The following is a 130,617-nucleotide window of genomic DNA, read 5'->3' on the forward strand; positions in this document are numbered from 1 at the left end:
ATCTGAGGACCCATGCCAAATCTGTTCACATCTCCTGAGGGGAAATAGGCTTTGTCGTGCCCTCTTCACGACTGTCTTGGTGTGTTTTGACCATAATAGTTTGTTGGTGATGTGGGCACCAAGGAACATGAATCTCTCATCTTGCTCTACTACAGCCCGATGAGAATGGGGACGTGCGCCTCACAAGTCCTCAACTGGCAGTTTCATTAAATAGTACCCGCAAAACACCAGTCTCAACTTCAACAGTGAAGTGGCGACTCCGGGATACTGGCCTTCTAGGCAGAGTTGCAAAGGAAAAGCCATATCTCAGACTGGCCAATGAAAAGAAAAGATTATGATGGGCAAAAGAACTCAGACACTGGGCAGAGGACATCTGTCAAGAAGGCCAGCATCCCGGAGTCACCTCTTCACTGTTGACAGTGAGAGTGGTGTTTTCCAGGTACTATTTAATGAAGCTGCCAGTTGAGGACTTGTGAGGCGTCTGTTTCTCAAACTAGACACTCTAATGTACTTGTCCTCTTGCTCAGTTGTGCACCGGGGCCTCCCACTCCTCTTTCTATTCTGGTTAGTGCCAGTTTGCACTGTTCTGTGAAGGGAGTAATACACAGCTTTGTACGAGATCTTCAGTTTCTTGTCAATTTCTTGTATGGAATAGCCTTCATTTCTCAGAAAAAGAATATACTGATGAGTTTCAGAAGAAAGTTATTTGTTTCTGGCAATTTTGATCCTGTAATCGAACCCGCAAATTCTGATGCTCCAGATACTCAACTAGTCTAAAGAAGGCCAGTTTTATTGCTTCTTTTTTCAAAACAGTTTCACTACTTGGTACACCACATAAAATAAGATTTAAAAAAAGAGAAGTATTGCCATTGTACTTTTCCTCTCTATGCCCAGTCATAGAATTCATAAACTTGATCTCCATTTAAATTGGATTATTTGTGGCAACATGATTTGTGTACTGTAGGTCTGCGTTACTCTGGAGTCGTTTAAACCCTTTACAGTGTTGTAAAGACCAGTGTGACTCCTACCTGATGTAGGGGAATCTCTCTGATAATCAAATCAAATCAAATCAAATTTTATTTGTCACATACACATGGTTAGCAGATGTTAATGCGAGTGTAGCGAAATGCTTGTGCTTCTAGTTCCGACAATGCAGTAATAACAAGTAATCTAACTAACAATTCCAAAACTACTGTCTTGTACACAGTGTAAGGGGATAAAGAATATGTACATAAGGATATATGAATGAGTGATGGTACAGAGCAGCATAGGCAAGATACAGTAGATGGTATCGGGTACAGTATGTACAAATGAGATGAGTATGTAAACAAAGTGGCATAGTATAGTACAAAGTGGCTAGTGATACATGTATTACATAAGGATACCGTCGATGATATAGAGTACAGTATATACGTATGCATATGAGATGAATAATGTAGGGTAAGTAACATTTATATAAGGTAGCATTGTTTAAAGTGGCTAGTGATATATTTACATCATTTCCCATCAATTCCCATTATTAAAGTGGCTGGAGTTGAGTCAGTGTCAGTGTGTTGGCAGCAGCCACTCAGTGTTAGTGGTGGCTGTTTAACAGTCTGATGGCCTTGAGATAGAAGCTGTTTTTCAGTCTCTCGGTCCCAGCTTTGATGCACCTGTACTGACCTCGCCTTCTGGATGATAGCGGGGTGAACAGGCAGTGGCTCGGGTGGTTGATGTCCTTGATGATCTTTATGGCCTTCCTGTGACATCGGGTGGTGTAGGTGTCCTGGAGGGCAGGTAGTTTGCCCCCGGTGATGCGTTGTGCAGACCTCACTACCCTCTGGAGAGCCTTACGGTTGAGGGCGGTGCAGTTGCCATACCAGGCGGTGATACAGCCCGCCAGGATGCTCTCGATTGTGCATCTGTAGAAGTTTGTGAGTGCTTTTGGTGACAAGCCGAATTTCTTCAGCCTCCTGAGGTTGAAGAGGCGCTGCTGCGCCTTCTTCACGATGCTGTCTGTGTGAGTGGACCAATTCAGTTTGTCTGTGATGTGTATGCCGAGGAACTTAAAACTTGCTACCCTCTCCACTACTGTTCCATCGATGTGGATAGGGGGGTGTTCCCTCTGCTGTTTCCTGAAGTCCACAATCATCTCCTTAGTTTTGTTGACGTTGAGTGTGAGGTTGTTTTCCTGACACCACACTCCGAGGGCCCTCACCTCCTTCCTGTAGGCCGTCTCATCGTTGTTGGTAATCAAGCCTACCACTGTTGTGTCGTCCGCAAACTTGATGATTGAGTTGGAGGCGTGCGTGGCCACGCAGTCGTGGGTGAACAGGGAGTACAGGAGAGGGCTCAGAACGCAACCTTGTGGGGCCCCAGTGTTGAGGATCAGCGGGGAGGAGATGTTGTTGCCTACCCTCACCACCTGGGGGCGGCCCGTCAGGAAGTCCAGTACCCAGTTGCACAGGGCGGGGTCGAGACCCAGGGTCTCGAGCTTGATGACGAGCTTGGAGGGTACTATGGTGTTGAATGCCGAGCTGTAGTCGATGAACAGCATTCTCACATAGGTATTCCTCTTGTCCAGATGGGTTAGGGCAGTGTGCAGTGTGGTTGAGATTGCATCGTCTGTGGACCTATTTGGGCGGTAAGCAAATTGGAGTGGGTCTAGGGTGTCAGGTAGGGTGGAGGTGATATGGTCCTTGACTAGTCTCTCAAAGCACTTCATGATGACGGATGTGAGTGCTACGGGGCGGTAGTCATTTAGCTCAGTTACCTTAGCTTTCTTGGGAACAGGAACAATGGTGGCCCTCTTGAAGCATGTGGGAACAGCAGACTGGTATAGGGATTGATTGAATATGTCCGTAAACACACCGGCCAGCTGGTCTGCGCATGCTCTGAGGGCGCGGCTGGGGATGCCATCTGGGCCTGCAGCCTTGCGAGGGTTAACACGTTTAAATGTCTTACTCACCTCGGCTGCAGTGAAGGAGAGACCGCATGTTTTCGTTGCAGGCCGTGTCAGTGGCACTGTATTGTCCTCAAAGCGGGCAAAAAAGTTATTTAGTCTGCCTGGGAGCAAGACATCCTGGTCCGTGACTGGGCTGGGTTTCTTCCTGTAGTCCGTGATTGACTGTAGACCCTGCCACATGCCTCTTGTGTCTGAGCCGTTGAATTGAGATTCTACTTTGTCTCTGTACTGGCGCTTAGCTTGTTTGATAGCCTTGCGGAGGGAATAGCTGCACTGTTTGTATTCGGTCATGTTACCAGACACCTTGCCCTGATTAAAAGCAGTGGTTCGCGCTTTCAGTTTCACACGAATGCTGCCATCAATCCACGGTTTCTGGTTAGGGAATGTTTTAATCGTTGCTATGGGAACGACATCTTCAACGCACGTTCTAATGAACTCGCACACCGAATCAGCGTATTCGTCAATGTTGTTATCTGACGCAATACGAAACATCTCCCAGTCCACGTGATGGAAGCAGTCTTGGAGTGTGGAGTCAGCTTGGTCGGACCAGCGTTGGACAGACCTCAGCGTGGGAGCCTCTTGTTTTAGTTTCTGTCTGTAGGCAGGGATCAACAAAATGGAGTCGTGGTCAGCTTTTCCGAAAGGGGGGCGGGGCAGGGCCTTATATGCGTCGCGGAAGTTAGAGTAACAATGGTCCAAGGTCTTTCCTCCCCTGGTTGCGCAATCGATATGCTGATAAAATTTGGGGAGTCTTGTTTTCAGATTAGCCTTGTTAAAATCCCCAGCTACAATGAATGCAGCCTCCGGATAAATTGTTTCCAGTTTGCAGAGAGTTAAATAAAGTTTGTTCAGAGCCATCGATGTGTCTGCTTGGGGGGGGATATATACGGCTGTGATTATAATCGAAGAGAATTCTCTTGGTAGATAATGCGGTCTACATTTGATTGTGAGGAATTCTAAATCAGGTGAACAGAAGGATTTGAGTTCCTGTATGTTTCTTTCATCGCACCATGTCACGTTAGTCATAAGGCATACGCCCCCGCCCCTCTTTTTACCAGAAAGATGTTTTTTCCTGTCTGCGCGATGCGTGGAGAAACCTGTTGGCTGCACCGCTTCGGATAGCGTCTCTCCAGTAAGCCACGTTTCCGTGAAGCAAAGAACGTTACAGTCTCTGATGTCCCTCTGGAATGCTACCCTTGCTCGGATTTCATCAACCTTGTTGTCAAGAGACTGGACATTGGCAAGAAGAATGCTAGGGAGTGGTGCGCGCTGTGCCCGTCTCCGGAGTCTGACCAGAAGACCGCCTCGTTTCCCTCTCTTTCGGAGTCGTTTTTTTGGGTCGCTGCATAGGATCCACTCCGTTGTCCTGTTTGTAAGGCAGAACACAGGATCCGTGTCGCGAAAAACATATTCTTGGTCGTACTGATGGTGAGTTGATGCTGATCTTATATTCAGTAGTTCTTCTCGACTGTATGTAATGAAACCTAAGATGACCTGGGGTACTAATGTAAGAAATAACACGTAAAAAAACAAAAAACTGCATAGTTTCCTAGGAACGCGAAGCGAGGCGGCCATCTCTGTCGGCGCCGGAAGTAGGGTAGGATATTAGAAGTCTCAGCGATACCCGGCAAGAACAAGAACTGTGTTTAGTATTTCAACACTTCGGTGAAAATAAAACTTTTTTCAGAACATACTGTGGAGTTTGACACCAACAGAATGTAGCTATTCAGTTCATGTATTTTGTTTCTCGCTCTCAGAATGTACGTTTCCTGTGTCTATTACTTTGCACCAACAGTACTTTTTTTAAATTATAGACACCATTTCATTGTACATTGGTGACCACAGCAAACCAGCCGGTCAGATACTCGCACCGTCCATACGCCCACAGTGCCAAACACCGCCAAGCCGATCGGAAGCAGCACACAGGACCACATTATGATCCAGTTAGGTCACCTGGGAGAAATTAAACTAGACACCCATTTTAAAGTCATTTAAATGATCCTCTTTGCCCTTCTAATGAGTATCTAATCCCATATAGACACAAGCTATGGGCTAAATATGGCATATGTTCTCTACTCTGTTTTGGAACACAAAGTTGCAGTATAATGTACTTTAAAAGTTCAAAATTGTAAGCTGAAAAATATTTGCCACTCAGTTCATATGATTACGTTCGTAAATGTGAAACACTCCATTTAGTATGGTATATTTAGGTTCCGTTATTAATTAGGTTAGGTCACATTATGAATGGAATAACGCTTATCATCTAAATTAGAGGATGCATAGTATCATATGTCTTACCCAGTCGCACAATAGCATATGAATTGGATGGGAAACTAACTACAAAGGTTAGGTTAGGATTATTTACATGAAGGTTAGGAGAACTAAAATGACAAAGGTTAGGTGATTTTAAGTAGCAGGTTAGTTTTCAAGCTATGTAACTTTCAAAATACATAAATCATCCCTGTAAGGATGCAAAATGCATCACACGGGGAAGATTTCCTGACAAGCAAAACATTGTGGGTCTATAATGTACTAATAAAACAAATACCAAAATATACTTTTTGGGGTGGAGTTTTCCTTCAAGTTTTGAATAAGGGTTAGGGGACGGGTTAACTCAAATGTATCAGTTGTCCCCTACTCAACTCGAACACGCAACCTTTGGATCGCTAGATGGTGGTGGATTACACCCCCCACCCAACTGACCTCCCTCTCTCCTTTTGTTTCTGATTTAGTAGGTATCATATGTCTTGGAGGTGCTAAGAAATACATTAAGTATGTTTCATATGGCTCTGAGGCCAGGCTGACTTACATGGCCTGATTGTGCTCCCATGTTGTAGAATGGACTAACTACAGTGTAGCGCCTCTCTCACCCTCACCCGACAGATTCCTGTCACAGTGAAAGCAATACCATGAGACAACCTACAGAGAGAGGAAACATAGCAGCCACCACTGCTGTAGTCAAAAGATGAACAAAGATCAGGAAAATCTCATCAATATTTCCCTTAAACTCAACAGAAACCAAACAGAGAGGTTTAGCTAAGGAGATGCCGCATCAAAGTTAGTAGTATTTTATTAAATAAAAAGAGTAGCAGTTTATTCAACAATAGGTTTAAAATATGTACACTTATGTAAAGCTCATCAGTCAGAGCTGAATGTTCAATTATTATATAATTATTACATTACTGTTCTGAGAGAGAGAGAGAGAGAGAGAGAGAGAGAGGTAGAGGTAGAGGTAGAGAGGTGTAGAGGAGGGATGATAGAAGGGAGGAGAAGGTTGAAATTACATACGAAAGACAAGAATGAATAATAAAGTGATATGAAGCAACATGTAAGTGCTGAATAAATTCACTTACTCAAGACCGAACAGATGTTGCAGACCTGGGAAAATATACAGCTCTGTGGATCATAGGTGCCACATTCACTGGAAGACAAATTCACATTTAAATTATTTACAAATCTGGAAACGACTTGGTAATGAAATATTGACTTTAAAACAATGAGCCACCCGTGTGTGTATGGTATTGTGGCATTGTGGGCTCATTAACATTTACCAGCATGTTTTGGTAGTGTTTATACCAGTTTAACTGTGGTAGTGCCTCTATTGATATAGTCCAAATACATAGTGGAATTCGGGGTAAAGGTCACCCTTTACAGTGACCAGCGTCACTCTTACCTGATGTAGGGGAATCTCGCTGTGATATTAACAGTCTCATTTGATACAGCGATACCAAACCTGGGAAGAACAAGTACTGTCGTTAGTATATCAATACTTCAGTGATTTTCTGTTTGTTATTTGCACTGATAGTACGTTTCTTATCAACACCATCTCATTGTGCATAAGACCACACTATTATTCTATCTAGACAAGTAGCTGGAGAGCAGACCAATCTGTTAGATACTCACACCACCCATATTCCCACAGTGCAAAACAGATTGGAAGCAGCGCCCAGATTTTTGTTTACGTACATCACCTGGGAAAGACGAAACGAGACAACTGAGACACCCAGATACACTTGAGACCAATTTCAATAAAAAGGGACAAAGGTCCTCAACTAAGGAACTCATAAAAACATCTTACCCCAGGCCACTTCAAATGGTGACTATCCCAGAAAAATGAAACACAGATGTCTGCAATGATCTTTGAGGTGTATTGACGGGACAAACAAACCGTTTTACAATCGGGCATGTCAGACACCTGCCTCAGAGCCTTAGACAGGAAACTGTCAGAGGCACCTGTAACCTGGCAACGGAGTGGAATAGTCAAACAAAACGAAGGTTAATGTTGGATGTTGAAGTGAGTATAGGCTTGGTGGTGCCACCATGTGGTAGAATTGATTAAGTGCAGTACAGCTCCTCTGCATCACCCTCACACTCAGATTCCTGTAACAGTGAAAGCAATACTATGTGACAACAGAGGAACGAAACATAACATCCACCACTGCAGCAGTCAAAACATTGAAGACAAATTCTCCCCTTTCAACAGAAAAAAAGATGTAGGCTCTAGGTGAATAGATGCTGCAGACTACTTACTCCCAAGCAAATCTTGACCTGTATTTTCTGCAGTAATGCTCAGGGTTGACTTGAGACACCATGTAGCATGCTGTCTTTCTAATGCAGCGTGAATCAGTCAGTCTTCACCTTCAGCTCGATAGCCTGGCTAAATGGACTGACAAAAACGGCAGTGTTCTCCTTGGCAGGCAGTCAATCAGTCTGTGCGGCTGCAACGGCGGAGGACTGGCTGTGTTCAGGAGGGTGCAATGTTAAAAAAACGTTCAGATAGAAATTGGTTATGTAGAACAGCTATACTTATGTCACATAGAATTGGGTGTCATGCCACGTCTATCTGCAACGTTTTTAATGGGTAGTTCTGAAGAAAATGAAGGGCAGCACAGCTGATCACAGCCACCCCCTGCAAACAGCCCTCGCCTAGAGTAAATCAGGAAGTGGTAAGTTTCCCAACGGTATTCTTTATGTTTTTTGGTAACCCACACCCAAGGCTGCTTGTCCTAAAGGCTTGGACACATAATGCTAATGTGCGTATTTATTCAGAAACACTAACAATAGCACTGAAAACAGATTTGGTACTATATATCAACAATATGGACCTTTGCACTGCACATTGATTGTTTAAATGTTTGTAAAAAATACATCTGATATAACTGCTGTTTTAAAATGTTTTAAATGTGTTTGCACTGAGAAAACAAATGTCATGTTTTATTTTTTTGACGTGACAGACACTGATGGAAGGCTCGATATTCTCAGTACAGTATGTTTAAAGTTACATTTTGTTTAACATCAGCAGAATAAATTAAAAACACTTTTACAGTTACGTAAACCCTCATCAGACACTTGTGTAAACCCTCATGACTTGAAAAAGTATCCATTCCTGTATCACATCTTCTTCTACATAAATAGTGTAGATATGTTTACAGTGTTCATGTCTTGATGTGCTCATTTAAATCATTTCTGTTGGTACAAAAATAAAGCCAAAAGGGAGAAAATCTTAGATCTGCTTGACTGAAAAACAGTACAAGACAATTAGATTTGGGATACAAAAATCATTATCTGAAAGCCACGCCCCTAATAGCCACGCCTCATGAAAATAACCTGGGTTACATTAAAAAAAGACCCAGCTGCTGGGTCAACCATACTGACGGTTAAAAAACTATGAATGGTTAAATTAACCCATGTTTGGGTATTCCAAACAACCCAACTTGTTGTTTGTTTGGAATACCCAACCATGGGTTAATTTAACCATTGGTAGTTTATTTAACAGTCAGTTGGGTTATTCACGCAACCCAACTAGCTGGGTCAAAATAACCCTGTGTGTGTGTGTGTGTGTCTTTAGATGTTAAGCTATGAACAGTGTATCAATGCATGGTCACGGTCTCATTTTTATTTATTTTTTAACCTTCATAGGCAAGTCAGTTAAGAACAAATTCTTATTTTCAATGACGGCCTAGGAACAGTGGGTTGTTCAGGGGCAGAACGACAGATTGTTTTTACCTTGTCAGCTCGGGGATTCAATTTTGAAACCTTTCGTTTATTAGCCCAACACTCTAACCACTAGGCTACCTGCCTCATCGGCTGTACTATGAAATATCATTCATTCTGACCACTCCGTTGGTGCTCTGAGTCTTCAGACGTTGTTTCTGCACGGTGAGCTGGTGGAAGTCGATGTGACGGAACTCGGACCCAAAGAGGCCAAAAAGGACAAAGAAGGACATGACCAAGGCCCACTCACAAATGGCCGCTCCAGATTTGTAGCCGGTATTATGAAGTATAGCCACTGGGGAGGGAAAGGCCAGTCAAGGAGCAACAACACAAGCAGATGACCTGTCAATGTCTAAACGATACAGTTTGTATACAGTCTCATTCCCAGCTAAGTGTTCTGCCAGTCTGGCCAGGGAATATACACTACAGCCTCCACTGTATTTGTGTCATATTTTCACTGGTATTCAAGTTGATATATTTTGCATTAAACACTGTTTAGCATGCATCAAAAGTGAGTAATAGATGCTTTATATATTCCTACATGAAGAGACATTCTCTGAGAATGGAGAGCGCCCCAGTGTTATATCTGTAAGGATACTGGTGATGACCAGGACGGTGCAGATGCTACAGAATGTAGCTCGAAGAGGTCCAACCCAGTGACGGTCTTTCAAGGGATGGGCTTTGTAGCAGAGCCACACCTGCAGCCAGAAGTAGGCCAGGCCCACGAAGAACGCCAAAAACGCTCCCAACAAGTGGATCCCCATCACTACAGATTGCTGAAAGAGAGGGATGAAGAGAGGGAGGGAGGGATGGGAGAGAAGATGGAATGAAGGAGATATTGTCAGCAATTATCAGGGTATAACAATATGTCAACTTTCTATGTGTACATGCAAGGGGTGGAGGATATTTAAGCAATAAGGCCCAAGGAGGTGTGGTATATGGCTGTTCTTATACACGACGCAACGCAGAGTGCCTGGACTGGCATGTATTGGCATTATAGCACAAACCCCCAAGTTGTCTTATTGCTATTACAGTGGCTTGCGAAAGTATTCACCCCCTTGGCATTTTTCCTATTTTGTTGCCTTACAACCTGGAATTAAAATGGATGTTTGGGGGGGTTTGTATCATTTTATTTATACATCATGCCTAGGCACTGTATAAACTGGTTACCAGTGGCTGTCAGCCAATCAGCATTCAGGGCTCGAACCACCCAGTTTATAATAAGACTTGTATCAGAATAATACAGAGATATTATGATAGTATTGCGATAACTTCAGTTTACACTGAAGTGAGATTCTAAACGATACCTGGAAGTTTCCGATGAGGGAGATGCCCACACAGGAGATGAAGCCCAGTACGATACTGGCGATGTTCACCTTGCTGTTCTGACCATAGTCCCTGACCTGCTGAAACCGGATCACCACAACCCACAGGGCTGACACAGAGAGAGAAGGGGGTATTAAAAGTGTGTGTGCGTGTGCGCGCCTGCGCGTGCGTGCATCTATTCACTTACCCAAGACAGCACAGACGTTGCAGATCTGAGCAAAGATGCAGCTCTGTGGATTATAGGTGCCACACTCACTGTGGAACACAAAATTCACATTTCAATTCTCTACGATTAGAAACACAACATCAGATGTAACAACCTCATAATGTATATTGGTTAATTTAACAATACAAACCTTATTGTTTCCCCTCTCATCCTTTATGTAAAAAATGTGTCTTATTTTGGGATGATTTGAAGCCAAAAAAATATTTTATGTAACTCAATGAAGTTGCTTCTACATGATTTGGACATGAAGCGCAAAAAAGCTAATATAAGTACCATTGTCACGCAGACAGGTAAACACAACTAAAGCATGGATTGCTGTCATACCTTGTCCATAGAAAACCAATGTCATTTTGTAATTTGGGTGAACTTTAATGCTCCATGCTTGCTACGGTATCGGGGCATGAGGTCTGATACCAACAGGCTCAGAGACAGTTTCTATCCACAAGCTATCAGACTGCTGAACACTTGAACTGGACAGACCGCCTGCTCTGATTCTCCACACCTTAGCACACACACACACACAACAGCTGCTGTTACCAGACTCGTATTATACTGCTCAATTTATACACGTGCACCCCTCACCAATACACGTGTAAATATTGGACTATAAATTGTGCTTTCCTGTACTATACACTGCTCAAAAAAATAAAGGGAACACTTAAACAACACAATGTAACTCCAAGTCAATCACACTTCTGTGAAATCAAACTGTCCACTTAGGAAGCAACACTGATTGACAAATGTCACATGCTGTTGTGCAAATGGAATAGACAACAGGTGGAAATTATAGGCAATTAGCAAGACACCCCCAATAAAGAGTGGTTCTGCAGGTGATAACCACAGACCACTTCTGGCTGATGTTTTGGTCACTTTTGAATGCTGGCGGTGCTTTCACTCTAGTGGTAGCATGAGACGGAGTCTACAACCCACACAAGTGGCTCAGGTAGTGCAGCTCATCCAGGATGGCACATCAATGCGAGCTGTGGCAAGAAGGTTTGCTGTGTCTGTCAGCGTAGTGTCCAGAGCATGGAGGCGCTACCAGGAGACAGGCCAGTACATCAGGAGACGTGGAGGAGGCTGTAGGAGGGCAACAACCCAGCAGCAGGACCGCTACCTCCGCCTTTGTGCAAGGAGGAGCACTGCCAGAGCCCTGCAAAATGACCTCCAGCAGGCCACAAATGTGCATGTGTCTGCTCAAACGGTCAGAAACAGACTCCATGAGGGTGGTATGAGGGCCGACGTCAGGTGGGGGTTGTGCTTGCAGCCCAACACCGTGCAGATGTTTGGCATTTGCCAGAGAACACCAAGATTGGCATATTCGCCACTTGCGCCCTGTGCTCTTCACAGATGAAAGCAGGTTCACACTGAGCACATGTGACAGACGTGACAGTCTGGAGACGCCGTGGAGAACGTTCTGCTGCCTGCAACATCCTCCAGCATGACCGGTTTGGCGGTGGGTCAGTCATGGTGTGGGGTGGCATTTCTTTGGGGGGCCGCACAGCCCTCCATGTGCTCGCCAGAGGTAGCCTGACTGCCATTAGGTACCGAGATGAGATCCTCAGACCCCTTGAGACCATATGCTGGTGCGGTTGGCCCTGGGTTCCTCTTAATGCAAGACAATGCTAGACCTCATGTGGCTGGAGTGTGTCAGCAGTTCCTGCAAGAGGAAGGCATTGATGCTATGAACTGGCCCGCCCGTTCCCCAGACCTGAATCCAATTGAGCACATCTGAGACATCATGTCTCGCTCCATCCACCAACACCACGTTGCACCACAGACTGTCCAGGAGTTGGCGGATGCTTTAGTCCAGGTCTGGGAGGAGATCCCTCAGGAGACCATCCGCCACCTCATCAGGAGCATGCCCAGGCGTTGTAGGGAGGTCATACAGGCACGTGGAGGCCACACACACTACTGAGCCTCATTTTGACTTGTTTTAAGGACATTACATCAAAGTTGGATCAGCCTGTAGTGTGGTTTTCCACTTTAATTTTGAGTGTGACTCCAAATCCAGACCTCCATGGGTTGATAAATTTGATTTCCATTGATAATTTTTGTTTGATTTTGTTGTCAGCACATTCAACTATGTAAATAAAAAAGTATTTAATAAGAATATTTCATTCATTCAGATCTAGGATGTGTTATTTTAGTGTTCCCTTTATTTTATTTTTGAGCAGTGTACAAAACATTAGGAACACCTGCTCGTTCCATGATATAGACTGACCAGGTGAACCTATGATCCCTTATTGATGTCACCTTTTAAATCCATTTCAATCAGTATAGATGAAGGTGAGGAGACAGGTTAAAGACAGATTTTTAAGCCTTGGAGACATGGATTGTGTATGTGTGCCAATGGGCAAGACAAAAGATTTAAGTGCCTTTACACGGGGTATGGTATTACGTGCCATGCTCACCAATTTGATTGTTTCAAAAACTGCAAGGCTGCTGGGTTTTTCACACCACCCAAAAGATATCCAGCCAACTTGACATTGTAGAGTCCATGTCCTGACAAATTGACGCTGTTCTGTGTATGCTAAAATGTTTATTTTATTAATTTACTTTATGTTGGTATTCTTATATTTTATTATTTGTTATTGTTGTTGCGTTGTCGAGAAGGAACCTGTAAGTATGTTTTTAATTGGATGATGTATACCATGCGTATCCGGTACATATGACTAATACAAATAGAATAATGTTATCATCTTAATATTAAAGTTATATAGTGTTGATTCATGCCTTTGATGCCTTCATGCATTTTGATCCATGCCTTTGGGAATAGTTAAGAAGTACTGCAAAACATTGACTTGATTGAAAGACCAGTGTGACTCCTACCTGATGTAAGGGAATCTACCTGTGATGTTAACAGTCTCATTCGATACAGCGATACCAAACCTGGCAAGAACAAGAACTGTAGTTAGTATTTTAATGCCTTCGGAAAGTATTCAGACCCTTGGACTTTTTCCACATTTTGGTAGGTTACAGCCTTATTCTAAAATGTATAAAATAGTTTTTTTTCCATCATCAATCTACACACAGTACCCTAAATTACAAAACAAAAACAGGATTATTTTTTTGTTGTTGCTAATTTCAACAACAAAAATACGGAAATATCACATTTACATAAGTATTCAGACCCTTTACTCAGTACTTAGGTAAAGCACCTTTGGCCTCAAGTCTTCTTTGGTATGACGCTATAAACGTGGCACACCTGTATTTAGGGAGTTTCTCCCATTCTTCTATGCAGATCATCTCAAGCTCTGTCAGGTTGGATAGGGAGCATCACTGCACAGCTATTTTCAGGTCACTCCAAAGATGTTTGATTGGGTTCATGTCCGGGCTCTGGCTGGGCCACTCAAGGACATTCAGAGACTTGTCCCTAAACCACACCTGTGTTGTCTTGGCTGTGTGCTTTGGGTCGTTGTCCTATTGGAAGGTGAACCTTTGCCCCAGTCTGAGGTCCTGAGCGCTATGGAGCAGGTTTTCATCAAGAATCTCTCTGTACTTTGCTCCGTTCATCTTTCCCTCAATCTTGACTAGTCTCCCAGTCCCTGTCAGAGTGACCATCACCTCGCTGACCAAGGCCCTTCTCCCCCGATTGCTCAGTTTGCCCAGGCGGCCAGCTCTATGCAGAGTCTTGGTGGTTCCAAACCTCTTCCATTTAAGAATGATGGAGGCAACTGTGTTCTTGGGGACCTTCAATGCTGCAGACATTTTTTGGTACCCTTCCCCAGATCTGTTCCTCAACACAATCCTGTTCAGGAACTCTATGGACAATTCCTTTGACCTCATGGCTTGGTCTTTGCTCTGACATGCACTGTCAACTGTGGGACCTCATATAGACAGGTGTGTGCCTTTCCAAATCATGTCCAATCAATTGAATTTACCACAGGTGGCCTCCAATCAAGTTGTAGAAACATCAAGGATGATCAATGGAAACAGGATGCACCTGAGCTCAACTTCGAGTCTCATAGCATGGGGTCTGAATATGTATGTAAATAAGGTATTTCCGTGGGGGGGGTTACTTTGTCATTATGGGGTATAATGTGTAGATTGCTACACATTATGCCCCATAATGTAGGATTTTAATATATAAAAAAAAAACTATTTTAGAATAAGGCTGTAACATAACAACATTTGGAAAAAGTCAAGGGGTCTGAATACTTTCCGAAGACACCGTGCATCTTTCAGCCCAAACCCTGTGGAGGGTGACAGAGGCAATCATTTGATGTTTGTTTTGTTTCTTGCACTCAGTGCACAAGTGTTCTATGTTTGTTACTTCTACTGAAAGCAAGTAAACATGAACATTTTCCTCATCGCCGTAGCATGAGACCACAGTATTCTTCTGCCTATCACTAATAAAGAAGTGGCTGAAGAGGAGAGCACACGTGGATGTCAGATAAATACTTACACCACCCATATGCCCACAGTGCCAAACACCGCCAAGAAGATCGGAAGCAGTGCCCAGAGCCACATAATGGTACACTAAGGTCACCTGGGAAAGACACAATTACTCCTTTGTAGTTTCTTTGAATGCCATGTAGTATCCTGACCTGAGTTTAAATACATGTGTATTTAATTATTTTTTATTTAAATACTTATTTTCTGTGTATTTTTGTATTTTCAAATAATGTGGTCAAATCAACTACTTGAATCTATTGTCAAATAATTTCATATAAAATGCAAATTCATTATTTTAAATACTCCTAGGACCTGGGATCAAATGCATTGGAGTATTTTGTTGTATTTGAGCATTTTCAAATACATGCCAATACTTTCCAAGTATACATCCAAATACATTCCAATATGCAACTTCTTGTCTTTTCAAATATCTTAATTCTTAATTTAAAGTCGATGTGAACGTAATTGAAATAGTATTTGAACCCAGGTCCGGTAACATTAGTATAGGTTGATTATCTGTTCATACACATCTTACATGATCAAAGCTGATGAGGTGAAAAGGACATTTTGAAGCTATAGCCTACCCACTTGAGAAATCACTGAGTGATTCAGAACGACAGATTTTTACCTTGTCAGCTCGGAGGATTCGATCCAGCAACCTTTCGGTTACTAGTCCAACGATCTAACGACTAGGCTACCTGCCGCAATAACGACAAAAGACACAATTTACACAAATAAAGATACATTGACAAGTTTCACGTTACAAGTTAATGTCACATGCACAAGTACAGTGAATTACCTTTCCCGCAAGCTCTATGACAAGATGTCATAGTAACATACAAGAGAAGTTTAGTAAAAGAGTGGTTTAAACTCACAGAGGTTTTCTTGTATGTACAAGGAAGGAGGGAAAACTGACAAACTCTAGATTTTTTCGCCTCTAACTCAATTCGAAATGCCTCTCCCCCTTGGCCCTGATTGTCAAATATACCGTAATAACACCAGTAGAAAGTTATTTCTCATTCGCTTTACCAGAGAGGTTGTATGGTAGAAGTATTACGTTGGGTCAGGGCTATGCCCCGGGGTTTAGATATTTTATATTATTATAACGGTGATAATGAAGATTGGTACGAAGATGACGGTATTGATTGAGGTGTGAAGATGTGACCCGATAGTGATTTTGACCATGGCAGTGTTTTGATTAATTCAAATAAAGTTGCCACGAATCACATTGAATAAAAAGGGTAAGGACATAGCCCATGTTTGAGCATCAGATCATGCCCAAGTCAGTGGAACTGGGGAATTTGGGTTTAGACAGATACGCCTAAACTGCCTAAACACCCCATCAGCAGTGGAACACCATCACTTGCTACTGCCAGAACCCTAAATGTATTATTTTTAAAGCGTATTTGAAATTATCTTTGTAATGAAAAGCGCTATATACAATAAACCTATTATTTTTAGAATGTGTAACTATTCTACTTAAAATAATACTTTTTTTAAGTACATTTTTGAAGGGGTTTGCTATGCAAGACATTACGGTAACAGCGTGGCCAACAATATTTTTTTTATTTACAACTACTTGCTTGCCAGTAACATACTGTACAAGCTGTGGGCTTCCTCTGCACACCTCGTTCTCACACTCTACACTACCCTTTCTTTCCATTTCAGGTACCTATTTTCTAAATATAAACTCTGTCATACATAATTCATATTGTACATCCACAAACATAGTGAAACCAAAGTATATCAAACACAGGACATAGTCTTCTTATAGTCTTCTTTCTCTCCAGACTGAAAGCTGTAACAGGGCGTCTGCTGTTGAGTATTAGATCATTCAAATAAAAAGCAATAAATGAGTGTAATAATGGTTCCACTGAACCAATATTATCAACTTCATACGATGACACTCTTGGTAATAAAGACTGGTGGGACAAAGGACCTTTGATCCCAACCATTTGAAGAGGAAGCTGGGTCCTTTAGTCTAAAAGGTTTACTGTGCCTCAAATAGGTAACAAGGAATTTCATTAACAACAATGTTTATTTTTTGCTTAGTGAATCATACATTAAGTTAGGAAAATACAGTTTTGGAACAGTATGAAATATATAGACGTGGGGCCTGAAATATTTCAGAGATTTCATATGTATATGTTCTAACTCTGCTAGTTTCACATTACATCATTACAAACTCACTGACTTCTGATTTCAGTCTTTTATTGTCGTACAGTAAAGCATGCAATGTCAGTCATGAGGTTTATTTTGGTGTGTAACAGTATGTGTTTGTTTTAGTGAGAAGGCCACTCCTAACTTGCTAAACAATATTTCAGAATTGGTTTAAATTAAGTCAGGGTTAAATTAAGGGTGGGTTTTAGTATTTTGGCTAGTCGTTTTACAGGTCAGGATTGTCCCCCATTTTAGAGCTCCAGCTCGATCTTGACGTCAATCTCGGCCTTGTAAGGTTCCAGCAGAGGGCGTACCTCCTCAGAGAGAAACCTCGCCACCTGAGTGAGTGAGAGAGAGAATGATGAGTTAGGTTGCATCAACTATAGATACATGAAGAAAAGCTTGTATAATGTAATAAATACAAAACAGCACGTGATTCTGATTCTCAACAGATTGAATGGATCTTTTTGCCACCATTAAATCTGTACCAAGATCCTCAGTGTGCTGGATATTATTTTCTGTTTAACTACAGGTATTTTAAAATGATATTACAAAACTCTGAGGCAAAGTTGAGAAAAACAAAGATAACAGGTGTTCTGTATAGTACCTGTTGGGGGGCGCGGCCGATGAAGGTCTTGGGGTCCAGGATGTTGTCTAGATGGCCCAGGATAGGGGCGAAGTAGGGGTCAGCCTGGACCCTGGCCAAAAGGTCATTGTCCCCCCCCTCCTGTTTGACCACAGTTGCAGCCTGCTGGGACAACACACGGATCTTCTCGTGGCAGTCCTGGTGAAAGAACACAAATACGAGAAACTGTTACTGTGTGATTACACAATAATAAACTGAACATAAATTACAAATGCAACATGCAACAATTTCAAAGACTTTGACTGAGAATACAGATACGCATCTGTTGGCCACAGATGTAGAGTGGATCAGAAAACCAGTCAGTTTCTGGTGTGACCACCATATGCCACATGCAGCGCAACACATCTTCGCATAGAGCTTCCCTAAGACTGTTTGTGCAGAAATTATTTGGTTGTGCAAACCCACAGTTTCATCAGCAGTTAGTGATACATTTTTATCTCTATTTGTGCTTTTTGTGACTCCTCTTTGGCTGGAAAAATGGCTGGGTTTTTCTGTGAGTTGGCGGTCACCTAACAATCATTTGTGGTGCTTTCGCTGTAAAGCCTATTTGAAAATCGGACACTGTGGTGGGATTAACAACACGATTACCTTTAAAACGGTATAAGATACATGTATGTTTGAGGAATTTTAATTATGAGATTTCTGTTGTTTTGAATTTGGCGCCCTGCACTTTCACTGGCTGTTGTCATATCGATCCCGTTAACGGGATTGCAGCCCTAAGAACATGACTGAACAACATCGTTTGTTATCAAACTAATAATTAGCAACCTAGGATTAGTTTAAAAAGGGACTCATGGTTTGTGAATTTCTCAAATGTGCATGAAATCGCACCGGAAGAAAAAAGGTCATATTTTATTAACCTCTTAAGCTAGAGACGAACCATTTTCTTTGCTGTAAAGCTGCAAGCATGCCTGTCGAGAAATGGTGCTTCATTGTTCCGCTATGTCACTCAGAGGCTACATGACAGCGAACTTGCAACTGAAAAGCCTACTCAGACTGGCCTGTGCTCTTGGTTATACCAGGTGATGAAATGACACAATGTATCAACTCTGCTCACCCTGCTCCAATTGCTCCAATGTATAAAATGCACATGTAACAGAAAACTCATTAGGGTCTGCATCCCCACTCGCCACCACAGCTAAATTATATTTTAAAAACTGATGGAGGAATAGGTGTGCTACACTAATTATGCAATGTGCGACTAATTATGCAACGTGGAGTCTGAGAAATACGTTCTGTTCTAATAAGTTGTGGTGTCATGCTGTACTAGAAGGGTGCGTACCTGTCTGTTGCCTCCAGCCTTCACCATAGCCATGATTATGTTCTCTGTAGCCATGAAGGGAAGCTCATGATGGATGTGTCTCTCAATCACCTGACAGAGAGAGCGAGAGGATGAGAGAAAGCGAGAGGGAAAGAGATAGATGAAAATTATAGAGACGAGAAAGGGATACATATCATTAGGGGTGTAACGGTTCACCAAATCCAGGTTTCGGTACGTATTGCGGTCACGGTTTAGTTTCGGTACAGTAGGAAAATTAATGGCCAAGTTACTGTAATTAATTTTAGTTTGGGCAAAATATGCAAAACTAACCCAGGAATAGATCATATACACTGGCAAGAAAAATTATGTGAACCGTTTGGAATTACCTGGATTTCTACATAAATTGGTCATCAAATTTGATCTGATCTTCATCTAAATCACAACAATAGACAAAATGTGCTTAAACTAACACACAAATTATTGTATTTTTATTGTCTATATGAATACATAATTTATACATTGTGTAGGTTGGAAAAAAGTATGTGAACCCCTAGGCTAATGACTTCTCCAAAAGCTAATTGGAGTCAGCTAACCTGGAGTCCAATCAATGAGACGAGATTGGAGATGTTGGTTAGAGCTGCCTTGCCCTATATAAAAAATATTACAAAATTTGAGTTGTCTATTCACAAGAAGCATTGCCTGATGTGAAAAATGCCTCGAACGAAATAGATCAAGAAGACCTAAGATTAAGAATTGTTGACTTGCATAAAGCTGGAAAGGGTCAAAAAAGTATCTCTAAAAGCCTTGATGTTTATCAGTCCACGGTAAGACAAAATGTCTATAAATGGAGAAAGTTCAGCACTGTTGCTCTCTCCCTAGGAGTGGCCGTCATGCATCGATGACTGCAAGAGCACTGCGAAGAATGCTCAATGAGGTTAAGAAGATTCCTAGAGTGTCAACTAAAGACATCCAGAAATCTCTGGAACATGCTAACATCTCTGTTGACGAGTCTACGATACGTAAAACACTAAACAAGAATGGTGTTCATGGGAGGACACCACAGAAGAAGCCACTGCTGTCCAAAAAAAGAAGGTTGGAAGGTTCTCCCATCTTCACAGAGGAACTCTAGAGCTCTGTCAGTGACAATCTGGTTCTTGGTCACCTCCCTGACCAAGGCCCTTCTCCCCGATTGCTCAGTTTGGCCGGTCAGCCAGCTCTAGAAAGAGTCTTGGTGGTTCCAAACTTCTTCCATTTAAGAATGATGGAGGCAACTGTGTTCTTGGGGACCTTCAATGCTGCAGAAATATTTTGGTACCCTTCCCCAGATTTGTGCCTCGACACAATCCTGTTTCAGAGCTCTATTGACAATTCCTTCGACCTCATGGCTGGATTTTTGCTCTGACATGCACTGTCAACTGTGGGACCTTATATTGATAGGTGTGTGCCTTTCCAAATCATGTCCAGTCAATTAAATTTACCACAGGTGGCCTCCAATCAAGTTGTAAAAACATCTCAAGGATGATCAATGGAAACAGGATGCACCTGAGCTCAATTTGGAGTCTCATAGCAAAGGGTCTGAATACTTATGTAAATAAGGCAGCGGTTTTTAATTTTAATACATATGCAAACATTTCTAAAAACCTGTTCTCTCTTTGTCATTATGGGGTATTGTTGTGGATTGCTGAGGATTTTATTTAATCCATTTTAGAATAAGGCTGCAACGTACCAAAATATGGAAAAAGTCAAGGGGTCTGAATACTTTCCAAAGGCACTGTCCATAGATTACTTTATGGTTAACATTTCATTGAGAAGGTTTATGGGAAAGACTTTCCATCTACCAGAAGACAGTTGTCATTAGCATCATTGTGTACAGCTATACACAGACAGGGGCATTCTCGCTCCATTACCTCTTCAGAAAGTTAAAGGAAAAATACAAATGACATTTTGTTCATGTCTTATCATCATCTTGGGCAAATTAATTAATGTTCTAATAAATTCAATACATTTAGTTGATTTCCTCCGAAGTTAAATACATTTTTGCGTCTACTGGGAAGCCAAAATGTTGCCAAACTGGAGATTTAAATGATGATGGAGGAGGAGGAGCGCTCTCTCTCCCACACACAACCGTTACACCCCTACATAACATACAAGACCGTTTGAGTTGAATGTTGTTCCTCTGTGATGTGCCAACAGACGTACTGTGGGATAAGTGCAGTTGTGTGTGCATTACTCATGAAATGACAAGGTTTAAAATGGTGGTGATAACACCTTATGAGGACAACAATAGAAATTAGCCTCCTGGTTTATTGTGTTTTTTATCCTCAATCATTTCTGTCTGGACAAGCCTACTACTTCTAATTATCTAATAAATTCAACGAATTTACCTTGGGGTAGACCACCAGGCCTTCGGTGATGTTCTGCAGGGTGCTGAGGATGATGTCAGCGGTAAGGAAAGACTCAGGGAGAGAGATTCTCCTATTGGCACTGTCATCCAGTGTTCTTTCCAGCCACTGGACAGAGGCGGTCTGGAGGGGGTCAGCGAGCAGCGCTATCAGGTGGCGGGCCAGACTACAACAACGCTCACAACGCATTGGGTTCCTCTTGTAGGGCATGGCACTGGAGCCTGGGGGAGAGGCAGTCAGAGGGACCCAGACAAGTAACAATGGGTTGGCATTTAGGAAATAACTTAAACTAGCTGTTAACTCTGAAACATCAGGATGGTTTACCAGTTGGTGCCTTAAATCAAAGTGAAATCTAGGGCTAAAACTCAATTGTATTTTATTGATTCTCTCCTTGCCTCTTTCTCAAAGTACATTGGAGCAGAAGATCAGAGGTGAAGGTTCTTCTGATATTTTGCTCCAATCTGCTTTGAGAGGTAAGGAGAGAGGGTGTGAGGAATCAAGGACATGCAAAGGAAATCAACCCTAGTTTTGGGATTAGATACCTTTATACCTGGGTAGGAAGTGGACCAATTTCCTTCTTATGACTCACCAATCTGCTCCTTTTCAAAAGGCTCCTCAATCTCTTTAAGGTTAGCCAGCAGGCGAATGTCAGTGCAGATCTGAGGAAGAGATACATTACCTGTGGGTCATTCCACTACTGTCAAAGACCACCAGGAGGCATTGTTTCTCCATAGACAGACTTGTGATTTACGGTAGTAAGAATAACAAACTGATGTCCAGTCAAATCTCATCCCAACCTTGTGGACGGTGGCTCCCATGCTGGCCAGGGGAGAGAGGGAGTCGATGTCTACCTTACGACTGTACGTCTGTCCAGTCACCATGTAAGCCCTGGGAGGAAAAAATGTACAGGATTGAAGACAAAAAAGAAAAAAAAGAAAAGAAAAGGTATTTCAGGGATTTGCTTGTGCTCAAAATGACAAAACGTGTGGCAAATAGGAAACTCAAGAGACTGTTGACATAAAAGTATACATTTAACTCACTTTTTGAAGCCTGCCATCTCCGTGACCATTCTGTCCAGATCCTCCACCTTATCATGGTCCCCCTGGAAGAGCTGCAGAAAGCTGGCCTGGGTGCCCGTAGTACCCTTCACACCCCGGAAACGCAGGTCTTCGCGGGCGCGCTGAAGGTTCCGCATGTCCATGGCCAGGTCCTGGAGCCACAGACATGCTCTCTTACCCACTGTGGTCAACTGGGCCGGCCTGGTAGAGGTAGGTAGGTTATATACAGTGCCTTGCGAAAGTATTCGGCCCCCTTGAACTTTGCGACCTTTTGCCACATTTCAGGCTTCAAACATAAAGATATAAAACTGTATTTTTTTGTGAAGAATCAACAACAAGTGGGACACAATCATGAAGTGGAACGACATTTATTGGATATTTCAAACTTTTTTAACAAATCAAAAACTGAAAAATTGGGCGTGCAAAATTATTCAGCCCCCTTAAGTTAATACTTTGTAGCGCCACCTTTTGCTGCGATTACAGCTGTAAGTCGCTTGGGGTATGTCTCTATCAGTTTTGCACATCGAGAGACTGACATTTTTTCCCATTCCTCCTTGCAAAACAGCTCGAGCTCAGTGAGGTTGGATGGAGAGCATTTGTGAACAGCAGTTTTCAGTTCTTTCCACAGATTCTCGATTGGATTCAGGTCTGGACTTTGACTTGGCCATTCTAACACCTGGATATGTTTATTTTTGAACCATTCCATTGTAGATTTTGCTTTATGTTTTGGATCATTGTCTTGTTGGAAGACAAATCTCCGTCCCAGTCTCAGGTCTTTTGCAGACTCCATCAGGTTTTCTTCCAGAATGGTCCTGTATTTGGCTCCATCCATCTTCCCATCAATTTTAACCATCTTCCCTGTCCCTGCTGAAGAAAAGCAGGCCCAAACCATGATGCTGCCGCCACCATGTTTGACAGTGGGGATGGTGTGTTCAGCTGTGTTGCTTTTGCGCCAAACATAACGTTTTGCATTGTTGCCAAAAAGTTCAATTTTGGTTTCATCTGACCAGAGCACCTTCTTCCACATGTTTGGTGTGTCTCCCAGGTGGCTTGTGGCAAACTTCAAACACCACTTTTTATGGATATCTTTAAGAAATTGCTTTCTTCTTGCCACTCTTCCATAAAGGCCAGATTTGTGCAATATACAACTGATTGTTGTCCTATGGACAGAGTCTCCCACCTCAGCTGTAGATCTCTGCAGTTCATCCAGAGTGATCATGGGCCTCTTGGCTGCATCTCTGATCACTCTTTTCCTTGTATGAGCTGAAAGTTTAGAGGGACGGCCAGGTCTTGGTAGATTTGCAGTGGTCTGATACTCCTTCCATTTCAATATTATCGCTTGCACAGTGCTCCTTGGGATGTTTAAAGCTTGGGAAATCTTTTTGTATCCAAATCCAGCTTTAAACTTCTTCACAACAGTATCTCGGACCTGCCTGGTGTGTTCCTTGTTCTTCATGATGCTCTCTGCGCTTTTAACGGACCTCTGAGACTATCACAGTGCAGGTGCATTTATACGGAGACTTGATTACACACAGGTGGATTGTATTTATCATCATTAGTCATTTAGGTCAACATTGGATCATTCAGAGATCCTCACTGAACTTATGGAGAGAGTTTGCTGCACTGAAAGTAAAGGGGCTGAATAATTTTGCACGCCCAATTTTTCAGTTTTTGATTTGTTAAAAAAGTTTGAAATATCCAATAAATGTCGTTCCATTTCATGATTGTGTCCCACTTGTTGTTGATTCTTCACAAAAAAATACAGTTTTATATCTTTATGTTTGAAGCCTGAAATGTGGCAAAAGGTTGCAAAGTTCAAGGGGGCCGAATACTTTCGCAAGGCACTGTATATGAATTTATGATAGCGATAAAGATGAAAAGAAAACGAGAGAGAGGTGGAAAAATATATAAATGGTGAGAGGAGAAGAAAAGTTCAAATCAAATGTGGAGGGGAAAAATAAAGATTCATATAAAAATAAAACAGAAAGAAATAAGGCAGAGAGATAAAAGTGGACTCAGAAGCACTGAATACATCACTCTTTAATCTGAGAGGAACATAAGTGTTCATAGACAAATGGGATATATCCACAATGGCACATAGTCCATGAGCCGGGGGGGTTGGTCAGGCTCACTTAGGCTGACAATGTCTCATAGTGATTTTATTCCACACACAGATGTATACAAAGCTCTCTCCCGCCCTCCATTTGGAAAAATCTGACCATAATTCTATCCTCCTGATTCCTGCTTACAAGCAAAAACTAAAGCAGGAAGTACCAGTGACTCGCTCAATACGGAAGTGGTCAGATGACACGGATGCTACACTACAGGACTGTTTTGCTAGCACAGACTGGAATATGTTCCGGGATTCATCCAATGGCACTGAGGAGTATACCACCTAAGTCATCGCCTTCATCAATAAGTGAGTCAACGACGTTGTCCCCACAGTGACCGTACGTACATATCCCAAACAGGCAACATCCGCATCGAGCTAAAGGCTAGAGCTGCCACTTTCAAGGAGCAGGGCACTAATCCGGACACTTACAAAAAATCCCGCTAAGAATCCTACTCGTCGGATGTAGCAGGGCATAAACTATTAAGGACTACAAAAGGGAAATCCAGATGTGAGCTGCCCAGTCACGCAAGCCTACCAGATGAGCTAAATGACTTTTATGCTTGCCTCGAGGCAAGTAAGACTGAAGCATGCATGAGAGCACCAGCTGTTCTGGATGACTGTGTGATAACGCTCTCGGTTACTGATGTGAGCAAGACCTTTAAACACGTCACCATTCACAAAGATGCAGGGCCAGACAGATTACCAGGACATTTACTCAAAGCATGCGCGGACCAACTGGCAAGTGTCTTCACTGACATTTTCAATCTCTCCCTGACCGAGTCTGCAATACCTACATGTTTCAAGCAGACCACCATAGTCTCTGTGCCCAAGGAAGCGAAGGTAACCTGCCTAAATGATTACCGCCCAGTAGCACTCACGTCAGTAGCCATGAAGTACTTTGAAAGGCTGAGCATGGCTCACATCAACAGCATCCTCCTGGATACCCTAGACCCACTAATTCGCATACCGCCCCAACAAATCCACAGATGACGCAGTCTCAATCGCACTCCACACTGCCCTTTCCCACCTGGACAAAAGGAACACCTATGTGAGAATGCTGTTCATTGACCATAGTGCCCACGAAGCTCATCACTAAGCTAAGGTCCCTGGGACTAAACACCTCCCTTTGCAACTGGATCCTGTTCTTCATGACAGGCCACCCCCAGGTGGTAAGGGTAGGCCACAAAAAGTCTACCACGCTGATCCTCAACACTGTCGCCCCTCAGGGGTGTGTACTAAGTCCCCTCCTGTACTCCCACAACTGCGTGGCCAAAACATGACTCCAACACCATCATTAAGTATGCTGACGACACAACAGTGATTGCCCTGATCACAGACAGCGATGAGACAGCCCATAGGAAGGAGGTCAGAGAACTGGCAGTGTAGTGCCAGGACAACAACCTCTCCCTCAATGTGAGCAAGACAAAGGAGCCGATCGTGGACTACAGGAAAAGGCAGGCCAAACAGGCCCCCATTAACATCGGCGGGGCTGTAGTGGAGCAGGTGGAGAGTTAAGTTCCTTGGTGTCCACATCACCAACGAACTATCATGGTCCAAACACACCAAGACAGTCGTGAAGCCCTCTTCATGACAAACCCTGCTGCTACTCGCTGTTTATTATCTATGCATAGTCACTTCACCCCTACCTACATGTACACATGACCTCAACTAACCTGTACCCCCGTACACGGGTGCCAGTACCCCGGTACATAGCCTCATTATTGTTATTTTATTGTGTTACTTTTTACTTTAGTTTATTTGGTAAATATTTTATTAACTCTTCTTGAACTGCACTGTTGGTTAAGGGCTTGTAAGTAAGCATTTCACAGTAAGGTCTAGACTGGTTTTATTCGGCGCATGTGACAAATAAAGTGATTTGATTTCCTTGAAAGTCCATGTAGGCCGTCGTTGTAAGTAAGAATATGTTCTTAACTGACTTGCCTAGTTTTTTATTTATATTTATATATATATATATATATATATATATATATATATATATATATATATATATATATATATATATATATATATATATATATATATATATATATATATATATACACACACACATACATACATACATACATACATACATAGGTATCTGAGCGTTTCAATGATATAATTGAAGGTGAGCATATAACATGTTGTGTACTGACATTGTTGTATACTGACACCTTTCCAACTCTAGGGACATATATATATATATATATATATATCTAGAGTTGGAAAGGTGTCAGTATACAACAATGTCAGTACACAACATGTTATATGCTCACCTTCAATTATATCATTGAAACGCTCAGATACCAATCTCCCCCAGGTGAACATAACCTTGACCTTTGACCTCTAGGGTACATATCACAAATACCTGTATAAATTGCTAATACATACATTTTCATCTTTGTTTGACAAGTGGTTCTGAAAGGACATTACCAATAGTTAATAGGATAAGATTGAATATCATTTTAAAATCAGCTCACATCCAGGACTATTCACTTGTACATATCCATTTTACATGCTTGAAGATAAAATATTGCAATTATTGATGATGACATCTTCAGAAATCAGCAATTCAGACAGAATTGTGGTAAGAATGTACCCGAAAAGCTGTGAATAATCTTTATATCTGCACACTTGGCTCATTTGGTTGTGTATTCCACATCAATTTTCATTTTTTTTTTTCAATTTTCACATCAATATCATTTTATGATATTAGAATTATATATTAGAATTATATTTCATACAGATATGATCATGCGAAATTGATCCAATAAGACCCTATTGAGTTATTCGGCGACCATATTAGAAAAAGGCTTCTGTGGAGTTAATACTTGAATCCTGTGATGTCCCTGCATCTACAAATCTTTTTAAAAGCCTGTTCCAGCAGTGTGTGTGAAATGTGGTGCCTCCATCACATGGGCTATTTTTAAAACAATAGTTGTAGCTGGTGCTTCAAAAGTTGGTTATATTATATATAATTTGAAATGTAAATTCATGGCATTTCAGAACCACTTGTCAAACAAAGATGGAAATGTATCAGGGTTTACTTTTTTTAAGCAATTTACACAGGTAATTATTATATGTACCCTAGGGGTCAAGGTTCTGTTGAACACTTAAATACTGACTTGATGGATAGCTGTGAAACTAGGCTTTTCAATGATATTTGATTAAAGGTCATACGTGAGCAATAACTTGTTCTATACTGACAACGTTTGTCATAGGGTAAAATCCCTATGGGGAAAATGTATGGGATGGAGGGATGAAATTAAGGAGTGATAACACAGAAAGCTACCATTGCTGTACTGCTACCACACATTTTCCAACTCTAGAGACATAGACCTTGAAGAAAATCACTGAGATCGTCAGCCCAAATTTGAGGGTTACGCTCATGGACTAATATAGAAGTTATTGTTAAGTTCATGTTTTAAGTATTCCTATATTTCTGTTTCTCGATTTTCCACTGGTTCAATTCTGAGATTATCTACAAGTGACAGGTCAGCTGACCCTGTTGTACCAGAAAGTGTAGCTGTTTCAGAGTACTGCAAGTTGGACCAGTTCTGGTGTTTTCCTTTTTCTGCTCGTCCAATGACGGTTGCTGTATGTGGAATACCACTTTCTCTGTCAGCAAGCTGTTCCTTCATCTGCTGGATTCTGTAGTCGACCACAGAAGCAGGAAGGAAAAGCTTGCTGACTGTGACTAAAAAAGGAGCAGGCTCTCAGTAATGGAAAGTGGCAGCTTGAGTAATACAAATAAAAACTGTCACACAACCCATTTGTAATGGGGAACTTGAATAATACTTGGACATTTAATTATGCTGTTGATGTTTTATTTGTCTTTAAAGAACAGAGGAAGATTGTTATTACGGGACTATCAATCTGTCAAGAGTGTGCCTGCGCGGGAAGTTTGGTTGTTGATGGACCTAGCCTTGAGTGGAATGGCTACCTTATAGTGTGTTCATACGGTATAGTAAACTTTGTTGAACTGGAACCTTGTCGTTGTGTCATTTCGAGTTAACAGTTAGAACCTCCTGAGGTGTTCATACTTACTGGTAATGTGTGAAACCCAGGGTGGGGAGACCAGCGTATTTTTCAGCAAATTTTGATAGTCTGTCGATCACTCTGGCCAACTATAAAGACAGAAACTTGTTTTTAGTTTACGGAAGAGATGAGGGATATACAGGATCATACTTGGCTGACTTTCTCAGACATTTTCAACACAAAGTTGCACATAACTTTACAGCATACTATCTGTATCTAGTGCAGGCCTGGGGGTAGTACAACTAATCCTCCCTGGTCTATAACCACTAGCTTACCTTCGGCAGGAGAATGTCAAAACCGTCACGAAGCATGATCAAATCCTAAAGGGAAAAAAAGAAGAAAAAAACAGCAGGCATTTCAGTCTTTATGCATAGAAATCTATATACACACACTAGAGGTCAACCGTTTATGATTTTTCGATACCGATTATTGGAGGACCAAAAAAAGCTGATACCGATTAATCGGCCGATTTTTTTTTATATATATATATATATATATATATATATATATATATATATATATATATATATATATATATATATATATATATATATATATATATATATATATATATATATATATATATATATATATATATATTTTTTTTTTGTAATAATGACAATTACAACAATACTGATTGAACACTTAACTTAATATAATACATCAATAAAATCAATTTAGTCTCAAATAATGAAACATGTTCAATTTGGTTTAAATAATGCAAAAACCATGTTGGAGAAGAAAGTAAAAGTGCAATATGTGCCATGTAAAAAAGCTAACGTTTAAGTTCCTTGCTCAGAACATGAGAACATATGAAAGCTGGTGGTTCCTGTTAACATGAGTCTTCAATATTCCCAGGTAAGAAGTTTTAGGTTGTAGTTATTTATAGGACTATTTCTCTCTATACCATTTGTATTTCATATACCTTTAACTATTGGATGTTCTAATAGGTATTTTAATATTGCCAGCCTAATCTCTGGAGTTGATATGCTTGAAGTTATAAACAGCGAAGAGCTGCTGGCAAACGCAGGAAAGTGCGGTTTGAATGATTGCTTACGAGCCTGCTGCTGCCTACCACCGCTCAGTCAGACTGTGCTATCAAATGATAGACTTAATTATAATAATACACAGAAATACGAGCCTTAGGTCATAAATATGGTCAAATCCGGAAACTATCATTTCGAAAACAAAAGGTTTATTCTTCCAGTGAAATACGGAATCGTTCCGTATTTTATCTAACGGGTGGCATCCATAAGTCTAAATATTGCTGTTACATTGCACAACCTTCAATGTTGTCATAATTTTGGAAAATTCTAGCAAATTAGTTTGCAACGAGCCAGGTGGCCCAAACTGTTGCATATACCCAGACTCTGCGTGCAATGAATGCAAGAGAAGTGACAATTTGCCTAGTTAATATTGCCTGCTTACATGAATTTCTTTTAACTAAATATGCAGGCTTAAAAAAATATACTTCTGTGTATTCATTTTAAGAAAGACATTGATGTTTAGGGTTAGGTACATTGGTGCAATGATTGTGCTTTTTTCGCAAATGGGCTTTTGTTAAAGTTGGCTGTCTTTGTTAGGAAGAAATGGTCTTCACACAGTTCGCAACGAGCCAGGCAGCCCAAACTGCTGTATGTACCCTGACTCTGTTGCACAGAACGCAAGAGAAGTGGCAGAATTTCCCTAGTTAAAATAAATTAATGTTAGCAGGCAATATTAACTAAATATGCAGGTTAAAAAATATATACTTGTGTATTGATTTTAAGAAAGACGTTGATGTTTATGGTTAAGTACACATTGGTGCAACGACAGTGCTTTTTTCACGAATGCACTTGTTAAAAATCACCCGTTTGGTGAAGTAGGCTGTGATTCAATGATAAATTAACAGGCACCGCATTTATTATATGCAACGCAGGACAAGCTAGATAAACTAGTAATATCAACCACCATGTGTAGTTAACTAGTGATTATGTTAAGATTGACTGTTTTTTATAAGATAAGTTTAATGCTAGCTAGCACCTTACCATGGCTCTTTTCTGCACTCGCATAACAGGTAGTCAGTCTGCAACGCAGTCTCCTCGTGGAGTGCAATGTTATCGGCCATAATCAGTGTCTAAAAATGCAGATTACCGATTGTTATGAAAACTTGAAATTGGCCATTCCGATTAATCGGTCGACCTCTAAGATATACCCATGAGAAACAAACGTAACCATTAAGCACACTCATCCCAAAATAACGTGGTCTTTTTGGTCTAAAAGTAACTGTCTGCAGTCTGTTGCATGTAGAATTCAAGGCCCAACCCCAAATTAACACCCAAGCCCTGTGCACTTGTGGAGATCTAAGAGGATTTGATTGGTATAAGCAATATGGTGAAACTTTCACCTAGTCCACCAGAGGCTAAGTAACAATGCCTACACCTGTCAAACCATCTCAGATCTAGAGGTCTATTTGGGATTGGGCTTCTCTTACCGTGTTGTCTCCCACGTAACAGGAAGTGGCACCCAGGTGGATGATGGGAGCAGCGGTGGGGCAGCAGTGGGCGAAAGTGTGGACGTGGGCCATGACATCGTGCCTCAGCTTGCTCTCCTCTTCTGCCGCCATGGCAAAGTCGATGTCCTCAGCGTGGCTCTCCATCTCTGCTACCTGGGCTTCGGTGACGGGCAGGCCAAGAGCCTGGAGAATAAGAGGACGAGATGGCGTTATAAGGAGCAGACCAATAGCCTGGAGGTCAACAGGAAGGACAAGAGGAGCAGAGAAAATTAGAGCTGGTGGTAAGAATTTTTCATTGTAGGTTTTTAACTGATACTCTAGGATATGCATTCAGTGTAAGCGCTAGCTACTTTATCAAGTGTTCTCTGGCTTTTATTAAGCTGAAACATTGTTGCTACATTGCAGTAATTGCACATTGTATGGTACTATTTAATAAAAATTGTGTCAATGGGATGTGTGGTGGAACTGTCCAGAAAGTGGGTCAACATTTTCAGATCACTTTCAAACAGATAGCTACAGGTGGTTGCTTTGCTTTGCTCCGCTCCATATCTCACACAGAAACTAGGAAAACTATTCCAGCACAATCTTCATTATGGTAGCAGGTCTATTTAAAACCATTGAAAAATAGAATATGTTGTTCGAGTAAGCAGAGCAGAGGAGTTTGGCCCTGTGTTAATGACAATAGCGAGCGACATTCCTTCCACTTAGCCGTTAGTAATACTTAAATGTTTTTTACTTGGATCTGGATAGGTATGCTAGAAGCAGTGCAGTGGTGGAGTTTCCACTAATAATCACATGCAACTTACATATCTGAAAACATAGAAGGGTTATTTAGGGCCAAGGACAAGGAAGGAGAGTGAAGAGCGTAAAGAGGCTAGGCTAACTCTCAGGGGGTTAGTGTCCTATTACCATTACATTTTGGCCTGGCTATTTTTGACACAAACCCACCCCAGCAGATTTCAGAGAGACATTGGAGACAAACTTACTATTTGAAATCTGACTAAACAACATTTTGTACGGGAACACTGTGTGTACATTCATTTTCATGAGGGCACAAGACTATAATAGCGACTAGCGAGTGTGAGAAGAGACAGATTCCACCACCATAGCCCTGCTGTGTGTGTGTAGCTTCTAAAAGGCCCCATAGGCAGTATTTCTGTTACATCTATTTGAAATACGTATTTTAATTACTTCTGAGTATTTCGTCATTTGAATTACACTCCAATGTATTTTATATTTTCAAAATACTGAAAATTGTATTTTCAAAATACTTTCTTTCCTATACCATTTTTGTATAGCGGTTCACATTGTGGCCCACCTTTCACCTTGGTATCAGAAGTCTGATAGCACTATGGGTGTTCTAAAAGCAGCTGCTAAATTAACTAAATATACAAATTGTAACAATTGCAAAGCATGCTGAGTATTATTCTAATAGCTCTGGCCCGAAACAATACACTGTGTGCTTTGTAGTTCATTTTCACATATACATGTAGGTGATTTAGCAGACACCCTTACCAGAGTAGACTTGCTCAACTAAGGTAAGTAAACAAAAACATAATACAATCAATGTAAAAACCATTACTGAGAATATTTTTGCTGTTTGGGCCAGCTACTTATATATTTGTCCAAGAATTTTGTAATTTATTTTGATACAAAATATCATAAAGTATCTGTATTTTGTACTTTTTGCCCATAGTCTAGGCCCTGCCTATATCCTTATCTTTGTGTAGTCCATTTCCCCTCCACTAACAGATCAGATGAGCTGTTGCATGTGACAGAGGGTCTGATAGTAAGGTTAATTACAAACACACAGCCTCCCTGTAAATTAGAAGAGTAGTGGAAGTCATTTTTGTCTTTAAAAATAGCCTAGTGTTTCGCTCTTAAAAAGGTATTTGCTGGACAAATCTTATCTAGGTTTCACTGTTTGCAGGTTTGTTTATCATGTGGAATAGCTGGAAATCTATATCCAGTTTCCAAATAGTGTAGGCCAACAGTGGGGTCAATGAACTAGCTGAAAGTGATTTGGAACCCTGATGTCAAGTTAAAAATAGGCTAGATTATTGAAGATAGGGGTATACATCTGAAGGACTTCTACAGGGTTGATTGACTAGCGTAACTTACTTTACCAACCATCCCAGTCACTTTCCTCACTTTGTCAAAAACTGGGTACTGTTGATGAATAACTACATGCATTGTTACATCCACAACCACGCATCAATATTCCACAGTTTATCACAAGACACTGCATCCTACTAGCTAGTTTGTTTGGTTTGCATCTTCTGTCTTGTAAGGCAAATACATAGTAACGTTATATTCTGAAGCTGTTCATTTACTATAAGGTCCTCCTATATTTAGAGCAGGGAACTTGAGAAGGATCTCTCAAGGTCGCAAACTTAAAATAGACTTCATTTTGTAGCAAAAGTGCAAAAAAAATATGGAAAACGATAGCTACTGAAACACACAATGACATGCATGCTCATTCACGATAACTAGCCAATATTACAGCTAGCTGGCTAAGTGGCTAATTAGAGGCAAAACCTTTTCCGCTTTGGCCAAATAGATCCACAGTTTTCTCCACGTTGTGAATTTCTTCTTGTCACTGAAGTTATAGGCCATTTCCTTGCTGGCATATCGTGACACCAGCGGCGAACGATACTTATTAAATTCGTCTCCAAATGTGTCCATGACTGAACCGTGTGTTGCAAGCCTCAGGCAGCACGCAGGTTTAACCTCATCTTCTTTGATGAGGTTTAACAGCGGTTGGCAATTCAATAAATGTTGCATTACCGCCATCTACTCGACTGGAGTACAACTCCCTTATACTTTGCTTGAAAAAATAAATAAATAAACAAATACCCTACCATCTAACAACACTCACAAAAAAGATTATATATATAATAAGAAGAAATAACACAACCCTACTCGACTATTTACATCTATTTAGTCCTAACTAAGGCTGACAACCTGTACGGATGGGACACCACCACTTAACACACCCTGTCACTCTTCTGATGTCAAGTCTCGCACACCCAAATTACCTCTCTGCAGCTGCCACCACAACCTCCATTCTCTGTGACTTGATAACCATTGCTATAAATGCAAAAAAATCCAATCTTACTGAAACATATATCACTTGTTGGCCTATCCCTCTGTACTGGTACTACTCACACCACTCCTCTCAGGAACCCTCCCCCATGACCCATCTTCCTCTACATTCTTCACTGCCTCAGCATATTACAACTTATGCACTACTCTAACCCTGGAAACCTCAACCTTCCTCTCGCACACGGGACATTTCTGATCCCCAGCCCCATGGGCACCCCTACAATTAACACATACCACTACCTTCCCCAATGCTACACATTCCTTTGTCTCATGCCCTTCTTCACCCTTCTCACACCTACAAACCTCCCTCCAACACACTGCTGCCACATGCCCATAAGCTTGACACCTGTAACAGCGTAATGTATTCGGCAGAAAATCTCATACACGATAACCTAATATCACTTTGTACGGCAAAGACTCAACATCAAAACTCAAAAGAACAAGCAATGGCTCTTCTGCTTCACCACTCACGCCACCCTGTTTGTGTCGCACAAAATGACAAGCATCACAAACACTGGCAATCTTCCCCTTCAGTTGGTCAACTTTTACATTTACTACTACCCCAGTAATTACTCCTTTCAACAGCACCCTTTTCTTGAGTGCAAAACTATTCCCGTTTCTTGCAATCATTCGTTCACCGTGGAGCGCCTTCTCCCTCTGACCAGCAGAAACACAAACAATTATCACAAGAGCACAAGACCCTAAGTGATTCCACAACACCAAACTCTGTTTTCACCCACCCTGAAACCACACACTTCAGGGTCTTCTTCTTTAAGTTTTTATTGTCGGTTTGCAACCAACTGACAGGTGCATACACTGCCACCTACTGTACTGGAGTGTGAAGCCGGTCACAACTTATCTATGGCGCTATATTCTCTTAGCTAACCCTTCATTTCTAATAAAATAAAATAATTTCCTACAAACCTCACTACTCCCATCACCCCCACCCAAAATACCACCCAATCCCCATTCCCATCCAACCTATCTGACCGTGTCAAACAACCTCTCCCTTTCTACATCATACATTTCACAAAATAATAATACACGCTCAACCGTTTCCTCTACCATACAGCCATTACAGACTTCACTGCCATGTTTCCCTATCAACTTCAAAGAGGAGTTAAATCCTGTATGCCCTTATCTCATCCTATACAACATAACTTCCTGCCTTCATATCCCATTACATGACACTATCTCCTGTACAGATTTCCTTGTACTGTAAAAATGTCTGCCCTCGCTACTTTCATCCCATTTTCCAATTCTTCCGAATTAATGTTTTAATTCCCCCTCTGCCCAACTGCACCTGTATATCCACCATGTCATTTTTTCACTGTTTTTTTGCTATTATATCTACTATATCATCCAACAGAACTGAATTTCACAGGAAGGCAGCAGAGAAGCAGCTGGGTCATCTAGGAGGAGGGGCCTGGAGGTTCACCATGGTGCTCTTCACTGGGGTTGACCGGCTACCTCCTGAGGGGACGTTCGTAGAGGGGTTCATTGCAGCTGGGGAGCCCCTTCAGTGGCTGGTGGAGAGGTGTGGTAACAGATACCATGGCCTGGATAGTAACACACAGCAGAGTGGGGATGACAACACGGTGAACACACAAGTTCAGGAGCTGCTGGAGAAGGTAGAGGAGCAGGTTAAGGAAAACCATGGCTGGTATTTTGCAGTAAACGAACTGATTCTGCTAGAGGAGGAGCAGGCAAGGAAGGCGGTGGAAGAGAGGCGGTTGAGAGAGGAGGAGAGGAAGAGGCAGAGGCTGCCTCTTGGAACCCCTAAAGGGTTCTACCTGGGACCTAAAAGGGTTCTTAAAAGAGTTTTTAACAACGGTTAATTTAATAACACCGGTTAACGTTGTTACAGAGTTTTGTATACTTGGCATAATATTCATAAAAGTTCATTAAGGTTTGAATAAATAACCTGTGTTTCTACGTTTTGTATACTTAGCATAAAAGTTCATAAAAGTTCATTAAGGTTTGAATAAATAACCTGTGTTTCTACGTTTTGTATACTTGGCATAATAGTTCATAAAAGTTAATTAAGGTTTGAATAAATAACCTACACGTTATAAAGCTTTCTATCTCTCTCTGTCTCTCACAGAGCTGAGGGTCCTTTTGCTGGGGTGGAAAGGAGTGGGAAAAAGTTCTGTAGGGAACACCATCCTGGGCCGGCGGGACTTTGAGTCGGGGACAGAGACGGAGCAGAGCCTTAGGAGGCAGGCCGAGGTGGCCGGACGCAGGGTCACCATTGTTGACACCCCCGGCTGGGACTGGTTCTCCATAAGACGCACCCCGAAACACGTCAGACAGGAGTCAAAGCGAGGGGCCACCCTCCTCCGGCCTGGCCCCCACACCCTTCTCCTGGTGCTGCCCATCATCTCCACCCTCACTTCACGTAAGAGGCGGACCCTGGAGGCCCACCTGGAGGGCCTGTTTGGTGATATGGCGTGTCTCCACACTATGGTGCTGTTCAGCTGCGGGGATTGGCTGGGCCGAACGCCCGTCGAGGAGCATATTCAGAGGGGAGGGCGGAAGCTCCACAGGTTGTTGGAATACTGTGGGAACTATTATCACGTGGTGGATAGCAAGATGCCGGGGAAGGACACAAGGAACATCTCAGATCTGCTGGACAAAATAGAGGAAATGATCAGAGAGAACGGTGATGAGGCCTTCTTGCCAATACAGAGTGAGTAGACAGTAGATGATACTGAACAGCACTCTTCTTTCCCTGCTGTCATTAATTCACTTCTGGATGAAATTCAAACACTTACCGTTCAAAAGTTTGGGGTCGCTTAGAAATGTCCTTATTCTTGAAAGAAAAGCACATTTTTTGTCCATTAAAATGACATCAAATTGATCAGAAATACAATGTAGACATTGTTAATGTTGTAAATGACTATTGTACCTGGAAACGTCTACATAGGCGTACAGATGCCCATTACCAGCAACCTTCACTCGTGTGTTCCAATGGCACCATTGTGTTAGCTAATCCAAGTTTATAATTTTAAAAGGCTAATTGATCATTAGAAAACCCTTTTGAAATTATGTTAGCACAGCGGAAAACTGTTGTCCTGATTAAAGAAGCAATAAAACTGGCCTTCTTTAGACTAGTTGACTATCTGGAGCGTGTGGTGGTTCATTTCTTTACTATCAAATGAGGAGAGACAAGCTTATCACACAAGTCAGAGTTATACTTAAACTAAATCCTTGCAATAGCAATGACTTGTCAACGATTCACCATTTCTAATGGTCCGTTGAGAGTGGTGAGACAAAAGTACAAAGGTCTTTTATAGACAAGATACACCCCATTTCAACCTACATGACGAACAACAGATACATAGAATGAGTCACAAGGGGAGACTTTTTAAATGAGAAAGGAGTATCCCGTAGCCAGATAGCATTCGCTATGAATTATCGTTCAGTTTGGTCCCTAAGACGAGGTTCCGATCTCGTTCCTGGTACTCATAGCACAAAAACACCAACTCGACCAATGACATAAATCAATTGTAAACTCCAGACACTACCACAAACATCCCCCAAGGCCAAAGGAGCCAGGGACTGGTGCACACACATTGTGGAAACCAGTAATTGGTTCCCCATTAATCACGCCATCCCTTCACATGGTTTAGTATAGGTAAAGACACATTCACATATGAAGACAATGTTCCCTCCTGTCCTCTTCCCTTTCTGATATTCTGCATAGCACCAGGGACATGTGAAAGACAAGCCTGACCTCTCCCCTCTCTGGGCCCCAGGTGACTGAGCCCCAGGTGACTGAGCCCCAGCTGAGGGAAGAAGTGCAACTGCCAACACCAGAGTCCGAAGGGATACATTCTAATAACAAGTATATCATATAAGCATATTACCATAAGACATCTTAATAATCTATGTTACACAACTAATTCTGATTCTTCCGCCACAAGCGTCAGCAATTGTGGGTTCGATTATATGCTCAAAATGGCCAGAAACAAAGAACTTTCTTCTGAAACTCATCAGTTTATTCTTGTTCTGAGAAATGAAGGCTATTCCATGCGAGGAATTGCCAAGAAACTGAAGATCTCGTACAACGCAGTGTACAGTCGTGGCCAAAAGTTTTGAGAATGACACAAATATTAATTTCCACAAAGTTTGCTGCTTCAGTGTCTTTAGATATTTTTGTCAGATGTTACTATGGAATGCTGAAGTATAATTACAAGCATTTCATAAGTTTCAAAGGTTTTAATTGACAATTACATTAAGTTGATGCAAATAATCAATATTTGCAGTGTTGACCCTTCTTTTTCAAGACCTCTGCAATATGCCCTGGCATGCTGTCAATTAACTTCTGGGCCACATCCTGACTGATGGCAGCCCATTCTTGCATAATCAATGTTTGGAGTTTGTCAGAATTTGTTGGTATTTGTTCGTCCACCCGCCTCTTGAGGATTGACCACAAGTTCTCAATAGGATTAAGTTCTGGGGAGTTTCCTGGCCATGGACCCAAAATATCAATGTTTTGTTCCCCGAGCCACTTAGTTATCACTTTTGCCTTATGGCAAGGTGCTGCATCATGCTGGAAAAGGCATGTTCGTCACCAAACTGTTCCTGGATGGTTGGGAGAAGTTGCTCTCGAAGGATGTGTTGGTACCATTATTTATTCATGGCTGTGTTCTTAGGCACAATTGTGAGTGAGCCCACTCCCTTGGCTGAGAAGCAACCCCACACATGAATGGTCTCAGGATGCTTTATTGTTGGCATGACATAGGACTGATGGTAGCGCTCACCTTGTCTTCTCCGGACAAGCTTTTTTCCGGATGCCCCAAACAATCGGAAAGGAGATTCATCAGAGAAAATGACTTTACCCCAGTCCTCAGCAGTCCAATCCCTGTACTTTTTGCAGAATATCAATCTGTCCCTGATGTTTTTCCTGGAGAGAAGTGGCTTCTTTGCTGCCCTTCTTGACACCAGGCCATCCTCCAAAAGTCTTCACCTCACTGTGCGTGCAGATGCACTCACACCTGCCTGCTGCCAATCCTGAGCATGCTCTGTACTGGTGGTGCCCCGATCCCGCAGCTGAATAAACTTTAGGAGACGGTCCTGGCGCTTGCTGGACTTTCTTTGGTGCCCTGAAGCCTTCTTCACAACAATTGAATAGCTCTCCTGGAAGTTATTGATGATCCGATAAATGGTTTATTTAGGTGCAATCTTACTGGTAGCAATATCCTTGCCTGTGAAGCCCCTTTTGTGCAAAGCAATGATGGTGGCACGTGTTTCCTTGCAGGTAACCATGGTTGACAGAGGAAGAACAATGATTCCAAGCACCACCCTCCTTTTGAAGCTTCCAGTTTGTTATTCGAACTCAATCAGCATGACAGAGTGATCTCCAGCCTTGTCCTCGTCAACACTCACACCTGTGTTAACGAGAGAATCACTGACATGATGTCAGCTGGTCCTTTTGTGCCAGGGCTGAAATGCAGTGGAAATGTTTTGGGGGGATTCAGTTAATTTGCATGGCAAAGAGGGACTTTGCAATTAATTGCAATTCATCTTATCACTCTTCATAACATTCTGGAGTATATGCAAATTGCCATCATACAAACTGAGGCAGCAGACTTTGTGAAAATTAATATTGTGTCATTCTCAAAACTTTTGGTCACGACTGTACTACTCCCTTCACAGAACAGAGCAAACGGGCTCTAACCAGAATAGAAAGAAGAGTGGGAGGCCCTGGTGCACAACTGAACAATAGGACAAGTACATTATAGTGCCTAGTTTGAGAAACAGACACCTCACAAGTCCTAAACTGGCAGCTTCATTAAATAGTACCCGCAAAACACCAGTCTCAACATCAACAGTGAAGATGCGACTCTGAGATGCTGGCCTTCTAGGCAGAATTGCAAAGACAAAGCTCAGACTGGCCAATAAAAATAAAATATTAAGATGGGCAAAAGAACAGAAGTCCAGCATCCCAGAGTCACCTCTTCACTGTTGACGTTGAGACTGGTGTTTTGCGGGAGACACTCTAATGTACTTGTCCTCTTGCTCAGTTGTGCACCGGGGCCTCCCACTCCTCTTTCTATCCTGGTTAGAGCAAATACAGGTTTTAGAAATGTTTGCAAATGTATAAAACCAAAAAACTGAAATATCACATTTACATAAGTATTCAGACCCTTTACTCAGTGCTTTGTTGAAACACCTTTGGCAGTGATTACAGCCTCAAGTATTCTTGGGTATGACACTACAAGCCTGGCACACCTGTATTTGGGTAGTTTCTCCCATTCTTCTCTGCAGATCCTCTCAAGCTCTGTCAGGTTGGATGGAGAGCGTCGCTGCACAGCTATTTTCAGGTCTCTCCAGAGATGTTTGATCGGGTTCAAGTCCGGGCTCTGGCTGAGCCACTCATGGAAAATCAGAGACTTGTCACGAAGCCATTCCTGCGTTGTCTTAGTTGTGTGCTTAGGGTCATGTTGTTAGGTGAACCTTCACCCCAGTCTGAGGTCCTGAGTGCTCTGGAGCAGGTTTTCATCAATAATCTGTATGTACTATGCTCCGTTCATCTTTGCCTCAATCCTGACTTGTCTCCCAGTCCCTGCTGCTGAAAAACATCCCCACAGCATGACGCTGCCACCACCATGCTTCACCGTAGGGATGGTGGTAGGTTTCCTCCAGATGTGATGCTTGGTATTCAGGCCAAAGAGTTCAATCTTGGTTTCATCAGACCAGAGACTGAGAGTCCTTCAGGTGCCTTTAGGCAAACTTGAAGCGGCCTTTTACTGAGGAGTGGCTTCCGTCTGGCCACTCTACCATAAAGGCCTGATTGGTGGAGTGCTGCAGAGATGGTTGTCCTTCTGGAAGGTTCTCCCATCTTCACAGAGGAACTCTGGAGCTCTGTCAGAGTGACTATCGGATTCTTGGTCCCTTCCCTGAGCAAGGCCCCCCCCCCCCCCACCCCGATTGGACCATTTTTAGATCGTCAGTGATGTGTACGCCAAGGAACTTGAAGCTTTCCCCCTTCTCCACTGCAGTCCTGTCAATGTGGATAAGGGGGTGCTCCCTCTGCTGTTTCCTGAAGTCCAAGATCATCTCCTTTGTTTTGTTGGCGTTGAGTGAGAGGTTATTTTTCTGCCACCACTCTCCCAGGGCCCTCACCTCCTCACTTTAGGCTGTGTCGTCATTGTTATTCAGGCCTACTACTGTTGTGTCATCTGCAAACTTGATGATTGAGTTGGAGGCGTGCGTAGCCACGCAGTCATGGGTAAACAGAGAGTACAGGAGGGGGATGAGCACGCACCCATGTGGGGTCCCTGTGTTGAGGATCAGCGAAGTGGAGGTGTTGTTTCCTACCTTCACCACCTGAGGGTCATCTGACAGGAAGTCCAGGACTCAGTTGCACAGGGCAGGGTTTCAGACCCAGGGCCCCAAGTTTAATGATGAGCTTGGAGGGTACTATGCTGTTCATTGACTATATGCTGAGCTATAGTCAATGAACAGCATTCTTAGGTATTCCTCTTGTCCAGATGGGGCAGTATGTAGTGCGATGGCGATTGCATCGTCTGTGGATCTATTGGGGCGGTAAGCAAATTGAAGTGGGTCTAGGGTGTCAGGTAAGGTAGAGGTGATTTGATCCTTGACTAGCCTCTCAAAGCACTTTATGATGACAGAATTGAGTGCTACGGGACGATAGTCATTTTGTTCAGTTCCCTTTGCTTTCTTGAGTACAGGAACAATGGTGGACATCTTGAAGCAAGTGGGGACAGCAGACTGGGACATGAATATGTCCGTAAATACTCCAGCCAGCTGGTATGTGCATGGTATGAGGACGCGGCTAGGGATGCCGTCTGGGCCGACAGCCTTGCAAGGGTTAACACGTCTAAATGTCTTAGTCTCCGTCAGCCACGGAGAAGGAGAGCCCACAGTCCTTGGTAGCGGGCCACGTCGGTGGCACTGTGTTGTCCTCAAAGCGGGTAAAGAAAGTATTTAGACTGTCTACGACGTGACTTGTTTTCCCTTTGTTGTCCGTGACTGTCTGTAGACCATGCACATACGTCTTGTGTCTGAGCCATTGAATTGGGACTCCACTTTGTCTCTGTACTGATGTTTTGCCTGTTTGATTGCCTTACAGAGGGAATAACTACACTATTTGTATTCGGCCATATTCCCAGTCAACTTGCCATGGTTAAATGTTGTGGTTCGCACTTTCAGTTTTGCGCGAATGCTGCCATCTGTTTTGGGTAGCTTTTATTAGTCACAGTGGGTACAACATCTCCTATACACTTCCTGATGAACTCAGTCACCTTATCTGTGTATTCGTCAATGTTATTCTCAGAGGCTACCCAGAACATGTCCCAGTCCGATTGATCAAAACAATCTTGAAGCAGGAATTCCGATTGGTCAGACCAGCATTGAATTGACCTTAGCACGGGTACTTCCTGTTTATGTTTCTGCCTATAGGAAGGTAGGAGAAAAATGGAGTCGTGATCAGATTTGCCTAAGGGAGGGCGGGGAAGCTGAAAAGTTGAGTAGCAATGGTCCAATATTTTGGTCCAATGTACTACAGTTAATGTATTGCTAGAACTTCATTAGCGTTTTCCTCACATTTGCTTTACAAAAATCTCAGCTACAATAAATGCGGCCTAAGGATATGTGGTTTCCAGTTTGCATAAAGTCCAGTGTAGTTCTTTGAGGGCTGTCATAGTATCGGCTTGAGGAGGAACATGCACGACTCCCAAGAGAATTCCCTTGGGAAGTAATACAGCCGGCATTTGATTGAGGTTTTCTAGGTCGGGTGAACCAAAGAACTTGAGTTTCTGTATGTTATCACAATCACACCATGAGTGGTTAATCATGAAACATACACCCCCTCCTTTCTTCTTTGTTCCTGCCTGCGCGATGCACTGAGAACCCAGATGGCTGAAAGGACGGGGACAGTATATCCCGAAGGAGACCCTCGCCCTTAACTCGTCTACTTAATTATCCAGAGACTGAACATTAGCAAGTAATATACTTGGTAGATGGTGTGCACGCCTCCTGAGTCGGACTAGAATTCCACTCCGAATACTTCTTCTCCATTGTCCTGGGGGGTATGAACAAAGGTTCCAATTTGGGAAGTCGTATTCCTGGTTGTAATGCTGGTGAGTTACCGTCGCTCTGATATCCAAAAGTTATTTCCGGCTTCATGTAATAACACAAAACCTTTTCTGGGCTAATAATGTATGCTATAACACAGATAAAAATACTTCAAAGTTGCTTAGGAGCTAGAAGCAGAGCTGCCATATATGTCGGTGCCATCTTGTGTTTAGATTGCCAAGAATGTTTATTTAATCGATTTTAGAATAAGGCTGTAATGTAACAAAAATGTGGAAAAAGTCAAGGGGTCTGAAAAACTTTACGAAAGCACTGCGTTGACACTGCTGGAGGTAATGAATATGAGGTTGAAAAGTGGCATAATTGCCCTTTAAAATCCTTAAGAGCCTATTGACATACCCATATAAAGAAATCCCATCAAAATCTGTCAGTTTAAGCTAGAAATATCTGTTTGCAATGGATGTGTCTCAATCGACCGCATCTGCCTATGTCAGCCTTCCGCATCTGCGGTGGAAGGTGGCCGAGCTACAGCGGTGTTTGTCAGACCATGAGACATCCCAAAAATCGGTCTTCTCACATAAACGTCTGTGGCATCCGAACAGTTTCGCCTAACTATTATGACCACTGTATGGAAGGGGGAGACTCTAGTAAACCTGATGGTGTTCTCCGTTTTGCTATACGACCCCCACAAGTGTCACGGGACTCATCTGAAGGTAACCCATACAAACAATTGGAAGTATGGAGGTAGTTTAGTTCCAACAAAAATAAAGGGGTAAATATATGTTGATAAAACGAACATATTTCCTGAGTTTAAAAAATATGACAGACAATTCAAAACCTTATTCCTTATGATTTATTTTTTGCCAGTCTTTTTTGCCATTCATGAATGTGTTATTCAATGTGTTTCTATGGGCTATGGTACTTGTCACGGCAGATTTCCTCCTCTTCCTCTGAAGAGGAGGTGTAGCAAGGATCGGACCAATATGCAGCATGGTAGGTGTCCATGTTATTTAATAAGAAAACTCACCATGAACACAAATACAACATAACACCGTGAACTGGCAACAAAACAGTCCCATGTGGCACAGACACAGGAAACAATCACCCACAAAAACCCAACACAAAACAGGCTACCTAAATATGGTTCCCACTCAGAGACAATGACTAACACCTGCCTCTGTTTGAGAACCATATCAGGCCAAACATAGAAATAGAAAAACTAGACATACAACATAGAATGCCCACTCAGATCACGTCCTGACCAACAGTAAAACAAAGAAAACACAAAAGAACTATGGTCAGAACGTGACAGTACTAAAGGACAAAATTAATATTTTTTCTAATATTTTTTACATTTTAAAGGACAAATAATCATTTTTTGGTTTGTATTGAACTGTTTATCAATGGTAAAACTTAATGCAAGTCCTTTATACTGCAATACTGTATGCAATACTTAGGGCAAGCACATTGACCCAGTATAGAGTTGTAGTGACATATTTTGGGCATTATATTTTGGGCATTTTGTCTACTTTTTGAATGCTAGAAAGTAGACAAAATAGATTGAAAACAAACAAAGGCTATTAAAGAAAGAACATAATGCATATAATAAAAATATGGGGATTGGAAATGATGCAGATAATTACATTGATAGAAGCCACACGATCTGCAATATTATAGCTGATCTCATTACTCATTACAACGCTATACAAGGTAACAGTAAACATGTTGTCCCCCCATGAATGATGCAGCCTTGGGCCAATTAGTAACAACAATTCAAACAAGGGTAACACTTTATTTGAAGGTACACATATTAGCCACTAATTTCTAGTTTATAAGTATGTATATAAGTAGCTTATGCCTTTATTGTGTTATTAGCAATATATAAGGCTTAATTAAGTGATTTGGCATAAGGCATGTAATACTGGCCAATCCTCAATAACCTCATTATAAGTTATAATAAAGTAATAGTTATTGTTAATAAAGAGCAAGTTACACAAGAAACTGTCTCAATGTGATACTAATAAGGGCATAGTATCTCAATATGTGTGTGACCGTATTTTTACTTGATGATTATTTCTTCCATTAATGACCTCATTGGACAGGAAGGGGCACACCTCCCTCATATATACCATACAGCCAACATTCAAGTTCCATTTTTATGTAAACAAGTAGCAACTCAAATTCCAAATATACTTGCATACATGTTGGCTGTAATTGCATATCATGTGGCATACTTACTATGACTGTGATATGGGGTTGCCTCACCTGATGTGGTCGCCTCAATGAAGGACAATTACATTGTGTGCAAAATGATTCATCATCACTTTAGTAAATCATTTTTAAAGTGCTAAAGACTTACCCTAATTTACCTCAAATGTGTCACTGGTGTTACCTTCATTGGTGTTACCTTCATTGGTGTTACTACTCCTACTGGTGGCACAATTCTATCATAACGGTATAAATGATTTTAAGTCATTAAGCTGCCATAATAGTTAATTTGAAATGGGAAGATGTACCCAAATACAGTGGGGCAAAAAAAGTATTTAGTCAGCCACCAATTGTGCAAGTTCTCCCACTTAAAAAGATGAGAGAGGCCTGTAATTTTCATCATCGGTACACTTCAACTATGACTGACAAAATGAGAAAAAAATCCAGAAAATCACATTGCAGGATTTTTTATGAATTTATTTGCAAATTATGCAATAGTCCCAGTCAAAAGATTAGACACACCTACTCATTCAAGAGTTTTTCTCAATTTTTTTAAAACTATTTTCTACATTGTAGAATTACAGTGAAGACATCAAAACTATGAAATAACACATATGGAATCATGTAGTAACCAAAAGTGTTAAACAAATCAAAATACATTTTATAATTGAGATTCATCAAAGTAGCCACCATTTGCCTTGATGACAGCTTTGCACACTCTAGGAATTCTCTCAACCAGCTTCACCTGGAATACTTTTCCAAGAGTCTCAAAGGAGTTCCCACATATGCTGAATACTTGTTGGCAGCTTTTAGGCCTACAGTATAAAATGATTCAATACAGGTATACATGTTGTTTCCACAAATTTAATTGATTGCAATTGAACATTCAAATATGAATGTGCAAGTTTTTTGAGTATGTGTACTGCAATATACTATTAGATGAAACAGTCAGTAAAGCATTGGGAGTGTCCAGAGTTGCGATATAAAAAAAGGAATGTTTCATTCCAGTAATACATAGCAATGCTGTCACACAACATCCCTCATTACATTGCAGTTAAGCAACATAAAGACAGGAGCGCCTTAAGGGACAGTTTTAAGACCATTCCTATTCAATCTAATTTCAAAAAATCATAACAGGGATCCAAGAAGCTAATCAATGAATTACTTTACTTTTATATCCTTTCTCAATGTTAAATATGGAAAACTTAGAAGAAAAAACAAATGAAGAGCTTATTGTACTGAACTGTATTTAACAAACATTCATTGTTTTTTGCAATACCATTCAAATACCATCCAAAGATATTTTGTAGGTCTCTATGTCCAATGTAGGCCTATTGCATGTCTTCCCATATTTAAAAGATGTCTGTGAACTGAACATAAACTTCAAGTGTTGCTGACACCAACCACAACTGAGGAATCAACAGAACCCACAGCTTGATAAAGCCTACTGTCTCAGTCAAGGGTCAAGATTGGCCAGTAACATGTCCACTATGGATTTCGCATGAGATTCCCAAGGAAGACTGAGTCGCATGACACTCCTGGAGCCAGGACACTTCCTGCTTTGCGGTGAGGGTTATTATCCATTATTAAATGATGCAACATAAGGGTTTAATTAAAAATTAGCTACCAGACAGACCAGTTGTAACATCAAGAGTTAACAGAAGTTGTGGTAAATTAGGTTTAATTTTCCTACGGAACTGGTTGTGCTTCTCACTGAACAGACAGCATCTTTAGGGAGCTTGTGAATGGTTTCAGAGAGCCATACATTGTGCCTCATTCACCACTTAAAACCTGTTTGGGGTAGGGGGCAGCATTTTCACTTTTGGATGAATAGCGTTCCCAAACTGAACAACCTCCTACTCTGTCCCAGATCCTAATATATGTGAGTATAATAGAACGTATTTAGCAGGCGAAACCCAGAGGACAAACCATTCAGATGTTTGTTTATTTTTAAGTCACTGTCTTTTCAATATGTTTTCATGGGGAATCCAGAATTCTAATCGACTTTCCTGCAGTTCCTACCACTTCCACTGGATGTCACCAGTTTGTAGAAATTGGATGAGGTTTTTTCCTTTGTGTAATGAAGAAGTACCATAGCTCAGAACGAATGTCACTTCATGTGAACGAATGTCACTTCACCTTTTGATAGAGGCGCGTAACCAGAAAAGTAGGGTCAGTTTGTTTTGCTCCTGTATTGAACACAGATCATCCAGTCTTCAATTTAATCGATTATATACGTTAAGAAATACCTAAAGTTGTATTACAAAAGTAGTTTGAAATGTTTTGGCAACGTTTACAGGTAACTTTTGAGATATTTTTTAAGTTGGAAGCAGTGTTTTTCTGGATCAAATGTGCCAAATAAATGGACATTTTGGATATATATCGACGGAATTAATCAAACAAAAGGACCATTTGTGATGTTTATGGGACATATAGGAGTGCCAACAAAAGGTAAGGCATGATTTATATTTTATTTCTGTGTTTTGTGTCACACCTGCAGAGTTGAAATATGCTACTCTCTCATTGTTTACTGTTGTGCTATCATCAGATAATAGCATCTTATGCTTTCCCCGAAAAGCCTTTTTGAAATCTGACATGTTGGCTGGATTCACAACGAATGTAGCTTTAATTTGATATCTTGCATGTGGAATTTAATGAAAGTTAGATTTTTATAGAAATGTATTTGCATTTGGCACTCTGCATTTTCCCTGGCTATTGGCCATGTGGACACGCGTCCCACCTACCCCAGAGAGGTTTGGCACAATCCCAAATAGAGAATTTCCCCCAAGCTATCTGGACAAAAGCCCCAGAGCAACAAAAAAAGTGTGAGAACCCTAGTCCCAGTTTTAGGTTGAATACAGTGTCGTGTCACTGTGGAGGTCAGTGAGGTAGCTGGAAACTGTGTCCAACACAAGATGATCAGAAAATACAACATTTGTTGGAACTTGGATGTATCCCAGAATGAACTAAAACAAAGTAAATTAACTATATAGGGGATATGGTGCAATTGTTAAACCTGACCCTTATCTGGGTAAATGGTTATGTTGAGCCAGAACATACTGATAATGTTCCTCCATTGAACCAGTATTTGTATGGGTCAGGAGGTCACTGGAGCAGGTCATATCTGGGCTATATTCAAACAACTGGCCTCCGCACTTCTGAACACATTCACACCGGTATTAGCTAAATGAGGCCGAGGACTCTATTTTGAAATTACAATACTTATTTGAGACGCAGTAAAATGGCAAGATTGGTCCTAATAAATATACTGTCTTCACTGTATTATGATCACTGTATATTCCCAGAGTTTGCTAAATGAATTGCACAAGACCAAATGGATTTGACTTTTTAATAGATACGGAAAGGAATACAATTAGATACGATTCAGACTACAGTAAAAATACACATGTATAATAAGATTCAAAACCTATTTAAGACTACATGCTTCTACAGAAATATAGACGCGTCTTGATAAGAATAAACAATGACAGAGACAGAAGATCAGACCAATTACACAAATCAATATACTGTTAGGAAAATACTTAAGGTTTTAATACAAGAGATCAGGGACTACATCAAACTCAAGCTACAAGAACAGTCTCTTTAAACTCAAAGGAAGAGACAGGCAGGAAGGTCAATAGAACTTGGGCTTTGGGAGTCTCAATACATGCATTTAAAAAGCATTATAGATAGTAGGATACTTGGTGGGTTACACTACAGTTAGAGGTCACCGAGTCCCTTCTTGCTCTTCGCTTGGCGCACCTCCTCCATGAGGTCTTTGAGATACTGGATCCCATTGGCGATGGAGTCTGCTTTCTCCGCCAGCTTGTGGTTCCTTTGCTCCAGCTTGTCGCACTCCGCGCTCAGGGCCTCCTGCTTAGTCTTCTTCTTCTGGCGGTAGCGCGTGGCCGCCGTCTTGTTCTGCACCATCTTCTTGAGCTTTTTCTCCTTCGGGGGTCCTCCAGTGGATGTGGTGGTGCGAGATGGCTGGTCTGGATGTTGTGGCCTAGAATTGGGGGTTGTTGGGTACGGTTTTCTCCTATTTTGGAACCTTGACCGAGTTGTGGCGATGGAGGGCCAGTTGAGCTGACCGGAGGCGCTAAAGCTGCTGTCACTGTCAGAGGAGAGGATCTCTGGGATGGTGACGGTTGTCACGCCAACCTCATGTTTAGGGGCCAGGAGGACAACGATGCGGGTTGGGGAGAGAGACAGCACGATGCTGGGGACCGACTGGGGTAACTCCAGGTGAAGCAGTTTCTCGCTGACACTCGCCGAGGCATCCACCTCACTGCCCAACTCTAAGGTGAAGGTGGGAGATGGAAGAAGAGAGGGGGCTGGGGACTGGGGCTCCGATTTGATCTCCAGCTCCTCCTGGGCATCAGGGACCCAGGGGGGAGGTGAATGGACCTCCTGAGGGTCTTCCTGGGGCTGTGAGACGGTCGGGGGGAAGAGTGGATCAGTGGTGGTGGGAAGGTCCGTGGGAGTAGGGAGAGTTGGGAGGGGGAGTGAGTCCAGCTCCATGGGACACTCAAAGGAAGTAATGAGGTCTTCAGGGGAGCTGGGGGAACATATAAGGGAGTCCAGGTCAAACTCACTCAGGTCGACCCTCTTAGCCATCCAGTCCATGCCAGAAAAGGCATCTTCTGTGGAGGACAAAGAAAGCAGGTTATTCAACTGCTCAATAGCCAAAGTAATATGAAAATACAAATATTTGCATTACAAGTGGTGATCATAAATGTCAAAGTGGAAGTCTTAAGTTTTCTTATTTGTGATAAAAGCATTTCACTGTAAGGTCTACTACACCTGTTGTATTCGGCGCATGTGACAAATGAAATTTGATTTGAAAACCTATTACCTTTTCTATACTGCAAAAAAAACAGATCATGGGAATAAAATATAAATTGCTATGGATTTCTACACACTGTCGACCAGTATGAACATACGTGTGGAGGACTTAGGACGTGGTGGTCCTCACCTTTCCCATTATCTGCAGCAATGTGATGGGTGTGGCCTAGCTCATCAGCAGATAGCCAAGGGAAGTGCAGCAAGTCTACCTCAGCCTTCTCTTCCTGGAGGAGCAGCGAAGGCGGAGAGGGAGGAGGGGATAGAAGGAGAATTGGAGAAGATGACGAGAGGGGTGAAGCCCCCTCTATCAAGGTAATTTCATCATGGTGGAGCAGCGACCCCATGGGGTCGGCCATGAGAGAGGAAGGCCCCCAGAGTAGGGCCTCCATATCGTCCAGGCCAAACTGTGAGCTCATCATGGTCATAGCTCTGTTGTTGCAGTACAGTCACTAGGATCTGAGACTGTAGGTACTGCAGTAGGAGGTCAAGCGGTTCTTTTATGCTGTCAACTACAGCAGTGCTAAGGGTTTCCACAAGGGACCTGGGAAAGAGATAGGAGATGACATGGTGAGTTCATGTAATAATGTAAACCGAAGCTCATAATGTGGGCTAAAGAAATTGCCTTTTCTCCTTTATGTTGATTCTATATTATGTCATGGTCATGTTATGTTGTGTTGTGATTGAGTAATGTAACATTTGTCTGCGCACATTTTTAATTGGGTGGCAAAAAAAATATGTAAGTCTGAACTTGTGTTTATATCTGTAATGCGTTTTGTGCACAACACTGCCCCTACCATTTTACAGCGCACCTCCTTGCACTGGCACTGAATACCCTCACTGCCTTTGTCTTGTGACTCGCACACGCGCCAAATGAGGTCAGTCAGTTTCCACAGCAACCATCGTCAGAACAGAGGCAAAGATTTGTATAACTAAACATGGTTCTATCTGTGATGGAAGTGTGTCTAGCGAATGAGATGGCTGCTTCCGCCTCCCTAACAGCCACGATTGTGTTCACCATCCCGCCTTAAACATTGATTATATCGCCATTTTGTTAGAAAAAGAACACGAACCATTTTGTTCCACGTTGGCATTCCTGGAATAAAATCGTATCACACATTCTATTTTTAAAAAATCTATATTTTTACCAATTTGGTGACAATGTCGCGGGTTGTTATGTTAACAGCTCACTGGCCATTTTACCAGAAAGAGATACAATGTAACATTCTCTGATCTGACTCGTGACGTCTGTATCCAATGTCATTCCAAGGATTTGTCTGGAGAATGGCAACCTTACGGCAAGATATACTATATGCATTTATAAAAATACTTCGCTACACAACATAAGCAGGCTAATAGTTTCACAAATTGAGGTTAGAGCGCATTGTCGTCATTGACCTGTCACAGATTCACGTTAGCCAGCCACTTGCCTACAAATATATACTTACGTCATTTTGACAAATATGAAGTTGAAGCAGTGCACTGGATTGATGCACTGTTGAATTTGCTGCTGCTAGGACCGCCGCGAACCGTTAAACTGCCATTTCGCCCAAGAAAGCGGTGTCACTTGAATGTTGTTAGGTGCTGGTTGAAAATGGCGCATGCTGAGGGCGCAGCGTAATATACAACTCTCAAAAATACCAATGATGTATATATATATACACACTAGATTACTTATAGGAAGGTTTGTGTTGAAGCCACCGTGCATCCATCTTGCCCCCCCATTGTAGAACATATTTTGGAAGTTAAAGAAAAGCATTTATTAATGTCTACATTCATTTTTGTCACGTTTATACTATTACAGACACCTTAATGCATACTTTGAAATTATATTATGTGAGATAAACATATAAAGTGAAAAAATAAAAAACACTTTCCTTAGTCAGATTCTTTGAGGTTACTGATGTTACTGTCCCCACTACAGTAACAAATACTTAAATACATGTAATTTTGTCCTTGAAACATTAAAGTGAAATAGAATTCCATTCATTCCTATGGAGGACTGCGCCTACTGGGGAGTGCCAATATGTCCGACCAGTGGCTTCAAAGACTCTAAATGGCCAAAACTCAGCAATCAAGGGTTTATATACATCGCTGATGCAGACCTAGGATATCCTTCCACAGGTCCTCACTAGCTTCTATAGCCACAAAGTCATAAACCTCACCCATTTCTACAAATTCTTCTTAAATTCTCTTCCTAACCGTATGCCTAATCCCTAAATTTAAATGAATCTGACTTTGTGGCTATAGAAGCTAGTGGAAACCGTATCATTCCGCACATTGGGGGTTAATAGGGGATAGTTTTAGAAATCATCCTGTAATGTCTAATACTAATCACAGAATTTATGTGAGCCAACAACTTTTCAATAAAGTTTATTGCACGTCCTTTTTAGTATTCAGATAATTCACAAATCGGATATAGATAAAATGTCCTGTGGATATTCTCCGCAGTACACACTGCATAGTAAAACATTTCACATTCATACTTGTACATTTTAAATAGTTTATTTGAATCTACATATCACATTACAGTCGAGAGGATTCAAACATTTCAAAGTTCATGGATATATGGAGACTTATGGATACAGAAAGCACCATGGCTGCCCAAACAGCGGACACAGAGCAGTACCGCTTATTTGCCTTTGTCCTATTCAGGCCTGCAATCTGAAAGCCACGTACTGTCAGCCTATGTACATGGCTGAGACTCCCAAATATTAGCACTGCTAATATTATATAATATATATACAGTGCCTTGCGAAAGTATTCGGCCCCCTTGAACTTTGCGACCTTTTGCCACATTTCAGGCTTCAAACATAAAGATATAAAACTGTATTTTTTTTGTGAAGAATCAACAACAAGTGGGACACAATCATGAAGTGGAACGACATTTATTAGATATTTAAAACTTTTTTAACAAATCAAAAACTGAAAAATTGGGCGTGCAAAATTATTCAGCCCCTTTACTTTCAGTGCAGCAAACTCTCTCCAGAAGTTCAGTGAGGATCTCTGAATGATCCAATGTTGACCTAAATGACTAATGATGATAAATACAATCCACCTGTGTGTAATCAAGTCTCCGTATAAATGCACCTGCACTGTGATAGTCTCAGAGGTCCGTTAAAAGCGCAGAGAGCATCATGAAGAACAAGGAACACACCAGGCAGGTCCGAGATACTGTTGTGAAGAAGTTTAAAGCCGGATTTGGATACAAAAAGATTTCCCAAGCTTTAAACATCCCAAGGAGCACTGTGCAAGTGATAATATTGAAATGGAAGGAGTATCAGACCACTGCAAAGCTACCAAGACCTGGCCGTCCCTCTAAACTTTCAGCTCATACAAGGAGAAGACTGGTCAGAGATGCAGCCAAGAGGCCCATGATCACTCTGGATGAACTGCAGAGATCTACAGCTGAGGTGGGAGACTCTGTCCATAGGACAACAATCAGTCGTATATTGCACAAATCTGGCCTTTATGGAAGAGTGGCAAGAAGAAAGCCATTTCTTAAAGATATCCATAAAAAGTGTCGTTTAAAGTTTGCCACAAGCCACCTGGGAGACACACCAAACATGTGGAAGAAGGTGCTCTGGTCAGATGAAACCAAAATTTGACTTTTTGGCAACAATGCAAAACGTTATGTTTGGCGTAAAAGCAACACAGCTGAACACACCATCCCCACTGTCAAACATGGTGGTGGCAGCATCATGGTTTGGGCCTGCTTTTCTTCAGCAGGGACAGGGAAGATGGTTAAAATTGATGGGAAGATGGATGGAGCCAAATACAGGACCATTCTGGAAGAAAACCTGATGGAGTCTGCAAAAGACCTGAGACTGGGACGGAGATTTGTCTTCCAACAAGACAATGATCCAAAACATAAAGCAAAATCTACAATGGAATGGTTCAAAAATAAACATATCCAGGTGTTAGAATGGCCAAGTCAAAGTCCAGACCTGAATCCAATCGAGAATCTGTGGAAAGAACTGAAAACTGCTGTTCACAAATGCTCTCCATCCAACCTCACTGAGCTCGAGCTGTTTTGCAAGGAGGAATGGGAAAAAATGTCAGTCTCTCGATGTGCAAAACTGATAGAGACATACCCCAAGCGACTTACAGCTGTAATCGCAGCAAAAGGTGGCGCTACAAAGTATTAACTTAAGGGGGCTGAATAATTTTGCACGCCCAATTTTTCAGTTTTTGATTTGTTAAAAAAGTTTGAAATATCCAATAAATGTCGTTCCACTTCAAGATTGTGTCCCACTTGTTGTTGATTCTTCACAAAAAAATACAGTTTTATATCTGTATGTTAGAAGCCTGAAATGTGGCAAAAGGTCGCAAAGTTCAAGGGGGCCGAATACTTTCGCAAGGCACTGTAATAATATGATAACCGAGGCTGTTCACAGGGGCTGACATTTCAGTAACTTGTCAGCAAAGGCTGGCTTCATGTAGGCTTCAATAGGGCAACCCACTTCAAAAATGAGCACCTCCCTCCGGCCTCCCCCTAAAAAAACAATATCTTGTATGTGTCCAAAACATTGCCAGACCTTTACTGCATTAACGACGGCACACACACACCTCAAAATCTACTGGCTGCTAGAGAGAAAGTCTGACACACTTGGTGCAGTTCACTGAGCTCCTCCTGTAGCTCTTGGGTCACACCACGAATCCTGGTTGCAAACTTAGTCTCAGAGCCCTTTTCAGCCTCTAGCTGTCCTTGTCAGTATAATACAGGTCCATGTCTCTGGCAAACCCTTTAGGATCATCTCATACTTCATGCCCAACTGTTGGGACTTATTACACCCAGGATGCGCTGCCTCCAGCACCCTGGCTATCTGCAGGGCCTCAGGATCAGCATGATGGAGCCTGTGGAAGTTGTACTGCCTCAGCTCAGCCATCCCACTGTGGATGAAACAAAGACACAACTCCAAGTCTGCTATCTCGGCTTTGTACTTCTGCACCACCTCCTCCAGCCTCTTCCGGTCCACAGAGTTGATTTTGTTGTTGCCCATGGCCGCTTTGATGCCTATCCCACTACCCGACGACGCCACCATGCCCGCCCAATTGCTGTGGCTATGAGGGAGGAACCCATGGTCATGTGGGTGAGGACAATGCCCACAATGGCCACCGTCCCTCCCATGGCGTCCGTGGTGCCCCCTGCAATAGCCATGGTTTTGGTTTTTTGCACTTTGTCCGGCTTCTCGGCGAAGTCGTTGAGCTCTGTGAAAAGGCCTCACAGAGTATCGTTACGCTTCATTAGCAGGCAGTTGAACAGACAGAGGCCATTTTTCACATAGAGGCACCTCTGGTTGAACTCCCTGGTGGGATGGAAAGACCGATTTAATGAAAGACAGAGGGCTGATTAAATGGTATGCCTGCCTGTATTGGATGTAAGATCAAAGCTCTATCCTTGAAATGGTGTATTAACCACATGTGTACAGTAAGAGGTTAGTCAGGTCTCACCTGGTTTCATCCTCTAGACTGAGGCCATAAAATGAAGGAAGCATGTTTTCCCAGCCTGAAAGAGACACATACACAATTACAAACCAAATGTATTATCCCTCAGTAATCTATGGTCACATATTGCATCCTAACAGCTGAGAACAGTAGATTTGTTTTTACAGAAGAACAGTTGCACGTTCTTTCATCCTTAAAAATGAATTAAATACAATGTAATGTTGTGTCAAATAATGCGATATACAGTACCAGTCATATGCTTGGACACACCTAGTCATTTTAAGGTTTCTTTATTTTTACTATTTTCTACATTGTAAAATAACAGTGAAGACATTGACATAACACATATGGTGAAGACTATGTAATAACACATAGTAACTAACAGATATTAAATCAAAATCAAAATATATTTTAGATTTTAGATTCTTCAAAGTAGCCACCCTTTGCCTTTGACAGCTTTGCACACTCTTGGCATTCTCTCAACCAGCTTCACCTGGAATGTTTTCCCATGAGTCTTTTCCTAGCCACCATGCTTCTACATCTGCGTTGCTTGCTGTTTCTGGTTTTAGGCTGGGTTTCTGTATAGCACTTTGTGACATCTGCTAATGTAAAAATGTCTTCATAAACACATTTGATTGATTGATTGATTGATTGGAGTTCCCACATATGCTGAGCACTTTTTTGTCTGCTTTTCCTTCACTCTGCGGTTCAACTCATCCCAAACCATCTCATTTGGGTTGAGGTCGGGTGATTGTGCAGGCCAGCTCATCTGATGCAGCACTCCATCACTCTCATTTTTTCTCAAATAGCCCTTACACAGCCTGGAGGTGTGTTGGGTCATTGTCCTGTTGAAAAACAAATGACAGTCCCACTAAGTGCAAACCAGATGGGATGGCGTCTCTTTTTCTTATCGGTGTCCTTTAGCAATGGTTTCTTTGCAGCAATTCGACCATGAAGGCCTGACTCACGCATTCTCCTCTGAACAGTTGATGTTGTCTGTTACTTGAACTCTGTAAAGCATTTATTTGGGCTGCAATTTCTGAGGGTGGTAACTGTAACGAAGTTATCCTCTGCAGCAGAGGTAACTCTGGGTCTTCCTTTCCTGTGGCGGTCCTCATGAGAGCCAGTTTCATCATAGCGCTTGATGGTTTTTGCGACTGCACTTGAACAAACTTTCAAATGACTGACCTTTATGTTTTAAAGTAATGATGGATTGTAATTTCTCTTCGCTTATTTGAGATGTTCTTGCCATAATATGGACTTTGTCTTTTACAAAATAGGGCTAACTTCTGTATACCATCCCTACCTTGTCACAACACAACTGATTGGCTCAAACGCATTAAGAAAGAAAGAAATTCCACAAATTAACTTTTTTCAAGGCGCACCTGTTAAGTGAAATGCATTCCAGGAGTGTGCAAAGCTGTCATCAAGGCTACTTTGAAGAATCTAAAATATAATATTTGTTTAACACTTTTTTTGGTTACTACATGATTCCATATGTGTCATTTCATAGTTATGTCTTCACTATTATTCTACAATGTAGAAAATAGTAAAAGTAAAGAAAAACCCTGAAATTAGTAGGTGTGTCCTAACTTTTGACTGGTACTGTACATCTGTGCTAATAATGTTTAACCCACATCCCACTGTCTTCATCCATCTCATTAGATTTTCATATTCCTGCTGAAAAACAAAAATAGGTACACATAGGTTTTTAGATCAAATTGAAATTATGGATAATTTAATAATGCAGGTGAACAGCAACAGAAAGAGGGGAAACCTCATGTGAAGCCTGGTTTTGGCTTAGGCACTGAGAATCGGACCTGTTCCTGTAAATATGCCTTTCCCCGTTCATGCCTTAGATAGTCACCATTAGGGTCAGGGTTTATCAGGGAGGCCACCGCTCCTTTTGAGTATGGTAAGGCAGGGGGCGTCGCAGGGAAAATATTAGTATTTTTCTTATTGATTCTCCTGCGTATTCTGTGGTGCTGGGCCTACCTTGGTTAGCTTGTCATAACCCTACTGTTTCGTGGCCACAGAGGGCTCTCACGGGGTTGTTGCGAGAGTGTTCAGGTAGGTGCTTAGGGGTTTCCGTTGGTGCTACTACAGTGGAAAGTCCAGACCAGGTCTCCACTGTGCGCATCCCCCCCCCTGAGGTTTGCGCCCGTGCATTGATTATCAAGGTCTCAATAACATGGTCTCATGTCAAATGTTCCAAAAACATGTTTGCAAATTATTTCACGTGAAATTTCACTTTCACATGTGAAGTGTCCCAAAAACACATGTTTTCACATGTGAACAAAGACAACAAATCAACAAGACACAAGTACATTTAATAACCATAAGGGGACATTTTGAGTTTCAGGAAGGAAGGAACATAAATAGAGGTAGTTATATTTCACTGTGAACACTTCCCTGTCTCTGTCATACACATACAGTATCTGCTTCACCTCAGATGAAATCATATCATAATAAATAAATGGTGTACTATATCCTTTGAATGGCACCATGTGTGTATGTATAGTCGTGAGCTGCGTTTGTGCTTCTGTCAGCACCAGTTGGAGACAGGGGCATGTACGACTTTCTCCTGCAGTAGGGATTGGAGTTGTGTGGCCAATCCCTGAGGGGGAATGAGACCGGGTGTGGGAGGGGGGCCCTCCCGACCATGGTGGGGGCCGTGAGGGGTGAGGCAACCTCTCATTGTCTGTGTTTGAGCGCTATTGAACATGTACAATCCCAGAAGCGATGTTAGTTGTGAATTGATGTGAGGGCCTAAAAAGTAACTTGAGTGATGCTTACCGTCGGACTCTGGGATCTATTGACGTCATAGCCCCCATACAAGGATAGGGGTTCAGATTTGGGTAGAGCTGGTGGTCGAACAGGGCGAGGGGACTGACTGTGCTTTTGTTCTATGGAATCCTATACCAATACAAAGAAAGCAAAGATATCTGATTGACAGAAAGTAAAGTTACACTGATAAAACAGTGAACATTGATGTCTTTTCTTCTTTGCAATGAATATGAAGTACTCTCTCTCACCTGAGGCTGTAGTAGGTGCATTTCTGGTAGCGTCCTCTCATACTCTGAAGAGGCTGAAGAGGAGCGGGACATCATGGGGGACCGAGGGGGTCTCACAGGCCATGGGAGAGGAGGAGGGGAAGGTTTATTTTTTGCTAAACCCGTCGAAGGCCTGTGTTAAACCACAGCGTAGAGTAGTGGGTTGATTTGTTTTATTCAAGCTATCTTACTGTATACACTATATACTGGCTTATTCAGTGGTTCTCTTGGTTTACCTTCTCAGTCATTCCAAGTTTAGATCTATCAACATTGTCATCGTCCCCACCTGCAGATGGAGAGGGCCTCAGAAGAGTGCCATACGTCTTGGGAAGAACTGGAGGGCGGTGAACAGGACGGGGGTTCAAACGGGGGCTCTGATAGTCTGTTAGGGAGCCAGTCTGATTGGAGGTCTGTCAAAACAGTTCATCAATCAAATTGGAACATTAACTGCAAAGTGAGCCAGACTAGAAAGGGAAGAATGAGAGGGGAAAAAGAGGAAGAGGCCCCGGCCTCTGCACAGCAGCATCTTCTACGCTGGTTCTGACAGGAAAACTGATTAGAAGAGCCGAGATGTAATGAAACACGGGAAGAGCGTGTTGTTGACTCACCTGGGTATCCATCACATTGCTGTAGCTTCAGGAGAGGCCTGGGAAGCCTGGGTTCTGTCTCTTGTCCAGGGGCTCTGAGTGGGACATTAACTGGGGTAATGCTGGCTGAGTCTAGATTTGGTACACAGATTGACTTCTTCCTGTTAGACTTAGCTGAGACACAAATCACAAAGTCACGATTATGTGCAGTTAAACGGTATATAGACTGTTGTGGTGTCATAGAGCTTTGGGCCAGTAACGGAAAGGTTGCTGGTTTGAATACCTGAAACGACAAGGTAAAAAAAAAAATCTGCCAAAGTGCCCTTGAGCAAGGCACTTAACCCTAATTGCTCCAGGCGCGCTGTACAATGGTGACTCTACTCCCTGCGGGTGTGTCTCAGGGGAAGTTGGGATATGCCAAAAATAATAAATACATTTCCATTACACACTTTTGTGTATCAAGACAAATATAAGCACCTTCCCAAATTAGTATTATTATTATAATATGAATAATATGAATATGAGTACTTACTGTTACAGCCCATTAGGATGAATTAAATGATAATGTAGCTATTGTGACCAACCAGAGTTTTGAAACCCAGGTCTCCTCCATACGACAGTATAAGGTGCATTTCTTCATGTCTTTAAATCATACATTTTTAGTGCTGTCATAGCAATTGAGTATGGGGAAGAGGTTAGTGCTGTCCTGCATTTGAACTCACTTGGCTTCTACTCACCTGGGGCTCTGACATCTGAGGCCGTTGGTCACCACTACATCAAATCGCTGCAAACTCTCGCTTGTCTTTTTACATGGCAAATCTCCAGTGAGAGCTTTGTTTTGAAATGTTGCACTTCCCCCCTGATATCAAGTCTACTGTGTGAGGAAGATCCAATACTCAGAAATACAAGATACATCTAACTATGAGCGATGACAAATACGTTTAGCCATAATGTGGGTTAACACTGAAAGTGGGCGTTGTTTTAATGATAACACAACAACCAACCAATGAAAAGGATATCCAACCATTTTCACAACATTCCCTTTTGGAAATGGTAGGGCGATATACACTACCGTTCAAAAGTTTGGGGTCACATAGAAATGTCCTTGTTTTTGAAAGAAAAACATTTTTTTGCCCATTAAAATAACATCAAATTGATCAGAAATACAGTGTAGACATGGTTAATGTTGTAAATGACTTTTAGCTGGAATGGCTGATTTTTTATGGAATATAGGTGTTCAGAGGCCCATTCCATAAAAAATCTGCCATTTCCAGCTACAATAGTCATTTACAACATTAACAATGTCTACACTGTATTTCTGATCAATTTGATGTTATTTTAATGGACAAAACATGTGTTTTTCTTTCAAAACAAGGACATTTCTAAGTGACCCCAAACTTTTGAACTGTAGTGTATGTCATTTCTACATTTTATCTGTGATCCCAAATCAACTTGAATATTTTATAAGTTACAAGCTAAGACAATATTTGATTTCATGATATTACTTTGTCTTTACACATCTATTCACTACTGGCCACATCCCTTCAAGTACTGAGCAAATGTCAAAATGTATGAAATTCACTGAATTTGCATTGGGAATGTCGCTTTAATGGATACTAGATATGACCTATTATGATCCATACACATGTGACATGCATAGTTCAAGTGTTATACTAAGTAGTTAATGTTGAGCCCAGTCTGTCACTCACTTCACTAAATATGTTAAACATATACAGTTGAAGGTGTGGTCTGAATATTCCCTTTTGACTGCACAAATGTTCCCATTTGTTCACTCTGCTATAAAATAAACATGTTTTTCAGAATTACTGCAACAGATATATGTTAAATTTTTAAGAGGCAAAGGCCTGAGGCTACAGCCTACTAACAAATGACCAGCCAGGCCACCACAAACATCTGCAGTACACTCCTCTCCCCACCCCCAGTTACTTACACACATACAATTCAAGGAAGATCAGTTTGTCTCTGTTTGTCCTCAGACAAATCAACTGTAAATGTCGGTGTTCCTCAAGGTTCCGTTTTAGGACCACTATTGTTTTCACTATATATTTTACCTCTTGGGGGATGTCATTTGAAAACATAATGTTAACTTTCACTGCTATGCAGATGACACACAGCTGTACATTTCAATGAAACTCGGTCTCAACCTTTAAGTCTTTACTGAAGACTCATCTCTTCAGTGGGTAATATGATTGAGTGTAGTCTGGCCCAGGAGTGTGAAGGTGAACAGAAAGGCTCTGGAGCAACAAACCGCCCTTGCTGTCTCTGCCTGGCCGGTTCCCCTCTTTCCACTGGGATTCTCTACCTCTAACCCTATTACAGGGGCTGAGTCACTGGCTTACTGGTGCTCTTTCATGCCGTCCCTAGGAAGGGTGCGTCACTTGAGTGGGTTGAGTCACTGATGTGATCTTTCTGTCTGGGTTGGCGCCCCCCCTTGGGTTGTGCCGTGGCGGAGATCTTTGTGGGCTATACTTGGCCTTGTCTCAGGATGGTAAGTTGGTGGTTGAAGATATCCCTGTGGGGGCTGTGCTTTTGCAAAGTGGGTGGGGTTATATCCTTCCTGTTTGGCCCTGTCCGGGGATATTATCGGATGGGGCCACAGTGTCTCCTGACCACTCCTGTCTCAGCCTCCAGTATTTATGCTGCAGTTGTTTATGTGTCGGGGGGCTAGGGTCAGTTTGTTATATCTGGAGTACTTCTCCTGTCTTATCCAGTGTCCTGTGTGAATTTAAGCATGCTCTCTCTAATTCTCTCTTTCTTTCTCCCTCTCGGAGGACCTGAGCCCTAGGACCATGCCTCAGGACTACCTGGCATGATGACTCCTTGCTGTCCCCAGTCCACCTAGCTGTGCTGCTGCTCCAGTTTCAACTGTTCTGCCTGCGGCTATGGAATCCTGACCTGTTCCCCGGATGTGCTACCTGTCCCAGGCCTATTATTTGATCATGCTGGTCATTTATGAACATTTGAAAATCTTGGCCATGTTCTGTTATAATCTCCATCCGGCACAGCCAGAAGAGGACTGGCCACCCCTCATAGCCTGGTTCCTCTCTAGGTTTCTTCCTAGGTTTTGGCCTTTCTAGGGAGTTTTTCCTAGCCAACGTGCTTCAACACCTGCATTGCTTGCTGTTTGGGGTTTTAGGCTGTGTTTCTGTACAGCACTTTGAGATATCAGCTGATGTATGAAGGGCTATATAAATACATTTGATTTGATTTTGATTTGAAGATCTAAGTCTATTCACAGTGTCTCAGGGTAGCATTGCTGATCGAGGATCACTGATCAGGTGAGTGTCTCTCCATGTACTGCCTGATTGGATATTGTTGTATTGAATGTGTAAAATATATATGCAAAGGGACAGTTAGGTAACCATTTACAGTATCTGCAGTGCATTATTAGCCTACTCAGTAAGTAAGCACCAGCCAGACAGAAGACCTAGATAAATTAGCTACAGAATGTAATGTAGAAATGTCAGCTTTCTGCAGCAGGTACCTCTGGCCGGGCAGCTTAATCATGTAGCAAGTTGAGGGACTAACTTAATTCCACTAGCTAGCTACTAATAGCTAGCATGAGGGACTAACTTACTTCCACTAGCTAGCATGACTAACTAGCCAACCTGCTAGACAGTCAGTTAGCCAGCTTGCTAGCTAGTCAGCAGTAACATTTGCCGGCTAACCAGCCAGTTGGTGCAAGCCAACTTTTTTCAGTTGTTGTTGAGTACCTTCTATTGGCATGCCAACTTCATGATAAGTTAAGCATCTTAGCTAACATTACTATTTTTATCTACCTGGCTGTCACACGACTTTCTCTGTGCTAATGACACTGCAGCTCAACCCAGACTGTAAACATACACCATCCATGAATATTATTAGGGGTGTGTATTTCCAGGTATGAACAAAACAAAACACATTTGATAAATGTTGTTTTTATTTGTTTTCTGTTAGTCTATTCCCAATTTGGACACCATAAACGAGAAAACGAGTTGACACCTGGTTTTCGTTTTGGTTTTCAACTAGAAAAATTCTAAAACTATTAGTTTCCTCTTTTTGGCCTTGCCGAGATAAAAGGAATTATCCAAAAGCACACGGACCAAGTCTCCTGATCATTCCCATGTTTGGTTAATGATATTTGTCACTCACGAGTCACTGTAGAAGTGGAAGCCTTTTTCACTTCCTCAAAATCACCCGAATTGATACAAACTCAAGAAATCTGTAATTAATTTAGACGTTTTTGCAGAGGATGTTTTAGTTGTGTAATTTTACATCTATCTAAGGTGTTTTGTGCAGTATTTCTTGTGTAGTCTTTTGTAAACAAAGTCGGAGCTGCTGGGCAGGTCTGTCTCACTATCGATGTTATTGCGCTGGCATCTGTGTGCGTCTTGACAGAAAGGCTGAAAGGCCTATTTATTGCCTACCTCCCTACTCTTCTTCATTTGCACACACTGTACATAGAATTTTCTTTTTTTATTTTCTTTTGTGTTATTGACTGTACATTTGTTTATGTGTAACTCTGTGATGTTGTGATATTCCAGCTTTCAAACCTCAATAGCTTTCAAACCACTTGAGCCACATACTCCAAATAAGTGTCATTATGTTGGATAAATTGCGCACAACATTGCACAGGTCTAATTTTCATGATTTGGACATTAATTCGCTTTCCAAAGCTAATAAACATGTGGAAATGTGAGCAGCATTTTGTATTCCTAGTTGAATTAGTAAACAAAATACAAACTTTTTTTTACATTCGAATTTCAATAGCTCAATAGCAATAGTGGCGAAATAATTACAATTTCGCAAATAAACACTGGAGTAATAGATGTGCAGAAGATGAATGTGCAAGTAGAGATACTGGGGTGCAAAGGAGCAAAAAATTAAATAACAAAATGGGGATGCGGTAGTTGGATGGGCTATTTACAGATGGGCTATTTACATATGCAATGATCTGTAAGCTGCTCTGATAGCTGATGCTTAAAGATAGTGAGGTAGATATGAGTCTCCAGCTTCAGTGATTTTTTAAAATTCGTTCCAGTCATTGGCAGCAGAGAACTGGAAGGAAAGGCAGACAAGTGAGGAATTGGCTTTGGGGGTGACCAGTGAAATATACCTGCTGGAGCGCAAGCTATGGGTGGGTGCTGCTATGGTGACCAGTGAGCTGAGATAAGATGGGGCTATACCTAGCAAGTACTTGCAGATGACCTGGAGCCAGTGGGTTTGGCGACGAATATGAAGCGAGGGCCAGCCAACGAGAGCATACAGGTCGCAGTGGTCGCAGTTGTGGGTAGTATATGGGGCTTTGGTGACGCATCCAATTTGTTGACTAGAGTGTTGGAGGCTATTTTGTCAAGGACAGGTAGGATAGTCCGTTTTACGAGGGTATGTTTGGCAGCATGAGTGAAGGATGCTTTGTTGTGAAATAGGAAGCCAATTCTAGATTCTAATTTTGGATTGGAGATGCTTAATATGAGTCTGGAAGGAGAGTTTACAGTCTAGCCAGACACCTAGGTATTTGTAGTTGTCCACATATTCTAAGTCAGAACCGTCCAGAGTAGTGATGCTAGGCAGGCGGGCAGTTGCTGGCAGCGATCGTTTGAAGAGCATGCATTTAGTTTTACTTGCATTTAAGAGCAGTTGGAGGCCACTGAAGGAGAGTTGTATGGTTAGTTAACACAGTGTCCAAAGAAGGGCCTGAAGTATACAAAATAATTTTGTCTGCGTAGAGGTGGATTAGAGAATCACCAGCCGCAAGAGCAACATTGATGTATACAGAGAAAAGAGTCGACCCGAGAATTGAACCCTGTGGCACCCCCATAGAGACTGCCAGAGGTCCGGACAACAGCCCCTCCAATTTGACACTCTGAACTCTATCTGAGAAGTAGTTGGTGAACCAGGCGAGGCAGTCATTTGAGAAACCAAGGCTGTTAAGACTGCCGATAAGTTCCTAATTTCCCTGAAAAGTTTCATATCGCGGGGGCTATTCGATGCTAATGCAGTACGTCACAGGATGTTTTTGTGCTGGTCAAAGGCAGTCAGGTCTGGGGTGAACCAAGGGCTATATCTGTTCTTAGTTCTACATTTTTTGAACGGGGCATGCTTATTTAAGATGGTGAGGAAAGCACTTTTAAAGAATAACCAGACATCCTCTACTGACGGAATGAGGTCAATGTCTTTCCAGGATACCCGGGCCAGGTCGATTAGAAAGCCCTACTCGCTGAAGAGTTTTAGGGAGCGTTTGACTGTGATGAGGGGTGGTCGTTTGACCGCGGACCCATTACGGACGCTGAGATCCTGGTCGAAGACAGCAGAGGTGTATTTAGAGGACAGGTTGGTCAGGATGATATCTGAGGGTGCCGAGTTTACGGATTTGGGGTTGTACCTGGTAGGTTCCATGATCATTTGGGTGAGATTAAGGGCATCTAGTTTAGAATGTAGGACGGCCGGAGTGTTAACCATATCCCAGTTTAGGTCACCTAACAGTACAAACTCTGAAGATAAATGGGGGCAATTAATTCACATATGGTGTCCAGGGTACAGCTGGGGGCTGAGGGGGGTCTGTAACAAGTGGCAAATTTTTTAAAGTAGAAGCTTGAACTGTTTGGGCACAAACCTGGATAGCATGACAGAACTCTGCAATAAATTGCAACTTTGGCAGTTCTGACTTGAGGGAAAATGTATACACATACATAGAGGCATTTTTCAGCTATGATTTTACCACTCAGAATCCAGAATGGATATGACAATGTGGTCAGCACAGGACGTAATACACCCTTACAACAATCTACTTTTTGATCTTCTTGACTTCTTATCTAGTAAACTGCTACTATGTGTCAAGAAAAGAGCCCCAATTAGGGTTTAGTGTACTCCAGTAAAAAAACTATTGCCATGTGTCCCCGTTCATAGGGGCATGAAAGACTCGTCACTGGCACTTTATTGGCCCAAACACCCACAGACCCACAAGGTTGAGGTTACTCATGGTCAGTAATGTCTTTTTTTTTTTTTTTTTTGTATTGATGCATTGTGTCTTCAAACTGTCCAAGAATAGGATCCAAAGTTCTAGGAAATATTTGCTCCCATAAATACAAAGGAGGATGTCTCTCCTCATACCTCTGGCACTTTAGTCAGACTGCTAGACTGTGCACTGGGGAAGCAATATAGAAATGTATTGATCCCTTAAATGATTTTACTATTAAATGACCCATATCACAACCCTCATACCTCTTCACAAAAATGTACCTAAATCAATTTTGGAAAAAGGATTTTACTCACAAAAGACGTAGGAATTTATTTTTCCAGTTAGAAATAGTAGGCCATGCATCAAATAACTATTTTCATCAGAAAAACAAACCCTCAAATGCACTATTGCATTTTGTAAGTTGTCTGCAGGTGGCTTGTTGTGAATGCACTCAAATATCAAGTCCTTATCAGGTTATGTAAACTGCGTTCTAATTCTCAACGTAGAAGGATTTGTCTTAATGTACAGTGTATGAAAGTGATGCTATGAAAATTATTGTTTCACCTTATCAAGCTCACTCTGACTGACAAATCACTGCCTATTACTGTGATTAAAAAGAGCATGTGAAACATTGTTTTCATAAAAGCATCTCTGCTTCGAACACCTCTCCTGTCCTTGATCCATACCACATACAGCCATTTGCAGATCTTTTCAGTGTCCATGTGAAAGATAGTTATTGCGAGGCTGGAACATTTGTTAACTTCAAAACATGTTTTTAACACCCATGTGAAATGAAGGCCTGCAACACTTACAGATTTAAGTCTAATAGCATGATATGAAAGTAGACAAACATCAGAGCGTGCAATATGAAGGTATAGTCAGTCAACATTCTGAACCTTGTTTGAGGTTGGTAGGTCACATGACCAAGGAGCTCTTGAAATGTTAAATTTAGACATATTCATGTAAGATCTTGTGAGATGAAAATGGACAAACTAAAGGGTGTGCAATATAGAAGGGTAGTCAGTGAACATTCTGAACCTTGTTTGAGTCCAGTTGGTCAAATGACCAATGAGCTATTGAAATTCAAAAATGTAAATAAATAATAAAAAATAGTGCGAGATGTAAATTGACAAAAAATAAATGTGTGCAATGTGTATCTATGCCATCGGGTTAGCTAGAACCAGTTTTGAACGTTTTAGGAGTAATGGTTAAATAGCTATTGAAATTAGATTTGTCACTATGTGGACAGTCCCTAACTGCTGTTGGTGGAGTAAGGAAGACTACAGACATATATCGTGGAATATCCAACCTGAAACTGTCTTTACCTCGGTCCAGGTTGCAGTTGTAAATGAGAACTGATTCTCAACTCGCCAACTGGTTAAATAAAGGTTAAATAAATAAAAAACCTGCAGCTGAGCAACTCATCCACGACTTTATTTCATCCAGTCTGGACTATTGTAATGCCCTTTTGGTTGGCACATCTGCCAAGTGCCTGAACTGGCTACAATATGTCCAAAACTTTGCTCCACGTGTCCTCACCCACAGCTCCACCACAAGCACATCATTACAGTGCTGCTCAACCTCCACTGGCTCCCCATATGCTCACGCATGGACTACAAAATCCTGGTTCACACCTACCAAGCTATCCACAACTCTGAACCCAAGTACCTGTCTGACCTCAATCTGCCATCCTGCCCCAGACGCACCCTTCGCTACTCCAGGTTCGTCTCCCTGCAGCAGACTAAAAACTATGGGAGATGGTTTTCAGTTGCGCTGCTCCACGGCTGTGACACGCACTTACAGACACTATTAGGGCTGAAGAATCTCTGTCCTCCTTTAAGGCACAGCTCAAGACCTTGCTTTTCAGAAAAGCTTTCAAGGGACGTACCCGGTGTGACAAACGGATGTTCGAAACTCCGTTTTAGACGAGACTGACTTTATTACCAAAATTATTATATTTACACTTTGTATTAAATTTTGACACTATAATAACTTTTTACGACTCATATCGATGCCCGATAGGCTGTTTTAAAAGTGATGCGTTGCTTTTTAAAGGCAGTCGGTCTTTAAGAGGGGTTCTTGCAGATGCAGCAACGCCCCGAATTGCGGGCCGCAATCAGACCCTTCTCCGTGTATCTTGTGATCCGGAGACAACGACTTGTCAAGTGGGTAGTATGGTGGCTGATTTATAATGGTCGGTGCTATCCAGGATCCCCCCCAAGCTTTTATAATTTGAATCAACTGTGCAGTATATAAAAAACGTCCACTCCGGACGTCCAAAGGATCCCCGATTGCACAGACCAATTTAAAAGGATGGACACTTTACTAGCCAATAAGACCGTCTAATGTATGTGCTCTCTCCAATCAGTGTTAGGCCGAGTGAAGAAAACCGAGTGTTTACGGAAATCACCGAAAGACATACGGATATAACTGGGTTTAGTGCGTAGATTTGATAGTGCTCGGGTCTTCTGTGGACAGACGGGTTGGACGTCCAAAATTCGTGCTTAAAGTGAAAGAACTTACCATCCAGTTGGTCTATCAAAGACAGAATATGAAGTGTCTTAAAATATTGTATATAACCATCGCGCTGTTGATAGCGCACAGCTCTGCTATTATAAGGTAAAATATTTTTCTACTGTTTGGGAAACTTTTGAATAACTAAATAAGAATTACTCTTACGCCATCCTGTGAGAATAGGTTATCTCTGGGGTAGTTTAATTTCCTGACATTATGCAATTGTTATTACATGCATGTTTGTTTAGGCACATGTAGTTCAGATTTTGGTGCACACGTAGAACGTTTCCATAACGCTGGCATGTCCATGACATCTAGTTTGCATTGAGGTTAACATAGATTGTACATTAAACCAAGCTGCTCGTAAATGAATGGAGCCATCAGTAGAACACTTGTATAAAACAGGAAGTAGAGCGCACGAGTTCTGCATGATTCGTTAAACAAATTACGACAAAAATGGTCTCTATTTTCCTTATCATACATATTTGCCCTTAGAATTCCCCTCCACAAGACGCGCAGTATGCGCCGCCTGATGAGTGACAATGGGATGAGTTTTGAACAACTCCAGGACATGGCCAAGACCGTTGGTGGTGCAGGAACTAACGTACCAATAAACACTCCGAGCCCGAAAGTGCCAGTTGAGAGACTCACCAACTTCATGGATGTAAGTGGATATTGTCACTAGGCCTGGGTTAACTCTAGCTTGTTCTAGGCTGACTAAAGCAATTATAAGTAAAGCCAGGGTTCTCCAGGAGTTGGGTGTGCAGGCTTTTGTTCCAACCCTTCATAACATGGCCAATCTTCTAATTATGGCCCAGATTGAAGATCATGTGGTTGAATAAAAGCTTGCACATTCAGAATCTCTCCCTATGAGCGAGGAGAAGAGAACTGTAGTATAGACTTAGGCATATGTATTTATCATATGAATGTTGTTTGTATCAAATCTCTCTACAGGCTCAGTACTATGGGGTGATCAGCATAGGCACACCACCCCAGGATTTTACTGTGCTGTTTGACACTGGCTCCTCCAACCTGTGGGTGCCCTCCATTCACTGCTCCTTCCTGGATGTCGCATGCTGTGAGTCAGTCTATTATTGCATTCACTGCACTTTACCATAGCCGCAGGAAGTAGGGGTGCTGGGGGGGGGGGAATTAATGTGTTACTGAGTTACAGTTAATATAAGGAAATCAGTCCATTTAAATTAACAAATTGGTCCCTAATCTATGGATTTCACATCACTGGGAATACAGATATGCGTCTTTTGGTCACAGATGCCTTAAAGGTAGGGGTGTGGATCAGAAAACGAGTCAGTATTTGGTGCTACCACAATTTGCCTCGTGCAGCATCTCCTTCAAATCGAGTTGACCAGGCTGTTGATTGTGGCCTGTGGCATGTTGTCCCACTCCTCTCCAATGGCTGTGTGAAGATGTTGGCGGGAATTGGAACACACTTCTATACATGTCGATCCAGAGCATCCCAAACATGCTCAATGTACTATGCAGGCCATGGAAGAACTGGGAAATGTTCAGCTTCCAGGAATTGTGTACAGATCCTTTCGACATGGGGCCATGCATTATGCTGAAACATGGTGGCGGAGGAATGGCACGACAATGGGCCTCAGGATCTCGTCACAATATCGCTGTGTATTCAAACTGCCATCGATAAAATGCAATTGTGTTCATTGTCCGTAGCTTATGCCTGCCCAGACCATAACCTCACCGCCACCATGGGGCACTCTGTTCACAATGTTGACATCAGCAAACCGCTCACCCACACAATGCCGTACACGCTATCTGCCATCTGCCCGCTACAGTTGGAACTGGGATTAATCTGTGAAGAGCACACTTCTCCAGCATGCAAATTAACATTTGACCAGTGAAGTCGGTTACGATGCCCTGGTGATTACGGCGAGCATTCAGATGAGCTTCCCTGAGATGGTTTCTGACAATTTGCAGGTATTCTTTGTGCAAACCCATAGTTTCATCAGAAAATCCTGGTGGCTGTTCTCAGATGGTGGTTGGTCTCAGACGGTCCTGCAGGTGAAGAAGCTGGATGTGGAGGTCCTTGGCTGGTGTGGTTGTGAAGCTGGTTGGACGGACTGTCAAATTCTTTAAAAGGATGTTGAAGGTGGCTTATGGTAGAGAAAATTAACATTCATTCCTGCAGCCAGCATGCCAATTGTACACTCCCTCAACTTGACATAACTGCACATTTGAGTTGCATTTTGTCCCCATATGCACATATGTAATAATGATGCTGTTTAATCAGCTTTATATGCCACACCTGTCAGGTGGATGGATTATCTTGGCAATGGAGAAATACTCACGAACAGGGATGTAAACAAATTGGTGCCCAAAATCTGAGTTAAATTTGTTTTTTGAGAGTATGGGATATTTTTATTTCAGCTCATGAAACATGGGACCAATACTACATGTTGCGTTTATTTTTGTTCATTATGTATGCATGTATGTGCACTCGAACCACCGCATTTAACCCTGGCAAGGTGACTGGGAATATGGCAGAATATAAACAGTGTAGTTATTCACTCCGCAAAGCAATCAAACAAGCTAAATGTCAGTATAGAGATAAAGTGGAGTTGCAATTCAACGGCTCAAACACGAGACGTATGTGGCAAGGACTACAAAAGGAAAACCAACCACATCGCGAGAAACCAACGTCTTATTTGATGAATGTTGAGGTAATGGCTTGGGATGGGATGTAAACAGCCGTGGCAATGACGGATTATAATTCTCTTAGGAGATATTATGGTCAGCATTTAATTGAGGTACTCTAGATCAGGTGAACAAAAGGACTTGAGTTCCTGTATGTTCCTAGAATTACACCATGAGTCGTTAATCATGAAACGCCCTTCTGCTTCCCGGAGAGATATTTATTCCTGTCTGCGGTGTAGTAAGAATCCTGCTGGCTTTACCAACTCTGACGGAGTATCCCGAGAGAGACATGTTTCAGTGAAACAAAGTATGATACAGGCCCTGATGTCTCTCTGGGAAAAAATCCTTGTTCTCAACTCAACTTTGTTATCCAAAGTTCCAAATATCAGGGAGTAATATACTTGGAAGCGGCGGGTGGTGTGCGCACCTCCTAAGTTGAACCAGCAGGCCGCCTCTCCTCCGCCAGTGACGTTTTGGGTCAGCCTGTGGAATGAGTTAAATTTCTCTGGGGAGAGTGAACAAAGGATCTAATCCAGGGAAGTCGTATTCCTGGTCGTAATGCAGGTAGTTCTGGTGAGTTACCGCCGCTCTAATATCCTATAGCTGAATGTAATGACACACTGAGCTAATAATGTAAAAAAAAAATGTACATAAAAAATACTTAAGTTTCCTAAGAGCTAGCTGCTATGCTGCCGTCTCTGTCAGCGCCATTTGATCAGATTAACTGTTTTGTACATGTTACAAATGCTTGTGAACACTGAAATAGAAATACATTTAGTTGAAAAAAAATTCACATTAGTGCACTGGGCCTTCACTAGTCCTGTATTAGCGGACAATATAGATGTCTACAGTGCAGATTTTTAAAAACAATTTTTGCATCCTGTCGCTGCAGCACCCCACTCCCAAACTACTTCCCGTGGCTATGCACTTCACTCATAACATTATGGTTTTACTACCTGCCGAGTCTCCTATCATATGAGATGGGTGCAAAAGCTAAAGTTGCAAATACCTTGTTTGCTCAGCCATGTTTTGGCATTGGAAGGACATGAAGGACGTGTTTGTTTTGTATGAAAATTAATGCCATTTATCCAGCCTGAGAAAGGTGTGAACTTCATATTGCACCTCTGCTTAGGGCTCCACCATCGTTATAACTCCAAGAAGTCGAGCAGCTACGTTCAGAATGGCACCAAGTTCTCCATCCAGTATGGCAGAGGCAGCTTGTCTGGGTTCATCAGTGGGGACACCGTCTCTGTAAGTGGACTGTTCTGTGTTGTCCATTGTTCCTTTGCATTCCTCTCATTTAAGTGGGCAAATCCACAGCATTTTTGTGTCATTTTACCGCTGTCCATTTTAAGTGATTGAATGTGGAGCATAGTCTGCATACCATTCCTTACTGTGTATTGTCTGTAAACCTCACTGTTTTAGTATTCAATAATAGTCTGCTTTGTACATCACACTTCCTGTTCTTCATTCCATCCTTTTCTCAGTTGGCCGGCATGCAGGTCACTGGTCAACAGTTTGGTGAGGCCATAAAGCAACCTGGCATCACGTTTGCAGTGGCACGCTTTGACGGGGTGCTGGGCATGGGCTACCCTACCATATCTGTCAGAAATATAACCCCTGTGTTTGACACCGCCATGGCTGCCAAGCTGTTGCCTCAGAACATATTTTCCTTCTATATTAGCAGGTTGGTTGGTTTTAGGGGTTTTACCTTTTTGAATACATTCTTACTGAGGGCCCTAGGTCAATGTGTGGTTTGTTGACTGTGATTTGTTTTAAAACTTTTGTCCTGGTCAACTGAAAGGAGTTTCTTGTATTTGAACTGGGATATTTTGAGCTCTTGTTATCCTGAAATTCTTTAACTAAATTTGCTGTCATATTTCCTCAAACAAGGAAGTGAAATAGTTAACCTAATTTCAGTTTGTGACAACAAGCACGTTATAGTGTAGAGAATCATTGTACCATCTAAACTGCTGTTGAACTATATTTTCCATTTGACCAAAAATATTGTATTTTCAGCTGTTTGATGGTGTACAAAACTGAAAGTAAGATGCAACAATAACTTAATGGAAGCATAGAAATAGTGCACATAACATATCTACTGCTTAGACTTGCTTGCAATGAGAATGACATATCTATAACTCACATTTCTATGTGAATTTGGTTGGGTCACCCAAAAAGTTACATATTGCAGCTTTAAAATGGCTTCCTTTTTATGGGTAAAATCTTTGAACATAAACCACAGGTTAATTCAATTCATTTTCATAACTTGTACAACTTTCTATTCTTGTCGCCACTAGCTTCAATGGGGTTGAGTTACATATTCTGATATTAGATTGATCAAGACCCTCTTCCAGTGCACTAGTAGATTTATCCAATGAACGAATAACTTGTAACCCCTTTGATATCCTGTTCCTTAGAGATCCATCGGCTGCTGTAGGAGGAGAGCTGATGCTGGGAGGCACAGACCCACTGTACTACACTGGAGACCTGCACTATGTCAACGTCACACGCAAGGCCTATTGGCAGATCGAGATGAACAAGTAAGCAACTTGGTTCTCATCTACACAGAGGCTCTATTATAATATCCATACAAGAGAACTGCCCCCTCGTCGAATCCATGAAGTTCAAGGCTGATGGGGTACTGCATGCTGTTTCCAGAAAGCAGGGTTCCCATTATAGTGAATGGAAAAATGGCAATCTTCATGTAAATTTAAATAATCAAAGACAATCATGGTAACAATAATTGCTTCTATTACACCAGATGCATGTCCTTCAACCGATTTTATAAAATCGCACACAAAAGTTATGTCTTGAGTGATCACAGCTAATTGGTGCTCTGCAGTGTGGAAGTGGGCAACCAGTTGACGCTGTGCAAGGCCGGTTGCCAGGCGATTGTTGACACGGGAACATCCCTCATCACCGGGCCTGTAGAGGAGGTCAGGGCGCTGCACAAGGCCATCGGCGCCTTGCCTCTACTGATGGGAGAGGTAGGTTAAATGTCTACCTGTTGTTCTGTCAGTTCCAACCTCTGTTTTAGTTCTCCTGAATGGTCAACAAAAGATCTCAATCATGTTTGGTAAGGCTCTATTTTCTTGTAACCTCCATTGTTTATTTGTATTGTACTGACAGAAGTTAAGTTTTGATTTGTGAAGTACATGCAATTATTTTTAACTTTCACTTCCTCTCAGTATTGGATTGACTGTAAGAAGGTTCCATCTCTCCCCGTCATCGCATTCAACCTAGGAGGGAAGATGTTCAACTTGACTGGAGATGACTATATCCTGAAGGTAAATTACGCCTTCTGATCAGTGTTCACTGTGGCCTGCCTGTAGTCTGTGAAATTTGACATCAATCAGCATGAATTAAACGGTTAATCACAGTTCGCATGCATAGAGATGCGTTTTATTACGTCTAGGAAATGTATCTATTTCATTCTGTGGACATACCTGTAGATGGGTCGAGTAGAGGTTGAAGTGTGACAAATCATTAAAAGCTTCTCCCCTATGTGCTGCAGGAGTCCCAGATGGGTCTAAAAATCTGTCTGTCAGGCTTCATGGCAATGGACATCCCTCCTCCGGCTGGACCGCTGTGGATCCTCGGAGATGTGTTCATTGGACGCTACTACAGCGTGTTTGACAGGGACGCAGACCGCATGGGGTTCGCCCCTGCAAAGTAGAAGGGAGAAAAAACAGCCCCTAGCCAGTTGTGGAGATTTGAAAGGATTTGAGTATAAGAAATATGGTGGGCTTATGAAACCAAGGTGTGCAAGGTGGAACTAGTACCTATTAAATCCCCACAGATCATGCTGAATTAGGAGGAAAAGCACAACTCCAAAGGGGCACCTTTGCTTTGTTCTTGTGGGCCCTTTTTTTGTTCTTTTAAGACCAATAAGTGTTTGTGAGTTCGGTGAATGATTAATAAATAGTTGCAGAACGAGACTGATATGAGCTGCTGTAGGCAGTTCAGCTTGGTGTTTTGTATGAAGACAGTGACGCAACTAGGCAGAAAAGATACACTATCTCCTCTGACAACGCAACCACTTTGTTTTTGGAAAGCAGATTACTGAATGCATGTCTTTACTCAAAATACATTTCCTTTGTAGATGAAGCAGAAGACTGCATGCATATCATTGGTGATTTAACAAAACTTATGTCCAGTGAATTTAACTATGTACCAAGGTCCAGTAATACTATCAAGGGTTGTGAAACAATGTCATGTGTACACACACTTACTCTTGTATGTCAACCACAATGCTTCTGTTATAGTCTAAAAATGTATGCATTACAGCATCAAGTGATTCTAACCGATTGAAATAAGTGCATTTTATTAAATAAAAATCAAGCCTTTTCCAGAATTAACCATCTTTCATTTTTTTTTTTTAGTTTATATGCTTCGGCAGACACCCTTGGAGTTTAAGTGCCCTTAAAGAAGCTATACATGTGTGTTAAGCACAGGGAAGGAAATTGACCCAACTGTCACAATTTAAGAGTAAATCATGACCCCCAACAGCACAAATTATAGTTGAAGTCAGGTCTGCAAACACACATCCTCTATTTATAGAAAGTCCCATGAATTCAGTACATCTGAAGTGAAGCACTTCTTCAGAACACTACTGTGGTTGTGGTGGTAGCATTTCCAAACGCTTTCTGGTTACAAATGTACAATAGTCAACTCTACACAGATTTAGTTGTATATTGCACTACTGTACACCCTTCACTCCTAGTAGAAGACTACCTGTGTGAGACAATATTGTGGTAATTGGGAAGATAGAAAAAAAAATCTGATGTGCAAAGTGATAATTTAGTAATAATTATGCATATTTGCATAAATCTTGAAGGCTTGTGTTTGAACGCTGGACATCTTGGCATGGGATGGTTATAGCTGCCACCTGACCTGGTTTAAATCCCGGTCTGCTGGACATCAACTCGGTCAACACCGGATTAACCCTGGCTGTCTTTCAATGTGGGTTTACCAGAGCCCTTAAATGCACACAGTGTAAAGTTAATGGAATTATCATAAATAATAAGGGAAATGTCTCAACTGAACACTCCTTTGTTCCAATATCCACACTAACATACCAAGAATGAAGCAATGTATAGGGTTGGGCATGCATTCCAAATAAGTGGTATGATGAAGTGGATATGGGAATATAGCCCACATGTCCAGTGCCTTCAGAAAGTTATGAAGTGCCTTCAGTGAAGTTATTAATTACATTGTTTTAAATACCATTGATAAACCGGAGTTTAAAGGCTGCGATAGAAAACTGAGGATGGCTCAACATCGTAGTTACTCCTCAATACTAACCTAAATGACAGAGTGAAAAGAAAAAAGCCTGTACAGAATAAAAATATATAAGGCACTGAATAAAAACTGCAAGAACTTTGGCAAAGAAATCAACTTTATGTCCTGAATACAAAGTGTTATATTTGGGGCAAATCAAACAGCACATCAGAGTACCACTCTTCATATATTCAAGCATGGCGGTGGCTGCATCATGTTATGGGTCTGCTTGTCATCGGCAACGCCTAGGGAGTTTTTTGGGATAAAAATAAATAAAAAAAAGCTAAGCAAAGGCAAAATCCTAGAGGAAAACCTGGTTCAGTATGCTTTCCAACAGACACTGGGAGACACATTCACCTTTCAGCAGAACAATAACCTAAAAAACAAGACCAAAGACAACATTGAATATTCCTGAGTGGCCTAGTTACAGTTGACTTAAAATTGGCTTGAAGATCTATGGCAAGACTTGAAAATGGCTGTCTAGCAACAACCAACTTGACAGAGCTTGAAGAATAAAAAAAAAGTACAGATAAATGTTAAATCCTGGTGTGCAAAGCACTTAGATTTACCTAGAAATACAGCTGTAATCGCTGCAAAGTGATTCTAACATGTATTGACTAAGGGAGTGTGAATACTTACGTAAATTATATATTTCTGTATTTCATTTAATACATTTGCAAAAACATTCTAAAACATGTTTTCACTTTGTCATTTATGAGGTATTGTCTGTAGATGGGTGAGAAATATATATTTAATACATTTTGAATTGAGGCTGTAACACAACAAAATGTGTAAGAAGTCAAGAGGTATGATTGCTTTCTGAAGACACTGTATGACTGAGCAAGAGTTACCTTATACCAGTAGGGGCCACTGAAGCAAGATCAGACCCGAAAGGCAAACACTATGTGCAACTGGAAACAAACTTTTTTTCTCACAGTGACCGACAGAGGTGCTCTGTTTTTGGTAATTTTGCTCTCAGCTTAACATCCCAACTATCACAAAGTTTAATTTGCAAATGCACACCAACCATTTTGTGTTATGAGTAGGAGAAAGTCATGGCATATTTTTCATACAAGGTATGCAACAACCAGTTCTACCTAACAAAGATCTATGAATGAACATATAGGTCAAGCATTTCATCTTAATGTCACAAGACATTTGAAATCATAGACAGTACAAAGATGGTGTATAACAACTCAATGTATGATTAACTTTCTACATTGGTATTCTTACTCATGCAAACGGCAAACCTACCTAGCATTAAAGTATATATTCTTATTTCTCAACCTTCTTTCATTCAACAACTTTGTGGGAGGAGAACTAGGAAACACACAAATCATCCGCAACTTAAATCCCATGAAGATAGAAACCTCTATGTGATTTATACAATAGGCCTTATAGTGGGTGCTTCCACCAATGGAGGCTGCTGAGGGCAGGACGATAATGGTTAGAATGGAGTGAATGGAATCAAAACACATGAATGTGTTTGATAACATTCACTCCATTCCGGCCATTATTGAGCCGTCCTCCCCTCAGCAGCATCCACTGGTTTCTTTTGCAAAGTTTGCTTCAATTTCAGAAATAACTGCAAGTTGAGCTAAATTGAACCAAAATCAAAAACACTCGCTTCAAGAACGACAAAAAAAAAAGAGAAAAAAAAAGTGGGGCAACATGTTCTTTTTTTAACTCAAGAATATCAAGATTACAGTCGTACCACAAGCATTTATTTGCTTTAGGGGCGGCTCACATGGTCAATATTACATTCTATCCATTTACACAGTGGTAGAATAGGCTAAGTGTGACCTGGTCCCATACTGTATGGAGTGTAAGCAACTCTTCTAGCCATGCCAATGCCATACATGACGAGAAGAGTTGGCTACAGCACAAACTGTACGATACCATTCTACAGTACCAGAAGTGCCCTGCAGTAGAAGAACAACCCCTGCCATGTCCCACTCACTGGTCTTGTTTCCTCGTGGACCACAACAGTGCTTAAGACAATTTACCTTGTTAGGGGTGGCAGTACTGACGGTGTCACCAAACTATCGGTCCATTTGAACTGGCATCTCATGTCAGAGTGTAATAAGCACCCTGCCTCAAAGTCTCAGCTAAATAGTAAGCTATATACACTAACGGTCAAACATTTTATAACGCCAACTCATTCAAGGGGTTTTCTTTATTTTTGCTATTTTCTACATTGTAGAATATTAGTGAAGACATCAAAACTATGAAATAACACATATGGAATCATGTAGCAACCAAAACAAGTGTTACACCAAATCAAAATATATTTGATATATTTCCAATTCTTCAAATAGCCACCATTTGCCTTGATGACAGCTTTGGTTAAAAGTTAATTTGTGGAATTGATTTATTTCTTAATGCGTTTGAGCCAATCAGTTGTGTTGTGACAAGGTAGAGGTGGTATACAGAAGATAGCCCTACTTGGTAAAAGACCAATCCATATAAATGGCAAGAACAGCTCAAATAAGCAAAGAGAAATTGCAGTCCGTCATTACTTTAAGACATGAAGGTCAGTCAATAAAGAACATTCCAAGAACTTTTAAAGTTTCTTCCAAGTGCAGTCGCAAAAACCATCAAGCGCTATGATGAAACTGTCTCTCATGAGGACCGCCAGAGGAATGGAAGACCCAGTGTTAACTCTGCTGAAGAGGACAAGTTCATTAGAGTTTACCAGCCTCAGAAATTGCAGCCCAAATAAATGCTTCAGAGTTCAATTAACAGGCACATCTCAACATCAACTGTTCAGATGAGACTGTGTGAATCAGGCCTTCATGGTCAAATTGCTGCAAAGAAACCACTGCTAAAGGACACCAATAAATAAGAAGAGACCGGCTTGGGCCAAGAAACACGAGCAATGGACATTAGACCGGTGGAAATTTGTCCTTTGGTCTGGAGTCCAAATTGGAGATTTTTGGTTCCAACCACAGTGTCTTTGTGAGACGGGGTGTGGGTGAACGGATGATCTCCACATGTGTATTTCCCACCGTAAAGCATGGAGGTGTTATGGTGTGGGGGTGCTTTGCTGGTGACAATGTCTGTGATTTATTTCGAAATCAAGGCACACTTAACCAGTGTGGCTACCACAGCGATACGCCACCCCATCTGATTTGGGCTTAGTGGGACGATCATTAATTTTTCAACAGAACAATGACCTAACACACATCCAGGGTGTGCACGGGCTATTTTATCAAGAATGAGAGTGATGGAGTGCTGCATCAGATGACCTGGCCTCCACAATCACCTCACCTCAACCCAACTGAGATGGTTTGGGATGAGTCGGACCACAGAGTGAAGGAAAAGCAGCCAACAAGTGCTCAGCATATGTGGGAACTCCAAGACTGTTGGAAAAGCATTCCAGGTGAAGCTGGTTGAGAGAATGCCGAGAGTATGCAAAGCTGTCATCAAGGCAAAGCGTAGCTATTTGAAGAATCTCAAATACAAAATGCATTTTGATTTGTTTAACAATTTTTTGTTACTACATGATTCCATGTGTGTTATTTCATAGTTTTGAGAACTTAACTAATATTCTAAAATGTAGAAAATAGTAAAAATAAAGAAAAACCCTTGAATGAGTAGGTGTTCTAAAACTTTTGACCGGTAATGTATGTAGAGACCAATAATGCTAGAGCCGATTATTGAGGCTTGTTCACTCGACTGAAAGATCTCTTTCATGCCCCTGTTAAGACATGATATTAACTCGCATTAGACTAATGTTACCCATCATAATCTCAGTTTGAAAGACCAGCAATCTGAGAATGGAGCTAACAAAATATCTTTCAAATAGACCCCAATTTCCATTCCCACATAAATTATAATTAATAAATATAATATTTTTCAGACATCATTCATTCCAAATTGGTTACATAATATTACGGTAACATAATATTAGCCAATGAAGCAATTCCCAATTCAACAAACACTGAGCCCTAAACCAAGGGATATACTATGAAGCAGGTTCAACTTTGATAAACAACCAGAAATAACTGTAGGTTATTTTGGTTCATTAAGAAAGCTTAACTTAGACCAAGTCCATTTGAAGATCATCTTTCTACATAAAAAAAAGCAATTTTTAGGATATCTAGGCAAGTTAGCTGGCTAACTCCTTGATCATGCTTTGTACCCCTCTGAACAGTACTATTTATAAAACGGCTTACGTGCACCATTATGAAGAGACTGGTTTCATCATCTGAGGTTTAACTGGTATTTGGATGATCCTGTATTTGAATTTAGCAGATATGGCTTGCATGTCAAAAATATGTTGTTAAACATACCCTACCAAAGTGGTTGATTTGGCATTTCTACTTAATCACAAACATAATTACACAAATAAAAAAAGTACAAGAGAAACATATTGATTGATGAAACAGCGACTCCAGACACGTGATGATGACCTAATCACACTGCAACGTGGTCACAGGGGACATGGTCCATGTCTGAAGCACATATGAATTACCTATCATATCCTCTTCTACAGTATGGAATCTATGGAACCTTAGTTAGAATTATATACCATCTGTCCTAAACCCTAGAACCCATGACCAGACTCAGTCAGAATAAGGAGTCCCTCTGGGTCAGAGAGAGAACAGTAGAGGGTATATCCTAGTTCATCCACCTCCACTGGCGTCAGCTCACAGAACAGGTTGACCTTTGGGATCAGGGCACAGGGGAGCCTCCCGGCCTCTAGGTGTCCCACGAGCGAGCGGAGCATCTGCAGAAAGCGGTCAGCCAGCGCCTCCTGGGTCCAGTCGCCCTCCTTCTCACTCAGCAGCAGTATGGCGCTGGTGAGCTGACTGGCCGACAGGCGCGCCAGGGTGGGGTTCAGCTTGCATCACCTTGAGGCAGGCGCAGCGGCAGCCCCCGTCCTCCTGGTCCAGCGCCGCAGGCGCGCAGTCTCCGCCATGCGGAAGCTTTGCCGCCAAAGGTTTTCGTGGCGCTCAGCAGCCAGCCTGTGTGGTTTGGCGATCAGCGAGGCGCCGTCGTCCATCACCAGCAGAGGCAGGAAGTCCACATAAAGATGGCGGTCCGTCTTGTACTGGACCTCCAGGGTGAGCGTCTCCGAGGGAACCACCGGCCGGATCACGTAGTCCAGAACACTGCCGATGGCCGGCCAGTTGATGGAGCCCGCCACCAGCTTCTCGAACACCTCCAAGACAGACTTGGGGGAGAGGTAGCCTCCTACCATGCAGCGGTCCCAGTAGCTGCTGTCTCGGGGGAAGTATTCTAGGTTCTCCCTGCGAATCAGCCAGAAGCCTGGAACATTCATAATGGTGTCCTCACCGGGCACTGACGACCACAGGTTCCTATCCAGGGTCAGAGGGACCATGAGCTGAGCGTGATCTGCTGTCACCACCTGAGAAAGAGTGGGAGAGAGAGAGAGTTGGAGAGAGCAAATAGTGTTATTCTTGTAAACCACAACATTTCAAACCCAGAGACGAGCACAGAGATAAAAAAAAAGCATTGTTTGTGGTCACAACACTCCTAAGCCTGTGAAGTGATATCTATCCTTTATCCCCTTCCCCGGGAGGGATAATACAATTGTCCTACTACTACCCTCTTATTACCTGCAGGTCATCGTAGAGGCTGCCGCTGAGGTACATCTCTCGGAGGGGCATGTCGGGCAGCTTGCCGTGCAGGATGTCCGGGGCGGCCCGGCGGGCTGTGGCCTGCTCCTCAGCGGGAATGGTCACTCGCTCCTGGTAGAACTCCCACAGTTTTTCCTGTAAGGAGAGGCGCATCCTGGCCCGGAGGAGGTCGGACTCTCCTGCAGCGCTACGTCCCCGCCCCGTCGTCCTCCGCATGCAGTCTGAGGGGGATACAGCCACGACAGGCAGAGGTTAGTAATGTGCAGGTATGGGTAAAATAACAATTTAAAAAAAAATCGGCATATACAATGTATATAAGCCCATGTGGGCTGGACATTCTGATAATGCCAGACACTTTAATAATGAAATAAATAAATCAAATATGTTGAAAGGGCATGGGAGGTAAATAAGAACGAAAGAAAGGATATTGGGTGACGACAGGAAATCAAACCCAACTAATGGGAATAAGTACCACGAGAGAGGCTGCTAAACCATTGGGTTTACAAACGACCCTCTCCTACAGAGAGTAACCTACTACTAAAGCCAGGCATACGATACACCATTTCTTAAGTTGAGATCAGACCGTATTGAGAATCCTCACGACCAAGTGGAGAATCTTGTAGTGTGTGACCCCCCCCTGGTTTGTGCCACATTGTTTAGCATGAGCACCAATATGTTGGGAAGACAAAGAAACGACACGAATGACAGTCATTAAATGTGAGAGGCTCAGCAATGTTAGGATTTTGAAAGTTGTGTAGTGTACACCCGGCATAAGAGAACCATCCAAAATACCACAGACTTTGAGGTATTTTTTTTACTTTATAAAATAAATATCTAATGGAGCTCAATAGAAACTAGCCACCTGAGTCTATTTAGTGGGGCTTCTACTAACAAAACTATAGGGTCGTTCCATTCGATTTCAATAGCTTTGGCAGCACCCCTTTAAATTTCAACAAAACTTTCCATACATGTTTGCCCATGGTAGAAGTGGTCAGAAAGGGAATTTTTGGACCTGAATGCCAGAACATTCAGGAGAGAGGTGCCCAAAATGTGATTCATGTTGCATACCCCACCATACCATGGGACATCCACTGCATGTCTCTTTATCTCTTGAAAAGATAAAATGGCTCAGTTTGATATCATTTAAAAGCTTAAACAGGATTGTCAAACTATTTGGTCATTTCTTTAAAACAAAAAAGAAAAGGCCTTTAAAAAAAAAAAAAAAGTTTAACCTTTAACGCCAATTATCAAAAAATGTGTGAACACAGATTTTCACAAATGTTGTAGCTTGGATCCTATTTTACATCTGAGGTTTATGTTGAGACCACCATTGGTTGAGACACAGCATGCACTTGAATACAGAGTGGGTGTAATGTTTTGGCTGATGAATGCACTAAAATGGGAATGACGTCGACATTTCAACTTTCCAATTGGACCACAAAGATGATTGGAGGTGTATGAATATGTCGAAGATAAATACACGACGCAGAGGACGTGAGGTCAAAAGTACTGAAAGTCAATAGGGAATTATCAATGGAAATAGTTGGTTTTCAGTTCAACATCTGTTAGGAATGTCAGTCCTGAACTTATAGCTAGCTACATGTGGCACGTTCTCATTGGTCCAACCTGAGATAGGATACTTGTTATTTGACCATTGGCCCAGTTTTATCGCAAGGAATTCTAATTGGTCAACCACAGGCTAGGGCTGGGTTACAAAAAAATGACATCCTGTCCCTTTGTTCTGTGTAATGAATCATTGGGGAGAATCACTGAGGACAGGGGAGCATGAACATCTACCTCCATGCATGATTCGTCGTCTTTGAATAAGAATAAACCAATTTTCCTCCTAAGCGTCAACATATGTAAAAATGAAAATAAATCTGAGTTTACATGTTTTTAGATCAATTAAATATATTTTTTAATGCAATTTATAATATAGTTTGACAACCCTGTTTTCAAGCTTTTAAATAATTTCAAACTTAACCGTTAATCTTTTCAAGTGATGAATACATGGTCGTCTCATGGTATGGTATGCAAAAATGGGTCAACTTCAAGCATCTCTTTCTCCTGCATGTTTTAGTATTCAGGTCCAAAAAGTAATTTTCTGATCACTTCAACCATGGGCAATACTTGATCTCACATCCTCTACCTTGCCAACACGCATAACCATCCTGCTTGACAATGTACTAACCAGTCGCACCACTGAAAAAGTACCAGTTTGGTAGCGCCATTGGCAACGTTTCACGCTGTGGGGTGAGCTAACGACACGATTGTAACTGTTATATGAGCAATGTTGATTGTTATTCCGCATTACAACTTTGTGTGTGACACCCTAAATACATTAGCGTACCTTACCTGGTTCAAAGGAGTTGGAGGTGGTGGGTAGAGTCTGCAGTGACCTGCTCACTGTTGACTTCATGTCATGGTTAAGTACCCGTTGTGACGAGCCCATCCAGCTGGGCTCCTCCCAGCTCCTTTTCCCTGATGGTTCCATCTTAGTAGGGCTGGTCGGAGCACTTATGGCACGGTCATACATCTGAAAGGAGATTGAATTGAAAAGCTTCTTTGTCCATTAGAATGTTTCCTGAAATGGACATGTCTTCCACTCATGGTTAAAAACAGTGAAATTACCGATGTGGCGATCAGAAGCCAAATAGTGAGAGGTGATCAAATTTAGCCTACAACTGAACTGGCACAAGGGACAAATAACGTACATGATAACATTTACAAGAAAATAATTGCTTAGAGAATGTCCCACTTACTCTTTTGACTGCTAGTGTTGCAATGCCAAGCATGGCAGCTCCTCCGACCCCAAGCACAAGCTTGGCATTAGAGAGCAAAAAGTCAACGGCCGTGCCCATTCCGTTGTCATCCTTCTTTCCTTTACGGTCACCGTTCACTCCCGCCATTCTGTCTTTGTGAATGTAGAGTTAGAAGGGAAAAACTATGAGAGAAGAACAAAGAAAGAACTTATGCAGATGTGAAGAGTCTTGCGTTCTATTACCATAACTCAAGGACAGTGTAACTTTTATTATTAAAAGATGTATTATCATCTTATGAGAGCGATAGGATAGGTGGTCAGTTAAATATCTGAACAGTTTACCTGTTAGTGGTCTGACACAAGCACGTCTTGCTAAAGGTGTGGTTGGATGGTTGACCCCCACCTACATCAGCCCCCCCAGCCTACTGCTTAGGAAGAACTGGCCCCTCTTCAGTGCGTCCTCCTTGTCGCTCGGCACGGTCAGGGCCTGGCAGCGGCGGAACTCCCCGGCCACAGCACGTTGGTAGCAGTTGCGGTCTGTGTAGTGAAGGTGGCGCCCTGCACGGAGCAGTGCTCGGTACAGCTCCAGCACCGCAATACGAGACCAGCCGCCCATTAGGGATGCACATGGAGAGGGGAGGACTCCTGTGAGGAGAGAGAGACAGTAGGACGTTTATTTATTTCAATAGAATAGGTCTTCATCATTATATGCAAGGGTAGTATTCTCTTATTTTCGAACACTGTCGCCTAGGCATCTGCCATTGGTGAAGCAGAGGGACAACATGGACCAAGTTAGGCTATACTAATCCTGAACAGTAACTTCAACTACTTGGTGGCAAGATGGCGCCGATAGAAATGACAGCTTCGCTTCAAGTCCTTAGGAAACTGTGCAGTATTTTGTTTTTTTATGTATTATTTCTTACATTGTTAGCCCAGAAAACCTTAAGTGTTACTACATACAGCAGGGAAGAACTATTAGATATCAGACTTACCAGCACAACCAGCAATACGACTAGGAATACGACTTTCCCAAAGCGGATCCTTTGTCTGCACCTCCCAGGGCATTTCAACTGATTCCAGAGGCCAACCCAAAACAATGCCGTAGGAGGAGAGGGTGCCAGAGAGGTCTTCTAGTGAGGCTTCGGATGCGTGCACACCACCCACCGCTTCGGAGTATATTACTCACTAATGTCCAGTCCCTAGTTAACAAAGTAAACAAAATTAGGGCAAGAGTTGTTTTCCAAAGAGATATCAGGGATTGTAACATACTCTGTTTCACAGAGACATGGCTAGTTAGGGACTTGCAATCAGAGTCCGTACAGCCAACGGGCCAACGGGATTTTCAGTGCATCGCACCGACAGAAGCAAACATCTCTCTGGTAAGAAGGGCGGGGTGTATGTTTCATGATTAACGACTCACGGTGTAATTGTAACATACAAGAACTCAAGTCCTTTTGTTCACCTAACCTAGAATTCCTTACAATCAAATGCTGACCGTATTATCTCCCAAGGGAACTCTACTTGGTTATTGTCACAGCCATGCATATCCCCCCGCAAGCGGATACCAAGGCGTCCATCAAGGAACTTCACGCAAACTGGAAACCATGTATCCCGAGGTTGCATTTATTGTAGCTGGGGATTTTAACAAAGCTAATCAGAGATCATGGCTACCTAAATTCTATCAGCATATCGATTGCAGTACACAAACAAGTAACACACTCGACAACTGCTACTCTAACTTCCGCGATGCATACAAGGCCCTCCAAGCCATCCTTTTGGCAAATCTGACCATGACTCCATCTTGTTGCTCCCCTCCTATAGGCAAAAACTAAAAACAGGAAGCGCCCTTGCTTAGGTCTAATCCAACACTGGTCTGACCAATTGGATTCCACGCTTCAAGATTGCGTCGATCACGTGGACTGGGATATGTTCCGGGTAGCCTCAGACAATAACATTGACGTATACGCTGACTCGGTGAGCAAGTTTATAATGAAGTGTATAGGAGATGTTGTACCCACTGTGACTATTAAAAACTTCCCTAACCAGAAACCGTGGATTGATGGTAGCATTCTCACAAAACTGAAAGCGCGTACCACTGCATTGCAAGGCGACTGGAAATATAACCGAATACAAACAGTGTAGTTATTCCCTCCGTAAGGCAATCAAACAAGCAAAGCGTAAGTAGAGACAAAGTGGAGTCGCAATTAAACGGCTCAAACACGAGACGTATGTGGCAGGGTCTAAAATGACCCCCGATTACAAAAAGAAAACCATCCCCGTAGCAGACATCGACGTCTTGCTCCCAGACAAATTAAAACAACTTCTTTGCAAGCTTTGAGGACAATACAGTGCAACCGACACAGCTAGCTACCAAAGACTGTGGGCTCTCCTCCTCCGTGGCCGATGTGAGTAAAACCCTCGGCAGACGGCATCCCTAGCCACATCCTCAAAGTATGCGCAGACCAGCTGGCTGGTGTGTTTACGGACAAATTCAATCCATCCCTACCCCAGTCTACTGTTCCCACATGCTTCAAGATGGCCACCATTGTTCCTGTTCCCAAGAAAGCTAACTGAAATGACTATTGCCCCATAGCACTCACTTCTGTCATCATGAAGTGCTTTGAGAGACTAGTCAAGGATCATATCACCTCCACCCTACCTATTACCCAAGACCCACTCAAATTTACCGCCCCAATAGGTCCACAGACGATGCAATCAACATCACACTGCACTATCCCATCTGGACAAGAGGAATACCTATGTAAGAATGCTGTTAATTGAATACAGCTCAGCATCCAACACCACAGTACCCTCCAAACTTATCATTAAGGTGGAAAGTTTTAAGTTCCTCTGTGTACATATAACCGACAAACTGAAATGGTCCATGCACACAGAGTGTGGTGAAGAAGGCAACAACGCCTCTTCAACATCAGGAGGCTGAAAAAAATGTGGCTCGTCCCCGAAAACCCTCACTAACTTTTACAGGTACACAATTGAGAGTATCCTGTCGGGCTGTATCACCGTCTGGTACGGCAACTGCACCGCCCACAACTGCAGGGCTCTCCAGAGGGTGGTGCGGTCTGCACAACGCATCACCGGGGCAAACTACTTGCCCTCCAGGACATGTACAACACCCAATGTCACAGGAAGGCAAAAAAGATAATCAAGGAAAATAACCACTACCTGTTCACCCTGCTTCCATCCAGAAGGCGAGGTCAGTACAGGTGCATCAAAACTGGGACAGAGATTGAAAAACAGCTTCTATCTCAAGGCCATCAGATTGATAAACAGCCATCACTAGCACAGAGGCGGCTGCCTACCTACAGACTTGATATCATTGGCCACTTTAATAAATGGAACACTAGTCACTTTAATAATGCCACTTTAAGAATGTTTATATATCTCGCATTACTCATGTCATATGTATATACTGGATCCTTCACTATCTATACTTTACTATCTATTGCATCTTAGCCGCTCTGTCACTGCTCATCCATATATATATATATCATCCCATTCCTTTACTCGATTGTGTGTATTAGGATTTTGTTGTGGAATTGTTAGATATTAACGTTAACTGTTAGATACTGCTGCACTGTCTGTCGGGTCTAGAATCTTAAGCATTTCGCTACACTCACAATAACATCTGCTAACCATGTGTGTGTGACCAATACAATTTGATAGGGCAAATTTAGCTAGATAACCATTGTGAATGATGAGATAAGAGATGAAACGGGTCATTTGCTGCTGTAGATTCGGTGGTCGTTATACCGATTGTTGGTACTACTAGCTAGCAGCAAGTCATCAAGTTAATTTGAAAACTAGCTAACATTAGCTATGTTACGCCTGTCTAGCCTGCAGGAAGCCTGGCCGATTAAACTCAACTTGAAATCGTGAGTTGAGTTTAGTCAGCTATGCAGCCGTGTCAGACCAGAGCAACACAAAATAAACCAAAGATACTGAACTAGCTAGCTAACCCCTTTCATCTGACATTAGCTAGCTATATAGTTTACGATAGCACTAGCCCAGCAGAACACACGTTAACAATGTAATGTTAGCTAGCAAACTTTTTTAGTTGCTTCTGCCCCGTTGTCCGTATAGACAGTACGATAAGTGAGCTAACAATTAGCTAGATAACGTTACTATAATAGCAAAACCAGTAGCATGAGCATTGTTCCCTTTAATTGGCTAACAGTAAAAATAAAATACAAAAATCACGTTAGTACTACTGTAAAAAGCTAACTAACCTTAACTGATTAAAAAAAAAAAATACTATTAGCTACTAGCCAATCAAAGGGAACAAAGCTGAACGAGGCTGACCTTACACATTGAGGAACTGATACTCACAATCAATTGAATACAAATATAGGATATTGACAGAACAACATTTTTACATTGTCAAGAGAGAACGCTGAACTTACGTTCGAGAAACTATTTCAAAGATTTATCCTTAAAAGTACAACAGACACAGTTCCCCCTCACGCCGGGGTCAGAATGCAACAGGTTACTTATTTTTTGCACTGGAGTTACTACATCCGGTTTGAAGTATTTTTATGGTTGAGAAATGTGACATTACAGCACTCAATCTTATTTAGCCTACAAACCTACACATTTCTATGGTGGAATAAAGCATTTTTATAAAGAAGTCGTATAAGAAACATATGTGAATAAGATCATAAGCCAAAGTAATATTAGGACTAAATTAGTAGACCAGAGTAGGCTAGAGAAGAGTGGAGTATTACTTTATTGTTGGGGAATTGTTTTATCACCTGTAGCATTATCACTGATTACAAGGACATGACTAGGATAAATGTAACACATATAATTAAGCAAACTCATATTAATATGTATTGGTCAGTTTGTGAGCAGCTAAAATACTGCACAATCCCTCTGGCACCAGAGATGGGTAGATTCAACAAGTCCCCGAAGAAGAAAAATGTGTGTATTATGTGATCTTGGGTTAATAGAAAGTGAAGCCCATTTTGTGTTTAATTGCCCTCTGTATGATGACTTGAGACATGTTCTATTTGTTAAAATTGTTGGTCACTCCTGAAGTGTTTGACTACAGGATGAACACAGGCTGAAGTTCTTTTTCACAAATTGCACAATTTATTTTCCTGGGGTAGAGAAGGAGAATTGTATTGTTTGTGTAGAGAGACAAGGTGAAAACTGTACTTTGTTATGATTGCTAATTATGCATTTAAGTGTTAATTGCATTCCATTTGTTTAATGTAACATTTTGTTTTGTGTTTTGTACACATATACGTGACACTTGATATCTTGTCTTATATGCCTATACGGGCTGGGCACCATGTTGCTGGTGCTTTCAAGTTTTATTTGTCACATGCCTAAGTACACTGAAATGCTTAACTTGCCCTTGCCCTCCCCAACAGTGCAGTATTCAATATCAAATAATATATCTAATAACAAAATATAAAAATGTTTTTATCATTAATATCTACATTATTTTTGTTGTGTAATTGAAGAAACAGCTACTTAGGAATTACACATAACTAATCAAAGTTGTTTCTGAGATTGGGGAACCAAACGCCATTAAGTGGTGAAATCTCACAACTAGCTTACCTAAGCAGCTCGCAAACAATCACATACTGTTTGTCCCCATTAAGAATGTCTGAGTACTTTGTCTGCTAAATTACCCTTAGTGAAAATGAGGCACAATAATCTGCATTGTCAGCAATCTTATCCAAAGGCTTACATTTAATTATATTATCTCAAAACAATCATAATCTTAAACAAACAATGCCCCACGTTTTGGCTAGGTGCCTTTGTGAAGAGCACAACTCCAAATTGAAAGACTGACAAAAGGAGTAATGTTGAATACTATATGTCTAAAGTAAAAAAAAAAGGTTTAAAAAATGGCTAAGAATTGTATTTGATTTACAATAAAAATGTACAGCACAGTTCTGTCTAAGGTGTGTCTGTCTAAGGCTGGTGAGGCCTACTTCGGTCAGGGAGTCTCGGGCAACTGTGGTCAGAGGTCAGGGGGGTTTCGGGCAGCTGAGTTCAGGGGGCTTCGGGTAGTTGTGGTCAGTGAGTTTTGGGAAAAGCACCAGTTTTGAAAGTGAAACTACATTGGCCAGACCCATATGTTAAGAACAGTTTCCACTAAGGGAGGAAAGGGAAACAAGGCATGGGTTTTACTATGTACACAATAAGCACCAGATGCACCAGAGTATAAATATAGGTGTGAAACCTCAGGAGGCTCACCACACATCTTTGACACTTTGACTGGAGGTATGGACATTTTTTGGCAATTTGCTAATTTAGTGAAATAGGGATTTTTTAAAACTAGGCAAGTCAATTAAGAACAAATTCTTACTTACAATGAAAGCCTACCCTGGCCAAACCCTAACAACGTCAATTGTGTGCCGCCCAATGGGACTCCCAATCACGGTCAGTTGTGGAACAGCCTGGAATCAAACCAGGGTCTGTAGTGACGCCTCTAGCACTGAGATGCAGTGCCTTAGACTGCTGCGCCACTCAGGAACCCTGAGCTATTCCAATATTTCAGAACTGGATACTATTGATCATAATCAAGAATACCAATGTCACATGATTGAATGTATGGTGGTCTGTATTAAAAAATAAACCAAAGATTTCTCACATTACATTTTTCCCTATGGACATCAGGATGATGTTTGTGAGTCAGATAATGTTAGTCTACCTAACTGAACTTCACAAGGAACCAAGTCACTGGCAGCAGTGATATTTGTAAAAGTGTTTTCGAATATGGTCTAAATTGTGTTAAATCGTTAAGCCTATTGTAACTGGAGATGGCATAAGCCATTGCGAGAGACAGTCATTACTAATTCAGCCTCATGCCTCTAATTCTACTGTAGCTACAAATCTAATTATGGAGACCAGGAGTCATGTACCAGGAGACATTTTCGAAACCAGTTAGTGCGTTTAATGTAAAGTCACAGGGGTTAAAAGGTCACGTGGAAAACTGTCTGTCAATGACTGTTTGGGTGAAATAGAGCATAAAGCGTGAAACTAATTATGCACCTGAAAAACCTTTAAAAAGAGATCCAACGTTCGTTGAACATTGACATTGGCCATTCGGGAGAGTATTTGCAGTGAGAGGCTGCCTCAGATTCACCCAGTGTCTATTGAGAGACAGGAAATGTAATTCCTTAATTGGAATCACTAGGTACATATTATAGCCAACCCTTGTTTGTGTGGTACAACAAAACTTGCTGTTCACTGACTATCGCTGCATCTTACGAGCGTGCATATCTTGAAGTGTATTCGGTATTGAGGTAAACTAGTTTCTACTTTTATAATGACATTTTATGAGCTTATATACATACAAACAATGGCTGTAGGAATAACACAACTTTATCTACTTATGTGTAGCCTAATTACAGAGTGTAAAAAAGAGCCATGTATCTGTGAATGCTTGTGTTGTTGATCATAGTGGTATTTTGTGTACCTACAATTTGCATTATTTTTCACTTACGAAGCTGAGCCAGATGTGTATGCTGGTCTATCTTGAAATACATGTTTTAATGTTAGTCACGCTTGAATGAGTCATAGTGGTATGATACATTATTTAGTAGAGGGCAGCCTCCTTGCTAATACTGTTGAGAGATGTATGGACTTCAGGACATACCCCTGATAATGTATGTCAACTTAAATGATTTACTCTCCTATTTATAGTCTAAATCATTGTAATTGGTCTTAGCAACTTTGATGACAAAAAGTTGCCTTAGGCAGAGGGAAAATGTTTTTAATATAATAGCTGTGTTGTTATTTTACATGTATTTTAGGCATGCAAAATATAATAGCAATGGTTGTCACAATCACATTTGAGGAACTTACACATTGTAACCCAGTATATTTTGGTTGTGTTGCGGTTGTGTTGCCCTGAGATTGTCGAGAGCTCTTCTCTTGAAGAGAGCTGCTATTACATTCAAAAGTGAATTGTAAACCATTTAATTTCCAAAGTACAAGAGAGAAAATTCAAAATAAACAAACGTGTATTCTGTGACATGATTTTGACATCTAATAAGCTGGTTTAGTTTGCTCATAACTGGTTTTAATGAAACTCAATTTTGACAAAAGTGACACAACTGTGTTATTAGTTTATTTTTATGGTAAATATTACAATATGGTACTTAAATCCTACAGTTTAATCCTAAAGTTAATTTCGGAACGTATATCTTACCTATACTGTTTATGAAGGTGGTATTACATGAAACCTATCGATTGTAACTTAATTTAGTTATAATAATTAGGAACTTCCTGGTAATCACAAGGTCAGAGGCATAGCTGAACTTGAATCGGCCTTAGAAGAATGAAAAACAGGCAGCATTGTAAAGAGAGACTGACTAGGCGAATCAGCATGAATCTAATTACCCCAACAGGGTCATGCAGCATGAGACATATTCCCATGACAACTGGCAATACACACACTATGCTACTCTTATTATTAAGGGATGAGGGTAATGTAGAGCAGCCTCTCTCACACACAGTGTGATAAAGGAGAAGTCACAATGTATCTTCGAAGGACACATTGACCTTACAGGAGGGATTGTATTCCCCTCAGCCAAATGAATCCATAAAGAGTCCTCTGTGTATCTCATGAGCTCTTCTCCTAGATAATATGAATAGCCTGATTGAATTACAGCCTTTACTACTCATACAGGTTAATATGTCACGTTTTCGCATACTATGTTTGAGAGGGAATATTGTGGCAAATTTCCTGAGTGTCTTTACAGTAACTCAATTGATTGTGCATCCTCGCTCTCTCATTGCATTAGGTTCCCCCTATCAACAGGACAGGATGGCACTTCTCGATTACCCTATTCCAGAGCTAGATGTCACCTTACAAGAGGCAAGCCGTGTGCTCCAGCTCACCCTGAGCCCCGAGCTCTACCCTCAATTCAAAAACACCCTTAGCCAACAGAGGGAGGTCCTGCAGGAGGCCCAAAACTGCTTGGCGGCTGCCGCCTCTGGCCGAGAGAACTGGGTGACAGAGCAATTCAAGAGCCGGCTGCTCTCATGCACCGACCCACTGCCCACCTCGACAGCCATCCCCGCTGTCCTGTCCCCCTCCAGAGCCAAGAAGGAATGTGCCCAACTTGAGAGGGCTGCCGCTCTGCTCTGGGCTGTGGCCAAGATGTATAGTGAGCCTTCGCTGGTAGAGGGAGAGGGGCAAACTGAGCGCACACAGCAATCAGAGGTGTTTGCTGCCAGCCGCATTCCTGGGAAGACCCAAGATGAGATTAAAGTACGTTTTGGGAAAAAAATAGAGTACTTTGACTCAATGTTGTTTTGTGTTTTCATACACCATCTCTGATGATAATGATAACAGTTCATCATACTCCCTTGTCTTATTTTCATCTAATGTGATTATCTCCTACTTCTTAATGTGCTGTTTGTATTACAGGTATACCCAGACTGCCTCCATGCCATCGTAATCTGTGCTGGAGAGGTATTTTCAGTCAACATACTGCAGCGTCTCAGCCCAGGTGGTCCTATGTCCCCTTTACCTTTCCCTGACATCTACAGCCAAGTGGCTCATGTGATGAGCCAACATAGAGCTACCAAGAACAATGAGCCCTCTGCCATCTGCGGCCTCTCTGCCCTGCAGCGGCAAACCTGGAGTGCAGTGAGGGAGGAGATCCTTAGAGCAGGTGGGGAAGCGGCCGCCTCACTGGGGTTGATGGAGAGTGCTGTGGTGGCTCTCTCCCTGGAATACTGCAATCCACCAGCTGATCTGGCAGACACCCTCAACGCTGTCAGACTGGGAGGAGGAGATGGGCCCTGTCTGAGATACTATGACAAGGTACAGTATGGGATGTTTGTGGTACTGTAATTGTGGATGACAACTACTACAATACAGTGTCACGTCTGTTTCCGCTCCCCCTCTCTGGTGCTCGAGGCCGCCAGGCTGCTCATCAGTACGCACACCTGTCACCATCATTATGCGCATCTGCGCTTCATCGGACTCACCTGGACTCCATCACATTATTAATTACCTCCCCTATATCTATAATTTCCTCTGTTTCTTTCCAGAGTCAGTATTAATGTTGTTATGTGTGCCTTGTCCAGACGCTGTTCGTGTTTTGTTTCCTGTCTGTTTATTCATTAAGTATTCGCTCCCTGTACTTGCTTCTTGTCTCCCAGCGTCTGTCCTTACAATACAGTACAGTACAGTGGTGTTGTAGTGAATCAACTGGATTCATCGGGTTACCGGATGAGGATATGGTCTTAAATTATGCATCTCATTTAAAACCTGGAACATGATTTTATGTGTTGACAAAAATGTACGCTAGATAATGGAGTTAAATCAATTTTTCTATATTGAATCAAATTGTAAGTGGATCTTTACTGCACATCAGCCATACATAATTGCACCCAACAAACTTCAGTTTATTAACTCACTGACACAAGACTTGAAAACATCGGTTCCTCTTTAGCTCAACATCACAAGCAAACATCACAAGTATCACAAGTAAAATAAAAACTATTTTTCTATACTTTTTCTACAGGTGGTGAACCTGGTGGTATTCAAAGACAGCACAGCAGGGATGGTGTTCGAGCACAGTGCACTGGATGGAATGGTGGCTGGGCTAGTGGCTGAGACTGTGTGGTATCTCTCTGAGTCTCTTAATGTGGACCTAGTCCAGGCCAACACAGAAAGCAATGGGTCAGCCTATCTTAACAAGGCTGATTCCTCCTCCCCAAGACCCCTAGCATTCCCACTAAAGGGTATAACTAAAACAGACCCCCCAAAGTCCTCCCCTAAAGCAATTCATCCCATAATCACGTTTGAGGTTCCCTCTTACCCAGATGTCTTTGCTACCATCCGGGGTCACAGGGGCCTGTACGATGCCTGGATCAACTTTTCCTTGCAGCTCTCCCTAAGGCAGACTCTTGGGGAATCTGCTGCCAGCCACATTCTTGTAACCCCTACCCATATGCGTCACTACAAGCACGGCCGCTGCGATCCGACATACTCCCTCACCATGCAATCCTGCCAGCTCATTAGTGCTTTGGAATCCTGCATTGGACCAGATAACAATCCTCGATACACGAACGAACTGCTCCGTCTGTTCCATGTGGCTTTCCTGGAGCACAAGAACCTGATCAAAGCCACTAAAAGTGGACATGGTGTGGGCCCTCACCTCGCAGCCCTACGCTGGTCCATGTCTCCAGACAACCCTCTCAAGAAGTTTCTTGACCCCTTTGGGTGCCCCTCCGTTTATCTTACTGGCAAGGATTTGATGGAGGGAGTGGAGCTTGCTGTAGGGAATGTGTACGCTAAAGACCAACTGGCTGTAACCTACCTGGGGAGGAGAGACCGGGTCCGTATGGTGCTCAATGGGAAAGGCACCTTTGCCACAGTGTTGGAGAAGCTTCAAGATAGCCTGAAAGTAAATCTGAAGCTGGTGATGCTTCTCGCTGTCAGATATGCCGTAGCCGGGCAAATGGGAGCAATGGAGTGTCTGCTGCAAGAAGGACAAGTAGGAAGAAGGAATGGATCCACCCAAGGGGAAATTCACAAAAGTATTAGTCCAGCAGGCCAAAAACAAGGCAAGACAATGTCCAAGTCAACACTTCCCTCTGACTCTGCCTCCAACATGAGTCCAGACTTTACTCTGGTGATCCATGGTGGAGCTGGGGAGGAGATGATGCTAAATACAAAGGTGGTAGAGGTCATTGAATTTGCTCTGCAGACAGCCCTGACCCTTGGAGCACAAGTGCTACAACAAGGAGGCAGTAGTCTTGACGCAGTGCAGCGGAGTGTGCAAGCTCTTGAGGACTGCTTTCTGTTCAACGCCGGGAAGGGATCGGTTTTCAACAAAGATGGGAAAAATGAGATGGAGGCGACCATAGTAGATGGAAATGGGATGAACTCTGGGTCAGTGGCTTGTGTGCAGAGTGTGAAGAACCCAGTGAAAGCAGCAAGACAGGTCATGGAGAAGAGTGCACACTCACTCTTAGTAGGGGAAGGTGCAGAAGAGTTTTTGCAAGGCTTAGAAGAGAGTGAGAAGCCTATGAGGGCGGAATACTTCCAAACTGATATCCGTCGCAGAGAGCTGATAGCAAAACTCAGTGCTGGCAATGCCTCCAAGAACAACCATCCACAGACAGTGGGAGCTGTTGCTTTGGATCGGTGGTGTAGGTTAGCTGCTGCAACGTCCACTGGTGGGTTGGTGGGAAAATGGAAGGGTCGAGTTGGGGACACAGCAGTAGTGGGAGCAGGTATATTTGCTGATGACAAGCTTGCAGTAACCTGCTCTGGTGATGGAGATGTGTTTCTAAGGCACACAGTTGCTCAAAAAGTAGCCAGTCTCTACCATCATAAAGGCTACAGCCTTAGGGCAGCATGTCGAGAAGTCATGTCTGAGAACTTGAAGGGCAGCTGTGCTGGAATCATTGCTGTAGACGCCAAAGGCGATGCTGTTGTTGAAACCAATGCTGGGGTGTTGTTTGTAGCATCCATGGTTGGTGGCATTGCACGTGTCGAAGTCCTAAGACCCATGAAGAGTTATTCCAATGTGATCTGGGAGACTGACAAACTAGTTGCTCACCTACACTCAAACCCTTGGACACCAGGTGCCACCATCCTTACCCAAAAGACTCTGAGTGGACCGAGCAGCATCTTTCAGTTGGCTGTACCAGATTTCTTAGAACTGTTGCAAGGAGCACAGGCTGTTTCAAACCTGCTATGCGAACGACTGGGGGTACAGCGTTGCGCCCTAGTATTTAACCCACGTCCCGAGACCCCGGCCCATATCCGAGTGCTACCACTTCATGGCCTGGAAACCAACTGGTGCCCCCATCTGACCGGGGAGGAGGACTTTCAGCCCTGTGACCCAGGTTACTGCAGCTCAAAGAGTGGCCCACGCTGGGAAGACGCAGATCTGGACCGGGTTCAGGCCAAGATTCGGGACAAGCTGCCAACGCCTAACGCACCATTGTGTTATGACTTCTTAGGAAATCCCTCCCACAATGGACTGTTCTGCCGTATCGTCCGTGGCGAGGAGCAACAGTGGCGGGTGTGGGAGGACAGTGATCATGTGGCTTTCCTCACCCCCTACCCTAATACACCTGGACTCACAGTTCTAGTGCCACGTAAACCACTGCCAAGCAACATTTTCTGTCTGGAAGAGACTGATTACACATCACTGATCCTGGCCACTCGTAAAGTAGCTGGGCTGCTGGAGGAAGGAATGCATGCTCGAGGTGTTGCACTCATCTTTGAGGGCTTTGAGATTGATTATGCCCATGTCAAGCTGATACCTCTGGTTCCTCCACGTGGTGACAAGCCTGCTGAGGTGTTCCCAGAGTACTTCCAAAGCTACCCCGGGTATGTCTCATCTGCTGATGGCCCTCCCGCTAGCCCTGAATCTCTAAAAGAAATCCACACCAAAATCACACTTTGCAGGCCTCCTCGTTCCTGGGAGGACCCACAGAGCCACTCCATGTTAGCCATCAAGAGCCAGTGGTACCGCAATCTCTTTCAAATTCAAAATACCCTCTTCCACAGCACAGTGGAGTACTTCAACAACACCTGTCAGTACGCGTACGCCCTGACTCCTCTCACCACTGACACAATCTCCTCTCCGATGGGCCTGGGATCAGACTCCGAGCCCGTTTACGTCAACTTGCTGGGGCAGGATGTGTACTTGGCTGACTCCATGCAATTTGTGCTGGAGTATTTCTTGCGATTCCAAGAGAACTTGTCTGGGGCATACTATATATCGGCAAGTTTTCGGGGAGAAGATCCAGATGCCACGCATCTTAACCAGTTCTACCATGTTGAGTGTGAGCTCCTGGGTGACATGGATACTGCCATGCACATAGCTGAGGGATACTTGGCTCATCTCACCAATGCAATGCTGAAAAAACACTCCAACATCATCCTGAACTCTGCTGGAACCCTTTCACATGTCCAGGACTTACTGGAGAAGTTGGAAGGAGGAGCCGCTCTCCCAAGAGTCACTCTGGACAAGGCCATCCCTATGATGCCCTCCCCAGACTGCTTGGAGTGGGTACAGGACGACCAGCCCCAGTTTGGCAGGAAGTTAACCCGCAAAGGAGAAAAGGTTTTGATTGAGAAGTACGGAGGCGCTGTTTGGCTGACAGAGATGGACCACCTGGGAGTGGCTTTCTATCAAGCATATGTGGAGGGCTCGGGCAGACGCAAGGCAAAAGCATCGGACCTCCTCTTGGGATTGGGAGAGACTCTGGGTCTTGGGGAGCGTCACTCCAACCCCGAGATGGTGCAAGAAGCCCTCAGACATCACGCTGTCCCAGAGGAATCCTACAAGTGGTACATCAACATGCGGCAGGTCATTCCTCTACTCACCAGTGGGTGGGGCATGGGCACAGAGCGCTATTTGTGTTGGCTGCTTCAGCATAATGACATCAGAGACATACATATTATACCCCGTTTGAAGGCCAGGAAATACATGCCTTGAAATATCCCTAACCCATTAGTTACTCAAAGACTGATGAAAAAGTTCCCCTAAATGTCAGCTCTTTCATTAAACGTCCTAAGGGATGCATAGAAAGCGAGACAACATATCTATAAAACTCTGAAAGTATACTATAACACTAAGAACAAGAGATGAGTTGCAGTTATGAGAGAGCAGTGATTGTGTGTTGAAAATGTGCTAATTGTGTAGATGAGGAAGGGCAACAAATAGGAGGTATATCCTATCATATACCTTTGTATATTTTCATATACAGTACCAGTCAAAAGTTTGGACACACCTACTCATTCAACGGTTTTTCTTTATTTTTACTACTTTCGACATTGTAGAATAATAGTGAAGACATTTAAACTATGAAATAACACATATGGAATCTTGTAGTAACCAAAAGTGTTAAACAAATCCAAATATAATTTATATTTGAGATTCTTCAAATTAGCCACCCTTTGACTTGAAATATATTTTAAAGGACACCAATAATAAGAAGAGACTTGCATGGACATTAGACCGGTGGAAACATGTCCTTGTTCTGAGTCCAAATTTGAGATTTTTGGTTCCAATCACCGTGTCTTTGTGAGACACATAGTTGGTGAACGGATGATCTCTGCATGTGTGGTTCCCACCATGAAGCATAGATGAGGTGTGGTGGTGCTTTGCTGGTAACACTGTCTGTGTTGTATTTAGAATTCAAGGCACACTTAACCAGCATGGCTATCCCAGCATTATGCAGCGATACACCATGCCATCTGGTTTGCGCTTAGTGGGACGATCATTTGTTTTTCAACAGGACAATGACCCAACACACCTCCAGGCTGTGTAAGGGCTATTTGACCAAGAAGGAGAGTGATGGAATGCTGCATCAGATGACCTGGCCTCAACAATGGTTTGGGATCAGTTGGACTGCAGAGGGAAGGAAAAGCAGCCAACAAGTGCTCAGCACATGTGGGAACTCCTTCAAGAATGTTTAGTAAAGCATTCCAGGTGAAGCTGGTTGAGAGAATGCCAAAAGTGTGCAGAGCTGTCTTCAAGGCAAAAGGTGGCTACTTTGAAATCAAAATATATTTTGATTTGTTTAACACTTTTTTGGTTATTACATAGTTTGTCATCAACATTATTCTACGATGTAGAAAATAGTAAAAATAAACACCCTTTAACGAGTAGGTGTGTCCAAACTTTTGACTGGTACTGTATAGACAAGCCAATTGTACCAAATAACATTTTTTTTCTAATAGCAAGATTTTATTACATGCAGAAACATCGGTCTGTCTGTAATTCTTTAAAGTATCTGTCTGTAAATCCTTCTATGTAAAACCCTTAATCATTCTCTATCCATGTTACAAAATATCTGGTTAAATGAGAAATAACTTGGTTCAATTCACACAAAATAATTACTGTTCACAGGCATGTCAACTGTGCAAACAAGTGAGAGAAGATATTTGTTAACATAACACATCGGTCAAGGTGGACACTTCTCTGCCCTATTTAAGAAAATTGAGGTTTTGCGTATGATTATAAAAACACTTGAGAATACCATACTTGTGTGAATTTTCAAATATTCATTATTATGAGGTGAATTGTTGTTTGTTTTATATGTATGATCCTTTCAATGGTTTCCTCTCTTACCAAGGCGTTAATAAACACTGTCTTCGTCAGCCATCAAACAATGTCAATATCTTGTACTTTGTGGTATTTTTAACATTCAAATGACATTGTTGCTGGGTCATATTTTTTTGCCTTATTCTTACTCCTGGAACGCTTTGAGTAGGGCCTAAATAGAAAAACAGCAGTAGAAATGGTTTGTAACAAGCGGATCTCCCAAAACAACACTCTCCTAAATCTCTTCCATCACCAAGAGTCTCTCTGTGGAATGAATACTCAGGGGAAAAAAGGTGTAGATTCACACGCAGAGCGCGGCAGGTGTTTATTTCGCCATTGCAGAAGGCAGGAATTGTGGTCACAGGCAGGCAACGGTCATACACATTTAGACAAACAGGCAGGTGAATCAAAACTAGGACTGAAGGCTATATAACTGGTTCTCCCCAAACAAGCTAGGAAAAGGCTTAGTAGAGTCAAAATGAACAATACCTCACAAAGGCACAAAACACAATGAACTGAACTAAATAAGGAGCTTATGAGACAAGGTGAGTAACTAACACAGGTGAAAACAATGAACAAAAATGAAAGACAAGGTTATGTTCAAAAACACAAAGAAACAGGGCTACGTTCCAGAACACAACAAAACAGAACACAAGGTTGACTAAGAAAATAAATGCAGAACCTTACACTTTGAGGCAAAATACTTTTGCCTAAAAATCCACAAGATCACAAGCGAAGCAACAACTTCACAACAACACAGAAGTTTCTCGTGACACCCGAGAAACACAGAGAGAGTAGTCTTGCACTTTTGAAAGACTGTGTGCAGGTTTGTAGACTTAATGAACTTAAACACTGAGATAACATTTAAGGTAATTGCTAATCAAAGGGTTAGTCGAGGTAAAGGCCTCGGAAATCAGCAAATCACAAAAATTCCTCAAGTTGTCAAATAAGCAGAAGTTGATCAAATAGCCTAGAATTGAACAAATAGAGGCAGGCCAGGGATCAGGTTTGTCATTTATTTCAATTGTCCAGTCGATGAGCAACGCAAAAGCCAGACATTGAGAATGTAATCAGAGCCCCATGACAAAGCACACGTTCCCACAGCTGAAACCATCTCTCACAGGGCAGGCAGCACAACATCGCCTCTCTGCAGACTTTGACCGAGGCAGGATGGGCACAAGGAAACACACAGAGAGAACAGGACACAGTGTATCTATCTCTCACATGGGTACATCGGATGATGGCATGATCATGCTCAATGGCACATATCCAACACATTCCTGGTCTAACTACATACTGTACAATTGAACCAGAGTTGTAGTAGGTAGTGGTGGAAAAGGTACCCAATTATCATACTTGAGTAAAAGTAAGATACCTTAACAGAAAATGACTCAAGTAAAAGCGAAAGACACCCAGAAAAATATTAATTAAGTAAGTATCAAAAGTAAAAGTTTTTTTTTCTTCAAATAGCTTATCAGTCAGATTTTTTACAGATTGCCAGGGGCACACTACAACACACAGACATCATTTACAAACAAAGCCTTTGTGTAAAGTAATATATTTAGTGAGTCCTCCAGATCAGAGGCAGCAGGGCTGACATGCAGACGTGCTCAGTACCCTCCTGTATTCCCTGTTCACTCATGACTGCATGGCCAGGCACGACTCCAACACCATCATTAAGTTTGCCGATGATCACCGACAACGATGAGACAGCTTATAGGGAGGAGGTCAGAGACCTGGCCGTGTGGTGCCAGGACAACAACCTCTCCCTCAACGTGATCAAGACAAAGAAGATGATTGTGGACTACAGGAAAAGGAGGATCGATCATGCCCACATTCTCATCGATGGAGCTGTAGTGGAGCAGGTTGAGAGCTTTAAGTTCCTTGGTGTCCACATCACCAACAAACTATCATGGTCCAAGCACACCAATACAGTTGTGAAGAGGGCACAACAAAGCCTATTATCCCTCAGGAGACGGAACAGATTTGGCACGGGTCTTCAGATCCTCAAAAGGTTCTACATCTGCACCATCGAGAGCATCCTGACTGGTTGCATCACTACCTGATATGGCAACTGCTCGGCCTCTGACCGCAATGCATAACAGAAAGTAGTGCGAACGGCCCAGTACATCACTCGGGCCAAGCTTCCTGCCATCCAGGACCACATACCAGGCGATGTCAGAGGAAGACCCTAAAAATTGTCGACGACTCCAGCCACCCCAGTCATAGACTATTCTCTCTGCTGCCGCACGGCAAGCAGTACCGGAGTGCCAAGTCTAGGTCCACGAGGCTTGTTAACAGCTTCTACCCCCAAGCCATAAGACTCCTGAACAGCTAATTAAATGGCTACCCAGACTATTGCATTGCCCCCCTTTTACACTGCTGCTACTCTCTGTTTATTATCTATGCATAGTCACTTTAACTCTACCTTCAAGTACATATTACCTCAATTACCTCGACTAACTGGTGCCCCCGCACATTGACTCTGTACCGGTACCCTTTGTATATAGCCACGCTATTGTTATTTTACTGCTGCTCTTTAATTACTTGTTACTTTTATTTATTACTTATCTATTTTTTACTTAACGGTGATTTTTCTTAAAACTGCATTGTTGGTTAAGGGCTTGTCCAAAGAGGGCTTGTAAAGTAAATATTTCACTGTAAGGTCTACAGTGTACTCGGCACCTGTTGTACTCGGCACATGTGACAAATAACATTTGATTTGATTTGACCAGTGATGTTCTCTTGATAAGTGAGTGAATTGGACCATTTTACTGTCCTGCTAAGCATAGAAAATGTAACAAGTACTTTGGGTGTCAGGGAAAATGTATGGAGTAAAAAGTACATTCTTTTCTTTAGGAATGTAGTGGAGTAAAAGTAAAAATGGTCCAAAATACAAATAGTAAAGTAAAGTACTGATACCTAAAAAAAACTACTTAAGTAGTACTTTAAAGTATTTTTACTTAAGTACTTTACACCACTGGTAATAGGGTATCAATAAGAACAAACTGATTTTTACTAACACCCTGGAGTTTGGTTATTTGTTGTTACTGTACTCCCCGCTGATTGATCTGCACTACTTCTATGACCAAAGTTCCAAAGACTGGACCTACAATTGTGTATCATCATTCATACAAGAGGTTTCACAATGATTCCTATGTCAAAGATGTGAATAATATTTGTTGGTCTAATTTGTGCAATGAGGAACATTTGGACGCTGCACTTGAAAGCATTTATGAAACTGCTTCTTCCAGTTACTGATAGGCATGCACCCATCAAGAAACTGACTGTTAGAACTGCCAAATCCCCATGGATAGATGATACATTGAAAAACTGTATGGCTGAGAGGGACGAGGCAAAGGGAATAGAAAATAAGTCAGCAGACTGGCAAACATACAGTAAATTGAGAAATCACTTAACTAAACTAAACAAAAAGAAGAAAAAAACTATACTATGGAAAAAAGATAAATGATCTAAAGAATTATAGTTAAAAGCTCTGGAGTACTTCAAATTAAATTCTAGGCAAAAAATAAACCCGGCTCCATCCTTCATTGAGGCGGATGACTTGTTCATAACAAAACCCTTTGATATTTCCAACCACTTTAATAACTTCTTTGTTGACAAGATTAGCAAACTGAGGTATGACATGCAAACAGCAAATGCTGAGCCTTCATATTCATGCATAATGGCCCAAATAATGAAATAAAAGCACTGTAGTTTTGAGGTCCACAAAGTGGGTGTGGAAGAGGTTACATTTTTTTTTGCTATCTATAAATAAAGACAAAACCACCTGTTACCGACAACGTGGATGGTAAATTGCTGAGGTTGGTAGTGGAATACATTGTGACTCCTGTTTGCCACATCTTCATTTTAAGCCTAGAAAACAATGTGTGCCCTCAGACACGGAGGGAGTAAAGGTCATTCCACTACCCAAGAATAGCAGAGCACCCTTTAATGGTTCAAACAGTCGACCAATCAGCATGTTACTGTCACATCTGCACCCACTACGCCTTCTGGTGTTCATCGGTGGCGTCTTAACCTGCAATTCCCCCCCTGTACTCTCTCTCTCTCTTGGTGTGATTGTGTGGTTAGAGACAGATGTGCTGGAGTCAGGGCAGATCCCAACCAGCTGCAAATCGTCCCATAAATCAAGACCTCTACATAAACTCATTCCTGCCACTTCCACTCTGCCAGATCGTAATATCTGCTCTTTACCGCTCTGTCTCTGGATCCTGTACTACGTCTCACCACCCAACCACCTTGTTCTGGACTTCACTCACCACCACTGCCTTGGATTCCCCTCAGGACCTGTTTACCCTGTTCAACTCAGTCAACTCCAACCTCAGTCTACACTTCTGGTTTTTCTGTAACTCATCTGAGCTACCCCGGTTCTGCACTCCACATCTCTCTGTGTACAATAAACATTTTGGTTCATTCATTCCTGCTTCCGCATCTGAGTCCGCTTTTGGGTTCCCCTGTTTTCGCTCTGCGTAACAGTACGACCTGGCCAAGAAATGAACAGAGCAGACTCTACTACTCTTCGCCAAATTCTTGTGGGGCAAGGCACTCTTCTTGATCCACATGACCAAGCCCTGAAAACCCTGCTGGAGAACATCAAGGAGTTTTCACAGAGCCTGTCTGACCTACAGGTCCGAATCTCTGTTCAGAATTCACAACCTGTCTCCAGTTCCTCTTCTCCTCCCGGGAGCCTTTTGTTCCGACTCCTGAGTGCTATGATGGCAATCTTGGGGTTTGCAGAGCCTTTCTTGTACAATGTTCACTAGTGTTTCAGCAACAGCCCTAAACAGCCCTAACCCTAAATTTGTTTTGATTGGCTGCCTTCAGGGAGCAGTGCTCTTCTGGAGAGACAGTCATCTATCTGCTTCTCCTACAGTGGATTCACAGATGAGCTAAGGAAGGTCTGTGGAAAGGATGCTGCTAAACGACTTCTGTCCATTCGTCAAGGTTCTCAGAGTGTGGCTGAGATGGCATGTGAGTTCCGCATCCTCGTCGCAGAGAGCGGCTGGAATGACGAGGCCCTTCAGGAAGCATTCCGGAACACACTTACTGAGACCCTCAAGGACGAGTTGGTGTCCAGAGAGGAGCCTGATGGACTTGATGAACTAATTTCTCTCACTATCCGCATTGACAACCGTCTCCGTTAGCGTCGAAGGGAGAGGGGAGGTAGGGTTGCATGTCCCATGACGTCTGCTTCTGTGCCTTGTTCAATTTCTCTGACTGCATCACATCACCAGGCAGATCCCAATCATGAACTGATAAAGGAATGTACAGTATATGTTTGACTAAAGAATTCCGCCCTGAAACATCTAATACTATAATTCTAATAATGTATGTGTGTGTGTAAGAGGGAGAAAACAGGCTGGTAGACTACACATGATAACTGAAAAAGCTGACAACAGGAGGGCCTGATGTTTATCACTTCCATGGCCTCTCTAATCTAGAGAGGAGAGAACGGCGAGAAACTGCCAAGGCTGGTAGAAAAGGGATAAACTTGTGTGTGTGTGTGTGTGTGTGCGTGTGCGTGTGTGTGCGTATATGGGGTTATAAAGACTGTTCAAATGTTGGTTGACTTGAGAGCTCTCATGAATAAACTACAATGAACCATTTGCAGAATCTGAGTCTTTGCCTAATTCTTAATAACCCTAGCTTTACAACCTAGGGGGAATTGGTCAAAGCTATAGTGGCATGAACCCATGCAGCTCGGCCGGACCCGTCTATCTCCAGAGGAGAGGCAGTGGCGTATCAGTACTAGGAGCTGTCTGTATTGTGGCCAGGTTGGTCAACTGATCTCCACTTGTACCCTGTGTCCAGTAAAAGAGAGGGCTCAGCAGTAGTGGGGGATGAGCCAAATCGCCTGCCCATCATCTCCCAGACCCCTGCTTGAGGCCAACCTTGTCTGGCAGAGCCAGGCTTTTCCTCTGTCTGCTCTCGTCGATTCAGCCGCCGACGAGAGTTTTCTGGACCGAGGGGTTGTTAAGCAGTTGGGCTTGGACACTGTTTTGCTCGATTCACCTCTATAAGCCAACGCTCTCAATGGAAAGCTACTCTTCCGTGTTTTGGAGGGAAATGTTCCTGCTAATCACCAGGAAAAGATCCGTTTCCATATAATCGACTGTTCTCACCCACCTCTGGTTCTGGGCGTCTCATGGTTAAAGCTACACAACCCACAGATTGACTGGTCTTCCGGAAGGGTTACTACTTGGAGTACATTTTGCCATTCTAATTGTCTACATTCTGCCCTTTATTTTCTACATTGTAGAATAATAGTGAAGACATTAAAACTATGAAATAACACATATAGACTCTTGTAGTAACCAAAAAAGTGTTAAACAAATCAAAATATATTTTATATTCTTTCAAGTAGCCACCTATTGCCTTGATGACAGCTTTGCACACTATTGGCATTCTGTCAACCACCTTCATGAGGTAGCCACCTGGAATGCATTTCAATTAACAGGTGTGCCTTATTAAAGGTTCATTTGTAGCGTTCTTTTCCTTAATGCGTTTGTGCCAATCAGTTGTGTTGTGACAAGGTAGGGGTGGTATACAGAAGATAGCCCTATTTGGTAAAAGACCAAGTACATATTATGGCAAGAACAGCTCAAATAAGCAAAGAGAAATGACAGTCCATCATTACTTTAAGACATGAAGGTCAGTCAAGTTTCTTAAAGTGCAGTCGCAAAAATCATCAAGCACTTTGATGAAACTGGCTCTCATGAGGGCCACCACAAGAAAGGAAGACCCAGAGTTACCTTTACCATAGAGGATAAGTTAATTAGAGTTACCATCCTCAGAACTTGCAGCCCAAATAAATTATTCACAGTGTTCAAGTAACAGACACATCTCAACATCAACTGTTCAGAGGAGACTGCGTGAATCAGGCCTTCATGGTCGAATCACTGCAAAGAAATCACTACTAAAGGACACAATAAGAAGAAGACACTTGATTGGGCCAAGAAACACAAGCAATGGACATTATTTCAATTTAACTAGGCAAGTCAGTTAAGAACAAGTTCTTACTTACAATGGCGGCCTTCCTGCAGAGACGGGGGCTGGGATTAAATATACAAATAAATGTAAAAAAAAATACAGGACAAAACACACGTCACGACAAGAGAGACAACATAACACTACATAAAGAGAGACCTAAGAACAACAACATAGCATGGCAGCAGCACAACATGGTAGCAGCACAAAACAGGATACAAACATTATTGGGCACAGACAACAGCACAAAGGGCAAGAAGATAGAGACAACAACACATCATGCAAAGCAGCTACAACTGTCAGTAAGAGTGTCCATGATTGAGTCTTTGAATGAAGAGATTGAGATTAAACTCTCCAGTTTGAGTCTTTGTTGCAGCTTGTTCGAGTCGCTAGCTGCAGCGAACTGAAAAGATAAGTGCCCCAGGGATGTGTATGCTTTGGAGACCTTTAACAGAATGTGACTGGCAAAATGGGTGTTGTATGTGGAGGATGAAGGCTGCAGGAGAGATATCAGACAGGAGGGAGTGAGGCCTAAGAGGTTTTATAAATAAGCATCAACCAGTGGGTCTTGCGACGGGTATACAGAGATTACCAGTTTACAGAAGAGTATAGAGCGCAGTGATGTGTCCTATGAGGTGTCTTTTTTAATATCTAGGAATATTTCACTTTCTCTGGTCATCGGAGTAACAAAATTAATTGGTGAATGAGGCAAAAATAATGTGACTTGTGTTTCGCCATCAGCTGAAGAATGTCGCCTTTTCTCAGCAGAACGTTGCTCCCTCCTTGCAGGCCATCAGTCCAGAAAAAAAGCCAATTGTTATGCTCACTTAGGCACTTAGTGCCTCACATGTAATACAACAAATTATGAATTACCAGTGTGATCATACTTTAAAAAATATCAAATGTTTAAATGGTCTGATAAGAACAACATTGACAGGGCAATTCAAGCATAGTCAATACGCAGTGATAATGTATTAGGCACTGCCTCTGGCAGTCTCTATGGGGGTGCCACAGGGTTCAATTCTTGGGCCGACTTTCTTCTCTGTATACATCAATGATGTCGCTCTTGCTGCTGGTGAGTCTCTGATCCACCTCTATGCAGACGACACCATTCTGTATACTTCTGGCCCTTCTTTGGACACTGTGTTAACAACCCTCCAGACGAGCTTCAATGCCATACAACTCTCCTCTGGCCTCCAACTGCTCTTAAATACAAGTAAAAGTAAATGCATGCTCTTCAACCGATCGCTGCCTGCACCTGCCCGCCCATCCAGCATCACTACTCTGGATGGTTCTGACTTAGAATATGTGGACAACTACAAATACCTAGGTGTCTTGTTAGACTGTAAACTCTCCTTCCAGCCTCATATCGAACATCTCCAATCCAAAGTTAAATCTAAATTGGCTTCCTATTTCGCAACAAAGCATTCTTCACTCATGCTGCCAAACATACCCTCGTAAAACTGACCATCCTACCGATCCTCGACTTCGGTGATGTAATTTACAAAATAGCCTCCAATACCCTACTCAATAAATTGGATGCAGTCTATTACAGTGCCATCCGTTTTGTCACCGAAGCCCCATATACTACCCACCACTGCGACCTGTACGCTCTCGTTGGCTGGCCCTCGCTTCATACTCGTCGCCAAACCCACTGGCTCCAGGTCATCTACAAGACCCTGCTAGGTAAAGTCCCCCCTTATCTCAGCACGCTGGTCACCATAGCAGCACCCACCTGTAGCACCCACCTGGGTCCTTTATTTTGCTCCTTTGCACCCCATTATTTTTATTTCTACTTTTGCACATTATTCCACTGCAAATCTACCATTCCAGTGTTTTACTTGCTATATTGTATTTACTTCGCCACCATGGCCCTTTTTTTGCCTTTACCTCCCTTATCTCGCCTCATTTGCTCACATCCTATATAGACTTATTTTTCTACTGTATTATTGACTGTATGCTTGTTTTACTCCATGTGTAACTCTGTGTTGCTGTATGTGTCGAACTGCTTTGCTTTATCTTGGCCAGGTCGCAATTGTAACTTGCCTACCTGGTTAAATAAAGGTTAAATAAAATAAAAAATAAAATATAGCCTACTGCACAAATGTCATTGCTACAGAACTGTTTTTAATTGGTTAACGTTGCATTGGCTTACGTTAAAGTAATGTTGTTGTTTTTTAGTTAAAAAAAAAATCTGCGCTGTAGATCTCGGCTTGCATTTTGACTCAAAGTGATCTTTAATTGATAAAAAGCTTCGATATATAATATATCTCAAAAAAATAGTCGGACACCAGATGAAGCCAACACGACGCCACACCAAAGATGGCCGAAAAGAAATACCATGAAAGGTGACCTGCGAAGTGCCTGTAGGATATGTCGAGATAAACAAATTTAGGTCCTCTTTTTTGACTTTAGCGAGCTAACTAGCTGAATGCTATCGTTCAGGTATTCACATATGCGGTAACAGATAAGGAAATCTCTCAATCAGTTTATTTATGTCAGGGAACTAACTTGGTCGAATTACTAGCACGAAAGTATCGTCATTACTAAGCAGCTTTAGCTAGTTTTGATAGTAAAAAAAATAGGCGACCCAGCTCATTGTTTTTAGCTAGCTTAACGTTAGCTTTGACAAACACCAACAAGCGAACTCCATCTAGCCAGTATCAATTGAATTATAAGGTAAGCAACTACTAGTAACCAATGACCTGTAAACGAACTTTAATATATTATCTAACTAGGCTTACAGGTGGGTGGGTGCATGTATGTTGGTTGGCTAGTTTGATGGTTGGCTAGTTTGATGGTTTGTTGCTAATTAGACTGCTAGCTGGGTAGCTAGCCAGCTTGTTACGGGCAATATCAATAACCAGAGCCATATGTAAGGGATAATCACTAGGGGCTAACGTTATGTGTACTATGGAAAATAATGAACAACGTGGAATGTGTGTTGCGGAGTGGAAGTAACCTTCCACGGAGTTGCATTATTTTACAGAAAACACATAGAGCACCTAGTTGAAAGCCTTTTTATACCATGGCTATAAATTAACACATTAGCATTAGCTGCTAGAAATGTGTTCAACACCACTGAAGTACATAACAAATCTACTACATAGCTACAGTAGTTGCCATGGTAATCACAGATTTGTAGCTTGCTAATATGAATATCGAATTCCACAATGCCAATAATGTTTTCAATTTGACTTTTGACTTTCAAAAAGTAGCTCAAATAGCCATTTAATTCTACCATGCAATTTAGGGAAATATCGCACGCTCTAGAATACCATTCAAGCCAATCAGAAACGAGTATTCAACAATGCCATTATAGAAATGTAGTTATAAACTGGGTGGTTCAAGCCCTGAATGTTGATTGGCTGAAAGACGTGATGTATCAGACTGTATACCATAGGTATGACAAATTACTATTTAGTGGTCTAATTACGTTGGTAACCAGTTTATAATAGCAATAAGGCACTTCAGGGGTTTGTGGTATATGACCAATGCAATATCCACATCATTGCTATCCACAATTAATGAGGGGAAATCTTTATAGCTAGCTATCTTTATTAGCTTTCAAGTTAACTTCATGTCATACGAATTTTTCATGAGTAATATGGCAAGTCAACATTTTACACTTAGATTTTTGTCATTTTCAGATGCTCTTATCCAGAGCGATTTACACAGGCAAATATTGTTAAGTGCCTTGCTCAAGGGCAGCACGGCTCAGGGATTAGAACCAGCGACCTTTTGGTTACTGTTCCAAGGCTCTTAACCACTAGGCTACCTGCTGGGCAGGGCACTAGTTTCCTGTCCCAAATTGCAATCAGTAATGTAACTTTTGGATTACCCAGACTCAGTAATGTAATCTGATTACATTGTTTCTTTTGGATTACGAGGCATGAGAAGAAGACAAAGGATCCATCAAACACATTTGGTGTGTCATCATAGTGGTCTCTGACTCGTTCAGGTTGAACAAACTTGAACTGACTTGAATGTCATTAAGAAAACAAAGGAGTTGTAATATATTTTTTCGCAAACATCCTTTCTGAATTTAAAAGTAATCCATCTAGTTTTTCAAGGTATCTGTAATCTCATTACAATATTTTTGGCTTGTAATGTAGCTGATTACAGCAAGTTTTTTTTTGTAATCATTTTACATGTAACTGATTACATGTAATCAGTTATTCCCCAACCCTCAATCCAACTATAGTATATCGTGGACATTTCTAATAAAAATGGTAGTTCTCTACACATCCTTGTTCTCTCGTGGTTTTGCTATCTAGCCATGTTAATTGAGTGTTTTTATGTCTTCCCACAGGACTGTGTTAATGAGTAGACATGTCTGGTATCGCTCTTAGCAGACTGTCACAGGAGCGCAAAGCATGGAGGAAAGACCACCCATTTGTGAGGAGCTACCATACAAACAGTGAAAAAAAACTTGTTCTGATGAATTGCAGAAGGCAAGCTTGTTCCTCAAACCTTATTCCCTCCCTCTCTCTCAGGGTTTTGTCGCTGTGCCTACCAAAAATCCTGATGGCACTATGAACCTCATGAACTGGGAATGTGCCATTCCGGGGAAGAAGGGGGTATGTCAACTTTTTCTTTCTGTAGTTTTTACTCTAACATGACCCAACAACCACTACCAGTCTGTCAGAATGAGTAAACAGATATCATAGTGTTTCTTATAGTACATAAAAAAATGGCCAACACAAGTACAAATACAAACTGATGTGTTCTCATTTAAAAGTATTTTTTTATAGTGTGTAGGCACACCCTCGTGTGCTGGAACAATTAATGGATGTAATAACTATGTTCTTCAATTCTCTAGACGCTGTGGGAGGGAGGCCAATACAAACTCCGAATGCTGTTCAAGGATGATTATCCTTCCTCGCCGCCAAAATGTGAGTAAACCTGCAGCTTGTTGTTATCGACCATTCACAAGTCATCAAACCGGCATTAGGCTATAGTAAGAGCTAGTGGCAAGTTATTAGGAGATATTAGGCTAATCAAGTAAGATGAAATTAAAATGACAGAACTTAAGTTAAATGAGAAGGACAGGCTACATCACCAAGAGCCAACAGGTAGGCTGCTTCTTAAGTTGAAGAGGAGAAAGCACAGTTATGTAGTCTCAATTAGCCAAGCTAACATTAGCTCAAGACGGGTACTATGTAATCAGATGAGATGAGCAATAACTAGCAATAAGTTAGTTTACCAGCGCGAGTCGACTTGGTTGCTCTCTCCCCCTTTCCTGTTCCCTTAATCACTCACTCACACCGCATGGCCCCATGCCTCTGCCTGCTTGAGCTGCTACTCTCATACTGTATATACAGTCATTGATTACAGCTCCAGTTAATAAAGTAGCGTAAATTGTTACAGCATTGTTGCATTATGTATTTCTATAATATTTCTTTAATCTCCTATATGAGGACGATCAGGACCTATAATTGGTAATTTTGTGATTGCTGCACTTTGATTTTAATTTTGTGAAAACAAAACAATTACGTATTTTTTCTTTAACAATCACAATTTAATTTTGAGATTTTAACACCCCTGATGTGCAGTGTTTTGTTCCTAGTCATTTTTGATATCGATGGTAAGGAAGTCGACAGAAATGCTTTTTAATCATCTCTTCTATATCCTCTCAGGCAAGTTTGAGCCACCCATTTTCCACCCCAATGTCTACCCATCTGGCACGGTGTGTCTTTCCATCCTGGAGGAGGAGAAGGACTGGAGGCCAGCCATCACCATAAAACAGGCACACACACACACACACACACACACACACACACACACACACACACACACAAAGAATGGGAAAGGCATCAGTGCTTTCACCGGTTTGAGTAATGCACGACATTGGCTCAACGGGTATCAAATTACTGTATTTTTTATGTGGATCAAAGCATGGTACTCTCTGGTCGAGTGATTGTCTTCTGATCTGCATTGTTTTGTATTTCAATCCATTCTAAAAGCTGACTTCATCTGTTTTGTGTTCACAGATCCTGTTGGGTATCCAAGAGCTTCTCAATGAACCCAACATCCAAGACCCAGCACAAGCAGAAGCCTACACAATTTACTGGTGAGTTTCAGTTGAGAGATAGTTGTTTTTATATTTTTGAATGTTCTACTGTATAATTGATACAGGTAAAGGGGCTCTTAGTGTGCTTTAAGACACTTCACACATACACAATCTCACTTTGTTAAACCGAAAATAATAGCCTTGTTGGGTGATACTACATTTCATAATGGACTAATCCCCCTCTGTTGTCTCTTTTAGTCAGAACAGAATGGACTATGAGAAGAGGGTGAGGGCGCAGGCCAAGAAGTTTGCCCCCACATAAAGCTCAGCTGAACATCTGCCTGAGAAGCCTGATACAACACCTGGGTACTGAACAGCAAGCAGCACTTAGAGGACCAATCCAATGATCAATCTACAATTTGATATGTTCTTCTTTAAATGAGAAAAGTGTCATGTAGCCTACATGAGAGCCATTTTAAAACAAAACAAAAAAATCATTTGTCCACAATTTTTGTTGTTGCCATTTTCACTTCTAAAACACTTTCTTATAATTTAGTAAGATTCCATTTGGATTTGTGATCTATAAATCAGGAAGCTACTTTGCCTTATATTTAGTCTTATCAAATATTCATAAGGTTTAATAACAAATAATTTCAAATTGCAATGTCTGATACATCATTTTGTAACTGAATCTGTACTTAAATAAATTACCCCCGTAAGTTAAGTGAGCCTTATTTTTCTGTATGTCTGGTCACATTGATTTTAATTGTAGATTTTTATTGGGATGCCCCTTTAATAAGATGGATGTCAGCGCTGAGAGTGTGCTGCATAGAGAGCTGAAGAGGTTTACCTCCAAAGACTTGAGTGTATGTATATAATATAAATATGTAGGTCCATATGGATCTTATGTTCTTTTCTATTGTTTTAGCAAGTTGATATTTGTCTGTGGTATTAAAAGTAATAAACACATAATGTAAGAATTGTGAAATAAAGTTAATTGAATGGAAAATACTAAAGGTGTCCCTTGTTCCTTTTACTTTATTTGCTGATAGTTGAATTTGTTATTGTCTGTGTGGTAAATGTACAGGGTATGAGTATTTAGTAGGGGAGGCTTTATTTTACCTTTTATGGGGGATTATGGTTTAAACTTTATTTTCCTGTGGTGGTGTTATATTGGATAACTGCGTGACCTTTAGCTCTTGAGTATGGAGTTCAAATGTCAGGTAATGCGCTCTACGCTGTATCGGAGCCCCCTTCACGGGACTACCTTCTAGGATAATTAGAACATTATCCAGATAACATGTTACTCTTCACCCTGATTGGACGATGCGTGGGGTTCAGAAAAATCGAATTTATTGATGTAAGGTTAGCCGCAGGATCGCAAAACTACACAGTGACTGAGGCTCTAAATCGAAGCAGAGATGCAAGTATATTTAGGCTGTACTTTTCCCAAAATATAATTTCTCACTTACAGACATTCTATGCAATGCGCCTGTCATGTGATAATTAAACGTGCCAACGATGGTTATTGTAGCCCACCTGACCCAGCCACAACGAATCCATGGCAGGAAAATAAGGTTGTCACATTTTTCCGGTTTGGTTCAGCTTTAGTTTTGGTTTAGGCTATATCCCAATGAGGGTAAGATTACATTTGAAAAATAAGATGAAATTTCAACGCTAATGCGGACACTTGTGTAAAATAATAAATAGGCCTAGACCTTCAGCGTACCAGTGTTCTGTAAATGAGCGATTTTGAAAGTAGACGCACTTGTCAACTGCAAAAGTAATCTTATTCGCGGGAGGGCAGCACAGTATAATTCTCTGTTGGGTTCACACTAACCTTTTCAGTGCCTAATAGTCCCATTGAAAGCCAATACTCTGTCAAACAGTTACTATACGTCGAGAAAAGTGTATTATCTCTATGTAAGCATTAGCATATGTTGATTTGTTATGGCTCATGGTTGCCCAAATGTTTGTGCATCAATAGATTTATTATGAAGGAGCTTATAATGCTGCATCTTTTGATGGAACACTGGGCAGTGAATGTTGACATGGGAAACCTACAGGACTGTACCAACAACAATAATACTTGTGGTCAGGCAGTGCATTCTTTAGTTCTGTTCTCTGCTTACACTGGCCAGCCGGAGACAACAGTTGGAGACAAGCCGCAGGTCAGTAGCGTTGGAGAGGGATGGTATAATTCAGTTTATATCCCAAAACTTGGTATTCCACCATAACCTATGCACACTACAGAGCTCTCAATTATGTTTTTGCAACTGTGTGTGTGTTGGAGGTGAGAGTTTTAGCATGCCCGGAGGTTCCTCCTCTCGTGCTGCCTCACTATACTGACAAAGGGTCAGCCTTCGTCCCTCCCCATTGCTCCTACCACAGCCTGGGACACTGTCTGCGCACCAACATCTTTCCAGGTCAGTGTTGCAAAGTGAATTATCAGCACATATACAGTCAAGGATTACGGTTCCTCTGTCTAATGCTCATGTTCTTTTCTTTTCCTGTCCATCTTTCTATTCTATTCTTCCCAGGAGCTCCTCCGGTGTGGACGTCCCTGATAAAAGACTCCTACATCGGTCACCCCTTGCCCGCCCCTCCTACAGACACCCAGCGTTGGTACGGCCGCAGGACTGATGACATTGGTGGGTGCTGCTAATGCCACTTATTGCTATATCAGCAACTATTACTACCACTACTACTACCACCACTCCTAGTAGTACTATGAATACAAATAGTGCTACAGTATTCATAATATGCTTTGATAATAAGCTTGATAATAGCTTGATAATAAGCTAATAGGCTAATAATAAACACCACTCATTTGATTACTACTACCAATGATATGACAAATAGCTCTATCCTTGCTACATCCACTTATACTCAAACCCTGTTTTCATTCTTCCTCCTTTTATTTGTTCTTTCATAGTGAAATGGACAGAAAGAAACATTGTGAACCAGAAGTTGAACAAGGCGCTAAAGGCAATGGAGAACAAGTGGTCTAAATGAGGCCAGGGTGGGTGCAGTGGCCATTTCACACCCTCACCGCAGCGCCCTTCCACATTATGCACATCTCTTTTTACACATATATCTACATGCAAGCCTTTACAAACCCTTTCTGGTACGTTCAGTCTCACATTCACACACAATGCACAAGCATACGCACAAGCATACACACACAAACATTGTCACAAACTCTCAAAACTACAAAAGCAACCCATCTCCTGACCTCTAAACACATTCCAACACATTTGTATGTAGACACAAGTTCAGGATCTCTCTTTTACCGCAATAAAAGTAGAACAGCATCCCTCACCTTAGTTACCTGATGTTCTGTGTATTGTAGAACTCACTTACTTCTGAGGGGATTCATAGCTGTCATCAAAACATCTACTCATAGTACTGAAACCCACTGAATGGGATTGTCGGTTAAACCAGCATCTATCAATATTCAGATAAAACTGTAAAATGGAAATTCAATTTTACCAACAAAAGAAAATGACATAAACCAAAATTAGGTGGTTACCACATCAACCAAGGTTTTGTTTAAGGTTGGAAAGTTGTAGTAGCGGCTTTGTAGTATTCTTCAAGTACATTTTGAAGTAATATTGAAGTACATTTTTACTTAATCTGTGCTCAAGTCTCAAATGTACATGCAAGTAGCTATAATTCACCTGACCATATTATCAATGGAGTTGCTCAAATGACAAGAATAAGAAACTGATGGAATGAACGAAACAGGAAAACAATTTAAAAGCTCAAAGGATGACAATGGTTGCAGGGGATTTGTGTCTCGGCTGTCTTTTTACAGTGAACAAGTAGCAGACTAATTCAAAGTGGCAGCATCACTAACGTGGTTTCAACAAAAAAAACACCGAAACTGTCTTTTTGTCACAACCATATCTCTACATTTGTTGTGTTCAGTCTAGAGACTATAGAGATGACTCATACTGGGGCTTTAGAGGATAAAAGTGGTGTTTTTTTTATACTGACTCACCTCACTCACTCAACAACAGTAAATAAGCTGTCATACCGAGCCCAGTGCAAGGAATCCTGAGATATCAGTAATTGATTTAGGGAAATTAGCTTTTGATGAACTGTATATCTGTTATAATTAAATTATAATTCATATTTTTTATTCATCTAAATTCAATACCACTCTACAATCTTTACAATATATTTTTTTAAAGTACACTACATGACCAAAAGTATGTGGACACCTGCTCGTTGAACATCTCATTCCAAATTCATGGGCATTAATATGAAGTTGGTCCCCCCTTTGCTGCTATAACAGACTCCACTCTTCTCTGAAGGCTTTCCACTAGATGTAGGAACATTGCTGCAGGGACTTGCTTCCATTCAGCCACAAGAGCATTAGTGAGGTTGGGCACTGATGTTGGGCGATTAGGCCTGGCTCACAGTCGGCGTTCCAATTCATCCCAAAGGTGTTCGATGGAGTTGAGGTCAAGGCTCTGTGCAGGCCTGTCAATTTCTTCCACACCGATCTCGACAAACCATTTCTGTAAGGACCTTGCTTTGTGGGCCGGGGGCATTGTCATGCTGAAACAGGAAAGGGCCTTCCCCCAAACTGGGGGAAAGTTGGAATCACAGAATTGTCTAGAATGTAATTGTATGCTGTAGCATTAAGATTTCCCTTCACTGGAACTAAGGGGCTTAACCCGAACTATGAAAAACAACCCCAGATCATTATTCCTCCTCCACCAAACTTTACAGTTGGCACTATGCATTGGGGCAGGTAGCGTTCTCCTAGCACCGCAAAACCTAGATTTGTCCGTTGGATTGCCAGAGGGTGAAGTGTGATTCATTACTCCAGAGAACGTGTGTCCACTGCTCCGGAGTCCAATAGCGGCAAGCTTTACACAACTCCAGGCGACTCTTGGAATTGCGCATGGTGAACCTAGGCTTGTGTGCGGCTGCTCGGTTATGTAAACTAATTTTATGAAGCTCCCAATGAGCAGTTATTGTGCTGACGTTGCTTCCAGAGGCAGTTTGGAACTCGGTAGTGAGTGTGGCAATTGAGAACAAATTATTTTTACGCGCTTCAGCACTCGGCGTTCCCATTCTGTGAGCTTGTGTGGCCTACCTGTCACATCTGCTCCTGCAACGCCCTCAACTGCTCATCCTGTGTCTCCTTGACCTGCCGCCACTCCCCTGGTACTCTCTCCCTCTCCCTCTCTCTGTGTGTGATTGTGTGGGCGGAGTCAGAGCAGATCCCCTCCAGCTGCAACCTGTTCCATAATCAAGACCTCTACAAATACTCAGCCCTGCCATTTCCACGCTGCCAGATAGTAATCTCTGCTCAGTCAGTCTACTTTTCTAGCCGTTTGTTACTATTCAGATCCTGTTATCCCGTTGTGCCTGGTTTCCTTGCCAGACGCTGGTTTCCTCTCCGCTACAGTTCTGCCTGCTCTGACTCTGGTCCCTGTCTCCAGCCCCACGTCTCATCATCCTGCTACTCTGTCCTGGATTCCCCACTCTACTACTCCCTTGGATTCCCCTCCAGACCTGCTTACCCTGTCTCAACCCCTCTTGCTCCAGCCTCGGCCTCTGCACCTGGTTTCCAGCAACCCTAGTTTTCCAGCAACCCACCTTGGTTACTTCATCCCAGTCTCCATGTCTGAGTCTGCTCTTGGGTTACCCTGTTCCACTCCACGTAAGACTACCACTTCGCGGCTGAGCCGTTGTTGCGCCTAGACGTTTCCACTTCACAATAACAACACTTACAGTTGACCAGAGCAGGACAGACATTTTACAAACTGACTTGTTGGAAAGGTGGCATCCTATGACAGTGCAACGTTGCAAGTTACTGAGCTCTTCAGTAAGGCCATTCTACTGCCAATCTTTGTCTATGGAGATTGCATGGCTGTGTGCTTGATTTTATACACCTGTGGCTGAAATAGCCAAATCCACTAATTTGAAAGGTGTCTACATACTTTTGTGTATATATAGTGTATCTTATTTTCAGCAGTTGTGGGTGTCACAAGCACTTTCATTATGTGGCCTTGAATTAAAAGCTTTAGCCCAGCTGTGACTTTTCACTCTATTCTAAGAATAGAAACCAATTAGTCAAACAATTATATCATTTCTAAAATGAAATGTTTGAACACCAAATTACTCATTTTGGAGCTTAGGATATGATTTCAATCTGATTAGAATGATAGGCCCCACTTAGAGTAATTACAAAAAACGTTCCACTAAGCTAACATGGAATTGTTTTAAGATGGTCTTACCAATGATCATTTAGCTATTTGATTTAGAATTTTATGATCCTTTTAGGTATCTATTTATCGCTAAAAAAAAATTGGGGATCAAACATTGAATTTGGCTTTACTGCTATTAGCCCATAGAAATGCATTGATTAACAGATACATACATGGACAAACACAGTCGAAAAATAAATCAAAAGTAAGTAAAGTGTCAGAGGTGTTATGATGGTACACCTTCACTTTACAAAACATTGTTCTCACCTCCTCCCTTTACACACCACAGCCCCTGTACCCCTGTCCCTCCTGTGGTCTACAGATGGAGATTGTTTTTCTTATTTCTTCTACACAAACTGCACATAACACTGAGGCCTCGCACCAACTTCCCGTCACAAAGCGGACTCTGACCTTTCAACAAGCGTCATGTGTGTCACCTACCCCACCCCCGCCACTCTTCTGCAAGCCTCCCTAACCCATGCTGCAGAGTGAAAAGTACTCAGCTAGAGCCCATATATCTGATGGTGTCAAAAGTGCCATCATGGCCAAACCAACGCATTCACTTGCATTCTGTGAACAAACAGGCAGTTGTTGCGACACAAGCCTGAACTTCACTTTGTTTATTGAATGCTTTGTTCCTCACCGTTCACATAAAGAGTGTTTCACAATGCACTCCTGTACCAAAAGATAAAGCATGAGTTAAGATGTGCAGATACACTTCACAGGACCTGCTCATCTCAATGTGCTAAGCATCTACTACAGCATGCTTTTTGTAATGTTGTAACAAGTAGAGGTTTCCATCGGTTTCTATGATGAATGGATGATTTTCATTTTCATAACAAATTCAATCCACTACATAGATTGATACAAAGCATTTCATGTAACCGTGTGACATAAAATAGCTATCTACCTATTGCTTATGTTGTTTTGTAGGTCGCATAACATGTAATGAAAGTATGTATGTGAAAGAAATCCAACAATGGAGGAAATGGGTATCATGCTGGAGATCTGACACTGTCAGGTGCCTGCCATGACCTTCTGCATGACACCATAGACAAACCAATACTCATTCTATGAGGAAATGGCCTGTCTTTCTATGGCTACAAAATTAGATGTCCGATGACCTTTGCTTTGTCATACTAACTCATCATAAAATACTAACTCATCTTCTTCATCTTTCTATTGCCATTTCTACTTCTGCATTTTATTGACTTTCACAAGGATCTTTTGACTTCATTATCCATTTACTACTTGATTGAAACATGTTTATGACCTGACTTGCATTCATGAGTGATATACAGTATATTGGAAAACCATTATTTATGGTTTAGTGTATTCACCTGACGCCTTGATCACACCGACAGTGTCATTGCGCAAAATGGTACAGCATCATCTGTCACGACTCCTACCGAAGGTGGCTCCCCTTCCTGTTCGGGTGGCGCTCGGTGGTCGTCGTCACCGGCCTACTAGCTGCCACTGATTCCTTTTCCCCTTTCTGTTTATTGGTTTCACCTGTTTGTGTTTTAGGCTGATTAGTCAGGCTTTATTTACCAGCAGGCCTGGTTTGGGATTGTTTGGTGTACTTGTGTGCACGTCTGTGAGTTACGGTTTTCCCATTTTCGTGGGTTTTGCTGGACTGTTTAAGTCCCCCGTGTTTGGGGCATTTGTTTTGGTGTGCGCCCTGTGTTTGTGGGGTTGGCTTATGTTCACTGTTTTTGTACATTAAAAAGTATAGCACTACCCTGAACTCTGCTTCCTGAGTCTGACTTCTCCCCCACTACACCCCGGACGTTACAGAATCCTGCACCACCTGATGGAGTCAGCAGGAGCAGCTGCCAACCCCCCTTCCATTGATGGCGGAACGTGTCCTCCATCATACCACCGCCCTCCATCGGATAGGATTGGCGATGGATCAGATGATGGAGAGAATGGACCGATGGGAGAGGAGTGGAATGGCCCAGACTCGGCGAAGGAGCACTACCCAGATGAGCGACTGTTCCATCTTAGGCAGGAGAAGAGGAGCGCGCAGGATTTCGCGTTGGGTTTCCGGACCTTGGCCGCTGGGGCTGGGTGGAACGACAAGGCCCTGATAGACCACTACCGGTGTAGTCTCCGGGAGGAAGTCTGGAGGGAGCTAGCGCGTCGGGACGCCGCTCTCTCCCTTGACGAACTAATAGACATGTCTATCCAGCTGGACAATCTGCTGGCTGCCCGCAGGCGTTCGGAGAGGGTCCTGTCCGTTCCACCACCTAGCACTCCCGCTCCCATTCCTATGGAGTTAGGGGGGGCATTGCCGAGGAGTACCGGAGGAGGAGGCTCCTTCTGAACCAGCAATGGTCGGAGAGGACACACGGCCGATCGGTGCTGGGGGGGCCCGTCTGGGAGTCGAGAGGGCAGGCGGAACACTTCTCGGTCTCCCCAGGTGAGACAGCACTAAACTCACCCAGAACCCCCTGTTGGTCACATGTTTGTCTTGATTTTGTTTCTTGACTTTTCTCCCTCTTCCCAGCATAAGGCTCTAGTCGATTCAGGCACAGCTGGGAACTTTATGGATCGTGGACTCGCCATAAAGCTGGGTGTTCCGCTAGTGCCAATAGATTCCCCCTTCCCTGTGCTCTCCCTAGATAGCCGGCCATTAGGGTCAGGGTTGGTCAGGGAGGCCACGGTTCCACTGGACATGGTGATGCAGGGGAATCATAAGGAGCGGATTAGTCTCTTCATTATCGATTCACCTGCGTTTCCAGTGGTGCTGGGGGTTCCCTGGCTGGCTAGTCACAATCCTAGGATTTCGTGGAGACAGGGGGGTTCTCCAGGGGTGGTCAGAGGAGTGTTCAGGGAGGTGTATGGGAGTTTCCATCGGTGCCACTTCGGTGGAGAGTCCAGACCAGGTTTCCACTGTGCGCATTCCCCCTGAATATGCCGATTTGGCTATCGCTTTCAGTAAGAAGAGGGTGACTAAATTACCACCTCATCGACAGGGGGATTGTGCGATAAATCTCCAGGTAAATTCTGCGCTTCCCAAGAGTCACGTGTACCCATTGTCGCAGGAGGAGGCGTTGGCTATGGAGACATACGTCACGGAATCTCTGGGGCAGGGGTACATTCGGCCCTCCATCTCACCCGTCTCCTCGAGTTTATTTGTTTGGAAAGAAAAGGAGGGAGGTCTGCATCCGTGCATGAATTATAGAGGTCTAAATGCCATCACGGTCGGGTTTAGTTACCCAATACCTCTCATCGCTACGGCGGTGGAATCATTTCACGGAGGACAGTTTTTCACAAAACTGGACCTCAGGAGCGCGTATAGTCTGGTGCGTATTCGGGATGGAGATGAGTGGAAAACCACGTTTAGTACCATATCGGGCCACTATGAGTACCTCGTCATGCCGTATGGGTTAAATAATGCTCCAGCCGTCTTTCAATCCTTTGTAGACGAGATTCTCAGGGACCTGGGCAGGGCGTGGTTGTCTATATCGATGATATTCTGATCTATTCCGCCACCCGCGCATGTGTCTCTGGTGCGCTAGGTGCTTGGTAGATTGCTGGAGCATGACCTATACGTCAAGGCTGAGAAGTGTGTGTTCTCCAATCGAGCCGTCTCCTTCCTGGGTTATCGCATTTCCACTTCGGGGGTGGTGATGGAGTTGACCGCATTAAGGCCATGCGTAATTGGCAGACTCCAACCACGGTGAAGGAGGTGCAGCGGTTCTTAGGGTTTGCCAATTACTACCGGAGGTTTATCCGGGGTTTTGGCCAGGTGCGTTTGCGGTAGTCGGCAGAGGCTGACAGAGCCTTCAATAGGTTGAAGGCGCTATTCACAGATGCACCCGTGTTGGCGCACCCGAACCCCTCGCTAGCATTCATAGTGGAGGTGGACACATCCGAGGCTGGGGTGGGTACCGTGCTATCACAGCGCTCGGTTACGCCACCAAAACTCAGCCCCTGCGCTTTCTTTTTTAGGAAGCTCAGTCCGATGGAGGGTAACTATGATGTGGGGTACCGGGAGTTGTTAGCAGTGGTAAAGGGCCCGAGGGTGTGGAGACACTGGCTTAAGGGGGCTAAGCACCCTTTTCTCATCTGGACCGACCACCAGAATCTGGAGTATATCCGGGCAGCTAAGAGACTGAATCCGCGTCAGGCAAGGTGGGCCATGTTCTTCACCCAATTCAGGTTCACTCTGTCTTATAGATCAGGCTCCCAGAACACGAAGACCGACGCGCTGTCCCGTCTCTATGACACGGAGGATCGGTCCAGCGAGCCTACTCCCATCCTTCCAGCCTCGAGGCTGGTGGCACCAGTGGTATGGGAGGTGGACTCGGACATCGAGCGGGCGTTACGGGTGGAACCTGCGCCTCCTCAGTGTCCGGCTGGTCGTAAGTACGTGCCGCTTGGTGTTCGTGACCAACTGATTTGGTGGGCTCACACACTACCCTCTTTGGGTCATCCTGGTGTGGTGAGGACAGTGCGGGGCCTCAGGGGGAAGTAACGTCAACCTTGGCTAGGGACGTTAGGTTTTATGCCTCTTCCTGTTCGGTGTGCGCCCAGAGTAAGGCTCCTAGGCACTTTCCTAGAGGGAAGTTACAACCCCTCCCCGTTCCACAATGGCCATGATCTCACTTGTCAGTGGATTTCCTGACCGATCTCCCCCCGTCTCAGGGGAACACTACGGTCTTGGTTGTTGTGGATCGGTTTTCTAAGTCCTGCCATCTCCTCCCGTTGCCCGGTCTCCCTACAGCCCTACAGACTGCAGAGGCATTATTCACCCACGTCTTCCGGCACTACGGGGTGCCGGAGGACATCATCTCTGATCGGGGTCCCACGTTCACATCCCGGGTATGGAGGGCGTTTATGGAGCGTCTGGGGGTCTCGGTCAGCCTGACCTCCGGTTATCACCCCGAGAGTAATGGGCAGGTGGAGAGAGTGAACCAGGAGGTGGGTAGGTTTCTGCGGTCATATTGCCAGGACCGGCCAGGGGAGTTGTCTAGGTACGTCCCATGGGCGGACTTGGCCCAGAACTCACTCCGTCACTCCGTCACTCCTTGACGAACCTATCACCATTTCAGTGTGTTGGGCTACCAGCCGGTCCTGGCAGCTTGGCATCTGAGTCAGACCGAGGCTCCTGCGGTGGAGGAGTGGGTGCAGCGCTCCAAGTGTGTGGGGCCCTTCAAAGTCCTGAGGAGGATAAACGAGGTGTGTTATAGATTACAACTCCCTATCAATTATTGTATTAACACCTCGTTTCATGTGTCTCTCCTCAGGCCGGTGGTAGCTGGTCCCCTGCAGGACGGTGAGGTGCCGGAGGTCCCTCCGCCCCCTCTGGACATCGAGGGGTCCCCGGCGTACACGATACGGGCCATTCTGGACTCAAAACGCTGGGTGAGGGGCCTGCAGTACCTCGTAGACTGGGAGGGGTACGGTCCGGAGGAGAGGTGCTGGGTACCGGTGGGGGACATCTTGGACCCGTCACTGTTGAGGGATTTCCATCACCTCCATCCGGATTGCCCTGCGCCTCGCCCTCCGGGTCGCCCTCGAGGCCAGTGTCAGCGCGCTGCGGGAGCCGTGCGTCAGGGGGGGGGGGGTACTGTCACGACTCCTACCGAAGGTGGCTCCCCTTCCTGTTCGGGTGGTGCTCGGCGGTCGTTGTCACCGGACTACTAGCTGCCACTGATCACTTTTCCCCTTTCTGTTTATTGGTTTCACCTGTTTGTGTTTTAGGCTGATTAGTCAGGCTTTATTTACCAGCAGGCCTGGTTTGGGATTGTTTGGTGTACTTGTGTGCACGTCTGTGAGTTACGGTTTTCCCATTTTCGTGGGTTTTGCTGGACTGTTTAAGTCCCCCGTGTTTGGGGCATTTGTTTTGGTGTGCGGCCTGTGTTTCATGGGGTTGGCTTATGGTCACCGTTTTTGTACATTAAAAAGTATAGCACTTACGCTGAACTCTCTGCTTCCTGCGCCTGACTTCTCACCCACTACACCCCGGATGTTACATCATCTGGTTATGTGTGCAACAAAAGTTCAACATTCACCTTCTGCTACCATTACTGTCAAGCCGTCTACGCATACAGTTTGAGGCATACGCTCGAGAAATGCAATCCAACACACAGAACGCGCTGCAACTGCCTCTCCAACGCAATGTCAGTGTAAATGTGCGTCTCTGTTCTAGCCTACTTTACTGGTGCTCGACTGACAGGATGTGGTGTATTCACTATTTATACCTTAACACATAACGGGGCTCAGGGGCCTAATGGCTTTGCTTGTAGAGTATGTGTTGTAGAGAAGTGTTTCTCAATCCCGGTCCTAGGAAGGGCTACCACATCTTTGTTTTGGACCAAGCACTATTGCACTTAATTTAAATAATCAACTCATCTTCATGCCTTTAATTTGAAACAGGTGTGTGAGTGCTAGGGCAAAAACAAAAATGGGCAACCCTTTGAGTCCCCAGGACCAAGGTTGATAAACACTGTTGTATAGAATGGTAATTATACTTTTTTTTAATCTTCAGTGTTTTGTGTGGCTTCCTGCAAGACAGGCAAATGTCAGCCTTAGCGAGAGGTTGTGGTTACGTGTGTCACCATGAAATGTCATTGGGCACTTCAATCGAGAGGGAGGGAGAGAGAGAGTAAGAGAGCGATAGCGTTAAGGAGCAGGAGAGAATGATAGAGACAGAAAGTCAGAGTGAGAGAGCGCTAGAGGCACAGAGAGAGACAGTCACAAAGGGAGAGACAGACAGACAGAGACCTGAGGCTAAGGAGACAGAGAGGAGAGAGCATCTGCACAAGTCAAATAGTCAAAACAGAACAAAGAAAGTACGAGAACAGAATGAGGACTGTGCTGACACGTCGACCCTGACTAAGAGGGTAAGTCTGAAAAGGTTGAATACCTATTTGTTTACATGTGCATTAGCACTTACTCTCTAAGATTCAACTTAGATTAACATTTTATATATATATATATATATATATATATATATATATATATATATATATATATATATATATATATATATATATATATATATATATATATATATATAAGCCAAATTATCATTGAGTATCTATCCCTGTATCGTTCTTGTTATCATCAAGGTGTCAGCCGCATCACCGAATGTAGTCATTTAAAACTAATCCTTAGGACGGCAGGTAGCCTAGCGGTTAGAGTGTTGAGCCACAATGAAGGTCGCTGGTTTGAATACCCAAGCCAACAAGGTGCAAAATCTGTTGGCGTGCCATTGTGCAAGACACTTAACCCTAATTTGCTTAGTATTACTATGGCTGACTTTTTACATCTAGGCCAACCTGGTGAATCTGTCCAACAAGCACTCAAGAGGATAGTGTTTAGACTGTCTAGTTTTTTTTCTTTTGGTGCAAACGAACTACAACATCTGCCTATTAAGGGGAGACAAGGGTACAAAAGGTTTTCTCATTGAGAGTTCAACATTAAGTCATGCAGTATTCATCAGTCTCTGGATGAATGTGTATTCTGTATAGATATCGATTCTAGAGGAGTTTCTGCTGCTGCCTTTAAGTGCCTACCAAAACTCTTCATGTACTACAGTCAAAGGTGATGACAGTGGGTCATAATGGTATTGGGCTTGTGACGGAAAGATTTTCACGTCGTATACAATCAATTCAGGATGTCCCTTATCAGTGTCGTGTCTGCTCCTGTTCTATGCAACTGTTACTCAGGATTGTTACTGTCTAAATGTTGCTGGTGTTCCAGTGCTTTGTTATAACAGCCTCTTCATCTTACGTTTTCATCATCTTTGTTTTACATTTAAACAGTGGTGGCAATGGCCAAGACTCTGTAAGTGACCGTTTCTTCGTCTTCTTTTCTTCATCTATGCCATCTGTTGTTTTCCAGTTAGACAGGGGCGGTAATGATGTGGTCCATGCTTCACCTGCTGTTCCTGCTGTCTGTCCCACCAGGCTTCACTCACAACCTCCAAGGTAACTAGTGACTTCATGTTACTCTCAGCCTACTCATTCAGATAAGATCTGTGAAAAAACAAACAGTACTTGCACCTTGTGGAGAAACATGATTTATTGATTGAATTTACCCCCCCCCCCCCCCCAAAAAAAAAAAAAAAAATGTAAGTCAGATTTGTGAAGTTGGTGAGTTTGTGGATTTTAAAATGATAAGTGTTAATATACAGTAATACTCTTTTTGGTTTGCCTTTGCTGTCTTTCCCTCCAAGGACTGTTTTGTGTGAATGACTACATCAACAACATCGCCTGTGTGTGGAACAGCTCGGGAATAGATCCAGATGTGGCCTGCCAGCTCCTCGGTACAAGAGAAGACTATGAAAACAATTTTTTGTAAGGAATATTTTTTTTGTCTGTCTTTATTATTACTGCAATACAGAAAATGACTGCATTGTGTTTTGAGGTATAAATGCATTCCTTGTGAAATATTTTATTTATTTTGTTTTGTATAGCCAGAGTGGTTGTGATCTCAAACCCTTGGAAGGTCATTCTTTTGGAGGCTGCAGTTTTGTCTTTAAGGGCCATGTAAGTTTTTCCTGATATCAGAATTATATACAGTATGTTATTCTCCATCAATATGTTATTGTACATATATGTTATTTTCCATATCATTTTCATTGTTTTCAATGTATATCGATTTCTATTGTATTTTTCAAAAGTGAACCTAATATATCATGTGAAATTTATTTTATAATAACTACTTGAGAGTTACAGTTGGAATTATTCTCCATGAATGTAGAACAGATGCAAGGAGTTCTTACTTTATTAAACGTGCAATCTGTTTCCTGACTGTGTTTCTCTACAGTATTTCAGTTCAAACGAGAACCTCCCCAGCATTAAGGTGGAGTGTAACGGGTCTGAGGCGGCAAACCTCATAAAATACACACCTATCGAACACAGTGAGTGTCCACTTTTTCAGTGCTCTCTTTTAAGCTAGTGCACCTGCGAGAGTAGCCTCACACTATAAATAGCTGTTCTTCTTCACTGGTTCATTTGAGAGTTTGATTCTTGCATGGGCCATATTCAATACTGAATTTGTGTACCACTATCAATGTAAACGTTGCTTTGGAAAGCATCTGCTAAATGACAATATTATTAAGTCTTCAGGTCTCAAGACATGGTTACTCATCACCTGGTCTTAGTTCACCAAACCGCCTCCTCTATATTTCCACTTCATGATGTTAGATGACTGTGACATCTCCCTCTGTTTCCTCGCAGTTAAGATGCATCCTCCTGGTATCCCACTCATCATCAATGGGACAAATGCCACCTGGACTGCTGGTAGTCCGCTGTCTAAGAAGATCTTTGCATATGAGTTCCAGGTGAAGGTGAAGAGGGAAGGCCAGCTATGGGGGGTGAGTGAGACAAAACCATTGTGTGGGTGGGTATGAAAGTGTGGTATTGGCGGAACATGCAGTATTCCTGCTGAATGAGTTACAGTGAATCTGATTAGTGGGTAGTCATGCATAATACTGGTGCCTGAGTATTTAGCTGTGATTTTTGGCTGATTCTTCACTTCCTTAGACATCAAAGCATGATCAATATCAAATCAAATGTTATTAGTCACATGCGCCGAATACAACAGGTGTAAACCTTACAGTGAAATGCTTACTTACCAACAATGCAATTTCAAAAAAATATGGATAAGAATAAGAGCTAAAAGTAACAAGTAATTAAAGACTAGCAGTAAAATAACAACAGCGAGACTATTTACAGGGGGGCACCGATACAGAGTCAATGTGCCAGGGCACCGGTTAAATGAGGTAGTAGGTACATGTAGGTAGAGTTATTAAACTGACTATGCATTGATGACAACAGAGAGTAGCAGTGGTGCAAATAGTCTGGGTAGCCATTTGACTAGATGTTCAGGAGTCTTATGGCTTGGGGGTAGAAGCTGTTTAGAAGCCTCTTGGACCTAGACTTGGCACTCCGTTACTGCTTGCTGTGCAGTAGCAGAGAGAACAGTCTATGACTAGGGGGGCTGGAGTCTTTGACCATTTTTAGGGCCTTCCTCTGACACCGCCTGGTATAGAGGTCCTGGATGGCAGGAAGCTTGGCCCCAGTAATGTACTGGGCCGTTCGCACTACCCTGTAGTGCCTTGTGGTCGGAGGTCGAGCAGTTGCCATACCAGGGACTGATGCAACCAGTCTGGATGCTC

The 130,617-nt window shown here is 42.5% G+C and overlaps 10 protein-coding genes and 1 pseudogene across 14 annotated transcripts in view; 5 read left to right on the forward strand and 6 right to left on the reverse strand.

Moving 5' to 3' along the window:
• Positions 1 to 5,591: 5,591 nt before the first annotated feature.
• Positions 5,592 to 7,902, reverse strand: LOC149978884 (modulator of macroautophagy TMEM150B-like). Its single transcript, XM_090196199.1, has 4 exons — positions 7,023 to 7,902; positions 6,848 to 6,915; positions 6,618 to 6,677; positions 5,592 to 6,365 (listed from the first exon to the last, which is right to left on the reverse strand). The coding sequence occupies exons 1-4, from the start codon at positions 7,128 to 7,130 to the stop codon at positions 6,290 to 6,292; spliced, it is 312 nt and encodes a 103-aa protein (XP_090052325.1). The 5' UTR covers positions 7,131 to 7,902; the 3' UTR covers positions 5,592 to 6,289.
• Positions 7,903 to 8,104: 202 nt separating this feature from the next.
• On the reverse strand, positions 8,105 to 15,876 carry tmem150b (transmembrane protein 150B). 2 transcript variants are annotated; one of them, XM_021557495.3, is made up of 8 exons: positions 15,761 to 15,876; positions 15,514 to 15,583; positions 14,896 to 14,979; positions 13,320 to 13,379; positions 10,452 to 10,519; positions 10,246 to 10,373; positions 9,537 to 9,714; positions 8,105 to 9,233 (listed from the first exon to the last, which is right to left on the reverse strand). In XM_021557495.3, the coding sequence occupies exons 3-8, from the start codon at positions 14,958 to 14,960 to the stop codon at positions 9,037 to 9,039; spliced, it is 696 nt and encodes a 231-aa protein (XP_021413170.1). In that variant the 5' UTR covers positions 14,961 to 14,979; positions 15,514 to 15,583; positions 15,761 to 15,876; the 3' UTR covers positions 8,105 to 9,036. The 2 variants fall into 2 exon arrangements, with proteins under 2 accessions (XP_021413170.1, XP_090052324.1); XM_090196198.1 differs by lacking the exon at positions 15,761 to 15,876 and adding an exon at positions 15,685 to 15,756.
• Positions 15,877 to 16,904: 1,028 nt separating this feature from the next.
• On the reverse strand, positions 16,905 to 33,808 carry LOC110486126 (adenylosuccinate lyase). The gene is made up of 11 exons (XM_021557496.3): positions 33,596 to 33,808; positions 31,037 to 31,240; positions 28,839 to 28,883; positions 28,573 to 28,652; positions 22,395 to 22,613; positions 22,152 to 22,242; positions 21,944 to 22,013; positions 21,337 to 21,575; positions 18,974 to 19,063; positions 17,653 to 17,829; positions 16,905 to 17,383 (listed from the first exon to the last, which is right to left on the reverse strand). The coding sequence occupies exons 1-11, from the start codon at positions 33,740 to 33,742 to the stop codon at positions 17,297 to 17,299; spliced, it is 1,449 nt and encodes a 482-aa protein (XP_021413171.2). The 5' UTR covers positions 33,743 to 33,808; the 3' UTR covers positions 16,905 to 17,296.
• Positions 33,809 to 35,478: 1,670 nt separating this feature from the next.
• On the forward strand, positions 35,479 to 36,943 carry LOC149978885 (GTPase IMAP family member 9-like). Its single transcript, XM_090194342.1, has 2 exons — positions 35,479 to 35,970; positions 36,269 to 36,943. Exons 1-2 carry the CDS (start codon positions 35,479 to 35,481, stop codon positions 36,857 to 36,859), a joined length of 1,083 nt encoding a protein of 360 aa, XP_090050468.1. The 3' UTR covers positions 36,860 to 36,943.
• Positions 36,944 to 48,771: 11,828 nt separating this feature from the next.
• On the reverse strand, positions 48,772 to 51,932 carry LOC110486127 (cyclic AMP-dependent transcription factor ATF-4). 2 transcript variants are annotated; one of them, XM_021557497.3, is made up of 3 exons: positions 51,727 to 51,932; positions 50,412 to 50,822; positions 48,772 to 50,079 (listed from the first exon to the last, which is right to left on the reverse strand). In XM_021557497.3, the coding sequence occupies exons 2-3, from the start codon at positions 50,704 to 50,706 to the stop codon at positions 49,157 to 49,159; spliced, it is 1,218 nt and encodes a 405-aa protein (XP_021413172.2). In that variant the 5' UTR covers positions 50,707 to 50,822; positions 51,727 to 51,932; the 3' UTR covers positions 48,772 to 49,156. The 2 variants fall into 2 exon arrangements, with proteins under 2 accessions (XP_021413172.2, XP_021413173.2); XM_021557498.3 differs by having other exon boundaries at positions 48,772 to 50,076; positions 51,727 to 51,930.
• Positions 51,933 to 68,388: 16,456 nt separating this feature from the next.
• On the forward strand, positions 68,389 to 75,875 carry LOC110486128 (cathepsin D). The gene is made up of 9 exons (XM_021557499.3): positions 68,389 to 68,946; positions 69,337 to 69,505; positions 69,796 to 69,919; positions 72,647 to 72,765; positions 73,002 to 73,201; positions 73,935 to 74,057; positions 74,360 to 74,504; positions 74,706 to 74,804; positions 75,032 to 75,875. Exons 1-9 carry the CDS (start codon positions 68,879 to 68,881, stop codon positions 75,191 to 75,193), a joined length of 1,209 nt encoding a protein of 402 aa, XP_021413174.1. The 5' UTR covers positions 68,389 to 68,878; the 3' UTR covers positions 75,194 to 75,875.
• Positions 75,876 to 76,897: 1,022 nt separating this feature from the next.
• LOC110486129 (mitochondrial dynamics protein MID51-like) lies at positions 76,898 to 85,312 on the reverse strand (annotated as a pseudogene). Its single transcript, XR_016485891.1, has 4 exons — positions 85,166 to 85,312; positions 84,759 to 84,939; positions 82,383 to 82,624; positions 76,898 to 82,171 (listed from the first exon to the last, which is right to left on the reverse strand). The product of XR_016485891.1 is annotated as a mitochondrial dynamics protein MID51-like (transcript).
• A 255-nt stretch (positions 85,313 to 85,567) lies between these two features.
• LOC149978886 (mitochondrial ribosome and complex I assembly factor AltMIEF1-like) lies at positions 85,568 to 89,688 on the reverse strand. The gene is made up of 3 exons (XM_090196200.1): positions 89,586 to 89,688; positions 86,157 to 86,363; positions 85,568 to 85,809 (listed from the first exon to the last, which is right to left on the reverse strand). The coding sequence occupies exons 2-3, from the start codon at positions 86,227 to 86,229 to the stop codon at positions 85,568 to 85,570; spliced, it is 315 nt and encodes a 104-aa protein (XP_090052326.1). The 5' UTR covers positions 86,230 to 86,363; positions 89,586 to 89,688.
• A 2,541-nt stretch (positions 89,689 to 92,229) lies between these two features.
• LOC110486130 (uncharacterized) lies at positions 92,230 to 101,305 on the forward strand. The gene is made up of 4 exons (XM_021557500.3): positions 92,230 to 92,444; positions 93,948 to 94,417; positions 94,577 to 94,975; positions 95,682 to 101,305. Exons 2-4 carry the CDS (start codon positions 93,971 to 93,973, stop codon positions 99,618 to 99,620), a joined length of 4,785 nt encoding a protein of 1,594 aa, XP_021413175.3. The 5' UTR covers positions 92,230 to 92,444; positions 93,948 to 93,970; the 3' UTR covers positions 99,621 to 101,305.
• Positions 101,306 to 110,524: 9,219 nt separating this feature from the next.
• On the forward strand, positions 110,525 to 115,261 carry LOC110486131 (SUMO-conjugating enzyme UBC9). Its single transcript, XM_021557502.3, has 7 exons — positions 110,525 to 110,918; positions 112,552 to 112,637; positions 112,736 to 112,819; positions 113,062 to 113,134; positions 113,879 to 113,988; positions 114,233 to 114,312; positions 114,511 to 115,261. The coding sequence occupies exons 2-7, from the start codon at positions 112,572 to 112,574 to the stop codon at positions 114,572 to 114,574; spliced, it is 477 nt and encodes a 158-aa protein (XP_021413177.1). The 5' UTR covers positions 110,525 to 110,918; positions 112,552 to 112,571; the 3' UTR covers positions 114,575 to 115,261.
• An 11,252-nt stretch (positions 115,262 to 126,513) lies between these two features.
• il2rb2 (interleukin-2 receptor beta chain-2) overlaps positions 126,514 to 130,617 on the forward strand; it is an 8,098-nt gene continuing 3,994 nt past the window's right edge. Inside the window, exons 1-6 of one of the 2 annotated variants that reach the window (XM_036939718.2) lie at positions 126,514 to 127,333; positions 128,341 to 128,422; positions 128,671 to 128,791; positions 128,911 to 128,983; positions 129,264 to 129,357; positions 129,677 to 129,813. In XM_036939718.2, the coding sequence (XP_036795613.1) occupies positions 127,130 to 127,333; positions 128,341 to 128,422; positions 128,671 to 128,791; positions 128,911 to 128,983; positions 129,264 to 129,357; positions 129,677 to 129,813 (711 nt within the window). In that variant the 5' untranslated portion in view covers positions 126,514 to 127,129. 2 annotated transcript variants of the gene reach the window in all.

This window comes from Oncorhynchus mykiss, chromosome 13, assembly GCF_057628025.1.
Source record: "Oncorhynchus mykiss isolate SJ-2025 chromosome 13, ASM5762802v1, whole genome shotgun sequence".
Lineage (NCBI taxonomy): Eukaryota > Metazoa > Chordata > Actinopteri > Salmoniformes > Salmonidae > Oncorhynchus > Oncorhynchus mykiss.

What these genes read in the sequence shown, in the direction of transcription:
- LOC110486126 (XM_021557496.3), bottom strand. Translation starts at nt 33,742, where the DNA reads ATGGACACATTTGGAGACGAATTTAATAAGTATCGTTCGCCGCTGGTG. An exon ending in CTGGGTTTCACACATTACCA is followed by an intron (nt 22,614 to 28,572) that starts GTAAGTATGAAC and finishes TACCTCTACCAG; the next exon opens with GCCGGCCCAGTTGACCACAG. An exon ending in AGGCTGGAGGCAACAGACAG is followed by an intron (nt 17,830 to 18,973) that starts GTACGCACCCTT and finishes TTCTTTCACCAG; the next exon opens with GACTGCCACGAGAAGATCCG.
- LOC110486127 (XM_021557497.3), bottom strand. Translation starts at nt 50,706, where the DNA reads ATGACCATGATGAGCTCACAGTTTGGCCTGGACGATATGGAGGCCCTA. An exon ending in TGCTGCAGATAATGGGAAAG is followed by an intron (nt 50,080 to 50,411) that starts GTGAGGACCACC and finishes TGTCCTCCACAG; the next exon opens with AAGATGCCTTTTCTGGCATG.
- LOC149978884 (XM_090196199.1), bottom strand. Translation starts at nt 7,130, where the DNA reads ATGCCCGATTGTAAAACGGTTTGTTTGTCCCGTCAATACACCTCAAAG. An exon ending in ACTGTGGGAATATGGGTGGT is followed by an intron (nt 6,678 to 6,847) that starts GTGAGTATCTAA and finishes TGTTCTTCCCAG; the next exon opens with GTTTGGTATCGCTGTATCAA. An exon ending in GCGAGATTCCCCTACATCAG is followed by an intron (nt 6,366 to 6,617) that starts GTAAGAGTGACG and finishes TTTGTCTTCCAG; the next exon opens with TGAATGTGGCACCTATGATC.
- tmem150b (XM_021557495.3), bottom strand. Translation starts at nt 14,960, where the DNA reads ATGTGGCTCTGGGCACTGCTTCCGATCTTCTTGGCGGTGTTTGGCACT. An exon ending in CAACGTCTGTGCTGTCTTGG is followed by an intron (nt 10,374 to 10,451) that starts GTAAGTGAATAG and finishes TCTCTGTGTCAG; the next exon opens with CCCTGTGGGTTGTGGTGATC. An exon ending in CACCGTCCTGGTCATCACCA is followed by an intron (nt 9,234 to 9,536) that starts GTATCCTTACAG and finishes TTCCCTCCCCAG; the next exon opens with TGGCTATACTTCATAATACC.
- LOC149978886 (XM_090196200.1), bottom strand. Translation starts at nt 86,229, where the DNA reads ATGCCCTGGGAGGTGCAGACAAAGGATCCGCTTTGGGAAAGTCGTATT. An exon ending in TCGTATTGCTGGTTGTGCTG is followed by an intron (nt 85,810 to 86,156) that starts GTAAGTCTGATA and finishes CTCTCCTCACAG; the next exon opens with GAGTCCTCCCCTCTCCATGT.
- LOC149978885 (XM_090194342.1), top strand. Translation starts at nt 35,479, where the DNA reads ATGTCATTTTTTCACTGTTTTTTTGCTATTATATCTACTATATCATCC. An exon ending in TCTACCTGGGACCTAAAAGG is followed by an intron (nt 35,971 to 36,268) that starts GTTCTTAAAAGA and finishes TCTCTCACAGAG; the next exon opens with CTGAGGGTCCTTTTGCTGGG.
- LOC110486128 (XM_021557499.3), top strand. Translation starts at nt 68,879, where the DNA reads ATGAAGTGTCTTAAAATATTGTATATAACCATCGCGCTGTTGATAGCG. An exon ending in TCAGTGGGGACACCGTCTCT is followed by an intron (nt 72,766 to 73,001) that starts GTAAGTGGACTG and finishes TCCTTTTCTCAG; the next exon opens with TTGGCCGGCATGCAGGTCAC. An exon ending in TGCCTCTACTGATGGGAGAG is followed by an intron (nt 74,505 to 74,705) that starts GTAGGTTAAATG and finishes ACTTCCTCTCAG; the next exon opens with TATTGGATTGACTGTAAGAA.
- LOC110486131 (XM_021557502.3), top strand. Translation starts at nt 112,572, where the DNA reads ATGTCTGGTATCGCTCTTAGCAGACTGTCACAGGAGCGCAAAGCATGG. An exon ending in CCATTCCGGGGAAGAAGGGG is followed by an intron (nt 112,820 to 113,061) that starts GTATGTCAACTT and finishes TCAATTCTCTAG; the next exon opens with ACGCTGTGGGAGGGAGGCCA. An exon ending in TCCTTCCTCGCCGCCAAAAT is followed by an intron (nt 113,135 to 113,878) that starts GTGAGTAAACCT and finishes ATATCCTCTCAG; the next exon opens with GCAAGTTTGAGCCACCCATT.
- LOC110486130 (XM_021557500.3), top strand. Translation starts at nt 93,971, where the DNA reads ATGGCACTTCTCGATTACCCTATTCCAGAGCTAGATGTCACCTTACAA. An exon ending in AGACCCAAGATGAGATTAAA is followed by an intron (nt 94,418 to 94,576) that starts GTACGTTTTGGG and finishes TTTGTATTACAG; the next exon opens with GTATACCCAGACTGCCTCCA. An exon ending in GTCTGAGATACTATGACAAG is followed by an intron (nt 94,976 to 95,681) that starts GTACAGTATGGG and finishes CTTTTTCTACAG; the next exon opens with GTGGTGAACCTGGTGGTATT.